A 121,301-nucleotide genomic window follows, 5' to 3' on the forward strand; every position below is an offset into this window, starting at 1 on the left:
GCATGGCATTGTGGCCCTCTGTGACCTAACCCCTGCCTGCAGGGCCACTTTCAGTGACTCCTGCCTCCCTCGAGGGTTCCTGGGCTGTGGTCCCTCTGGCAGGGCTGTGCCTTTCCCATGCTTTCCCTTTGCTGGGGAGTAAACCTGTGCCACGTAGCCCTGAGCCTGCCCACTTACCCAGGCTGAGCTGGGAAACTGAGGCTTCTCCCTTGCTGCCAGCTGCTCTGATTCACACTTGGTCTGCTGCAGCTCCCCCTAGTGGGCTAAGGGCTCCTTGTCCTGTTTACGCATCTCTGTATCCTCAGACAAGGCTCACAGGGGATTAGTGAGTGTCAATGAGCTGGAGAAGTCATCCTGAAGATTTCTGGAAGAGAAAGCAGAATTTCTGTGCTGGTGCGAGATTTGAGATTTTCCCATTAGGCAACCCCCGAGGACTCTCTGGTCCTGACACTGGTCCACAGGAGTGATTCTTGCTCTGCTTTGGGCTTGAGTCCTGGGAGAAGAAACAGCATCCCCACTCCATTTCTGGAGCAGGGAGCAAGGGAGTTAGCGGAGCAAAGGCTCTGAGCTGACCCACCCTGGGGTACTCATTGAAGCCTTCCTCGCCCAGTTTCTAGAATGTGCAGATTCACTCCCACCTCTTCACAGGACTGTGAGATGTTGTGAATTCTCTTTGTGAACCAGGGAGCAGGTGTTTAATTAACTAGGCCCCTTCTGCCCAGGGGGAGGGAGGGTGTGTTGGGGGGTGACGCTCCTGGTTTGAGGTTTCCATCAGGAACACAGCATCCGGGGGGCCTCCTAGCAGCAGCACCACGGCCCTTCCCCCACTCACTGACTCCGAGACCATAAAGAAGGGGAGTGAGTGGAAGTGTAAGGAGAGATGAAATTGAGGTAGTGATGGCAGGGTTGATGAGGTCTGGAGTGTGGGGCGAGGAAAAGGAAAGCAAGGGTCCTTTGTTCCTTGAAACTGAACACATAAACCAAGAAGATATGAAAGAATAAGACTGGGCACCAGGGCTGCTGAGGGAGGTCCGCGGGTGGTGGTGGGGGAAGCCCTCCCCAGCACGCCAGGGGCCGACAAAGTGGGCCACGAAGGGAGTTGCTGGACATCCACAAGGTCACAGCGTAGGGAGTGGCCATTCTCTCCTGGAGCGTCTGTGGGTCCAGTAGGCTTCCAAGATGAGGCCTTGGAAAGGCAAGGACAGCTCACCAGCCGTAGGGCACGCAAAAGGGACAGAGCCAGAAGAGGCACGGCGTCCCGCAGCTCGCTGGGCAGGCCCATGGCTTGGAGCCTCCGGCGCCACCGCTGAAGGGGAACGACGTGGTTCCAGCCGCCTGGAGCGGGCTACACTCTGGCCAGAGTCCTCATGCTGCCTCCAAGAACTTCTGCCACCCTGCAGGGGTCCTTGGAGACCCGACCCTCCCCAGATCTAGACAGCTGCAGAAAGAGAGAAGAGGGTGGAAAAAAAAAAAAAAAAGGAAACCAGACTGAGAAACAACTCGATGTGCATGTCTCTGCGCTCCACACCTGTGGGAGGCTGCAGAAGCTGGGGAGGGTCCATCGCGTCGCGACGCCCATGCCCAGTTTCCGCTCTCTGAAGGCGGCGCCCTTAGAGCTGCCCCAACAGCCCGTGTGATTGATGGGGGAGAAGTGGGGTCAATCCCAACCCCAGACGCAGTGCTGGGCTAGCTGAGCCTGGCAGGTGGGGTAAAGGGTGCCCCCTGCAGTTTCCTACAGTAAACGGGATTAGGGCAGCCCACTTCAACCCCAGGATCCTAGCAGAACGGTCGCGGGGCGGAGCCGCCGCAGAGGCACAGCCCAGGCCGCAGAGGGCGGGGCGGAGCCTCGAGGGAAGGGGGTGGGGCGGGACCGCCTAGGCGGGCCTGGAACCTGCTGGAAGCATCGCAGTACCGCCGCCGTGGCTCCTTCCGCCGCATGCAGGCAAAGAGTCCCCCGCCAGCCGGAGCCGGCACCCTTCCCGCAGCCGGAGCCACGCCTCGCGGCGAAACGCTGGCCCTCCCCCCGGGAGGGCCGGGATTCCCCGGGCTGCCCAGAGTTGGGGTTCAGATTCCGCACCGCCCGCGGAAAAGACCCCTTCCCCTTATCGGGCTGTTGGAATGTGTAGCGAAGATTCTAAAGGGAGATCGAGCCTGGGAGCGTAGGTGGGAGCGGTTGGCCACTTTTTAGGCGTCCTTCGAGGCCGGGACTCTTGGGTGTGGAGACGCCTGCCCTAGAGGTTTCTACGGAGGTCGATGGGGATCCTCGCCCCTGATCCGCCGCTTACGTCATGAGAGCATTCCCAGCATCTATTTCTGATGGTGTCCTGTCCTGGAAGCGCAGAGACGGGGCTATGAAAACGAGTAAATACGTGCGCTCCCGGTGCAGACTGAGGCCGGCTGCTCCAGTTCTTCACCGCCCCTTCCCCTATTTTGGACCATGACGTCAAGGTGGGCGGGCGGCGGCAGGTGCGGTGCTGACAGGCATCCTCCTTTAAGGCGGAGGGATCCGGGGGCGGGCAGCTAGGCTGTGCTTCGTCTTATATAAGGCGACTGGGGGCGCACAGCCGTTCTTTTGAGTCACCCCCGTGCACCCCTGTTGCGGCGAGTGAGATTGAGGCAGTCCTTGCCCGCTCAGCTCTCTAGTATCTGCGTTTCTTATTCTTTAAGGTAAGGCTGCAGTCTTCCGCGGGTTTTTCAGGTTAGATTGCTCTTCCGAGTTGTTTTCGTCTCTCGCGTCCGACTCCCATATTTTGTTGTGTTGGGGCGGCTTTTGGGGTAACGCTCCCATTTTCTGTTGGGGGTGGGAGGGAGCTCTTGAGTTCAGCCTCTTTTCTGTGCTTGGTGGCGGGGCTGCTTCTAGGCAGCTATTAGCCATGGGCGAGGTGGGCCGCGGAGTGGGTCTGGGCTAGTGGGTAGCTGCACGTGGTGGCCGCGCCGGCCCGGGACGCTGCCATGTTTGCCTCTCCACTTCCGGACGCGGCTACGGGGCGCCGGAGGGTCCCCAAGGGTTGTGGGTGTGCGCGCTCGGTGTGACTCAGCACAGCCCGGTCCTGATCAGGTTTTGCCATCTTTTCTATTGACCGCGGTTTTTAAATTTTTCCGGGTGTTTTCCGGAAGGGTCTGCGGCGAGGGATGCTTTCGGTCGCCTCTGGCCTGCGGTCTTGGTGCAGGAGGAGGAACGGGAGAGGGGAGGGGGCAGGCTCTGGGATTCATGGGTTTATTCCTCCCCCGCCCCTTCTCGAGAGCTGAGATTGTTCTGGAAGCTTCTGGAGCCCGGTGCCCCGCCCTGGTTCCCGGATGCTGGGGCGAAGGGAGGCTGCGCGGTGGCGCCCCCTTCTCTCGTGGTCCTGGCCGACGCATGTCCGGCAAGGACGAGAGTCGGCCCAGCAGACTACGGCCACCATCTTAGTTGTGTTTGGTTTGGACCTGCATCTCAGTCACGTGTGCTCAGAGGTCACGGTGGAGCTCTTGCTTTATCGGTTCTTTGTCTTAATAGCCGTCCTGGGAGGGCATCCCACCGATCTCTCGAGTCAGCTTCCCCTACCACGTGAGGCAGTAATCCCACATGTGCTTGGAGATGCCTCATGGGAGAGCAGTTTAAAGCCATTGCCCTTTAACGTAAAACTAGTCCTATTGGAGGTCCCCCCACCCAAAATGGTGGAACTGTAGTGATTTACATATTTAAATGTGTGTGAATTAACCGGGGTTATTACTTCCATTCGAGATACCTGGGTTAGGGGCGATACTCTGCGTGCCTAACAAATTACCAGCTGATGCTGATCCATGGATCATTGTAACAGTAGTTTGGTTCCAAAGTACAACAAAGCTTAACGCGTTTCATTGAGTATGTTAGGCGCACCCCCTCTCCCCATTGTTTTCTGTCTAAGGATGCAGCCTGAAATTTTTACAGGAAAGGATTTTGTCTCAGCACACAGCTCAGAACAGTTTGAATTGAATCTCATAATGTCTTTATTGTAACCGGGGTGAACTCTAGTAGTCTTAAATTCTTGAGTTTTCTTATTTTAGATGCCTGAGGAAGTGCACCATGGAGAGGAGGAGGTGGAGACTTTTGCTTTCCAGGCAGAAATTGCCCAACTCATGTCTCTTATTATCAATACCTTCTATTCCAACAAGGAAATTTTTCTTCGGGAGTTGATCAGTAATGCTTCTGATGTGAGTGCCTTGGGTGTTTTCATTGGCGTTTTTTGTTTTTCAAGTACTTCAAAAAAGGGAGAAGGGGTGGTTTGGCATTTTGTGGTGTTCCAAAAAAGGGAGAAGGGGTGGTTTGGCATTTTGTGGTGTTCAGTGTTGAAGGGGATATAAACTTGCTGCAGTTACAAAAAGGTTTGCTTTATTTCATGGTGGGTAGGTGGATAGATGTGGATAGAGACTATAGTTGGATGTGGTTCTCAAACTACACGTTGGACGGGTAATCAGAATTGAGGGTATTTGGGAATAAAAAAAAAGTTGCTTTTTTTTTTTTTTGGGTGAAATGGGCTTTAAGGAAGCAGGATTGTAAAATTGCAATTTGTATTTCCAGGCCTTGGACAAGATTCGTTATGAGAGCCTGACAGACCCTTCCAAATTGGACAGTGGTAAAGAGCTGAAAATTGACATCATCCCCAACCCCCAGGAGCGCACCCTGATTCTGGTAGACACAGGCATTGGCATGACCAAAGCTGATCTTGTAAATAATTTGGGAACCATTGCCAAGTCTGGTACTAAAGCGTTTATGGAGGCTCTTCAGGTATGTGGTATCTTAGCTAGGCACCACACACCATGCGTATTTTTTGGTGTTTGGTTTGCTGTTTCTTTGAAACTTGCGCTCGACTTCCTTAAACTTTTTGGCAGGCTGGTGCAGACATTTCCATGATTGGGCAATTTGGTGTTGGCTTCTATTCTGCCTACCTAGTGGCAGAGAAAGTGGTTGTGATCACAAAACACAATGATGATGAACAGTATGCCTGGGAGTCTTCTGCTGGGGGTTCCTTCACTGTACGTGCTGACCATGGTAAGTTGGCTTTCCTCTTAAGACGTCTGGGTGAGAATTCTGGGGAAACAGTAATAAAGATCTTGAGCATTTTATCTGTAAAGCAGTTATATTTACAGTTTTGCATTTAGTTTCATTTTTTACTCCATTTTGATTGACTTTTTCTAGGTGAGCCCATTGGGCGGGGTACCAAAGTGATTCTCCACCTTAAGGAAGACCAGACAGAGTACTTAGAAGAGAGGCGGGTCAAAGAAGTGGTGAAGAAGCACTCACAGTTCATAGGTTATCCCATCACACTCTATGTAAGTATGGACTGGTAACTCAAGTGAAGATGCTTTAGAGAATCTAAGTGGACCTTTGGTTTTTGGTTTCTGTATTCTGCATTTATCGTCTTTGATACTTTTAGCTGGAGAAGGAACGCGAGAAGGAAATCAGTGATGATGAGGCAGAGGAAGAGAAAGGTGAGAAAGAAGAGGAAGATAAAGATGATGAGGAGAAGCCTAAGATTGAAGATGTGGGCTCAGATGAGGAGGATGATAGTGGCAAAGATAAGAAAAAGAAAACAAAGAAGATCAAGGAGAAATACATTGATCAGGAAGAACTGAACAAGACCAAGCCCATTTGGACCAGAAACCCTGATGACATCACCCAGGAGGAATACGGAGAGTTCTATAAGAGCCTTACCAATGACTGGGAAGATCACTTGGCAGTGAAGGTAAGAAGCCTTACTTGTTGGCTCAATAGGAGGAGCCGATAACGGGCAAATGGAACTTACCCAACTGGTTGGTAGCTGGGAGCTGTGAATGCCATGAGTTCACTTGGTAATGGACCCTTCCAGGGTGGAGAAATGACATTTTCCCCAGTTACCTCACTTGTTCTGTGGCAGCTTTACCCATCCGGGGTCCTGATTTGACGATTTCCTCGTTGACCCAAGGATTATACACCGCTTGTACCGTGTTGGGTTCATTTAGGGCGTTAGAGCTTAAATTTTCTCAACAGTTGCCTTAGCGTCTACTCTATTCCTAGTGCTTAGGGGGAAGATTTTAGTTGCAAATATTGGGTAATTTGGGGTTGGGACAAAAAGCCACTCTTATTTTGAAATACACAGTGGGATTATCTTGGATTTCTTTCAGCACTTCTCTGTGGAAGGTCAGTTGGAATTCAGAGCATTGCTGTTCATCCCTCGTCGGGCTCCTTTTGACCTCTTTGAGAACAAAAAGAAGAAGAACAACATTAAACTCTATGTCCGCCGTGTGTTCATCATGGACAGCTGTGATGAATTAATACCAGAATATCTCAGTGAGTATCTTTTTGGCCTAACGTACTTGCGTTCAGCATTCTCAAGGGGACTGAAGTCTTTATCTTAGATTAAGGATCCTCTGCAACATAACAACTGAAGGTTCAGTGAAAAAATTGGTCCTGTTGAATCCAGATAACCCTGTGTATACCTTTATTTTTATCCTCTTCACTCCCCTACCTTTTTTTAACTAAGCTTACGTACTTGATTTCAGACTTCATCCGTGGTGTGGTTGACTCTGAAGACCTTCCCCTGAACATCTCCCGAGAAATGCTCCAGCAGAGCAAAATCTTGAAGGTCATTCGCAAAAACATTGTTAAGAAGTGCCTTGAGCTCTTCTCGGAGCTGGCAGAAGACAAGGAGAACTACAAGAAATTCTATGAGGCGTTCTCTAAAAATCTAAAGGTAAAGAGGCAGCAAGTACTTTCTTGCTTAATAATTATGATGGATTATTTCTTACTCACGTAGAGGATAAATTATTTCTTAGCAAGATTGTTTTTTTCTTTCCACCCTTAAAGCTTGGAATCCATGAGGACTCCACTAACCGGCGACGCCTGTCTGAGCTGCTGCGCTATCACACCTCCCAGTCTGGAGATGAGATGACTTCTCTCTCAGAATACGTGTCTCGCATGAAGGAGACCCAGAAGTCCATCTATTACATCACTGGTGCGTTGGAGCCTGGGTCTGATCAAAGCCTCTCCTCAGAGGTGTGGGGAGAAGGGGAGGACACTCAAGGGTACCTGGGAACTGGCAGGTTGAGGCATTCTGGCCCTTGAGTCACACTGAGTAATCCCGCAGGTGAGAGCAAAGAGCAGGTTGCCAACTCTGCATTTGTGGAGCGAGTGCGGAAGCGGGGCTTCGAGGTGGTGTACATGACAGAGCCGATCGATGAGTACTGTGTGCAGCAGCTCAAGGAGTTTGATGGGAAGAGTCTGGTCTCGGTTACCAAGGAGGGCCTGGAGCTGCCTGAGGATGAGGAGGAGAAGAAGAAGATGGAGGAGAGCAAGGCTAAGTTTGAGAACCTCTGCAAACTCATGAAAGAGATCTTAGATAAGAAGGTGGAGAAGGTAGGCAACTCTGGAGCTAAGTTATTTGTAACAGATGCCTTCAGGGCTATTTCCCTCAGTCTCTGGTTGCTATACAATTAGTGGTTTGGGGCAGCCTAATTTGTTCAGTGCCAATCCTACCCTTTTGTTTTCTTAACCAGGCAGATTTTAAGGTTGCTGTTTCTGTTAAACTTACCAAAGGTGAGGTATTTTTTTTCCCCCGAGAACAGAACTTCAAGTATCACGTTTGCCTCGAGGTGGCAATTTGATTTAATATGAACCCAAGGTTTTTGTGACTGTCCACAGGTGACAATCTCCAATAGGCTTGTGTCTTCACCCTGCTGCATCGTGACGAGCACCTATGGCTGGACTGCCAACATGGAGCGCATCATGAAAGCCCAGGCACTTCGGGACAACTCGACCATGGGCTACATGATGGCCAAAAAGCACCTGGAGATCAATCCTGACCACCCCATTGTGGAGACCCTGCGGCAGAAGGCAGAGGCAGACAAGAATGACAAGGCTGTCAAGGACCTGGTGGTGCTGCTGTTCGAAACTGCACTGCTCTCTTCCGGCTTCTCGCTTGAGGATCCCCAGACCCACTCCAACCGCATCTACCGCATGATCAAGCTAGGCTTGGGTGAGTACTCTTGTCCTCTTGAGTGTGGCGAGGAGGTGAGGAACTGGTCTGGTGGGCAGATTGGACTGAGTGCTTTTTGGGTTAGATCTCAAGTGGCATTCTTTCCTACTTTTAGGCATTGATGAAGATGAAGTGACAGCAGAGGAGCCCAGTACTGCTGTTCCTGATGAGATCCCCCCCCTTGAGGGTGATGAGGATGCCTCTCGCATGGAAGAAGTAGATTAGGAATTTCTACCTGCAGACTTTGTTCCCTCTGTATAGTGTCCCCGTGGCTCCCCCAGCAGCAGCCTCAGTGGCCTTGGTGCACTTGGTTCCTTCTGCTGACGTCTAGTGGTTTTATTTCTGTCCCTCTGTCCAAGGCAGGATATAAGGGCCTCAAGCCCTATTCCTTTCCACATTTGACATGGGGTTTGAATGTTGTGTATTGTGTTTGTTTGTTTTGTTCTGAAATTAAAGTATGCAAAATAAAGATGATGCAGGTTTTTTATACACTTCTGCTCTCTCAAATCATGTGGACCCCCCCCCCCCCCAAGTATGTATAATGCTGCCTTTGGAGTTGCCCTAGTTTGTTTCCCAGGTCTTAACCTGCCATCATCCTGAGTATACATAACGTGATACATAGTAGGACTTTAAAAGTTTTTAAAAAGTCACTGATAAGTTTAGAAGTCACAAAAATGGGATCTAATCAAACTTGAAACCATAAAACAAAAAGAAAAAATTCAGAATGGGAGAAAATATTTGCAAATGATGCGACTGACAAGGGCTTAATTTCCAAAATGATACCAACAGCTCATACAAGTTAATAAAAAAACAATCCAATTAAAAAATGGGCAGAAGACCTAAATAGACATCTCTCCAAAGAAGACATACACATGGCCAATAGGCACATGAAAAGATGTTCAACATAGCTACTAGAGAAACGCAAATCAAAATGATGATGAGGTACCACCTCACGTTAAAAAGTAAGCAAATAACAGGACTTCCCTGGCAGTCCAGTGATTAAGACTGCTTCCACTGCAGTGGGCGCAGGTTCAGGAACTAAGATCCTTGCATGCTGTGTGGTCAAAAAAAAACCAAACAAAAAAGTCTGCAAATAACAGAAGCTGGAAAGGGTGTGGGGAAAAGGGAACCCTCCTACACTGTTGGTGGGAATGTAGGCGGGTGCAGCCACCATGGAAAACAGTATGGAGGTTCCTCAGAAAACTTCAGAATAGAATTACCATATCCAGTAATCCACTCCTGGGCATATATCCAGACAAAACTAATCCAAACAGATGCACCCCTATGTCTGCAGCAGCACTAACTCACAATAGCCAAGACATGGAAACAAACGTCTGTTGACAGATGATAAAGAAGATGTGGTACATATATACAAGGGAATACTACTCAGCCATAAAAAAGAATGAAATGCCGTTTGCAGCGACATGGATGCAATTAGAGATTACCATGCTAAGTAAAAGAGAAAGAAAAAATACTATATGATATCACATGTGGGATGTAAAATATGACACGAAACTGAGTCAAACAAATGGACAGAACAGACGGGTGGTTGCCGAGGGGGATGGGGGAGGGATGGAATGGGAGGTTGGGGTTGGGGTTAGCAGATGGAAGCTTTTATATGAACAAGAATGGATGAACAACAAGGTCCTACTGTATAGCACATAATTATATTCAGTATCTTATGATAAACCATAATGGAAAACAGTACTTAAAAAAATACGTAACAATCACTTTGCTGTACAGCAGAAATTAACACTGTAAATCAACTATACTTCAATTTTAAAAAATGATTAAAAGAAAAACACTGAAGATATAAATTGTATGTTTGAACTACCATATAACACTTTAAAAAGTCCCTTTCCTAAAGCACATACAGAGGGTCTTCTACTCAAAATTTTTTGACTTTACTGTGCTGATACAAAAGCACACACAGGCAGTAGGAACTACTTTTGAGTTTTGATCTTTTCCTGGGCTGACAGTATGAGGTACCTTCACTGGTGTTGCTGGGCACTGAGCTGCATGCAGTTCCCAGCCACCTGGCCACAAACAAGTGGTACACGTAACCACCACTGTCTTTTCATTTTCAGTATTAAACAAGTTAAATGAGATATTTGACACCTGTAAAACAGCAACTGCAGGATGTTTTGAGCTGATGGAAGTTTTAGGTAGGGTAAGCTATGTCAGGTGTATTAAACACATTTTCAACTTCTGATGGGTTTATCGGACATAACCCATCTGAAGTTGAAAGTCTGTACTTCAGTCAACCAAAACACAGGACCGAGCCCGCTGCAGCAATTTAATTTAATAAAATAAAATTATAAGAGCAAAAGTTACATTTCCAAAGTACCAAAACCTGCAACTGGCTCATGGAGCAGAGCCTAGGGATCCAGGAGCAGAGCGGGTGGTGGTGCTGGGCGGGACTCCCAACACCCTCCTGCAGCACAGCACCGTCTTTCACTTACTCTCCTGGGAAAGCAGCATTTGGAGCCTACAACACTTGTGCTTCTCTCGCCAGAGTAAGAAATGCAGGTCTCTCGGAGTCTGAAAGGGTGGGTATTCAAGGTAGGGGACAAGCACAGGTGAGGCGTTGGCAGAGCCTACAGGGCAAGACTTCAGGGAATTGGAGGAGGGAGGGGCTCTGGAAGGTGCCTCTGCCTTCTCAACACTGCCCCCTGCCCCTTCCCACTGTCATTTCCACCCTGGGAAGAATCCTGCCCACCAGAGGATGGGGGACTTAAGGCAAAGGGGAAGGCTGCCTCCTGGGCTCCCTACCCCCAACTGCAGAGCTGGTCTGTGATACTGAGAAACCTGCATTTTGCCCTGGAGCCTGCCGCCTCCGAGAAGTTACAGTAGGACAGGAAAACTGGTACAGTGAGAGGGTCCTATTCACTTCATCGCTCAGGCCTCTCAAACCTTCTGCACAGATGACTCGACTGGCACGACCTTCTTTCCCCGCTGCTTTAGACGGCCCCGGGCGTAGACTCGGAGCAGGAGGGCAGCAAAGACCACAGCCACCCCCAGGCCCCCCACCACAGTGACAGTGTGGCCGTAGAGAAGGCAGGAGAGGAGGATGGCAAAAGCCTGGCGGAGGGTCATGATGATGGTGAAGACAGCAGCCCCAAACTGCCCAATGGTGTAGAAGATGAAGAGCTGGCCACACGCAGAGCAGATGGACAGCAGCAGCGTGTGGGCAGCAAACTCACTGTGTCGCCCCATGAAGCGGATGCCCTCCAGGAGAGCCCCCTGCTCTAGCAGGGAGCCCACTGTAAAGAGGCAGGAGAAGAAGTTGACCCCAAACATCATCTGCACCGATGACATCTTATAGGCAAACAGGGCATCCTGCCAGTTGGAGGTGAAGCTGTCAAAGGCAATGTAACCTGCCAACAGGATCAGGCCTGAGAGCGTGGTGGCCGGGGAGCTGTGGGGCTCCGGTCCGCTGGACAGCAGAAACATGCTGACCCCGATGGAGATGAGGCCGGCGGTCAGATATTCCCAGTGCTCATAGCTGCGCCGAGACACCAATTTTCCCATCAGCATAACAGGGATCACCTTGGAGGCCTTGGCCAGCACCTGGGTGGGGAAGCTGACGAACTTGAGAGCTTCATATTGGCACCAGCTGCTGAGCACATTCGACAGGCTGGCAAAGGAGTACCGGTACATGGGTGCCCCGTGCCGGGGCTGCTTGCATAAGATGCAGTAGAAGCCAGCCACCATCAGTGCCAGGACGCGGTTCATTAGCACCAGGAACTGTGAGTCCGAGAAGCGCTCACCTGGCAATGTGGCCGTGGCCCCGTAGCTGCGGGTCATCACTCTTTCCTGCAGCACTCCCCATGTCAGATAAGACACCTGGATGGGGAAGGGAGGAGGGAGAGGAGATAAGCAAGAGAAGGAAAAGGCAGGCCAGAGAGCGCAACAACCTCCTCCTTCCTCAGGATGATACCGAAAATGATGAGGAGGGACAACATAAATATCTGCAGTAACTAGCAGTTACTTTCCTCTTCTTCTCTCCCAAATCTGGATTCACCTTGCAGGCAATCAAGTGTGTGTGAAACACAACAACAAATGCTTTAGGACTGACCAGACCCTGTTTGTCCCCACAGTAGGGTATGTTAGCGCCGACTCCATCCCAAGTATTTTCTTCTCTATTTTCAACCAACTGTGGGAGGAAGAGTTCTTAAAGAAGACTGCACACCTGTTAGTTCAACATGGTATACTAGGTGGAACCACAAGTGCCCACTCCAAAATGCCATGAGGTCAGCATCTCAGCACCCCTCTCACACGCAGTAGTGGGTAAGGCTGAAACTTTTAACAGTGGGTTTACGGTATATGAGACATCATCACAAGGGGATGGGAGAAATCACAGAGGGTAGAGACAGGAGGACAGGAAAGACAGCGTTTCCTCCAACCACCCCCAAGAAGATGGTGTGCCTCTGGGAGGAGGAAGACACACAACACAACCACCAGCAAACTGTTGGGACCGGTGGGGTGAAAGCTCTGGTTCCACAGAGCCCCTGTCCGCGGGGACCGACCCAGGAAGAGCCGCAGAGCCTGCCTACTTACCTGCAGCCCCGCAGCACAGAAGAGCAGCTTCAGGGCTTGCCAAGTGGGACTGGTCTCTGCCGGCTCTGCCCGGGGAGCCAGAGGAACCTCATCCGGGGCCTTGGGCTCGTTGCCAAATACACAAGTTTTCACCAGCGGGAAGCAGAGACCCCTGCCTGGAGAAAGTACACAAGGTGAAACCCCAAACTTCTCCGTAGCACCTCATCTCCCCTACAGCTGCCAGCCCGCCCTGCTGGCCGCCACCTCCCCTTTGCACTGCTGGCCAACACTCGTTAATACAGACTGAGCAAACTTCCCCACCCTTTCCCCACACACCTGTCTCCAGGTAGTTCTTCCGCCTGAAGTACTGCACCAGCAGGTAACCAGGTACCATAAAGCTCGCATAGCCAGCCGCGTTCACCAAAAAGCGGAAGAACCATAGGTGGGTCCATGACTCCAGAGGGCCTTCGGGGTTCTCTCCACCTGCCCCGAGGGAGGGGAGCGCAGCCAGCAGCACCACTGCCCACCACCTGCGGGGACCGCGGGCAGAAGGATCAGGGTCCAGCTCCTCACCCTCTGGGCCCTCCGGAGGGGACGACACTGGAGAAGGGCCCGGAGTTCCTCCCCGCCCCCCTCAGCTGCAGCCCAGCGCGGACAAAGAGCCTCTCTCTCTCCTGGGGTGGCCGGCGCGGGCCAGGCAGGGCTCCCTCCATCCCCGAGAGCGGACCCGCCCCTCCGACCACATAGGTTCTCTCTGTTCCCTCCAGCGCTCCCTGACCCCGCCCTCGGGGCTCCCGGAGCGCCAGGGTTCCCCGACTTCTCCGCCCGACACTCCCGGAGCCCCCGAGGAGCACAACGCTACGGCGCCCGCCTACCCCCCCGCCCCCCCCCGCCGGCTCCGGGCAGCGCCAGGCTGGCCTCCAGCCGGGCAGATGGGACTCCACCCGTCCCCTCGCGCTGAGGCGCGGGGGTCACGTGGCGCGGGGCTCGGTCACGTGGGCTCACCGTTCCCCCTAGTCCCCCACCTGGCGTCCATGGTCCCGGCCGCGTGGGGCGGAGCGGGGCCGGGGAATGCGGGTCCCCGGGCCGCGCGCTCCCACCACTCCCGCTGTCGCCTCCAGGAGCAGCAGCCGAGGGGCCGGCTAGCGGAAGTGCCGCACTCTTCCCGCCTCCCTCCCCGCGGCCGCCCCTCCGCCCCCGGCCGCGACCACGCAGCGCCCCGGGCCGCCGCCGGGCCACAGCGCCCCCTCGCGGCCCGGCGGGAGACGCGGCTCGGCGCGCGGGAGGCTGGCTGCCTCTGTGGGCGGGTCGGGTGGGGTGGGGCCGAGGGGGGGGAGCGGGAGCTCCAGCCCGGTGCCGCCCTCGCTTCGTCATCGCCCTTAGCCCTCACCACCGGCCCGGAGGTGGTGGTGACCACTGCCATCCTAGGGACAGAGACACTGAAGTTCTGCATCCCAGGCACATCCCCTTATGTTACCATTTCCCCGTTTTCTGGCAGGAAGATGTCTCCTTCCTTCGGGGGCTGGACCAACAGTTCTGTCCCCGCATCCTCATGACCTTCGGAGGTTCTGCGTGACCTGGCCCCCGTCTACCTCGCCCACTCACCCACCCCCCTGCAGAGCCCCCCTGGCCTGCTCTCAGTTCTTCTAATTCACCAAAAGCCTTCCCCTGAAAGCTCTCCCCCTAGCCCCTACTCAGGCCTCCCCTGACCACCCAAAGTATGGCCCTACACCCACTCCACTGCTCTCCCTCCCACGATTCTTTTCCTTCCATCGCGACATGCAATTACATATTTATTTGGATGTTTATGATTTTAATGGCTGCCTCACTAGACTAAGTCTCCAAGTGGCCAGAAACTGTTTTACTCCCACATATTCTATCCCAGCATAGGCCTGACCTAATAGGTGCCTCAAACATATGTGGAATGAGAGAAAACAACATACAAAGCCACGCTCCCTCGTGTCACCCTCCACAGGCTAGCCCTTCTCTCCAGGCTCCTCCAGGGCCGTGGTGAGGCCTCCCACTTGCATCTTCTCACTCCTCTTTCTCTTCCTCCATCCATCTGCATTTCCACAGAAAGGGCAAGGGTCTGTGCTGGACAGAAAGGCCTGAGGACCATTAGCCTCCCTACTCTCCCTACAAGGCCCTACCCTGCTCAAGTGACAATTTCCTTCTCTCTGCCTCCACCACAAGGTCAGAGGGCAGGCCTGTCTCAAAATCCCCAATGCACACAAACAGGCACACGCACAAAACAACTCGGGGCGGGAGTGGGGTGGGGGGGTGTTTAAAAGTCTCTGCTGTTTTAGTGTCATGTTATTGAAACTTCCCCATCCCCAAAAGGCTCAGTTCAGGGCCTTCTGTGTGAAGTCCTTAAACAACAGTGTTTCAAAGTCCTCCTCAGCAGTGAGATGGAACCCTTCAGGGCCCTGCTCACTCACAGTTCAGTGTCTCTCCTCACTCAGGAGAGTCCATGTTGCCTACCGGCTGGCAGCTTCAGGCTGACCCCACGTGGGTAGAGACAAGAGCCCCGCCATCTTCAACAGAGGTAAACAGGCTTCGCCCAGGCTGCCTGGGGCTTTGGGGGTCCTTCCATCCACCTGGAAGCTCTTCCTTCCAGACTGGCTCTCGTATTTGCGGTCCCTCCTCTCAGCTCAGGACTGTGCTGGCCCCAGGCTCTGGCCTCAGCAGTCCCCAGGGCACATGGCCTGGGCCCAGACTGTAGCAGCTGTGGCTCCAGCTTTCAGATGGGAAGAGGTGGAGCGTCCGGGGCCCTAGAGTCTGTCCCGGCTTCAGTCAGCACACAGCAGTGGCTTCCCGGAGATCTTCAGGTCATCAAAGGGCAAAAGGGCAAAGGGCTGAGGAAGAGGATGGAGAGAAGCAAGATCAGGGCCCGTGGACAAAGGCAGCGGTGGGGGAAAGGGGCTGGGAGACCTATCGGGCCCTTTCCTCCCCACCAAGTGTCGTTGAAGGACGTCAGGGAACAAATCTTCCTACTAACCCCCAAAACAGTGGTCCCCCAGGGCTTCTAGGGCCTGTTTTTGTTTTTGTTTTGGGAGGAGGGTGTTGGGAAAGGGTACTCACAAAACATTTTGAATATTTTTTTACATCAAACATTTAAAAATGGGAAAGAGTCTACAGAAAATCTAGGTTTCAACTCTCTTAAAAAATTCCAAGACCTGGGAATACTGGGCCCACATTCCTCCTCTGCAAGTATCTGCTGAAGCTGAGTACAGTGACCTTCAGACAAAAGACTGTCTGGTCTCCCGCAGGCCCCATCACCCGGCTCTCTTACACCCAGCCTGCTTCTCTGATGCGCTTTAGCTGCACGGCTCCTGTAGGAGTCCAAGTTTGGGCCCCTGGTCCTGACCAGCTAAGAACACAGGCTGTGAGAGGGGCAGAGGCTTGCCCAAGGTCCCACAGCTGGTGAGCGGCAGAGTCGTGGTTTACACCCTGGGCTCCTAACTCCTTGGCCCTTTCAGCTATTAAAGCGCCTGTCTCCACGAGGGAGGTCCTGGACAGCAGAGCTGAGTGTCCGCCTCTTACATCCTCGGCCAGGTCCTGGGGAGTCTCGTCCTCCACGTTTCTCAGCAGGGAGTCGGCACCTGCCTCGCACAGGGTGGACGAGATGCTGCTGAGACCCCGGCCGGCGGCGAGGTGCAGGGGTGTGCACCCGTTGAGCATGCGGGCGTCCACCCGGGCCCCAGCCTGGAGGAGGAACTGCACCAGACCCCGCTCGTGGGTCTCCACGGCCAGATGCAGCGCTGTCTTCCCGCTCGTGCCCTCCTGGGGGGGAAGAAGGGTGTCAGCCAAGGCCCTCAAGAGAAAGCATCCCGGGCCTGGGCCCTGGGCTGGGCAGCACCTTGATTGGCTGCCTCACCTGTGCGTTGATGTCAGCTCCGTTCTGCAGCAGCAGTTCCATGAGTGGCCAGTTCCTCTGCAGGGTGGCGATGTGGAGACAGGCCAGACCTGGGATGGGGTGAGGATGGGGGCTGCATCCACCAGCTCGCTCTCTCTCCCTTTTTTCAGGGGCCTCCCTTACCCCTCAGTCCCAAGGGACCCCCTGCCCACTCAGTGCCTCTGATCACAGGACTGTTAAAACACAAACCCAAAAACCCCCTCAAAAGTCTGGGGGGAAAGGAACTCAAAGTTTCCACCTTTTCAGAGTCATGTTATTGAAACTTTCACGCTTCAGGGGTCAGGTTGCTGAGTGACACCCCCCACACACACACCCTCCCCCAACACACACACCCTCCCCCATGCACACACACCCTCCCCCATGCACACACACACCTTCCCCCAACACACACACCCTCCCCCAACACACACTCCCCTCTCCCAACACACACACCCTCCCCCATGCACACACACCCTCCCCCATACACACATACACACTCCCCCAACACACACCCCCTCCCCCAACACACACTCCCCTCTCCCAACACACACCCCCTCCCCCATACACACACCCCCTCCCCCATACACACATACACACTCCCCCAACACACACCCCCTCCCCAACACACACCCCCTCCCCCATACACACATACACACTCCAACACACACCCCCTCCCCAACACACACTCCCCTCCCCCAACACACCCCCTCCCCCATACACACACACACACTCCAACACACTCCCCCCTGCCCCATACACACACACACTCCCCCAACACATACTCCCCTCCCCCAACACACCCCCTCCCCCATACATACCCCCTCCCCCATGCGCGCGCGCACGCGCGCACACACACACACACACACACTCACTCTTTTTCTAAAACTCTACCTGCCTTCAGGCCCCATCCAAAAGCCACCTTCTTCAGAGCTCTCTGGATCCTCAGGCCCCCAGCCCTCCCCAGGGGTCACCTCCTCCCATGAGCTCCCCTAGCCTTGTTGCTAGCTCCTTTCTGGCCTGGGCCCCTCTCTGCTTAGAGAACTAGATTCAAATTCCCCTCACCTCTTTCAAATCTCTGCTCAAATGTCTGGGCTCCACGAGGGTTTCCCTGACCACCCTGTTTAAAAATCACATCACCTCCCCCCACACACACTCCAGTCCTCTCACTCGGCTCTGCTGTCTCCACAGCAGTGACTGCCCATTAACCTCCTAGAGGACTCACTTCCTATGTTTGTTGTTTGCCTCACACATTCTCTGTTTTGCTCACAGATGCAAGCCTGGCTCCTACAACAGTGTCTGGCACATAGAAAGCCCTCAGTATATTTTTGTTGAATGAATTAATGAGTTCATCTAATCTCTATTAAACTGAATATCTTGAGGGAAAAGTTTAGCTCTCTGCTTAGCATACAGTAAGTTCTCAATAAATTCTAAATAGAACCCATTCATTCATTCATTTGTCCATTCATCCTTTCTTTAAGCAAAGGTATTCTGAGTACCTCTGTGCTTCGAACTGGAGATGCATCATCAATGGAAAAGCTGTGACCCTCCCTTCCCTAAGAGTGGGGTCCCTGTCTCCTGTCCCCTCCTCATCTCATGGGCCCTGAGGCTGCCCGCACCTTGCCAGTTTTGCAGCTGGAGGTCCAGGGAGTGAGGCGGTCCTCTGCCTGGCTCTTGCTGCCCTTCCAGCAGGCAGCGGGCGCAGGCCAGGTGCTGGCGCTGGCAGGCCACATGCAGGGCCGTGTCACCGTGTCGGTCCTGTAGCACCCGGCTGGCCCCCTTCAGCACCAGGGCCCGAACTGCACCTGGCTGGTCCAGATGTACGGCCAGATGGAGTGCTGTCTGCAGGCACAAAGAGGGGGTCACAGGGCCACTGCAGCGTGCTCCCACTTCCAGGAACATGCTAGCGTGGGCACAGAAATTGCCAGAGGCCAGTACCTTCTTTGAGGACTGCTTATAAAGGCTATGGTCCTGGTCTTCCTTCTGTTATCCCCCACCAAGTTCTCAGGACCCCAATTCTGGAGGCAAGGTGAGGGAAGTGGCCCCCTGCTCTCCTTTTGGGTCGCCTAAGCCCCTGGAGAAAGGATGGAGTGGGGGGCAGGGTCTAGCATCTCACCTTGTGGGGAGACCTCTGTTACCTTAGGTGATGGGGAGAGGTTGGGGGGAGGAGACAGAGGCACCAGGCAGTCTCCACCTGGCAAACTCCTCCTTGAATGCTTCATGCAGAGTCACCTCCCGTATTAAGCCTTCCCTGGCTGCTTCCCACAGACATTGGTTCCCACAGCAGCTGGCATGCATCTCCATCACAACTCTTGTCACCATGCTGTGTAATTAGGTATTGACACGAGTCCCCTAGCCCAGGCTTGAGCACCTTGTGGGCAGAGGCTGTTTCTTACTCCTCTCTGCATCCTCAGCTTCTAGCCCCGTGTCTGGCATATGATTTCCTGAGGGAGCAGCCTGAGAATGCTGTGCTGCTGCTGGGGATGGCTGCTGGGACAGACATAGGTATCTGGGCTCAGCCCACTCTCTCCACCCACCTGGTAAAGGTTGTTCTGAATGTCCAGGACCTCCTGAGGCAGCAAAGCCAGGCAATAGAGCAGCACAGCCGGGGCCTCATGAATCACCGCCAGGTGGATCAGCCTGGGAGGAAGAGGCAAGGTTTGGGGTCAGGGCCCAGGCCAGAGAGAGTGGGCTGGGGTCCTGGGGTTAGAAGGAACACATGAACGTCTAAGCTGCCACCCGTACGGTAGGTGCGGGAAGTGAGAGTTTGGGCCAGGAAGTGAGGGTTGGTGCGGGAAGCCAGGATCCTGGGGGGTGGGAGCTCCAAGTTCCCATCTCTGGCCTTCAGGAGGGCCTTGGCTGAGCGAGAGTGCGGGCAGGGTGCTGACGGGACAAGGTCCTTCCTGTCCAGCCTGCCCACACCCCGCTCCCCTCTGGCCCCAGGGCCCTGCCAGGCAGCTGCAGGCTGAAAGCCAAACTGAAAGCTGCTGGGGTAGTGCAGAGGTGGTTTCCAGGGCTGGGCTCCCCATCTCTGCCCGCCTCAGCGGGGAGGACAGAGAGGGCAGGGGTGGGATCACTCCCCTCCCCCCTCAGAAACACATTCCGAGAGAGAGGAGACAGAAGCCCTTGGAAGAGGAGCAGGAAGCAGGGCAGCACCCTGTCCTGCTGCCCTCCACGGGGCGGCCAGAGGGCCACTCTTCAGACAGCAGGGCGTGGGAGGGGCCTGACCTAGGGCCCCCGCTGCCTGCGCCGCCTCCGAGGGGAGGTCTGGCAGTGCAGAAAATGTGTGCTTGGTGGGAGATAAAGAGCCGTAACCTGGTGGGCAGGGGGTGGCTAGGAGGGGAAGTTCCAGCCCTGGGGTTTCCCCACATCAGGTGGGGAAAATGAAAGCCAGAGCTGGAGGGTCTAGGCCAGGGACAGCTGCCTCGGGGCATTCGACAGGCGGGTAGCTTGGCTGAAAGGCCCGTCTGGGCTGGGGAGGGGGCTACTCGGGCGGGAGGGGCGCTGGCTTTGGTGGCAGGCGAGGCCCAGGAGAGAGTGACGGAGGGAGGGAGGAACCGCGCTGGAAATCCCCTCGGCCAGGGCCTGCTCTCTGGTCACATTCCTGCAGCCACCTCCCTCTCTCCCTCAGTCTCCCCTCCTCCCACTTCCTCTTCCCATTTCCATATGTCCCACAGCCCAGACACCTCCGGAGGGAAGAAGGTGCCCCCTCCTCTCAGGGAACCCCCAGGGGAGTCTTGACACCTCTCCCCCCAACCCCTCTTGGGTCTAGACACCACATCTGTCTCTAACTAGAGATGGTCAAGGCAGGGGCTGGGAGTTTAACAAAGGAGGGCAGGCTCAGAAGCCACCACTCCCTGGGTCAAAGGTCAGCCATAGGTATTCTGCACGGAGCCCGCACAATCTTGGTTGTGGGCCTGAGGGCTGGTGATCTGGGCACAGAGTACAAAAAGGCCTAGGGTCACCCACTGGGTCCAGAGACTATCTTTGTCAAAGGCCACCCAGGACCCTTGCATCTCCAAAAAAGGAGGTCAAGACAGATATCTCCTGCCTCCTCAGCCCCGTTCATTCCAGCATCCCAGATCTGGGACCCCAGCCCCCCTCCACTCTTTCTCACCCCACAAATCCCAGCCACCCCCTCTCCTGTCGGTGTTTTCTTCTTCCCGAGGGGCAAATCCTCAACTGGCCAGTCCCTGACACATAACTGTCTCTTACTTCAACTGCCCCCCAGCCCAGTCTCCACCAAGCTCCACCTGGGCCTGGGGAGGAAGGATGAAGTGAAGGGGTCACATAGGACAGTGAGGGGGACTTGTGGGGCTCAGGAGGTGGAGAGTGTCGGTAAGGCTGACTCTAGCCCTCACTTCCCCTTTCTCAGCAGAGGAGGAAGTTAGCTGGGGCAGCCAGTCGCCTGTCTGTCTGCTGGGGCAAGAGTGCCCCAGCCTGGCTCACCTCCTCCTCCTTAGGGCGAGTCTCAGCAATGCACCCTGGCAGCACCCCCAACCCCAGCTTCCTGGGCCCACTGGCAGCCTGTAACTGGCCCCTCTTGTTCCTTGAGACAGGGCATTCTGAGGTCAGAGGTCGGGAATCCCAGATATTGAGCAAACAAGGATGCCCTGTCCCCCAGCAAGGAAAAAACAAAACAAAACAAAACTGGGCTGGTCAGGGGAATTTTCTCTTCCTAGGGATGGATTACTGGTAGATTTCCAAGATGTTAGCTGGGTTTCCAGGTGCCTGGTAAGGGCCCTGCCAAAAGGTGGGGCAGGCAGATGATGCCAGGTCCTCTGGACTGGTCCTGGCTACAGCTCAAAAGTGGGTTGTGAGTTAAGTTTGAAAGAGAGAGTGGGGACGGCCCCTTCCAGAGCTGGTGCCTTGAGGGATTCTCACATAGGGGGTTGCGGCTCCTGGGGGAGGCCCCGAGTTAGCATTGGGAGGGAGGAAGGGATCCTGTCTTAGCCTAGCCCCCATACTCACGTGTCTCCGTCCTCGGAGATGTAAGTGAGTGCTTCCAGCTGCTGAGGGCTCAGCGCCCCCGCGGCGGGAAGCGGCGAGTCTGGGGCTGGGTCCTCGGTCTTGGGGTCCCCCAACAAGGACAGGGACTCAGTGAGCGATGAGGAGCCATAGGTAGAGTCAGCACGCTCCCCGTCTGTGTCTTCCTTCTCCTCTGGCTCCTTGGCGGTTCCCGGAGGATGAGTCCAGGGATGGGGGCCCCCTCCGTCTGAGGGCCCAGAGGCTGGGGCCGGGGTGGGCTCGGGCAGGGAGCGCAGAGAGCGCAGAGACTCGATGCCCGAGTCATACTGGCTCTCATCCGTCTCGTCCGGCCCCTTCCGCGCCTCCGACATCCCCGCGGCGCCGGCCCGCCGGGGCCCGGTCCGAGCAGGATCCGACTCCGCGCCGCCTTTCCGGGTTGCAGGTCCGCCTTGTAGAGCGGGTGCTGGGCCCGGAGTGGCCTCCTTCCCCGGCTTCGGGGGCCCGAGGGGTCGGCGAGAAGCGTAGAGAGGCTCGGAACGCTGGCGGGGTCCTCGGCATCCGCTACTCCGGGCAGCTGGGTAGCCCAGTCTGATGCGCTCGCTCGCCCCGCCCTCGGGCCCCGCCCCCGGCAGGCGCCGCGCTTCCGGACCGAGGCCCAGCCCTTCGGAATCCCCCTTACCCCGCCCTCTGCGTTGGCTCCGAGTCAGGGGTTCCCCGGTCCTGACTCACTGGTGCGTTAACTCACCCATTCATTCATTCATTCATCCAACCATCCATTCATTCTTTCCCCCTTCCTTCTTCATTCCATTTATTAATTCCGTGCATTCTTTCTTTCCTTCACTTCCTGTTTCTTCATTCATTTTTCCCATTCATTCATTTTTTTTTTTAATGCTTCCTAGGATCTTTTTTTTAAAAATTAATTAATTATTTATTTAGGCTGCACCGGATCTTAGTTGCGGTGCGCGGGATCTTCGTTGTGGCACTCGGGGTCTTTAGTTGCAGCATGCAGACTCTTAGTAGCAACATGCGGACTCTTAGTTGGGGCATGCCGACTCTATGTGGGCTTCTTAGTTGAGACATGCATGCGGGATCTAGTTGCCCGAGCAGGGATCGAACTGGGCCCCCTGTATTAGGAGCACATAGTCTTACCCACTGGACCACCAGGGAAGTCCCCATTAGTTTGTTTTTAAAGGAATATTTATTAATCGTCTGCACAAGCTGGGCGTCTTCTGGGGAGGGCACGTGGGAGGTGGGAAGGGGAAGCGTTGCTACCTGCCTGCTGACCGTTGCTCTCAATTTCTCTTGCTTTTCCAGGAGCCAAAGGGGACACCCATGTCTTTAAAGGAGAACTTCTCCCTTTGGGTCCTGGATAGAGAGTCTCCTGTGTCAACTTCCCAGATCACATAGAATTGGACATGAGGATGTGCTTTTTTTTTTTAAAATTACTTATTTATTTTTGGCTGCGTTGTGTCTTGGTTGTTGCACGCAGGCTTTCTTTTTAGTTGCAGCGAGCAGGGGTTACTCTTCGTTGCGCTGCGGTGCGCAGGCCTCTCATTGCGGTGGCTTCTCTTGTGGAGCACTGGGCTCTAGAGCGCAGGCTCAGTAGTTGTGGTGCACGGGCTTAGTTGCGCCGGGGCATGTGGGATCTTCCCCGACCAGGGCTCGAACCCGTGTCCCCTGCACTGGCAAGCGGATTCTTAACCACTGCGCCACCAGGAAACCCCAGGATGTGCTTTTTGAAAGTGGTTTTTCTCAGGAAGACTGTTGTCTAAAAAAGCAGAGGGGTCATTCCTCACAGGGATGAAACAGTGGCCTCGGGTGGTGACATCTGGTTAGGGAAGTTTAGTTCCTCATGGTGGGACCAGGATGGGAAGGCCCGAGATATGCTGGGCAGCACTCTGCTGAGGTTCCCTCGGCAGCCCCAGCCCCAGCACATCTTTCCTCCTTCCCCATCCCTACTTTCCCTGGGGCTAAGGAGGCTGTAGGCAAACCCCACTCACGTGGTGAGCCCCAAATCATTGCCCCATGATTTATCCCCTACCCCAAGTTCCAGCAATGCGCTTAGAAGGTCATCCTCAAGAAAACATCTCCCTTTTCCATCTCTGGCATTGGGGGAAGGAAGCTGGGGTGTGCACAGGCACCTACTAAGCAGCTTCCCTACCACCATCCCCAGGAAACCTCATTTTATTCATTCATTTGAAAAACATGTATGGAGATTCTCCTAAATGCCTGACATTGTTCTCTCTGCTGGAAGCAAAACCGAGTATCACAGTAACAGTAATAACCAACAACCACCCTCCTCCACAAAAAAATTGTCCCATGGTTCCAGCCTTCAAAAAGCCCCCTCAAAGTTACAACACAGAGTGATTGGGCTAAGATAGGAGTGAAAACAGGGTGCTAGAGAGGCACAGCACGGGGCCAACTACCCAGTGGGGTGAGAGGAAGGGGAGGTTCCATTTGAACTGGAGATGGGAAGGGAAGAGGGCTGGGAGAAGTACCTAGTCTCTGTTTGGGGAGGGGGTGAGTGGATGGAGAAGAGAGGGGGAAGGGCAGAAGGGAGGAGATGACCCACTGCTCTCCATCCCCACTGGCGACCAGAGTGGGGAGGATGTGTTGAGCATGAGGCAGTGAGGAGCCACGAGGGGAAAGCCGAAGGAAACTGAGGCATCTCCTTCCCTTGGAGTCAGTGTGACTTCAGATGTTCTCAACTTCCTCCCCTGACCTGTTCCTCTCCCAACCTCAAAGGCTGGAGCAAAAAGTACAAACCCTAACCACTTGGGTTCAAAATCACCTCCATTTTAAAGTTGCAGGCTGAGTCCCAGAGAGGTGAGTTGGCTTGCCCAAGGTCAAACAATCTGAAAGTGTAGAGCTGCGTTTTCCTGTTCCTAATCCAAAACTTTAAAAATGTTTTCAGTGAAACTTTCTTTCCTTTTTGAAGGTCTAAGGGGTTGGGGACATCTGAGCTCTCTGCAAGGACACAAGAACTCAGGAGTGTGCAGGGACCGCCTCTCTCATACGTACAGAGGCTGATTTTAAGGAAAAACCTACCCCAATCCAGTCCAGTGTCTGGCTCTAAACCGTTAACAGGTGTGTGGCAGCCCCTTTTCTGGCCACATGAGGTCAGCATTGAGTCACTGACTACTTCCAGAATCTAGCCTGCACTCGGACAGGAAGCCCTTCTGGGGAAAATTTAGGAATGGGAACAGGGACCATGGCAGTCTCATCTGGAAAGATGACCTGGGGACTTTGACTCAGGTCACAGCATGGTCAGGGTCCTGACTTCACTCCCTCAGCTCCAATCTTCAAGGCTGGGCCCCTCCAGTCCTCTTCTCTGTTTTCTGCTTCCCTCTGTTGTTCTCCCACTTCCCTTCTATGCCCACTCCAGCCAGGCTCATCTTCAGGAAACAGGCCCAGTTGCCAAGGTGACCAGCCGGTTAGTGGCTCCTTCCACAGCCCCCTCCTTTCACCCCTCTTTTCTCTGGGCTTCCAAGGAGGGGACATGCGTGTGTATGGAGAAAGGGGAGGTGGTCTTTTATCTCTTGGGAGCTCTGGGGTTGGCCAAAAGAAGTTGGGCTACCTCTCTTCCAAAGCCCCCTGAAATGGAGTCAGGAAGGCAGTGGGGCTGGGGGACAGGAGGAAGATTAGAACAACTACATGGGGAAAGTGAAGATCCTATCTGGGTTAGGAAAGGCCAGGGTTAGGACCTCTGCTCTCCATCTGCAGTAAGCACTGAACTAGGTGGAGTGAACTGGTACCAGAAGAAGAAGGGTTGGAGTTAGCTGTAGGCAGGACTTCCCAAAAATCATGGGTAGGAGAGAGACACTGGAATGAGCCACCAAGTGAGATTCTTCCTCTGTCATGGGGATGAAGGAGAACCATGCCTTTTGGGACCACACCCTTCCTCTGTTTTGGCAGGGAGGATGGACTCACTGACCTGGGGAGGATCACGTAGGCTGGATAGTTCTGAAGTGACAGGCAGGCTGAGAGCCCCCTTCACCTTCCCTGGAAAGGGAAGAGTAGGAAAATGGAGTCAGGACCAGGAGTGGGAGGTGGGTGTGTGGGTGGAGGCAGAGGCTCTTCTGTCCCAGATGAGGGGCAGGACCATCAGCGGGCTTTTCCTCTATTCCCAAAGATCAGATATCCAGGCTTTGCCTCAAGCTGACTTCTGACCCCCAAAGATCCCCATGGAAAGGTCTGGATTCTAGGACCACTCTGTGAGTACTAGCAAGTGACCTTGAATAAGTCACTAACCCTCCCTCTGCCTTGGTTTCTTGTGGGTAAATGGGGAAAGTCACTATATGTCAAAGACTCTAATGTAACACATGACACACAACTGGATTCCGCAGTGACTGTGCACACACAGATTGATCAAGTGTAGCCTTTATCTTATTCTATCATAATGATTGGTTTCCATGTCCTCCTTCCCCATTAGACTTTGTGCTCCTTGAGGACAGGAAATTGTATTTTTGCATTTCTGTACAGGGCACACAGTAGGTATTTAATACCTTTTTTTTTTAAAGTTAAATGTGATTTTTTTTAAAAAAATTTATTTTATTAATTGAGGCTGAGCCGGGTCTTCGTCAGGGCATACAGGATCTTTAGTTGAGGCATGTGGACTATTAGTTGTGGCATGCATGTGGGATCTAGTTCCCAGACTAGGGATCGAACCCAGACCCCCTGCATTGGGAGCATGGAGTCTTACCCATTGGACTACTGGGGAATTCCCTTAATACCTGTTTATTGAATGGATGCATTCAGGAATGAATGAATGGCAGTTTCCTTTCTGCCCCTAAGCAGGACAGGGAAAAGCACTGTGGGTGGATGGCATGAAGGGACAGGTGACCTGCAGTCACTCAGCCTGGCCTGTGGCCTGTGACTTTGCCTCCTACACCCACAGAAGAAAGTCAGAGCCTTAGAGATTGTCCAGTCAACTTTCTCACTGCCCAGATGAGGAAACTAAGGCTCAGAGAGGGGAAGGCACTTGCCCAAGGTCACACAGCTAATGAGAGAGCCAGGATTAAGAATCTGTACTCAGGTTTCCTGATCTCCAGCCTAGGGCTATGTACACACTTCATTGCTTCTCTGAGGCTGTTGTCCTAGGGTAGGAAGATGATTCAGTGAAGGCTGGTTTCAATGTCCCCTCTTCTGCCCTGTGTTAGTCCTTTCTCACATCTAGCTCTAATCCTTTCCTTTTCACCCTATCCCATCCTTGTTCAGATGGGTCTGGCCTCTGAAGTCTGGCTCCTGCCTTAACCCTTTACCATCCAACTGGGAATAATGCTCTTCCCTAAGGTTCCAAGACTCAATTTCCTTTCCCCACTCTCAGCCCCGGGAACTTGCGGGAACCAAAGATGGGGAGGGATGTTGGTTGAACCGCTGGCGCCCCCTCCACAAATTGACCGAGAGGAGTTTCGCCTTAGATCTTCCTGGGATGGTGCGGGTGCGTGTGGTGAGCAGGGCTGGGAGTGGGGAAGGGGTGCGGGGAGCCCCTGTTGCTTTTCCCCTTTGGGGTGGCCATTAGGTAGGCTTGGGGAAGGCGGAGTTTGGGGGGCCGGGGGCGGGGCTCCTGCGCTGGGAGGAAGAGGGGGGGCGCGCTGGCTCCAGCTCGGCTCAGACAAAAGGCGGCGGCGGGAGCGGGCGGGAGGCGGAGCGGCGCCGCGAGGGCCTCAAGGTGACACCCACCCCCGGCCCCGGCCCCCCCGGCCCGGCCCCCCAGCCCGCCTCCCCATCCCCATCCCCCAACCCCTTACCCGTGGTGCCCTTTCCAGGCCCCCCTCCCCCCGGCGGGGGGTGGGGAGCAGCGAGGGCCCCGCCCCCTCCCGCCCCTTCCCCAGAGCCGGCACAGGATGCCCCCGGCCCCCGGCAGCCCCCCGGGAGGCCCTGAGCTCGAAGCGCCCCCTCTACGCCATGTCCCCCCCTGGCTCGGCCGCGGGAGAGAGCGGCGGCGGCGGCGGCGGCGGCGGTGGCGGTCCCGGGGTCCCGGAGGAGCCCACGGCGGCGGCAGCGGCGGACGAGGGCCCCGCCCGAGAGGAGGTGAGAGCCGGCGGCACCCCTTCCCCGGGCGCGGCCGCAGCCTGGCCCCCATCCCCCGCCGCGCGCGGCCCCCGCCGGTTCCGCCGCAGCGCGGCCGGCGCCCCGCACCCCGAGCCGGCCGCCGCAGCCGCAGTCCCGCCTCGCTGCCCCAAGCCGGCGGCTGGAGCTGTCCGCGGTGGCAGGGAAGGGGCCGCGCCGGGGGCGGGGCTCGGGGGTCCCGGGCAGGGGGAGGGGCCTAGGGGCGGAGCCTCGCGGATCCCGGGCTGGTGGGGGTGGGGATGGTGTCCGGGATCCCATCTCGCGGAGGGGATGCTATCTTTAAGGCCAGGCAGGGTGACTTGTAGGAGCTGCGGAGGCAGGAGAGCACCTGCCAGTTCCACGGGGGAAATGGTAGTGTTAACGTGAGTTGGGGTCCTAAAAAGTCGAATGTGTGCAGAGGCGATCCCCCCTGGAGTCACTGGGAGTGTGTGCGTGGGGGATGTGCGCCTCTCTCTCCCCATATCCATGCAGGCCCCCCTCCAGAGGGCCCTGAGCCCAGGAATCCTTCCCAGTTTTGGTACCCAGCACATCCCTTGTTAGGGGTCCTACTCTTCAGTCCTCTGAACCTGGAGACAAAAGAAATGGAGGAAAGTACCAGGGGCTCCTCCATCTCCCATGCACACTCGTGCACACGTTGCACACGGCGCTGGGGCAGAAGCACACAGGCAGGACCCGCAGGCAGAGCCCCTTCCACATGCCCTCTCACTGGGACAAGTGCACACTCAGGCACACCAAGGGGCACATATGCTCCCCTCGCAGGACAAGGCTCCCTGAAAGGCACATGTACCCTAATCTTGTTTGCATATGCTGAGTACTATTTCCCAGCCCACCTACCTATCTGTACTTCCAGATCTTTCCTCGGATTTCACACCGGGTCCAGGGCCTGCTGTCTGTTACTGTGCCCTTCCTCTCCACCTTTCTCTCCCTTCCCTTGGCTAGCCTCCAGGTCCGGCCTGGGAAATTGAAAGAATAAGTCAGGATCTCAGCAGGAGGGCGTGTGGAGGGTTCCTAAAGCTAGACAGTGGGGGGAGGAGAGGGAAAGCCCAGGCTGCCAACATAAATCCTACTCAGTACTCATCATTGAGCGGCTGTGGGTGCCAGCACCCAGGATGCAAAGGGAATGAGGCCCTGCCCTCAGGAGCACCCAGTCTAGTGGAGGAGCCACACATGTAAACAACTCACCGGGACAACTGTGGGCTAGAACGTGATAAGTGCTTTAATAGGCCCCCGTACCAAAAATCGTTTTCTCTTGACAAATGGCTGGGCTGTGAACATCTCCCTCCCTGCCCCGCAACCCCCGTCCCACATCCCCTCTCCCCAGCCACATGCCTCTGCCCTTCTGGATATATCCTCCTGGACCACTTGCTGCTCAGGGACACAAACCCCCCTGCCTTTTATCTTAGAACAGGAGTAGATGTTAGGGAGACTCACAGGGGACCTGGGGTCCAGAGTATGGGGAAAGAGACAGGGCTTGGGGTTTCCTGGGAGGTATGAGGCTAATTGTCTGTGAGGGACAGGGAGGTGGATGGGTCAGAGGAAGTGGCTCCTCCTAGGTTCTGGAAGAAGGGAGGGCCCCACCTGTGAAGTGGGAAGGTGATATCAGTGGGCCCCTCTCCCCTTTCCTGGAATACCTGGAAGGGGTCCGGGCTGGGGACCTGCCTTCTCTGATGCCTATGTGTCCTCCCTGTCTTCCCTGTGCACACCTTCTCCTGTTTCATTGCCATCTCCGCGTCTGTCTTTGGACTCTGTTTCTCTGGGTGCCATCCTATCCATCTGTGTCTTCTCTGCCACCTGGGCCTTCTCCCTCCATCTCTGGCTCTGATCCCTCTGCCTCTGCACTTCCCTATATTGGCATTCCGTCCCTCTTTCCTGTCCTCATGTCTCACTCTGGGTTACTTCTGTGTTTATCTCTGGCCCTGGCCTCCCATCTTGGTCTGACTCTTCTCTTCACATTCCTGTCTGTCTCTGCCTGTCATCTCCGGTGTCGGCCTCTGGCCGCCATCCATCTCTGTGCTGGGCCTTTGCCACTCCGTCTCACTCCCCACTCATCTTGGCCCCTTTGCCTGCCCATCTGAGCAGCAGCGTCCCATCCAGCCCTCTTTCACCAAGTCCCTCTGCCGTGAGTCCCACTGGAAGTGCCTGCTGCTCTCGCTGCTCATGTACGGCTGCCTGGGGGCCGTGGCCTGGTGCCACGTCACCACGGTGACCCGCCTCACCTTCAGCAGCGCCTACCAGGGCAACAGCCTCATGTACCACGACAGCCCCTGCTCCAACGGCTATGTCTACATCCCCCTGGCCTTCCTGCTCATGCTGTACGCTGTCTACCTGGTGGAGTGCTGGCATTGCCAAGCCCGCCACGAGCTGCAGCACCGCGTGGATGTGAGCAGCGTGCGGGAGCGCGTTGGCCGCATGCAGCAGGCCACGCCCTGTATCTGGTGGAAGGCCATCAGCTACCACTATGTACGCCGCACCCGCCAGGTCACTCGATACCGCAATGGAGACGCCTACACCACCACCCAGGTGAGGAGCTGGAGGGGAGCACAGGCCAGTCCAGATGGGAGGGGGCGCTGGGACCCTGCCCGACTGTCCTCAGGGGGAGGAGCACAGACAGCAGTGAGCTCTTGTGGGCACTGCAACAGGAGGACAATAACACCCACCATAATTATAACAGCAAACACTTACTAGCAGCCAGGGTCTGCTGTAACTACTTTACAAATATCACATTATTTATTTAACCCTCATGATAACCCTATGAGGTAGGTAACTATTACCCCCATTTTACAGATGAGGAAACTGAGGCTTGGAGAGGTTCAGTAACTTACCTAAGGTCAAACAGCTAGTGTGTGGTGGAGCTGGGATTTGAACCCCGGCAGCCTGGCTCCGGGGTCTGTATGGTTTAGTGCTTAATGGTTGGAGGTGTTTCACATGCACAGCCTCACAGGCTGATCAGTGAGGTGCCTGCTACCGAGTCCTCTTTCACAGGTAAAGAGACCTGAGCTCAGTGACTTGCCCAAGTTCTGCAGCTTCTAAGTGGTAGTGCTAGACTCAAACCCAGGGCTGTGGATCCCAAGTGTGAGGCTCCCAGAGGTGGGAGTCAGCTGGCAAAAAGGTGGAGGTAGGCCTGGGAGGCACAGAGGGGGTGTCAAGCAGCACTCTGTATACCTGCTGGGATTAGGCATATTAGAGCCCTGGTGGAAGAGGAGATTTTCCCAGATAAGGGGGACCTCTCCACTGTCTCAGTATTGGGCTGGGTAAACAAAGCTTGGGCCCTGTGAGGATCAGGAAGGAGGCCGGGTACTAGCTAAGGTGGCAGCAGGGAGACCAGAGACAAAGGGGGTCCACAGGGAGCTCCTCTGGGGGGCCCATTTGGAAACACACTTGTAAAAGGGAAGACAGGTAGGCTGTTTGGGGTGATGAGGGGGCAGCGTGGGACAAAGGATGCAGTGGCAAAAGGATCAGGCAAGCCAGAGGGACAATTCAGGGCCTGGGACTGACCCCTAGACGGAGCAGGGCTTAGTTAAAATGAGAAGGCACATAAGTAGGGATGAGTTCCTAGCCCCGCCCTCATCTCTAACTCACTGATGAAGCTGAGGGCCTCAATGTCTCTATAAACCCAATGATAAGATCTTACCTGGCTCCAACCGAGAGCTAAACCAGGACAGGCTGAGGGTTTGATCAGGCGCCAAGAGCAGTGATGGGGCGGAGGAGGGTAAGCGGACAGAAGAGACTCCCGCCGCCTTCTCCGGCGCCACAGGTCTACCATGAGCGCGTCAACACGCACGTGGCCGAGGCCGAGTTCGACTACGAGCGCTGTGGCGTCCGCGACGTGTCCAAGGCGCTGGTGGGGCTGGAGGGCGCGCCGGCCACGCGGCTGCGCTTCACCAAGTGCTTCAGCTTCGCCAGCGTGGAGGCCGAGAACGCGTACCTGTGCCAGCGCGCGCGCTTCTTCGCCGAGAACGAGGGCCTGGATGACTACATGGAGGCGCGCGAGGGCATGCACCTCAAGAACGTGGACTTCCGCGAATTCATGGTGGCCTTCCCCGACCCGGCCAGGCCGCCCTGGTACGCCTGCTCGTCCGCCTTCTGGGCTGCGGCGCTGCTCACGCTGTCGTGGCCGCTGCGCGTGCTGGCCGAGTACCGCACGGCCTACGCGCACTACCACGTGGAGAAGCTTTTCGGCATGGAGGGCCCGAGCTCGGCCGGCGGCAGCGCGGGCGGCGGCCTCAGCCCCAGCGACGAGCTGCTGCCCCCGCTCACGCACCGCCTGCCGCGGGTCAACACGGTGGACAGCACGGAGCTCGAGTGGCACATCCGCTCCAACCAGCAGCTGGTGCCCAGCTACTCGGAGGCGGTGCTCATGGACCTGGCGGGGCTGGGCGCGCGCTGTGCTGGGGGCGCGGCGAGCGGCTACGCGCCCACGTGCCGCTACGGTGGGGTGGGTGGCCCAGGCGCAGCGGGCCTGGCCCCGTACCGGCGCAGCTGCGAGCACTGCCAGCGCGCCGTCAGCAGCTCGTCCATCTTCTCGCGCAGCGCCCTGAGCATCTGCGCCAGCCCTCGGGCCGGACCGGGGCCCGGCGGCGGGGCGGGCTGCGGGGGCAGCCGCTTCTCCCTAGGCCGCCTCTACGGCTCCCGGCGCAGCTGCCTGTGGCGCAGCCGGAGCGGGAGTGTCAACGAGGCGAGCTGCCCCACCGAGCAGACGCGGCTGTCCAGCCAGGCCAGCATGGGGGACGACGAGGACGACGAGGACGAGGAGGAGGCCGGGCCGCCGCCGCCCTACCACGACGCCCTCTACTTCCCGGTGCTCATCGTACACCGGCAGGAGGGGTGTCTGGGCCACGGCCACCGGCCGCTGCACCGCCACGGCTCCTGCGTAGAGACCTCACTGTGACCCCGGGGCCCTGGACCGGCCCGCCGGCCTCCTCCCTGCCCCTTGCCGGATGGTGCTCCCTGCGTGTAGCAGGGGGAGTCAAGAATGTGGCCGAGGCTGTGCTGGGCACGGTGCGGGTGGGGTGGAGGGAGGCGAGGGGGCAAGGGACAGACCCCGAAGGGGCCGATTCGAGCACCCCCCCCCGCCCCCCGCCTTTCCTGTACATAAAGAGACAGCTGTGGGGAGGGGAGAGAATCCCACCCCGGCAGAGTCGTCTCTTCCAGTCCCGCCCCTGAGTTCCTAGGGGGACACCTCCACTTCCCACACGCACACTCAGAATTTCCAGTCCCGCCTTTCAACGGATCTAATGACTGTTATGTGGCGACTGTGCCGTGGGACCCGCGTTGGGCCTCGCCTCAAGGGAGAGGCCCTCGCTATGCAGCTGGGGAGGTTTACAGGCCAGGGGAAGGGCAATTGGGGCTTTCCTTCCTCCGCAGTCTGGCCCCACTGGGGCCTCTCTCTACCGCGGGGGCAGTGGTTTGGAGAACAGCAGGGCTGGCTTCCATCCAAGCTAATGAATTCAGTGGGTCTGAGGCCGGGGCAGGTGTCAGCTGCGATACTCCATCTCAAAGCCTCAAAGCCGTGGAAATGTTGCTCTCCTCTTCTTGGCGCTGGCCCCGAAGATCCAAAGATCAGGGTTTCCTTTCTGCCACTCCCTCTGCTGTTGTTTATCTCACTGGGCCCTGGGAGGCTGGGTCCTGGGGGGGACTGTACTCACCACGCAGATTTCACACCTCTCCCTCCCCTCCTGCTCCCTGGCTCTGAAGAGCTGTTGCCAGGGGTGAGGGGCAAGGCAGACTGTGGAGGGCAGTGCACCTCAGTCCTTTAAACTGCAGCCTCAGCCTCCTCACCTGGGTTCTGGGAGGGCACTCCCTTCAGAGAGGGTGGGAGACCACCCAGGCAGCATTCCTTCAAGCTGACCAAGGTGAATTACTAAGTGGGGAGAGCAGGAGATAGGCCTGGGTGACAAGGGGGAACTCAGGAAGCTAGTGGGAGTCAAAGAGGAGAGGGTCATGAAAAGACCCCCCAAAGGTCGGGGTGTCTGTGGGGGACGGCCCTTGCCTCCCCTGAACTAGTGGGGAGGAGTGGAGAGTGGTCTTCTGCAAGCAGAGCCTCTGCAGGGCTGAGGACCTTGTCACGAGCCCCAGCTGGAGAAAGACTCATTTCCAGCGGCAGGGTCAGAGGCAGGAATTCTCTAACTCTTGCCCGACCCCTCTGTCCTCCCCTAGCCCATTAGCTGAAGCCCTGCTGTGTGTCCCAGGGTCTTCAAAGGGGCAAACTGCCACCACCCCAGGGCGCTGGCCCTGTGTCCTGTTCCCCCACTACTCCTACCCTGATGTGCTTCCGTGTGCATGTCTGTGTACAAACCCCCTGCCCTCCCAAATCCCCTGGCTAATGTTTTCCCAGCTGACATAGTGCCCAGGGATTGAGCTCACATTTCCAGCTGGAGAGGAAAACCCTCAGGCCTCTGACATGTCTCACCCCTGATGCTTCTCATGTCACCTGAGCCATCAGAGCTGCTCCTTTCCCTCCTCCAGCCTCTCCCCTCTTCCTCCAGCCTAGCCAGGCCTGCACCCCCCAAGGGCATGGCCTCCACCTATGCAACATCTCCTCTGGCTCCCCTAACCTCTTTTCCTGGGGGACTGGGGGGCACAGATCGTGGGGACACCACGGCCTGTGGCCCATCAGGGTTGAGCCTAACTTTCAGGTGGAGATGGCTGAGTGGGAAGAGAGAGGAGGCCGGAGAAGAGGAGGCTTGGGGAGGAGGGAACAGCTGCCCACTAGGTTTCCCTGGGCAGCAGTGCCACCTGCCCACCAGCACTGTGCTCTCCAGGGGCCTGGGGGTTGGAGCACCCCTTTCCTCTGAACGGACATCTTCAAGGTACAGGTGGTGAGCTGTGGCCTCAGGACCCAGTTCTTGGCCAGCTGGTACCCGGATGTCACGCCCTTGTGTGGGGCACCCTGGCCACCTCATGGCTCCAAGGAGGGAGGAACTCAGCTCCTCCTGCCTCAGGCCCATTCCTGAGACAGAACCTGAGCTGGGAAGAGGGGGAAAGGGGAGGGGCTGTTATTATTTTTGCCTGTATTGACCATTTCTGCCTAGGTCTTCTCACACAGACAGCCTCACACCTCCCACATATGCACAGACTTAGAGAGAAACCAATTCTTTGGTCTGTTTTCTTGGTAGGTTTATTGACTGCCAGGGAAAACAAAACCAGAAAATTAATCTCTAAAATTAAACTTTACACTGAATGTTCTTGTTTCTCTAATTAGACCCTCTGCTAGCAGCTGTGGCTATGTACACTCACACACTCACACACACCCTCACACCTACACGTTTGCACTCGGAACTGTCAGAGGGTGTCAGGCACAGACAGACTCAAGGTTGCCCAGACAGGCACACACCTGCGGTCACTCCCAAGCCCCCTTTGGTGCTCTGCTTGTTGGAAGGAGTCCCTGGAAAGCGCCCCAAGGCTGTGGGTGCAGCCCATGACACACCCTTTGGAAACACAGGGCTGGAGTTTCAGCCCGAGGAGGATGGGAGATGGGGCTCAGCCTGAATCCATCGTCAGGCCCTCTTGTGGCCCTGTGGGTAGATGTGATTCCCATGGGTGTGGCCCCAAGGCGGGCGGCCACAGAGTGACGGGGACTCATGGAGAATGCCTGGAAGGTTTCATGTGTCCTGGGGACAAGGGCTTGTGGGGTGGGCTGGGCCTGGCTGGGGAGAAGACAGGTCTCTGTCAACTGGGTGCATCACACTGTGGCCTTTCTGTCGTGGATTTCCAAGCGCAAAGATTGTATACATCAAACTGGTGGATAATAAAGTTGCAGATGACTCACTGACTTCCCTTCCCAGCGTCTCACCTCTCTCGCCATCTCCCCGTCCGTGAGCAGCAATCTGGGGAGGCCGATGGGTCTGAGCCCCTCCTGTCACCTCTGTTTCCCCCTTCCCAGGTTGGGGGGAATGGATTAGGGATGGCGTGGCTTGTAGAACTGGATGACTTAAGCGGAGTTAAGTAAGAGGGAGGTGGCATCCGCAGGCGTGATGGTGGAAGAGCCAGGCAAAGCTATGCTGTAGCCTGGGCGGGGGGGGCGGGGGGTGGAGAGAGAGTGAGTGTGTTTGAAGGTCAAGAGGTCAAGGATCTGTTTGGTAGAGAGAAAAATGGTGGGGCGGAGGGTGGTCAGGGAGATGTGTGACCCCCGTGGGAGAGTCTGGGCAGGCACAGTCCCTTAGAGTCTGCTTTGCCTTCCCTATTCTTGGGAGAAGTAGTCATTTCAGTAAGTCCGGTAATATCCTCTCCCTGGGTACCACGGCTAAGTCCCATTTCCTACCCCTATCCCAGGCCCCTTCCTCTCCTCACATCTTTATCTGCACAACCCTTGATCACTCATCCCAAAGATATTCTTGGTCTCCCTCCCCCCTCCCTCCAGACCAGCGTGACACTCTGCAGCAGGCATGGCAGGGGCATGAAATGAGGGATGGGGCTAGGGCAGTGACCCAGGTCTGGTCACTGCCCCAGCCCTGTCCCCATCTTATCCCGCAGGGTTCTCAGGGCCCTTGGCAGTGGCTGGTGACATGAAGTGGCTGGGACTCAGGGCCCGCTGGCGGGCTGCTTCGCGGTTGGCACAGAGGGCCTGGCCGATGAGATACTCGCTCTCCTGGGCGATATCTGACAGGCGCAAATCAAACTCCAGGAGGGTCTTGTTGTCTGACATGCCTTCTAGAAGCTGCTTCCCGCCATCCTGGGTCAGGAATACAAAGGAAGGCGTCACTTTCCGCCACTACCCAGGATCACACACACAGGTGGGTGTGTACACACATACACATATTTATATAGATGTGACTGAAACAACAGTTTCACAAAACAATTCTTAACCTATTTGTGTGGCACTGACATTTTCTATCCTATTCTATCCTGTTCCATCCTATTCCCTGAGAAAAACGGTGCTCAAAGTTCACTAAATTGATTTTTCAACCCCAATGGTTTGAAAAACATGGCGCTATGTCAGTGACGGTGATTCCTCTCCTCTGGTTCAGCCATGAGCATGTGAGACAAATCTGGCTCGTGAGATATGAGGAGGAAGTTTGGAGGGAGTGACTTCTGGGAAGTTTCTCCTCATAAAAGAGAACAAAAGAGAGTAGTGGTCTCCCTTTTTCTGCCTCTGAGCGTGGCCCAATGGAAAATGCAGCCACCATCTTGGGCTCATGAGAGTCGCACAAGAGAGGACGTGGCTGTGTGGCTGGGTGGGCAGATCAGAGGATGGCGCTGAGCCAAGGACCTCACCAACCACAGAACCCCCTTCCCCTGGGCTCCTGATTATGGGACACAATGAATATTCCTCTTGTTTAAGCCATTTCCTGGTTAAGCTTTCTGTTACTTGTAGCCAAGAGCACCCCCTCTGGAGACAGTGTCTATGTGAGCAAGACTGTCCTCTGGGGAGGTTTGGTAGGGTGCAGGGCCCTAACTGGAGTACATGGAGGGCTGTCCTTGCTAGTTCCTACAGCTCCAGCCCCTTCTGGGTTGGGTGGGCCAGGCCTAATGTGAAAAACGCCACATTGGGAGGCAGAATGCTGCTGTTCTAAGGTTGTGATCCAACAGCGTGTTGCAAAGTCAATTCAATGGGTCACAGAAGCATTTTTTTTTTAATGAAGCCGTGTACATTATAAAGGAAATCATCAGTATATATCACAAGCAGTACAGGTAACTTTCAATTATGTTATATTGATGTATACGTTCACTAGGTGTTCATGAAAATTGCATTTCTTACTCTGAGACTTGGTCAAGATTTGAAAGACATTGTCTACTGGAAAGGATCCAGGATTTCAACCTGACTGGATGCTCTCGGGCAACTCACTAACCTCTCTGAGGTTCAGTTTTCCATCTGTAAAGTGGGCTTAAGAATACACATTTTGGGCTTCCCTGGTGGCGCAGTGGTTGAGAATCTGCCTGCCAATGCAGGGGACACGGGTTCGAGCTCTGGTCTGGGAAGATCCCACATTCCACGGAGCGACTAAGCCCGTGAGCCACAACTACTGAGCCTGCGCGTCTGGAGCCTGTGCTCCGCAACAAGAGAGGCCGCGATGGTGAGAGGCCCGCGCACCGCGATGAAGAGTGGTCCCCACTTGCCACAATTAGAGAAAGCCCTCGCAGAGAAACGAAGACCCAACACAGCCATAAATAAATAAATAAATAAATAAATAAATAAATAAATAAATAAATAAATAAAGCTGTGAGGGACCCGAGCGATCCCCTCATTTAAAAAAAAAAAAAAAGAAAAAGAAAAAGAATACACATTTTACTAGATAACTGCGAGGGTTAAAGAATAACGAATGGATACTGGGTGCCTAGCATAGGCACCCAGTATCCATACTATAGAACCCCGAGTAATAGTAACAGCTAGCAATTACTGAGGACCTAGCCGGTGCCTGCAATGGATAACTGCTTTACAAGCATAACTCATTTAATCCTCTCAGTAACAACACTTAGAAGTAGATGCTATTATTATTCCCATTTTACAGAGGAGGAGATGGAGGCCCCAAAAGTTAAAGTAACTTAACCAAGTGCTAAATGGCAGAGCTAGGGTGAGAACCGGGTAAAGGCTGTGATCCTAACAATATCTCCTACGTACCCCAATTATCCCCTAAGTACCGCGCAGCAATCGGATTCCACTCCCGCCTCCCAAGGCCCCAGGGCCTCCCCTCGGCCCTGCCTGTCCCAGAAGCGGTGGCTCACCGGCCCGATGCGGTTGCAGGACAGGTTGATGCTAGTGAGCGTGGTGTTGGACAGGACCTGGGAGAGGAGCGTGGCCGTGGGCTCGGACAGCTCGTTGCCCCCGAGGTGCAGTGTGGTGAGGCACTTGTTGGTCTGCAGGGCGTGGGCGAGCGCCTGGCCGCCCTCATCCTCGATGCAGTTGAGGCGCAGGTTGAGGGAGACGAGGTCGCTGTTGTGCGCCAGGGCGTGAGCCAGCGACTGGGCGCCGGGCGCGCGCACCTGGTTGTTGGCGAGGTTGAGCACGCGCAGGCGGCTGTGGCCCAGCAGCTTGGCGGCGGCGCGCGCGCCCCGGTCTCCAATGAGGTTGTGTGACAGGTCCAGCTCCTCTAGGGCCGCGTGGTCCAGGAGGCTGCAGATTAGGATGCGGGCCTTGTCGTCGTCCACCTTGCTTCGGGTCAGCCTGAAGATCTGTGGGCAGGTAGAGGGGCCACAGCACCCGGCAACCAGGAATAATCTGCCTGCCTACCTACCTCCTGCAGGTAGAGGAGGGAGCCCCAGGGAGGAGGAGTTCTGCTCTTTGAGGAACTTAGCTGGGAAGGGGGAGAAAGGTAGAGCGGTAATGGATGAGAGGTTTGGCCACCTGGCTGGTTCTTGGGCAGGGCAGGCCTACCCAGCATGACACAGTGGTGCAGAATTGGTGGCAGCTAGTAGGGGGAAAAGACTACCACTTATTGAGAAATGACTATGTGCTGGGCATGCTGCTAGAACATTCCATAGCCATATCTCTAACCCTCAGCATCCCAGTGAAATGGAACAAGTTCTCTCCATTTTACAGTAGAAAATGGAGGCTTTGAGCGGATACGTCATTTGCCCAGAGTCACACAATGATTAAGCTGCGGAGGCAGGTTTTGAATCCAGGTCTGTTGGATGCGGCAGCCCCTCACTGCACCCTCCTCAGCCAGCTAAGCTCCACCGTGGCAAGGAGAGGAACTCTTTGAAGGAGAGTGCCAGGGTAAGAACCAGGGAGAAAGTGGGAAACGTTGAGAAACAGTAAATGGATGGGATGAAGAAAAAGGATAAAAGAAAGGGGGTGGGACTAGCATTATGAATATCGGAGGTGGGACCCCTGTCCCTTTCCTTCTCACTGGCTTGGCCCGCTGCTCCCTCTGCCTTGAGACCTCTGAGTGGCTGGCCTCCCCATCCTTCAGTCCTCTCCTCTCTCTACATCCCTCTTAGCCAGCTCAGAATCTTTTGTCCCTCTTTTTTATTGCCTGTATCTGGCAAAGCTCCAACTGTGGATCAACCCCACTCTTTATTTTCTGTATGTCTGGGCCCAAGCAACTGACATGACGGAAAATGTCACATCACGGGACTGGCTGGTATCACTGGAACCACCAATAGGCCCTCAGTGCTGAGTGCCAACTCAACTCTGCTTCTCTGGACAATATACTCTCTCATAATCTACAACAACAACGATTTCAACCTTCTCCAGACCCTCACCCTACAGCCTGAGGTGGGTCTCCTCAGCCATTGAGTAGGAACCCTTCCTTTTCCTAATCCCAAACATAAATCCACTGCAACCCACCACATCCACTCTCTCCTCTGCCTGGAGCCAACTGCCCTACCTCATCCCTAGACCCCATTCTTCCTGTCTTCTCAGGAACCTTCCTTGGTCAGTGAACCTGTGCCTCTCTCCTGTACTCAGCTCCTTTCTTGCAATTGGGTGGAGCTTTACATTGGTTTCATTTTTTACTTTTGTTTTTTTTATTTTTAATTTTTCATTATTTTATTGAAGTATAGTTGATTTACAGTGTTGTGTTAGTTTCTGGTGTACAGCAAAGTAATTCTTTTTCATATTCTTTTCCATTATGGTTTGTTACAGGATATTGAATACAGTTCCCTGAGCTATACAGTAGGACCTTATTTATTTTATATATAATAGTGTGTATCTGTTAATCCCAAACTCCTAATTTATCCCTCCCCCACCCCTTCTCCTTTGGTAACCATAAGTTTTTCTTCAATGTCTGTGAGTCTAGTTCTGTCTTGTAAATATCTTGTATCATATTTTAGATTCCACATATAAGTGATATCATATGGTATTTGTCTTTGTTTGACTTACTTCACTTAGCATGATAATCTCTAGGTCCATCCATGTAGCTGCAAATGACATTATTTTATTCTTTTTTATGGCTAAGTAGTATTCCATTGTTTATATATACCACATCTTCTTTATTCATTCATTTAGGTTGCTTCCATGTCTTGGCTATTGTAGATAATGCAACTGTGAACACTGGGGTGCATATATCTTTTTGAATTAGAGTTTTCTCTGGATATATGCCCAAGAGTGGGATTGCTGAATCATATGGTAACTGTATTTTTAGTTTTTAAAGGAACCTCCATACTGTTCTCCACCGTGGCTGTACCAATTTACATTCCCACCAGCAATGAATGTAGGAGGGTTCCCTTTTCTTCATACCCTCTCCAGCATTTATTATTTGTAGACTTTTAAATGATGGCCATGCTGACTGGTGTGAGGTGACACCTCACTGTAGTTTTGATTTCATTTCTCTAATAATTAGCAAAGTTGAGCATATTTTCATTTGTCTGTTGGCCATCTGTATGTCTTCTTTGGAGAAATGTCTTTTTAGGTCTTCTGCCCATTTTTTGATTGGGTTGTTTTTTGGTTATTAAGTTGTATGAGCTGTTTGTATATTTTGGAAATCAAGCCCTTGTTGGCTGCGTCATTTGCAAATATTTTCTCCCAGTCTGTAGGTTGTCTTTTCATTTTGTTTATGGTTTCCTTTGCTGTTCAAAAGCTTATACGTTTGATTAGGTTCCATTTGTTTATTTTTGTTTTTATACATTAGTTTTAAACACGTGCAAATTTCTTCTTAAGAAAACCTAACCCCCTCATCTGTTACTGCTCTACCTTTCTCCCCCATTCACAGCCAAGTTCTTGAAAAAGCTGATCATGGTCATTCCATTTCCTCACTTCCCACTCTCTCCATAAACCACTCCAATCTGGCCCCTGCTCCTGGCACTCCATTGACACAGCTTCTGCCCAGTGACCTCCAAGTTTGCTAAATCTGGTCCTCAGCTCCATCCCACTTCCCTTCTGCTCACCCCTCTTCTTGAAAAGCATCCCTCCCTCGGCTCTGTGACACAGTGCTGTGTCCTTCTTCTCTCCCACCTCTGATTTCTTGGCAGGCTCTCCCTCTTCCAACCAGAATATTTGGGACATACTGAAACTAAAAAAATATTCGTTGTGTATCTGAAATTCAAATTTAACTGGATGTCCTATATTTTTATTTGGTAAATCTGGCAACTCTGTTCGAGTTGCAATCTTACATTTATATGATTGCTGATTACTGCCTTTTATCCCCACCAGACTGTTAGCTGGAGGGCACAAATGGTATAATTGTGCTCATGATTGAATCTTCAGCACCTAGGACAGGGCCTGGAGCGCAGATGTGTGTTGGATGACTAAATGGCTGGTGAATGGGCAGGGCAGTGCCTTGTGCATCTCTGCATCCCCAGAACCCAGCTTGGTGCAGAGTGCATAAAAGGACACTTGGTCAGGGACTTCCCTGGTGGCGCAGTGGTTAAGAATCCGCCTGCCAATGCAGGGGACACAGGTTCGAGCCCTGGTCTGGGAAGATCCCACATGCCACGGAGCAACTAAGCCCGTGTGCCACAACTACTGAGCCTGCGCACTAGGGCCCGCGTGTCGTAATTACTGAGCCCGAGTGCTGCAACTACTGAAGCCTGCGTGCCTAGAGCCTGTGCTCAGCAACAAAAAAAGCCACCGCAACGAGAAGCCCACGCACCGCAACGAAGAGTATCCCCCGCTCACTGCAACTAGAGAAAGCCCGCGCCCAGCGACGAAGACCCAACGCAGCCAAAAGGAAAAAAGAAAAAGGACACTTGGTCAATGAGCAAGGAGGAAGCAGGAGAAGAAGGTGGGGATACAAGAGGAAGGGAAGGGAAGAGGGAATCAGAGAGATGCTGAGAATGGCAGGTGGTACCTTGAGGGTGTGGCATGCCTTGACTGCGGCCGCCAGGGAGTGGCAGTCGCGGTAGGTGAAGAGGAAGAGGTTCCACTCGAAGTTCATGCCACAGTCCTTGACACCGTACACCAGGTCCAGCTCCTCCAGGTGGCTCAGGCCAGCCACCAGGTCGCCCAGTTGGTAGTGGTCCGTGGCCGGCTCCTCCACCTCTCCTTCGCTGCCGGAGTCGGACTGATCCCCGCCCCGAAGTGGGGGCGGGAGCTGCACGGGCGGAAGGAACTGATCCACCCGGATCGTGTGCACGTAGTTCCTGCAGAGCGGCAGCAGGTTGAGGATCACCTCGGGGTCCGTGGTGCTTGGGATGAAGTGCTTCAGCAGGTTCTCCAGGTGCAGCTCGAAGAACGTGCGCTTCCAGCTGCCGCCGTGCTCGTCCACGTGGCACACGGGCCAGCGTTGCGTGCAGCAGCGGCGCCAGTAGCTCTCATCCTCTATCAGGTTGGCGGTCACAGCCAGCGGCAGGTCGGGGGACAGGTGGTTCAGGACCTCCTTCTGATGCTCTGGGGGCAGCTGCTTCAGGATAGGGTTGTCTTTGGGAACAGAAATAGGAAAGTAGGAGTCACAGTGTTGGGGACGCTGTACATGATACCCTGAGCTGAGCCTGTCTGGGGGCACCCAGGAAAGGGAAGACCCTCCCCTGCCTTTAGGGAAGCCCAGTTTGAGAGAGGAGGCAGACTTCATTCTCAGGGAGGCTCAATCTGAGGAGGGAGACATCACCGCTGACTCTGGGTTGTCCCTGGTTGAAGGTAGATGCCTTAGCATCTGGTCTCAGGCAGCTCCCAGTCTGAGGCAGAATCTCAGGTCCAGCCCTCAGTTACTCCTTGATCTAGCAGAGGAGACAACCCCTGACTTCAGAGGCTCCCAGTTTGACCTGATTCATTCATTTCAAAACAAGATGTTTTTCTGAGCACCTATTATGCACCACACACTGTTCTAAGTGCTGAGGATACAAGAGTGAACAAAACAGAGGAAGCTGCTCCATCTTATGAGCAGAGGCAGACTATAAACAAGTCAAGTGAATATATTGTCGGTCTGGTGGTGACAAGTGCTGTAGACAAAATGATGGCCCTGTCCTCAGAGAGCTCCCCATCTGGTAAGAGAGGTTGGCAACTCATCTTTGAAAAGGATGAACAGACTAAGGTACGGAACAAACCAAGAACATATACACGCCATGGAAGACTCTGAGAGAGTGGAGGACGGTCAATCAGGGAGGGCTTTCTGGAGGAGGAGGTAGATCTGGCTTGGGCTGGGCTTTGTTGGAGAGAGTGGGAAAGGTGAGGAACAGGCATAGGCATGGAGGGCACAGTGTGTGGGGGAGCCTGGTGGGACCTGGAAGTGTGGACAGCCAGAGAAACTGTCCTGGCCTTTGAGGCAGGAGTAAGGGAAGTGCTGAGTGGGCATGAGGATGCTGTGTGGGAGGGCAGGGGCTGCCCCAGGACCCAGCTCTGAGGCCTCACCTCCAGGCAGTCCCCGCCCACTGGACCCCACTCTTGGCCTTCTCTCCCGACCGAGGCAGGGACAGACTCACTCTGGAAGTTCTTGACAATGTGCTGAACGCAGAGTTCTGTGAGGAGGGGCACAATGGCCACTGACCACTCAGCATCCTCAGCGATGATCCTGCGCATCCGACGTACCCCAGCCCCGGAACTCGGGCCCTTGGACTTCACTGGGGGTGGGATGACAGAGGGCTTTGAGGGCTGTGGGCCTGTGCTCGAAGCTTGGCCGGCAGTGGAGGACTGGTCCTGGGTGGAGGTGGAGGACTGGTCCTGGGTGGAGATTGAGGACCAGCTGCGGACCGACAGTGAGGGTGTTATCTGGGTTTCCTCCATGCTGGGGGCTGACAACACAGGGACAAGTGGCCTCTTGGATGGCCTCGTGACAGGGAGTTTCTCAGACAGGCGGGTCCTGGATGCCGGTGGGAACCTGGAGCAAGAGGAAGGGATGGAGTTGTTACTTTGGAGGGTCTCGGTGGGCTTTTACCAAGAGACGTAGCAGGGGTGGTTCTTAAGGGTCAATCTCTGGATTAGAGCAAATCCAGGTGCAAATCCCACTAGCTGGGCGGCCTTGGGCCAGTTACTGAAACTTTCTGAGTTTCAGATGCTTCCTCTGTGAAATGAGGATAACCATTACCAATAAGATGATTGGGAGGAGTGAATAAAAATAATGCATCCAAAGAGGCATAGCATACTGTGACACACAAAACTGTAGCAAGCAACAGCCCCACATTTTAGACAGTAATAGCTACACAGCAATTACAAGCAATTGCTGTATGCTGGACCCTTTTTTTAGTTTTTTATGCATATCAGCTCATTTGATTCTCACAAAAGCCTTTTTGAAATAGGCACTGATAGACTCATTTTTCTGATGTGAAACTGAAGCACAGAGAGGTTAACTGACTTGCCCAATGTCACAAAGCTTATAAATAACACAGGTGGATTTAAACTCAGTCTATCAAGTTCGGCCAAAAGACTGAGGTATGATAAAGAACCATTTAGTTCAAAACAGCTCCCTGCACTAAGTATTTTACAGAACAGCAACTGCCTGACCAGGAGGATGGGGTCAAGAACAGCACTGGCCAATAGAAACATAGAAATAGAAATATAATGAATGCCAAAATGCAAGCCACATATACTATTTAAAACTTTCTCATACAGACATTAAAAAAGGAAAGAGAAAACAAGTGAAATTAGTTTTATGTTTAACCCAATATGAACAAAATATTATCATTTAAATATGTAATCAATATAAAAATTATTAATGAGATATTATATATATATTTATATTAAGCTTTCAAAATCTGATGGCTAGTGGCTACTGTTCTGGGTGGTACAGGAGAGAGGGGAAGGAGAAGGGGAACTGGACTCATGCCTTGCCCAGGGTGCCAGCACCTTTTCCTCTTCCCTCTGAGGGCTCCAGCTCGGCCCCCTCCCTTCAATCTCCCCATCCCAGTCTTCCTAGTTCTCCCAGCCTCCGGGCATTCCAGACGGCAGCGGGAAGAAGTGGGAGGCGACAAGGCAGCTAAATCTGGGGCTGAAGTCAGAAGACAGAGAATGTGTCCGGGGCTGCCTCCGCCCCTCCATTTGTCCATTCCTGCACCCTTGCTGCAGGTGTCCCTGCCCCGAGACTGCAGGCGGAACAGGGGCTGCTCGGCCCGGCACACAGCTCGTGCTCTGGGTTTGCTCCCTGACTCGATGCACTGTGTAGTGGCCAGTGGGAAGGAACAATCTGAACCAGCAAAGGTGTCCTTGGCAGATGGAGGGGACCAGATGGTGCTCCCTGGTCCTCCAGGCATCTCAAGGAGGAAGAGCCTGGCTGTGTGTGTGTGTGTGTGTGTGTGTGTGTGTGTGTGTGTGTGAGAGAGAGAGAGAGAGAGAAAGAGAGAGAGAGGAGGGAGAGAGAGAGGCAGGAGGGGGCAGTGTAAGGAAGATATCTATGTATTGTTGTGGCACACTTATGCAAATCAAATGCAAATTGACAAACAGATTGGGTCCAGAATCATGGAATAAGCAGCTGGTGCTTTTTGACTAATGGTCCTTCAGAGGGTGTGGCTGGGAGGGGGTGCTGCTTGGAGGCACCAGATGACTTTGCATTTCTGGCTTTGCCAGTGACTTGCTGTGTGACCTTGGCCAAGTTACTTAGTTTATCTGAGCTCCAGTTTCCTTATCTGTAAAAGGGGATAGTGATATCTTCCTATGCAGGCTGTGGTGGAGATTCCCCCGAGGTATTTGAATCATACTGATAATATTTGACAAGAGTACTGGAGGGGGTGCGTGGAGATAAAGGCGTTCTGAGGGACAGGGGTCTTGGGCTGGGGAGGGAAAGCCCTGGAGACCTGCTTCTTGAGTGCCGACCTCAGATGGTGTCTTTGAGTGAGGCCCTTCCCTGTCTCCAGGGGACACGTGAAGGGCAAGGTGGTGGTGGTGTTCGGGTCTGGATAGAAGGACGAGGGGCCTGGCAGTCTGGGCAAGAGGAGGAGGAAAGGGACAACAGGCCAGACCTGCTCCTGCCAGCTCCGCACCTGGACGCCTGGGGCTCCCTCCACAGTTCTGGCCTAAGACATGCCGGTATTCCCCTTGGTCCCAGATGCATCCCAGGACACCCTGCGGGCCATGCCCAAGGGAGCAGAACCCAGCTTGGCCGGGGGAGCTGGCTCTCCAGGCATTTCTCACAGCACTGCCAGGCCTCACCACCCTGGTTGGTGGTCCCTTCTTCCTCTCAGGAAGCCACATGTTGGCAGACGCCACCTGGGGCCTGGTGGGGTGCTCTCTGGAACGGGGTGGCCCTGCTCTCACTGCCTATTGCCTTAGGCATTAGGACCTGGCAGCCCTTCCTAAGGTCTGGTCCTAACCACTCTGGCCGCTGTTTGGCGCCTGCAGCCTTCTCCGGGCAGGATGCTGCAGGACACCCCCCAGGGCTGGTCCAGGGCCCTGAGCCACCTCCTCAGAAAGAAGGGGCAGGGCGGCCCTCCATGTGCTCAGCATGCTTCACTGGTAGAAAAAAAGAGCCCCTATTGTCCTGCAACGTTTACAGAGACCTCCATACATGATGTCTGATGTCATTTTTTAAGGCAAATATTGACAACATTAACCTCATAATAAGGTCAGAGTTGATAGTTTTCACTCATCACTTCCTGATTTTTTTTTTAAAAGTCAGCATTACAAAAATATTTTTGGCAAGCAAATTGTTACCAGACAGAGGATTCTTCTAAGAAGGATTTTAGTTCCAAAAGTTGCTTTAAAAAAATACTTAAAAGAACCAATCAAATATAAAACAAAATATGTTTCAAAGGATAATGAGCAAGATGAACTCCTTGCCTCCCAGTTACTAATGTTACAAAGATGATATCAAGTTGCATGCCCGACCCTTCTCAACCACTGCACGGCTGCCACTCTCTCAACTCTCCTCGGGGCCTCTGGATCATTCTCCAGAAGCCTCCGTCACAGGCTCCTCTGACTCCGCTCACGCCTCAGGGTTTAGCTGCGGCTGCCCGGCCTCACTTCATCCTCTTGCTGGGCTGCAGCTCTCCCGTCTCCTCTGAGCTCCGGACTCAGGGCCACCGGCCTGCCTTCCGGCTCCCGCAGATTCAATCTGCCCCCCAAGAGAACTCAGTGCCTCCTGCGAGCTGCCGCTCCTCCGGGCTCCCTACCTCGGCCAGGGGTACCGGGAGCCCTCCAGGTGCCTGAAGCCCGAAGCTGGGAACCACCTCTCTCCTTCAGGCCCCCCACCTGGTTACTGCTGTTTCCCCTCAGTTCTGCTTCTCCCGCCCCAGGGTCCCTCCGCTCCCTTCCTGCTGCAGCCTTAGCTCAGGGCCTCGTTGTCCACCTGGATTGTAGCTGCAGCTGCCCAGCACTGGGTGTGTCATCCAGCATCTAGCCTTCCCACAGCTGCTGTGGCAGGCCTCCGTGTAAGCCCGCCACTCACGCGGTGCAGCCCAGCTTCCTCAGCTCCGTGTAGAAGGCCCTCCGTGACCGGACGCTCTGTTTGAAATAAACTCCTCTCTGCATCTGGAACACCGCATACTAGTCTATGCCACCCAGCCTTTGCTCAAGCTGCTCCTTCTTCCTGGAATGCCTTTGCCACGGTCTCGGCCTGGGAAACGGACCCTCACTGGTCTTGTGAGCCTGAGCTCAAGCACCATTTTCCCTCTGGAGCCTTTTAGCTTCTCTTGTGCCCCACCTTCCCTTTGTCAGACCCCCCCCACCACCCCAGTACCTGTGTCACTTCGGTGGTGACTGACCTCCCTCTCCCCACACCCACACTAGACTGTGGGCTCCTCCAGGTGTGGGGACAATTTCTTACTCATTTTCATCTCTAACCCCTAACCCAGTGTCAGGTCTGCTGGGGAGGCAGCTGGTGTTTGGGGCTGCCCCACCTCCTTCTGATCATAGATTCTGGCCAATAGGGGTGCCCTGTAATGGTCAGAGTGATTGGTTCAGGGGTGCACCTGATGTAAGCCAATCGGAGTCCTTCTTGGGATTTGTCCAAGTGGAGGTAGACAAAAGGACATATGTCCTTGAAGGATACGGATCCCCTGCTGCTGGAAGCTGTTTCCCTTCACACGGAAAAGGCCTGTCTGAGGCAGGAGGGAATGCTGCCTGGTGGAGACCAGTAGGAATGGGAGGTGGCACCTCTGGTCCCCAGGCCTCGTCCCCGAGGGCCCTCTGAGGGCTTCCTTCAGTTCTGAGACCTAACTCGACAGTCTTCTGACAAGTCCCTTTTGCTGAAGCTAAGAGTTGGGTTTCTGCCCCTTTGTGACTAAAGGGTCCTGACCATTTGGGTGGCTCACCATTTGGTGAATGAAATTACAGGAAAAATCCTAAATCGGTAGATGAACTAGTTCAATGGGTTGGCCAGGGGCCGCCAGGCTATTACTCACCTGGCCTGATGTCTAACTCCGGAGGCCTGTTCCTCTCCCGACCACCCGAACCTCCGACCTCATCTCCCATCTCTCCAGCCACAGGACAGTATCAGCACTTAACAGTTACAAGTTTCTTTCAGAACGCTTCTCTCATTGGAGTCTTACAACCAACCACTCTACACTGGAGTCAGGGCAGGCTTCTCACCCCCATTTTATGGATGAAGAAACTGAAGACCAGACCAGGAAGTAATGGGCCCCCAGATATCTAGGAGGGCTGGGGCCAGGGTCAGGGGCTTGGCTGCCTCTATCCACAGTGCCCTGCTCTTCCAGTCACTTCGCCCCCCTCCACTAGGAAAGAAAAAGCCTGTTCTTGTTCCCCCAGGAAGCAGGCATCCCAGGAATCTGTCAGGGAGGGTCTCCCCAGGCTGGGTGTTGGCTGGAAATTCCCACTATGGGAATTTCAGGTCCCTAACATAAGGCTTTCATCCCTGTTATATTAAAATGCATTTCCTCCCTAATGAAATGAAATCTTAACAGTCCATACATGCATGTGTATATATCCCTATGTTAACCTTGAACTGCTATTTACTTACTTATTTATTTATTTTATTTTTTGGCCGGGCCATGCCGCTTGCGTAATCTTAGTTCCCCGACCAGGGATTGAACCTGGGCCACGGCAGTGAAAGCGCTGAGTCCTAACCACTGGACCGTCAGGGTATTCACTGAACTCTTCGTTTTAGGTCAAACAAAAGCATAGTAAATTATGAAATATATACTGATATTAATGTAGCAAACTTTAAAAAAATGTAGGTCATGCAATATATTATCCTATCTGACCGTTTAAGTCAGAAAGGGGATATAGATATATCTCCCCTCTTATCAGTCGTCCACACCTCAGTGTGAATGAGTTTCAGGTCCAAAAAGCAAAGTTGGGAAGGGGTCAAGGAGAATGCACCGCTGAGTGGGGGGTAGTGGGGAGGGCTCACAGGAGAATGAGAAGCCAGGAGAACTGAGGTAACTCCTCCTACTTCCCAGGGCAGCTTTAGTCTGGCCTGGGCATCACCAGTCTGCTGCTGGGGGTGGTTCTAGTGACACTATCTTCCCTAGAAGCCTGTGGATGGGTAGACACCCATTAGCCAGCCTCCCACAGCACTCAAGGGCCCATAGAGGACAGCCCCAGAAGTGGCAGAGTGGGTACCTTCCCTTCTGGAGCCTTCTCTCCCTGGGGAGCCAGTGGGGCTGTCAGAGAATCCCAGAGTTTGAAGACCGGAAGGGTGTCCAAGACTCTGTCCTCTGGGGCAGGAATCCTCTTGACGTTCCAGAAAGGTGAGTGCCACCGAGAGTGAGTGCCTCTTGTGCCACCATCTGTGTCCCCCTCTAAGGGCACACCCTGCCCTCAGATGGGAAAGTGGGGACAAGCCAGTGATCTTTCATCTCCTGACACCTGTCTCATGGGCCTCTGGGGCCTCACATGCTATGTCTCCAACATCAACCCTGCCAACCCAGGGCCACAATCCCTGAAGAAAGGTAAATCCTCCTCCTCCTTCCCTGGTCCCAACCCTGTGTCCTCAGGACCAGCGTCCAGGGTCCTGAGATCACATTCAACCCATAACTCAAAGGGTTAGGTGTTAAGGTCTGCTCTCTACATGTCCAAGCACAGGCAACAGAAAGTGATGAGGGGCTTCCTTGGTGGTGCAGTGGTTGAGAATCCACCTGCCAATGCAGGGGACATGGGTTCAAGCCCTGGTCCGGGAAGATCCCACATGCCGCAGAGCAACTAAGCCCGTGCACCACAACTACTGAGCCTGCACTCTAGAGCTTGCGAGCCACAACTACTGAAGCCCGCACACCTAGAGCCTGTGCTCCGCAGCAAAGAGAAGCCACCGCAATGAGAAGCCCGAGCACCACAACAAAGAGAAGCCCCCGCTCACAGCAGCTAAAAAGAAAGCCCGCGTGCAACAAAGACCCAACACAGCCAAAAAAATAATAAATTTTAAAAAAAAGTGATGAGATGCCTCAGTTTGGCCAGGAGTGTCCTCATTATTTATTTTTGGCTGCGTTGGGTCTTCATTGCTGTGCTCGGGCTTCCCATAGTTGTGGCGAGCAGGGGCTACTCTTTGTTGAGATGCGCGGGCTTCTCATTGCTGTGGCTTCTCTTGTTGCGGAGCATGGGCTCTAGGCGTGCGGGTTTCATTCGTTGTGGCTCACGGGCTTCAGTAGTTGTGTTAGATATTACGACAAAGATGTTAGATGTTGTACCTACGTAAGCCTATGAAATCTTCAATTTTATTATTGAGGATTATTATTATGATAACTCTATTATCCTCATTTCACAAACGGGAAAACAAAGAAAACAGAGGCTTAGAGAACTTAAGTAACTTGCTAAGCATCACACAGCGAGTAAGTGGAGAAGCTGAGCTTTGAGCTGATGTCTGTCCAAAGCTCTCCCTTACTTCTCTGCACAAAAGCAGAGACAAATCATGAGATGTTGGGATTGCTTCCTAAATTGCCCTAGACTCAGTCGTCACAGCACTTTTCCAGTGGGCCTTCCACTCTCTCCAGCGTGGAGGCCAGGGTTACCCTCGTTGCTGCTGACCTAAACAGCCCAGGCTCCCTCGCCCCCTAAGTCACTTCCAGGCACAGGGTCCTTCTGCAAAACTGGATTATCACCTGTATCCTTAAGCTTCTGAGGCCCCACGAGGACCCAAGAGATACTGCAGAGCTGTGCTCTCCTGCCCCATGGTCCACACCAGACCCTCCATGCTCCTCCCACACCTAGGATTCAATGCTCGACTCTCCAGCACATTCCCTCTTCTCAGAAAGTTCTCAGACCTTCTCCATCCTTCTCAAGTCCCCGGTTAAATCCAACCACTTTGTGCAGAGGCTCCTCCTGCCTGCCCAAATGGGAAAGTTGAAGATGCTAGGGGAGGGGGTGCCCTCTCCCCTTCCTGCTCACCACATCCCTGGTCCTCACCTCCCTCCCTCAGAACTGAGAGGCAGAAGCACCTGGCCTTCTTTAGGCCCGTGAACACCTCTGTGGCCTTGGACGCCCCCTCTGGGCTGGCTGGGCTTTGATGCTCCCTCACTCCCCCACCTTCTCTGATGGTGCTTCCTCTGCCTTCTCAGCCAGCTTCTCCTCAGGGCCCTGGGCTTTTGTTTACATTTCCCCTGATCCCTTTCATGCGTACTGTATCAGACCCTACCTCAGGCCAAGTCACTGGCACATTCGCATTTGGGAATTCACAGCTTGCAGAATCACAAAAGAGGGGCACAAAAGTTTCTCTGACAGCTCTGGCCCACCACCCTTGGTCTCTGGCCGGTGAAACAGTTTGCACACTTATCACACCCCTGGGCCAGGCCCACTTATGTCTGTTGTCTTGAGGGACTTCAGCCAGCAGGAGCTGGGAATAGCGGTCGGCCTTTATGGGAAGACTGGGGCCCAGGGGCTTGGGGCTGCTTTCCCCCACGACCTATTCTTGCTCCACTTTCCCCTTTCTCCATCTCACGGACCCCCTCCCCTGACTCGCAGACCCTGGGCCAGTTTGCAGTGGCTGTAGCGGGTTAGGAGGCACGGATCCCACTTCAAATGGGGGTGGGGTTGGGGGCCTCTCGTAGGTACAGACCGGCCCTTCCTCCCCACGCGAAATGTGGAGCCAAGGCTGCGGCAGCCTGCAGACTTCGGCCGGGTGGGAGGACGCTGGAGGGGTTCCCGCGCCCCGTGGGTGGGAGTCGGGGCAGGGAGAGCTCAGCCCGCTAGGGTAGACCGGGGTCGAGGTCGCCTCACCGCTTCCGAGACCTGGGCGCTCACCTTCCAGCAGGTCCCTCGCGGCTCAGGTCGTTAGGGACGCCCTGCGTCGCTAGGGGGCGGGTCCTAGACGACGGGTGCGCGTGCGCGCTTGTGCAAGCCGGGCTCTGCTCTTGGAAGGCTGTCGCAACGTGCCTTGGCCCAGGGTCGACGCAAAGAAGTGTCCGTCTGAGGCGCTCTGTGGGGCCGCCAAGCAGGCAGTGGGAACCCTGGCGGTGCGGCACGCTTTGTGCGTCTTGGGGACATGTTTAGGAAGGGGTGGGCTTTTGAGGGGGAAGGTGGGGAGTGGGGGATGGCGGCAGGGCTCCTGGACCGTTATAGTGCTCTTCCTTCTTGGAGCCATTTGTGTGGAAATGGAGGTGGGCATGACGAATGGAAAGAGGGTCTCGGAAAAGCATCAGCAGCCAGTCTTTTCTGGAAGAGGAGAAGGGTGGAAGGGCACCTGTAGGCGTTCCTGAACTCCCCTGAGGCCCCCGGTTGACGCCAGGCCCTGCAGGGGAGCAGTGGGCTGCGGCATCCCTGCAGAGGTGCCCTTGGCCTTTCTTCAGGGTGTCAGCAAGGCTGAAGAGTGGCACCAGGCAGGAAGGCCCAGGCCTCCACAGTGCTCCCTCCCACAGCCCCAAGCCTGATACCAGGAATGACCAACTTCATGGGGGCTGGCTAGTTAGAAAAGGAAACTGTACTTCAAGAGGGGAAGAGCAACCAAGAGTGGTGGGAAGTTTCACTGGAGACAGAGCTTAGCTTTAATTTCAGCTCTGCTGATGATTACTAGTTGGTTACCCTGGACAAGTTAGCACCTTAGAAGTTCAGTTAACTCATTAATAAAATGGGTACCCCCAACTCCTCACCTTGGTGTCCACATGTAAAGAGATAGGGCTTTGCTGAGCACCAGTGAACAGTGGCCACTGCTCCAGTTGCCAAAAACCCAAGGGAAAGCTTTGCAACTCCTCAGGGCTGCAAGCAGCCAGGGGCCAAGAATTCACGTCCCTTTCGAGCCCTCATCAGTGATTTACCAACGAATCACTGGTGCCTCACTTAGAATAAGAAATCATGCAGGAAATGATGTCAGGAGGCTGCTCTTTTTTAGGCTCTGCTCTAATAATTTTGACTAAATGGCCACAGAACTTCGCAGCCAGGGAGCCTCTGACTTGGAGATGGGTCCCCTGAGTTCCCTTCTTTCATCCAGCAACAGAGATCTGCGAACAGATGTGGAGCTCCCGTGTCTGGCTTGGTCCTGGGTGGATTCATTTTGGTAGGGGAGGAGGGCTGCCCTCCATCCCTTGGCTTCCTCCGGCTCTGAGCTGCCAATTTCAACTTCAGCTTCACCTCAGGCTTGGGGCAGGTGCTGTGCAACTTGTTTTAAAAGAGTAGGCTTGCTCTGGCTCCGCTCCCTTCTGACCCCAAGGCCTGCCACCTGCCTGTTCACTACCCACTCAGGCCCCTGCACTGGCTCTTCCCTTGGAGGTCCACGTGGCTCACACCCTCCCTCAGATGCCACCCCCACCCTCCCACTCCCCAGTTCCGCTCTCTCTGCAGACCTCATCCCCATCTGACACTCTCTTCTTTCTCTTCATTGCTGTTTCCCCACTGGAAGCAAACTCCACAAGGGCAGGACGTCTGGTTGGTTCTTGCCACATTCTCAGCAACTGACCAGTACCTGTTAGCTCATTTTATCAACAAATCACCAGAGACTTCATTAAAATGAGAAGTTGTTGTTAATGAAATAAGTGACACCAGAGAGGATCTACCTGGCTCTCATGACTTTTATGTGACAGTTAATGGATCTTGGTGGCCAGGGAGGCCTTTGTGGGTGCCCAGAACAGGCTGGCATAGAGGGCCTGTCCAAGCACTTGTGGCGATGAGGAGAGTTCTGATCTGGATGCCGGGTGGCCTTTCAGCCCAGTGTGAGGGGTCAGACTAGTCATGGGGCACCCATTCCAGGTTGCTGGGAGGGGAAAGGCTGTTCTTTTTTAGGCGAAAGAACCTTCTGGAGCTTCCTATCCTCTGTGAAATACTTTTTAATGAGCAATCACAGCCAGGACAGCCATGTTTTCACATTCAACTAGCGGGGGCCTTTTGCCATGCCCACTTCTGCCTTCCCCAGCCCACATCTTCTTGTGTCCACTCAGAGCCCAGCCCAGGGCGGTCCTCTTCGGCTCAGCTGCTTGGCCTCCAGGCTCTAGTCCTCTGCTTAGCTTCCGGGGAGGTTCTGCTGGCTCCTTCAGGGCTCCAGGCACTGGCCTGTCTGTTGTCTCTTTAGTCTCTGTGAGTCCCTGAGTGAGCCTGGATCAGAGCTTGTTGAGGGCATAGGCTCGGGCTGTACTGAGGGCAGCTTCCAGGTCAGCAGTGCTTCCGGTGCCCTGAGCCACCACTCGAGAGCCCCAGGCCCTGCCCCCCATGTGGCTGCACACAGCCAGCGCCCAGGCCTCTGCTGTGAAGGCCGGCATGGCACTCTGGGGACAGAAACAGAAGGCGCAGTGATGTAGAGCAGCCCTCCCTGCCACCATCCACTCAACGTACCTTTGAGAGTGGAGTCACGGTGATTAGAACCCTCTCCCGAGCCGGGCACATGGTGGGGGTAATCAGGCGAGGAGACAGGAGAGGGACGGGCTAGGAATGCGTGAGTGGAGGTTGATGAATGGCTGCTACCTGTTTGCAAGAAATGTGCAGCCTGGAGGTGGCGTGCTGGGAATTAGGGAATTTTTCGGTGCCTTCGTGGGTGGGGTGGGGGAGGGGGTGGGTTAGGGAGAAGGGGGTGGGTTAGGGAGAAGGAGGTGGTCCTATCCCCACCCTGGGGTATCTGCAGAGATGGCCTCTACCCAGCTGTGGCTCCCTCGTGTGGGAGGAATAAAAGGTGTGGAATCAGAGAGCTGGACCAGGAGACGGGTGGGGTGGGAGCTGCCCTCCCTCTTTCCTTACCTGGGCTACCTGACAGGCACACAGCACCTGCCCCAGAGGCTGGGGGCTGAGTAGCAGCACGGACGTGCTTGGCGCCTGCTTACACAGCTGCCGGACCACCTTCACCAGCACCTGCACAAGGGAGGGGAGATGGCGACCTCACAGCTCCCCGGACTCCCAGCTTCCTCCCTGCCAGGACTTTCCTCTCCCCAGACCCTGGGGCCACCCCCAATTGCAACACTTACTGAGAGGGACTCAGCATAAACTGTGTCCACAATCAGGGGCCCCTCCGAGTGCTGCTGTAGCAGCTCCTGGGTTTTCTGTGCAGCCTGTGAGGCAGGAAGGACAGCACGGGGGTTGGGCTGGGAGGCAATCAGCCCCCACTTCTGAACTGAGCCCCAGTCCAGAAATCCCCTCCCATGGCCCCCTTCCCCCAGCAAAGGTGCCAGGGGTTCTGCCTAGAATGGCCTCCTTCTTTTGGGTCCCCCCTGTGTCCTTCCTCTCCCCCCTCACCTCCTCCCTTTCATCATAGCTCCAGGCCCCTACAAATAGGCCGCTGAAGGTGAAAGGACTAAGGCTGGAGCACAGATGGGTGAGCGGGGGCGGAGGGGGGAGGATCCACAGTCAAGGAGCAATTAGGGCTGAATGGCGCAATCAAGTCAGCTTCCTGGAGGGAGAGTCTGAGCCAGACTTGGGAGTTGGGGGGAGAGACCCAGTTTGGCAGAGAGAGAAGTGGGGAAATGGCCTGATGATGGCACTCAGCTGGCAGGAGAGGGAGGAGCTGCCACCCACCCCCACCCCCCTGCCAGGCCTTGAGGCTTCTCAGCGTGCGTGCTAGAGCATCTCTGACCCTTGCTGGGTGTGCCTGGTATCGGCCCTCCTGGGTGCAGCTGGACCTCCTCTTACCTGCCCCATTTCCAGTTTCCGGATGGCAGTGTTGGCACGCCGCTGTAGCGCCTTCAGTGTGGCCTGAAGCTCCCGCCGCTGCCACTGGGGCATCACAGCAGTGTCCACGGCCTATGGTCAGAAGCAGTACAACAATCCCTGCCCTCCCTGAGCCACGGTCTCTGAGGCAGGGACCACCAGCAAGGCCAGGGAAGAGACCACACCCACCACATCCCACCCTGCAGACAACCGACAAACATCTGGGCCAGCTGAAGTCTAACAGGAATGCTGGGGAGAGACGGGCAGGGTCCAGGAATGCACGGGGAAGGGAACATGGCCAGGAGAGGGAGGGGACAGCTCCATGCTGGGGGTGGCCCTCACATCAGTGAGTCGTCCCATGTCCTTGGACAGCCGCTGAGCCTCCACCACATCCCGGCTGCCCTGACTCAGCCGCGCTGCGGCTGCTTCTACCTCCTGGGCCAGGCTCTGGCCCACCTCTCGGGCCTGCAGGGAGGGAACCGGATGGTCAGGACTGCTTGGCTTACTTTCCCTCTCCAAGACAGGCACTCTCAACCCATTGCTGGGCAAGGCCAAGTTAGAAACACTGAACAACCGGGACCCATCAAGGTACCAAATAATCACAACAGATGCCAGTTGCCAGCAGCTGGTGCTCAGGTATGAACACTGGTTCTGCTGCTGGGCATCCCCCGGCCTGAGAGCATCAGCTGTGTGTTCTCTGGCCCCCACCCACACCCAGAAGCCTCCCAGGCCCTGCTGGCGTGCTGACCTGCTGGGCCTGCTCCCCAGTGACGGCCAGCAGGCGGGTGGTGCCCTTGGTGAGCTGGCGCTCCCCGATGATGACCAGGTCCCCTATAGCCCCTGTGCGTAGCAGGTGCCTGTGGGCAGAGGGAGGGAGGAGGAAGCCCGGGTGACGATGGGAGAGAAAAGAGCAGCCTGAGCTCCAAACCAGGGGCTGGTGGCTCCAAAGACCAGGGAGGGGAGAAGGTCCAGGGCCCCAGGCCAGAGCAGGCAGAGAGGAGTGACTCACGTCCCACAGCACAGCTCCACAGAAGTCTGCAGTGCGGCCTGGGAGGCCGGGTTCAGCGCCTGGGCCACAGGCACACCCACAGACACCACCCGCACAGGGTCTGGGTATACCTGACAGTGAGAGGGCACAGGTCTGTTAAGGGGCTGGAGGGGAGGGGAGGGTGGGGGGGGCGGACAGGCAACCTCCACCCCGTGGGCTCCCCCAGCACACCTCATCCAGAGAGCGCAGGCCGGGGACGTGGGCAGTGCGTGCCAGGGCCACCTCCTCCATGTACACGGCCTCATCCTGCCCCACGGCCTTCTGCACAGTGCCCTCCACTGCCCGGAGCTGCTCGGGGGTCAATGGGGCCTGGGGGCGTTGGGGGGAAACAGACAGACCAACAGGCAGTCAGCCCCATGCTTGGGAGTGATGCATGAAGAAGCAGTCAGTGTTCACTGAACTACCCCCAGGTTCTAGAACAGGGATTAGTACATAACATGTGCTCAGTACACATTTGTGGAGCTAACAATTCTCTTCTTTAGAAAGCTACCTGGGGGTTGGGCCTATCAGAAGCTGCAGGCCTTTCACTAGGCACTGAAAGTTGATGAAGAGACAGAAAATGGAGGCTCTGGACTCAGGGAGCTTACAACAAGGGTCAGCCAGTGGAAGAGAAATACAGGATGGGGGAGACGCAGGAGCAAGGAGTAATCAGGTGGAACGAGATTTAGTCAGTGAGCACTTCCCAGAGGATATGAGCCAGAGGTACAAGGAGACAGGATGGCAGTAAAGGGAGAGGGCAGCTCAGCTTGAGCAAGAATGGCCTGGGTGACAGCAGGGACAAGGAAGCTGGGTGGCTGGAGGTGAAGGGATGGCTCCACACACTGGCTAGCCTAACCCTCACTGGTGCAGGAGGAGCCTGATGGGAAGCCCCCGCCCAAGGCCCCCCAGTGACTGAACGAGAGGCAGCCCAGGCCCCTTTACTGGCCAAACTCCCACACTACCAGACTCCCTCTAAGCCCGTCGCCTCACTTGAAGGCTGCCCCTCTATGCCCTGCTCACCTGCGTGGCCACGTCGAAGCGCAGCCACTCAGGATTGAGATGGGACCCCCGCTGCTCTGTGCCGGGGCCCAGGGCCTGCCGCAGCGCCCAGTTTAGTAGGTGGACGGCTGTGTGCTTCTCCATGCAGCTCAGACGCCAGGCCTGAAACACTTCTGTCACCCAGGGTCCTGGGTGTAGGTAGGGGTGGGGAGAGAAAAGGGGCTGCAGGACGGCACGAACAGCAGGGGTGGGGTCCTCACCTCATCCACGTGCAGCTGTATCTGGTCCCCCACCTTTAGGCACTCAGGGGCCACCACCTCATGCAGGATGAAGCCTCCGCAGACCTGGGCCTGGGCCACTGGGAACAGCACGTCCTGGGGGAGGGCAGGGCCAAGGCACTGAGTGCTTGCAGCCTCTCCCTCCCCTTGGTTCCCTTCTGGCTCAGGTCTGCCTCCTGCAGGAGCCTCTGTGTGTGTGTTGGGGGGGCTGGGGGGGCTCACCTGCAGTCCCACCCGCACCAGGTAGCCTCGGTCGGAAGCCTGACCTCCCTGTTCGGCGTAGAAGTTGGTTTTGTCCAGGAGGAGGCCACAGCGCTGGCCTTCCCCCACGGAGGCCACGGCTGTTCCGTCCTCTGTATACAGCTGGAGCACCTGGGCCTCACAGGTGCTGAACTCTGCCAGGGCCAAGAATGGTTATCAGTGCTAGGCAGGGGCTTGGGATGCAGGATGTGGGTCTGTGCCTTCCTTGAAGTCAACAGGCACGGGGCTGGGGGGCACTTCCAGCCGGGGCCCCCAGAGAACCCCGGTGGCTACCCCGGGGAAGGCACAGGCCTGGTAGCTGGTCTCTGACGTCCTTCCCAATCATGGTCAGGCAAGCCCGTGGCCACCCACCTCAGTCCAGGCTCTCACCATAACCGCCACTGGGTCGCAGGGAGTAGTTGTACTTGGGGCTGTCATCAGTTGGGGGCACCCCTTGGCGCTGTAGCTCCCCCAGCGCGTGGATGTCAAGCTGCAGTCCCTGCTCCTGAACTGGCTCGGCCTGCCGTGCCCGGTGCTGCAGGACAGGCGTGTGTGCACGGAAGGGGTGCACGGAGAGTGCAATGAGACTTGAGTCTCCGGAGAGCCCTGTCCCTGCCACACAGTTGTGTGAACGCTGCACCCCATCTGGAATAAACCCTCAGGCTGGGCTGGCTGCTAGAGACCCTGGGCTGGCTGGTGAACCACCCCTCGTGCAGGGGTCTCAGGACCAGGCCTCCCTCACCCACTGCTGCCCCCGATGGCTCCTCTCTAGGCCCTTGTGCTGGCCTCTCCCCTTCAGCTACTCTGTGTGGCCCACTGAACTAGCGTTCCCCTCCACGGACTGTGGGCGGGGCCTGAGTGAGGGGACAGACCCTACCTCAGACTCCTGTTTCCCTCAATAGCTGCAGTTCCTCCCACAAGAACTCAGGGCTGGGGAAGGGGCCGACGTGTCCCAACAGAGCCCTGTGTGGGAGTGCCCCAGCCTGTACCTGGGCCTCCTCCTGAGCCAGCCGCTCCAGTCCCGCAGAGTCCAGCTGCACCCCTTTCTCCTCCAGCATCAGTTCCACCAGGTCCAGGGGGAGCCCCAGGTTCCCAGACAGTGACAAGGACCAGGCCACTTCGGCTATGAGAAAGGAAGACGAGGGACGTAAGGGGTGTTGAGGGAGGAGGAGCAGGATGGAGGGAGGGAGAAGAAGTGAGGGAGAAGTAAGGGCCAGGGCTTTTCTGACCACACAGAAGCCACTGGGTGCCAAGCACAAGTGCCCCCTCCCCACACCGGGCAGGCCCGGGAGAGGGGTCACCTTCAGGCCCCAAAGCCAGAGCTGGGGGTAGCCCAGGGTCCTCCCCTTGGCATATGTCATTTCAAAGGAGGTGAGAAGCTCATTCTCAGCATGAAGCCAGCCTTGGAAAGCAGAGACCACAGGCAGGGCCAGCTGGGCAGCACGGAAGTGAGGAGAAGCAGGGAGGTGCTGGAGAGAGAGTACAGGGAGAGAGGCGTGGGGGAGGAGGGGGGATGCGAGGCCTGGGCCTGGCTCGCCTAAGTGGGTCCCTCGCACCTCGGCCAGGTGCCCTGCTCACCAGGGAACACATCGGAAGGCCCCAGGCGTCTCAGGGTCCGCTCGATGATCCGCCGACCCCGCTGCAGGGAGGCCAGGAAGGCCGCCTCACCCTCTGACACCAGGCTGGCTATCTGAATGGGGGCAGGGCAGGGCTGGAGCTGGGTCTCCTGAGAGGGAGCCCCTCCCTCCCCCATCCAAATCCAGTACCTGGGCTGAGTTCCTCTGCAGTTCCGGATAAGCACCTCCCTGGGGGCGGCGGACAGGGCTGAGGAGGTGTCAAAAGCAACCAGCCCACTCTGCACCTCCACCCTGGGCCTCCCTGGGGACACCTGCCTTGGAGACTCAGAGAGGCTGATGGATGGGGGAGGGATCCAAACGGGCAATCAGTTTCTCTGGGGGGAGGGGGACTGATACGGGCAGAAGGGGGTCCCGAGGTCAAAGGCTCAGCAGCCTGGGCCAGAAGGCCTCCTGAAGGCTCCCTGCTTCTTGTAAGCCCACTGAGAGGACGTTGGGCTGGACATTTAGGGTGGGGAACCCAGGCCGGGGCACTGTATGGGCTCAGCGACAGGCTCCGCGAGACCCCAGGGAGGCCCAGGGAAGTGAGGAAGCTCTGCTCTTACCAGCGTCTCCACCACTACAGGCACCAGGCTGCCCAGGAAGCCAGGTGGTGCCCGCAACAACTCTGTAGAGAACCGCACGGCTCGACGGAGGATCTGACGAAGCACTAGCCTAGAAGGATTCAGAGCCCAGATGAGCCCCCAGCAGCCCCTGGTCAGCAGGGAGGGGAGAGGGGAGGGCAAGGTCCACGGTGTGTGCTCGCTTCCCCCTCCTCCTGCCATCTCAACCCGACCCACCTCTCCATCTCCTCCCTCCTCTCCCCTGCAACCCCCAGCAGCCCCTGCCCCTGCTGTAGCCCTTGCAGACTCACGGTGCACCAGACATCCCAGGAGAGACGCCGTCGGCGATGCAGACGCTGAGCGTGCGGATGTGGTCAGCCACCACACGGTACGCTGTGTCTGTGTGCCCCTCGTCTGCTGCCCCGACCCGGCCCGAGTAAGGGGGCGCCCCGCAACCCTGGGGAGCAGGAGAGGAGACATGGCTGCCGACCCTGTCTGCCCTGGCCCAGGAGGGACACTCTCCATCACTCCTGGAGCATCTGCCCTCACCCCTAAAGCTGACCGCATCTGAAATGGCCTGGGCCAGAGAAGCTTCAAAGGTGAAAGAGAGCCAGTCCCTGCCTCCTGGGGCCCACATTCAGCACAGACAACGACCACAGCTGTGATCATTTACTGAATTTCTATTAACAGAACCGGGTGGGTACTTGAATGATACGGTGTCTAATCCCTAAAACTTCCTGTTCGGGGAGGTGTTAAAGTGGAAAGTGGAGAAGGAAAAAAAAAAAAAAAAAAAAAAGACAAGACCAAAAAAAAGTGGAAAAAAATAAAAACAAACAGAAAAAGAGGAAAGTGAGACTGAGAGGAGCTAAGTTCTACAAGGGCACACAATTCAAGAGTAGATCCGAGATTTGAACCAGGCCCGTCCCACCCAGGTGCTCTACATTCCCCACACCCGCCTCTACAGCCTCTATTGGCGCAGGGAAGGAGTGTGTGAGCTGTGAATACATTAAGCTGTGCTCCAAAGCAGAGTGCTTGATTCATCCAGCTCCAAACCTGTCTCTTTCCCAAGCTTCACCCTCTCAATAAACAGTCCTGCCATTCACCACATTACTCAAGTCAAAAACTTGGGAGCCAGCCTTGACCTTCTTTCCTCTTCCCATCCAATCCATCAGTGGGGCCTTTTGTGTCTACCTCTATGAGATCTCTCAAATCAATCTACTTTTCTCCACTTCCACTGCTACCAACCTAAGCCACATCCTATTATCTTTCCTGAACTATGAAATAGGCTCCCGATTGGTTTCTCAGCTTCTACTCTGGTCTCCTTCCAGCCTATCCTTCACACAGCAACAGGAGTGGCCTTTTAAAAGTGTCAATCAGATGGTGCCCCTACTGCCTTGGAGCCCATCTCACCACATTTAGAATAAAAGACTCACTTTGGACTTCAAGGCCCCACAAGATCTGACTCCTGCCTTCCTCTCTGTGGTAGATTGTTTGCAAAATTGGCCACAATCCTTCCCTTTCCTGTGTGCATGCCACTTTGCAATGTGACTTTACAGGTGCTTCCTATCAAGGAATAGAATTTATTTCTCCATCCCTTGGATCTGGGCTAGACTTGTGACTTGCTTTGGCCAACAGAATGTGGTGGAAATGACACTGTTCTGAGCCCAGGCCTCAAGAGGCCTCATGTGCCTCTCCTTCTTGGAACCTTGCCAAGCTGTCATGTGAACAGGCCCGAGCTAGCCTGCTGATGACAGACATACAACCCGGTCATTGCCATAGCCCCAAACTGACAGCCAGCCAACTCCCAGAAGTAGAGCTGCCTAGCAGCTGACCACAGATGTATGAGTGAGCTCATACAGGACCAAGAGTGACCCAGCTGAGCCCAGCCTACATTGCTTGTCCACATTCTCATACGCTATATAAATGGTTGTTGCTTTCAGCCACAAAATGTTAGGTGGTTTATTATACAGCAAGAGCGAACCCACACACACTCCAACTGTAACCCACGTGATTCTACTTCAGCTGGCTGGCCACTCTGTTCCTCTCCTGCATCAGGGCCTTGGTATTCGCTGTTGCCTCTGCCTGGAGTGAGTTTCCTGTGGCTGATTCCTCTTTCAGGTTTCAGCTCAGAGATATCTCCTTGATGAGCCTTCCCCAAACATGTCATCTAAGATTCTTCTCTACCCCCTGTCCCCTGCCAATTACTATCACCCAGGTTTACTGCCTATTCACAATCTGTAAACTGCTATCTTGTTCTTTAATACACTTATTTATTACGTATTTCTTAGGCTAGAATGTAATCTCCATGATCTCTTTTCTCTTTACTGCTGTATCTCCTGAACCAAGCACAAAGATTTAACACAAAGTAGGCACTCAACACATATTTTTTGAGTAAATGAAGGAAGGAAGGAGCCAGGAGCAATATCAGGCAGTAAATATGAATCGGAGCCTCACGTCTGACACCTCCGTATCCTTGGCTGGCCACTGTCCCCACAGGCAAGAAAATATTCTGAGTTCTCAACAAAGATGGAAAGCAATGGCAGTGAGCACTGGTGAGAGCAGGTCAGAGGGGCTTCTGGAAGGGAAGAGGTGGGCTCACCTGGTGTATGGCATTGAGCAGTGGGGAAAAGAGGTCGGTGTCGTAGGTGGAGCGTCTGCCTTGCAACACAGCCAGCAGCCTTTCCAGGCCCATTCCCGTGTCCACGTGCCGCTGGGGCAGGGGCTGCAGGCTTCCATCTGCCTCTCTGGCCAGGAAAGGTGTGCAAGGTGAGGCCCCCCACAGGAGGATTACAGGTATGAGGCAGACGCTCAAGTGGCATAAAGGGATGGGGGAGGGTCCTGGGGGGCTGACAATGGGAGGAACCAGAGGGCAGTATCATCTCCCCACCCCACCCCCAAAAGCAGACGACGATGGCCTTGGGTGCCGTCCTTTCTCATAAAGAGTGATCTCCACCTTCACCCTCTGCTTGGGCCCTTGCCTGGACCCAGGCATCCCCTTTCTGGGACACAATTCTTTGCTTTAGAAAGAGACATGTCAAGGCTGGTAGAAAATCTTAAGAGATCATCAAGTTCAACTCCATCATATAAGACAGCAGAGTCTGGAGAGCAGCAGTGACTAGCTTCAACTGTCATGGGCAAAGACGAGGATTAAATCCATTACTATCTGAAAAGTTCTTAGAAATATGCCTGGCACATTGTAAACGCCGTTTAAGTGTTTGTTTTTATAAAAAAAGGATCAAAGTGTCCTGACTGCCAACTTTTTCACTTCCAGTCAGGGATTTCCCTCCTGCTTTCGCACCCCATTACCTGTTGTGCTGCATGAAGACCAGATTCCAAAGCTCCACCAGCTGGGGGGCTCCCACCCCACCAGCCAGGTCATAGTGGATCTCAGTACAGGGCCCACAAGGGCCAGTATCCCCCATCTCCCAGAAGTTCTCCTGTGGTCCAAAGGAGAGCATGCGGCTGGCAGGCACCCTGGGAAGGAAGCCAGACGGGTGGTGGGGAGACAAAGGCAGAATCTGGGATCCCCTCTGCCAAGAGAACCCTTCCATTAAGCTCAGCAGGAGGAGGAACAGGGCTGACCCTACAGTATCCCGGGATATGCTGAGACTCTCTGGTAATCTCTATTTTCCAGTCCTCTTGTGCTCCAGGAGTGGACATAAGTGGGGGTGGACTCACCCTAAGTTGAGCCAGATGTCCCTGCTCTCCAGGTCCGGGCCCAGCCCAGCCTTGGGGTCACCACCAAAGTAGGAGACCCAGAGCCTGTCCTCAGGGATCCCATAGACCTGAGTCAGCAGTTCCCAGGCCATGCTGCAAGCCTCCTCCTGCAGTGCAAACCCATTGGGAAGAGGAAAATGGGTGAGAAGAAGGCCCCACTGAAGTTCCAATCAAGCCACATGAGTTCAGCCCTCGGCTTAAGACAAAACCATTTCCACTGCCCACGTTGTTTCCAGAACAAGCCATGAGAGTTTTTCCTGCATAGAAAGCTTCCTCCCTCTTCTGAATCCTACTTTCTTTCAAGTCCCACATTCTCCATGAAATCCTCTATCCACCCTAGCCTGGGATGATTTTTAACTCCTGCACTTTACTATTGCTGTCTCACCATTTATTCATACAATAATTATTGACCATTACAGGTACATTACAGAGAAGGGGAGGGAAGGAATTTGTAGCCACCTATTCAAGGGACCAGACTCCCTAAGGGCATGTGTAGGGCACCTGGGAATTCCTAGGGATGTCTCTCTGAGATGCTATTTCACCTGGTCAGAGGGGCAAGAAGTTCAGTGTCTAGGGGAAAGGCACACCCCCTTTTCAGATTCTTCGTGCTCTGAGTGTTTAAGGGAAAACTCCTCCCTCAAGGGCAGAGCCTGGGAGGGAAGGCAGACAGTGGTTCTGGGTCTGAGAGGGGTGGGTACTGGGGCCTGGTCTGGGGCAGCAAAAAAAAAAAAAAAAATTATTGACCAGCCATTAGGCAGGAGGCATAGTCCTGGCCCTCAAGGAGTTTACAACCCAATCAGGGAAACGAGACACATTCCTATTATAAGTGTTCATCTAGCACTTTGCCTCTGTGTCTGGTCTGAAGCCCTCCCTAAGCAGACTCTAAGAGTGGAGACAGGACTAACCTTGACCCCTTTCTTGGCTGACCACTGACCCTTTCCTAACTCCAGGGTTTCCTGGAGACTCACCTTAAAATATACCCCCCGAAAGGCCCAATTGCCGAGCATCTCAAAGAATGTATGATGGGAAAGGTCTCGGCCCACATCCTCCAGGTCGCTGTGGCGTCCTCCAGCCCTCACACATTTCTGGCTGTTGGCCACACGTTGGAAGCCTGCCATCTCGCTTCGTGGATCCACAGTGCCCAGGAAGATTGGCTTGAACTGGAAACACATGAAGGGCGAGAGAGAGATCCCAGACCCTCAGCAGAAGGGAAATGTGGAGGGTGTGGAGAGAGATGGTAGTTCAGAGTGAAGGCTGACCGTGCCCCTGAGAGGCCAGGGGGGCAGATTGGGAGCGTGGGGGCACCCATCTCTGGTGTGTCTGGGCAGACAAGGGGTAAATAAATCATGAAACAGAGACTCTGCTAGTAAAATAAGCAAGGTAAAAGGAGGAATGTGTTGGTGGCTGGAAACAGAGCAAGTCTAGAGAGGGTAAGTGGTGCTCAAAGTCAAAAGCTTAGAGAACACAGTCTAGCACATAGCATGTGCTCAACATTTATTTTAATGAATGACTTATCTTTATTTAAAGAACTAATAAATGAAGCCAGACTTCCCCCACGGGACTCCACACCCGCCATTCCTGGACCTAAAACTCAACCTCAACTCAGAAGTTGCCCGGTGGAGCCCTCTCCAAGCCCTAACTTGTGCCCCAAACTCTAAGCCTAACCACGCACAGCCCTCTTTCCCCGAAAAGCTAGGAGCTCCGCCCTTCGCTTCTTTTGCCCAATCCCGCAACGCCTTTCTCTCAGGAAAAAAGTCACAAACTCCGCCCAGATCAGCGTGGCTCAGCCCCTACCTGGTTCATGCCCGCGTTGACGAAAAGCAAGCTGGGGTCGCCGCGGGGCCTCACGGAAGAGGATGGCACCAGGCGGTGGCCATGGCGGTCCCGAAAGAAGCTCAGGAAGGCGTCCCGCACGGCCGCGGCCTGGGTTGGAGGGGCCTCGGATGAGAGCGCCCGACGGCTGGGGCCCCGCCATTGCGGCGACCTTCGAATGGCCCGCCGAAGTCGCCCGGCTGCAGCTGCCACCGACGCCGCCATCTTAACTCGGGGCAGTGACTTCACGGGGTCAAAGGGCAGTGCGGAGATAGAAGGTAACTTGAGAAGGAGGCCAGGCGTTTCCTACAGCGACCCCTGGCGGCAGGAGGAGTCAAAGCAGCTTCTGCCTCCGGGTGGAGGTGATTGGGAAGGAGGCGCCTGCCAGAGTCCATCTAACACAAGCGGCCTGGAACACAGTAGGCCCTTAATTCATTTGGCATTCAACAAATATTCATTGAGAGGCTACTGTGTGCCAGGCATTATTTTAGGCGCTTAAGGTACATTAGTAACAAAACTGACAGGGAATTCCCTGGTGGTCCAGTGGTTAGGATTCTGGAGCTTTCACTGCTGGGGTGGGCTGGATCCCTGGTGGGGAAACTTAAGATCCCGCAAGCCACAAGGCACAGAGAGAAAAAAAAAAAAAAAATTGACAAAAGTCCCTGCCCTCCAGAAATCTATATTATAGCAGTGATAATTATGTTTAATTTTTTCATTTACATGTTACTTTTATTTTTCTTTATTTTTTATTGAAGTATAGTTGAATTACAGTGTTGTGTTAATTACTGCTGTATAGCAAAGTGACTCAGTTATACATATGTATACATTCTTTTTCATATTCTTTTCCATTATGGTTTATCACAGGATACTGAATATAGTTCCCTGTGCTATACAGTAGGACCTTGTTGTTTATCCAATTATGTTTATTAATTTTGCAAGTTTACAAATACAGTTGCAGTGAAAAGGTGTGGATTCAACTCTGTGTGGTGTATGTATGTGTGTGTGTGTGTGTGTGTGTGTGTGTGTGTGTGTGTGTGTTTCCAGGCTGAGGGAAGAAGGCAGAGATGGCCAAGGGAGGTGATATCAGCATTCATTCAAGAGTCATTCAACTAATATTTATTGATACCTACTATGTGCCAGACAGTGTGCTGGGTACTTCTGGGTTCTTTTTGCCCTTGGCATTGGAAATGGCCATTTCGTTCTTAGGGAGTGAAGCAGGCCCTTTGGAGCAGGAGTTTAGTGGAGACACAGAAGCCAAGCAGCATCTGTTCCATTATTAATTGCTTAATAACATTTAGTCTTTTAATGTGCCTGGGGATTAGAGAGACTCCAGGTCGTCAGGGCAGGTCAAAGCTGTTGGATGATAGCTGAAGAGATTTCTCTCTCTCTCTCTCTCTCTCTCTCAGCCTCCCAATGCCCTAGGGTTTTGTGTGTTTTCCTTTAGGGTAAGAGAGATACCTGTTCCACCTCCCTTTCTGTCTTACTCTCCATGGTAACAGCTGTGACCATGAGGCCAACACCAGCGTTTGTGGGTGGAGCCAGATTCTTCACGGGCTTCTCTTGATACCCTCTGCTCTTGGTGTGGGAAATTAAGCAGATAGAGAAGAGAATTTGATAAGGTTAAAGCCCAATAGGGGCAGCAGAGCTGAGGTCAGTGTGATCACCTCTAAGGCTTCAGCCATCCAGCTGAACTCTTTTGGCCACCATTCTTTGTGAGTTATGTTTTTCAGGGACTTTGAAGACAGTTTCCTTGGGAAATGTGTAGTCTTTTTTTGGACTTGAGTTTCTATAGTGATAATGAATTTTCGAGTTTGTATTCTGACAGAACCCATGGCATCTATCCTGTGATCCTCTGTTTCTTCCCTTGCCCACGTAGATTAAAGGTGTTGTTTTGAAAGTGTGTTTTGCCTGTTGGTTTTTCCAGTATTTTTGGAAGAGGAACCTAAAGCCAGATGGGGATTTCTGTGAGATTCATGATCTTGAGACAAGACTGTGGAATTCTTCCCCAAATTGAGATGGGAGTGTTTTGCTAGAGAAATCTAGTAAGGGCCTCTACCCAGTACTGACGTCACCTTTTTTTTTTCCCCTTCAGATTTTGCCCAGAAAGTCTTTGCATTACAGTAGGAACTCCATGTTTTTAGACTATTGTGGATCTAGAGTGGAGCCATGGATTTTTTTTTTCCAAACAGCTTTAATGAAATATGATTCACATACCATACAATTCACCCACTTAAAGTGCACAATTCAAATGGCTTTTAGTACATTCACAGAGTTGTTATCTAACTTTTAGAAAATTGAGATCATTTTCATCACCTCCAAAAGAAACCCCATACCCTTTAGCTATTAACCCACAATTCCCGAATCCCTCCCAGCCCTAGGCAATCACTAATTACTTTCTATCTCTAAAGATTTGCCTATTCTGAACGTTTCATATAAATTGAATCATACAATATATGGTCCTATGTGACTGGCTCCTTTCACTTAGCATAATGTTTTCAAGGCTTATCCATGTTGTAGTATGTATCATGGATTTTTAGAAATGGGTATTTTGGGTTGTTTTCTGTTTGAAGAACGTTTTTTCACCCCCCATCTTGTTATTTTGTCCTTGCCATTAAAAATGATTTTTTTTTGGAATGTGGTGTCCTCTGGTGAGTCAGTCTCTTCTTTTTGATATTCCCCAGTGAAGCAAAGTGGTTCTTCTAGGATTGGGATGTGCTTATTCTGATTTGCCACTGTCATCTGATGAGGAAGTTAAATTTAAGTTCTGCAGTTTCCCAAGATAGATGAATATGGAGACAACTCACCAGAGTGGGAAGTTACTGACCTCAGAACTTCTCTTAGGAGTTCTCATATGTCTTAAAAATCATAGAAATTTCGTTTGGGGGTTTAAAATGGAAATGGGGTCTGTCTCCTGGGAGCTGTTCAGCAGGGTTTGGGTACTGCCTTCCCTGGGGCTGGAATTGCCCTTATATTGCTGTCTGACTTACTTATCTTGGCAAGTCCAAGGAACCCATTCTTTGAGCCTTCTCTTTCCACCTTATTCATAAGAAGTAATGCCTTTACACTGGGAATGGAAATTGGCCTTCCTGATTTCCCCATTGACTTTGAGAGCAGGAACCTGAGGTCAGTGATGCATTCCATCCTGGACGGATGGTCAGAGGAGACACGAGGGGATTTTCACCCTTGCTAAGCATAAGGAACTCGGCTGTGGGAACTTCTGCTTGTAAATCGTAAAGGCTGTTTTTTAGGGTCTAGGTTAAAAGTTCAACCTACAAGAGGTGTTCCTATTTTGATGTATTTAGTATTAATTTTTTAATAAATTTATTTTTGGCTACTTTGGGTCTTCATTGCTGTGCGCGGGCTTCTCCCTAGTTGTGGGGGGTACTCTTTGTTGTGGTGCACGGGCTCTAGGTGCGCGGGTTTCGGTAGTTGTGGCACACGGGCTCAGTAGTTGTGGCACACGGGCTTAGTTGCTCCACGGCATGTGGGATCTTCCCAGACCAGGGATCGGCTTCAGGGATGTCCCTTGAATTGGCAGGCAGATTCTTTTTTTTTTTAAATTTATTTATTTTTATTTATTTATGGCTGTGTTGGGTCTTTGTTTCTGTGCGAGGGCTTTCTCTAGTTGTGGCAAGCGGGGGCCACTCTTCATCGCGGTGCGCGGGCCTCTCACCATCGCGGCCTCTCTTGTTGCGGAGCACAGGCTCCAGACGCGCAGGCTCAGCAATCGTGGCTCACGGGCCCAGCTGCTCTGCGGCATGTGGGATCTTCCCAGACCAGGGCTCGAACCCGTGTCCCCTGCATTAGCAGGCAGACTCTCAACCACTGCGCCACCAGGGAAGCCCCTGGCAGGCAGATTCTTAACCACTGTGCCGCCAGGGAAGCCCCCCGATGTATTTATTTATGGCTTTGCCATAAATAAAGCAATGCTTTATTGTGAAAGCAACGCTTGTCAAACGTTAATATGCATAGGAATCTCCCGGGATCTTGTTAAAAATGCAGACATTGATTCAGTAGGTCTGGGTGAGGTTGAAATTCTGTATTTCTACCAGGCTCCATGGTGGTGCTGTTGCTGCCTCTCCTCTACCAGACCAAGGGTGTGGTAGAGGAATTGTGGGAAGAGTGTGGACACAGACTATGGCTTGGGACCAGGCCCTTGGGCTTCGGTGCTCCAGTGATCTCCTCTTTCTCCCGGAGACGGTGGGTGGAGCCGGGGAGCTCCTTGGGCGCATGCGTGCTCGCTGCCCTCCTCCCCACCCGGAATCTAGGGAGGGTGGAGGTTGCGTCGGCCTGTTGCTAAGAGACGCGAAGGTGGTGAGGACCAGTGGCGGGGGAGGGGAGCGGCGCCCGGCGCTTTCGGGAACCCAGCTAGAGCTGGGAGAGCAAATGGCGGGGCTGGAAGGGTCGGAGCCTCCTGGGATCGGAAATTCAAGGATTAGTGGACCTTCGAGGGTCGCAATGCTTGGGTTTGTCCTTATGCATTTTTAAATGGTTACATTTAAATGGTTATATAAGTACCTACATAATATCCTTGATTTTGCTTCTTGGCCTGCAAAATCTAATATACTGTCTGGCCCTTTGAAAAAAGTTTGCCAACCCCAGACATTTCTTACCCCAGACTTGGAATCAGCCATTTCCAAAAATCCTGGTTACTTTTAGTGGGAAACCATAGTTCAGAACTGCAAACTGGGTGCTGGGGATGCTCATTGCTACTGGTTTAATCATTGTTTCTAGGTTTTTATAGAGGACACAGACAGGGAGAATATATATTTACAGATAAAATGTTCCATTAGAGGGTTTTAAGTAAGGGAGCAACATGATCTGATTTACGCTTTTGAAAGATCTTTCCCCTGGGAGAGAATGAACTACGGGGACAAGAGGGGAAGCAGGAATGCATATTAGGATGTTGTTTTCCAAGAAAGAAGTGATAGGACTGCAGCAGTGGAGACAAGAAGTGGTTGGATTCAGGCTATATGTGGAGATAGAGCTACCATTTATATATATATATACATACATACACACATACATGCATATATATATGTATGTAGCTGATGGATAGGATGCAGGGAAAGAGAAAAGACCAATTTCTAAGTTCTGACCTGAAACTAGGTAGGTGGTGTTTCCATTCACTGACCTCAGAAAGCCTGGGGAAGCAGGTCCATGGAAGGGAAATCAAGAGTTTGTTTTGGACACATTAAGTTTAGACATCCAAGTGGAGATGTCACTCAGTGTTGGATATAAAAGTCAGGAGTGCAGAAGCAAGATCAGGGTTATAGCTATAGATTTGGGAGTCACTGGTACATTGGTGGTCCTGGATGAGAGCACCTAGTGGAAGAGCAGGATGGAGGAGAAGAGAGGAGAGTCATGTCCTGGCCTGTATTCTGGGGAGCTGGAAGAGGAGACCCCTGCAGGGAAGCCTGAGAAAGCCATGAGGGTCAGGAGGAAAACTGGAAGAGAAGATGATGTTCAGGTAGGAGGGAGTAGCTGTATCAAGTGCTGCTGAGGGCTGAACAAGATAAGAGCAGAGACCAAATGAATGGATTGGGCAAAGTGGGAGAAGTTTCAGTGGGATGGTTGGACGGAAAGCCCAACTGGAGTGAGAAGGGGAGGTGAGAAGGTGGAGACAGGAAATAGAGACAACTTTGGGGGGATTTTGCAGAAAAACAGAAGCAGAAAAAAAAAAAAGAGTCTGGAAGGGGCTATGGGCTCTAGGGAGCATGTTTGTTTTTTTAGGCTGTGCCGGGTCTTAGTTGCGGCATGCAGGCTTCTTAGTTGCGGCATGAGGACTTCTTAGTTGCGGCATGTGGACTCTTAGCTGTGAACTCTTAGTTGCAACATGCATGTGAGATCTAGTTCCCCGACGAGGGAACGAACCCGGGCCCCCTGCATTGGCAGCACAGAGTCTTACCCACTAGAGCACCAGGGAAGTCCCCAGCATATTATTTTAAGAACTGCAACATTAAGTCTTGTTTGTATGCAGATGGGTATGATCCAGTATGGAGAAGAAACTGACAAAGCAAGAGAATGAGAGGATCATTTCAGTAGCCAAGTTTTTAAGTACTTGAAGGGATTGAAAAATTCAGTACAAAGTGGAGGGATAGTCTGCAGCCACAAACAAGGACACTCCTTCCATTACAATAAGAGGAGGAGATCTGGATACAAATGCAATAGGTCAGTGGATCTTCCCAGTGGCTGGGAAGGCAAGGAGGACTCACCTTCAAGCATCTGTTTCCTTAATGAATATGCAGTGAGGTGAAGAGGTGAAATTGCTGTCTTGAAAGAGAGAAGATTTACTAGGGAAGTGCGGTAGGATTAGCTGGGAGCATTGGCTGCTCATTTAAGATTTGAGGTCTTCGATTTAGACTGAGACTGATCAGCACAATGGGATTTTCTCCATCCATGCTTAGCTGCTCAGGTGCAAGCACAGAGCAGATGGATTATCGGGTGTAATTAGGGCTGCAGTGCTGCCATCTGAGTGTGATGGAGGGAGGGGGGCAGGCATGAGTAAGGGTGTTTGCAGGGAAATGCTTGAAGTCCTGAACCTTGGCCCGTATTTGAATGCTAAGCACTATCCATACAGGCCCTCATCTCATCTAACAGCCTTAGTTAGTATCATGGCTCAAATCTTAAAACTCAAACCTTAAACAAAAACATAATGATAAATATATGTATGTATATATGGCTCCTCCCACCCTCCCTCCTTCGGAAGCTTTGTTGTTTAAGGTGGAGAAAGAGACGAGAGTGTTAGCCTATAACATTTTTAAATTATGTTAAAGAGATAGTCACAATAGAGGCCAGAAGACACTGGAAAGTCATCTTTAAAGTGCTGAAAGAAAAAACCTATCAACCCAGAATGCCATATCCAGCATAAATATCTTTTTTTTTTTCCTGTTGTGTTTACTTTTTAAAAAAAATTTATTTTATTTATTTTGACTGTGTTGGGTCTTTGTTGCTGCGCACGGGCTTTCTCTAGTTGCAGCGAGCGGGGGGCTACTCTTCATTGTGATGTGCAGGCATCTCATTGCGGTGGCTTCTCTTGTTGCGGAGCATGGGCTCTAGGTGCGCAGGCTTCACTAGTTGTGGCGTGCAGGCTCAGTAGTTGTGGCTTGCGGGCTGTAGAGCACAGGCTCAGTAGTTGTGGTACACGGGCTTAGTTGCTCTGCGGCATGTGGGATCTTCCTGGACCAGGGCTCGAACCCATGTCCCCTGAGTTGGCAGGAGGATTATTAACCACTGCGCCACCAGGGAGGCCCTTTTGTTTTTTTTTTGTTTTTTGTTTTTGATGGAACAATGCTTTACTTCAGATGAATATCTTTTTTTTAAAAAAATTATTTATTTATTTTTTATTTTTGTCTGTGTTGGGTCTTCGTTTCTGTGTGAGGGCTTTCTCTAGTTGCGGCAAGCGGGGGCCACTCTTCATCGCGGTGCGTGGGCCTCTCACTATCGCGGCCTCTCTTGTTGTGGAGCACAGGCTCCAGACGCGCAGGCTCAGTAGTTGTGGCTCACAGACCCAGTTGCTCCGTGGCATGTGGGATCTTCCCAGACCAGGGCTCGAACCCGTGTCCCCTGCATTGGCAAGCAGACTCTCAACCACTGCGCCACCAGGAAAGCCCAGATGAATATCTTTTAAGGATAAAGACAAAAATGAGAGTGCGGGAATTCCCTGGATGTCCAGTTGTTAGGACTTGACCATTTCACTGCCGGGCTTGGGTTTGATCCTTGGTCGGAGAACTAAGATCCTGCAAGCCGTGCGTCGGGGCCAAAAAACAAACAAACAAAACAAAAACAAAAACAAAAAACTAAGAGAGTTTATTGTCAGCCAACTGCACCACAAGGAAATTCTTCAGGCTCAAGGGCTGTACTACCAGACGGAAAGTCGAGTCTTTAGGTGAATGGAGAACACTGGGGATGGTGACTGTGAATAAATATCTTTTTCCCTCAGTTTATTTAAAACACGTTTAACTGTTTAAAGCAAAGGAATTTTGCAATTGTATAGTTTTTTTTAATTGCTCCTGTCCTTTATGTTATGTAATATATATGACTAAGAATTTTACAGTTGCAAAGTTCTTATATTTTACATGAGGTGGTATAATATTTACTCTAGGTAGACTCTGGAAAGTTAAGGATATATGTCATAATGCCTAGAGTAGTGATTCTTAAAGTGTGGTACAAAGACTTTGGGGGTCCCCAAAACACATTCAGGAGGTCTGCAAGGTCCTCCTTTTCCCAACTACGTATGTTTGTAGGGTGTATTTTCTTCATATATGCCAACCCAAACAACATACCACAGCAGATTGAACACAGAAGTAGATTTGAACATCCATCTGTCTTTTATTAAGCCAGCCGTTAAAGAGTTGCAAAAATGTAAAACATTGCCTCTCTTCTCAATATAGTTTTGAAAATAAATTTTTCATAAAAATATGTTGTTTATGCAAACATGTAATGGTTTTCATGTTTATTTTAATTAAAAATAAATAAAATTTTTAGTTTAATTTTATCTATCTATATCTCCCACATAAAAGACCCCTCTTTGGGGGGGTCTTCAATACTTTTTAGGAGTGTAAAGGGGTCCTGAAACCAAAACACTTGAAAATAGCTGCTGTAGAGCAAACACTCAAAAATAATGCAATGAGAAGCACTATTCACAATAGCCAAAAAGTGAAAACAACCCAAATGTCCATCAACAGAAGAATGGATAAACAAAATGTGGTATATACATCCAATGGAATATTACTCAGGCTTAAAAATGAATGAAGTACTGATACATGCTACAATGTGGATGAACCTCGAAAACATTCTGTTAACTGAAAGAAGCTAAACCAAAAGGCCACATGTTGTATGATTCCATTTATATACAATGTCCAGAATAGGTAAATCCATAGAGGTAGTGTAGATTGGCAGTAGCCAGGCACTGAGGGAGGGGAGAATAGGTAGTGACTGCTTAATGAGTATGGAGTTTTATTTTGGGATGATGGAAATGTTTTAGAAGTAGACAGAGGTGATGGTTGCACAACATTGTGAATGTACTAAATGCCACCAAATTGAACATTTTTTTTTTCTTTTTTTCTTTTAATTAATTAATTAATTTATTTTTGGCTGCGTTGGGTTCTCGTTGCTGCGCGTGGGCTTTCCCTAGTTGCGGCGAGCGGGGGCTACTCTTCGTTGCGGTGCGCGGGCTTCTCATCATGGTGGCTTCTCTTGTTGTGGAGCACGGGCTCTAGGCGCGCGGGCTTCAGTAGTTGTGGCACACGGGCTCAGTAGTTGTGGCACACGGGCTCAGTAGTTGTGGTGCACAGGCTTAGTTGCTCCGTGGCATGTGGGATCTTCCTGGACCAGGGCTCGAACCCATGTCGCCTGCCTTGGCAGGCGGATTCTTAACCACTGCTCCACCAGGGAAGTCCTTCCATGACTTCTTAACCACACCTTTGCATGCCACCTGTAGCAAGAGTCAGAGGTACATAAAATAACCTGTGGTTGGGGGGCAGGAGGTGCTAAGAAAGTAGAAAAGGTGATGGTAGAGATAAATAACCTGTTAAGTACCCCAGACTATTTAAGTCAGACCCTTTTCAGGATTTCTGATCTCTATGGGTTCTGTTTGGATTTTAATCCTATGAGTTTTTCATGCCTCTCACTTACCCTTCCCAGCTGGTACATGGAACCTTTTTTTTTTTTTTTTTTAAAGAATGCTTCCTCCTCCTTCCCCTTCATTTTATTTTTTAATTTTTAAAATAAATTTATTGATTGATTGATTGATTTGGCTGCATTGGGTCTTTGTTGCTGCACGCAGGCTTTTCTCTAGTTGCGTCAAGCGGGGGCTACTCTTTGTTGCGGTGTGCAGGCTTCTCATTGCGGTGGCTTCTCTTGTTGCAGACCACAGGCTCTAGGCACATGGGCTTCAGGAGTTGTGGCAAGTGGGCTCAGCAGTTGTGACTCGCGGGCTCTAGAGCGCAGGCCAGTAGTTGTGGTGCACAGGCTTAGTTGCTCTGCGGCATGTGGGATCTTCCCGGACCAGCGCTTGAACCCGTGTCCCCGGCACTGGCAGGCGGATTCTTAACCACTGTGCCACCAGGGAAGTCCTGGAACCATTTTTGATACCTTGGAGAGTGGCATTTTTCTGTGCACTCTGTTCCTACAAATGCATTTTTGGCTTCAGCTAAAGCAAGACTCTACTTACTACTAATGTTGAATCTGATGGGATCTTCTCTCATCATCTCAGCTGCAGCCCCTAGCAGAGCATTCTTTACCTGATTGGCAGATAGAAAAGTGTACAACATCACTACCTTGGCTAACCGAGGTATTGTGGGTGTTTGTTAAAACTCATGTCAAAACATTTCATGGTGAACAGAAACAGACTCACAGACATAGAAAACAGACTTGTGGTTGCCAAGGGGGAGGGGAGTGGGGGAGGGATAGATTGGGAGTTTGGGATTAGCAGATGCAAACTAGTATATGTAGAATGGATAAACAACAAGGTCCTACTGTATAGCACAGGGAACTATATTCAATATCCTATAATAAACCATAATGGAAAAGAATATGAAAAAGAGTATATATATGTATAATTGAATCACCTTGCTGTATAGCAGAAATTGACACAACATTGTAAATCAACTATACTTCAATTAAAAACATTTTATGGTATATAATTTTTAAAAAACTAAAGCAAGATTGAATCTAGTTGATGATATGCATGCTGAACTGTTTAGAGGTAAAGCGTTCTGATATTTGCAACTGGCTGTGAAATGCATCAGAAATAGGATGAATTTAGAGGTATTCATTTTAGACAGTGGGGAAAAGGACTCAAAACTTGCAGACCATGTATAACAGAGCACCATCACTTAGATACTGATCTTTTTAAAAGTAGTATTTATTACACATTTTTCTAATTTTAGAAGAAGAGCATGTGTATTGTAAAAAAGCTGAAGATTAAGTAGTTTCATTTAAGCGTGGTTGTGAGTGATGGGGTTGTGTCGTGGGCCTGAGATGCTTTGGTGCTGTGAGGGGAGGGAAGGGCAGGTAAGACATATGGAGAGTGTGTCAAGGAGCCCAGCCCTGTGGCTTGGCAGTGCGCTTGACTAGCCAACAGTGCTCACTGGGGGAAGTGTCTGGGTAGCTTTCCCAGGGGCTGCACAATTAAGAATCCATTCTCAAGCCAATCATCTGTTGATGGGCACTTGGGTTGCTTCCATGTCTTGGCTATTGTAAATACTGCTGCTATGAACATTGGGGTGCATGTATCTTTTTGAATTAGAGTTTTTGTCTTTTAGAAGATGTGGTATGTAGACAATGGAATATTACTCAGCCATAAAAAAGAATGAAACATTGCCATTTGCAGCAACATGGATGGACCTAGAGAATACTATACTTGGTGAAGTAAGTCAGACAGAGAAAGACAAGTATTATATGATACCACTTATATGTGGAATCCAAAAAAATAATACAAATTAGTCTATATACAAAACAGAAACAGACTCACAGACATAGAAAACAAACTTATGGTTACCAAAGGGGAAAGGGGGGGAGGGATAAATTAGGAGTATGGGATTAACAAACTACTATACCTAAAATAGATAAGCAACAAGGATTTATTGTATAGCACAGGGAACTCTATTCAATATCTTGTAATAATCTATAATGGAAAATAATCTGAAAAAATATATGTATAACTGAAGCACTTTGCTGTATACCTGAAACTAACACAATATTGTAAGTCAACTATCCTTCAATTAAAAAGAAAAAGAATCCATTCTCCTATTAGAGTTGACCAAGGTCAGTGGTTCCTGTGGAGTGTTTTTTCCTTCCTTGAGAGAGTCTGGACTAAAGAAATTCTGTATGTAATGCTATGAAAAGATCTCCAAAAGTGAAAAGAATAGTGTGATTGTATGCTACTACTGTGTACAAAGGATGGAAAAAAACCACACATCCATATTTTCTTGTAGTGCTCTGGAAGGGATATACGTAAGGAAGAACAGTGGTTTCTGCCAGGAGTGGGTGGAGGTGGGGTCTGTCCCAACCAGGGATGCAGTGGGAGGGAGGCTTTCCTTGTATACTTCTTTAGAGTTTTTGATTTTGCAAGCTATGTAAATGCATTTCCTATTGAAAAATGAATAAATAAAATGTAAAAAGAGAGGAAATAGGATAACATGAGACAGTGGTCTCCAGTGCCTTGGAACACATCAAAATGGGAAATGTTAAGGCTTTGACATTCCCTGATTAATCAGAATTTCAGTTACAAAGACCAGCACTGCACTGTGAGAATCAGGGACCCTGTGTCTTACTAAGTATTCTGCACATGGCTCTGCCATCAAGGTGCATTATTTTGATATTGGTTTTACTTCTCTTTGCTTTTTTATTTATTTTTATTTTTATTTTTTTATTTTGGCCGCGCCACGTGGCTTGCAGCATCTCAGTTCCCCGACCAGGGATTGAACAGAGGCCTCGGCAGTGAAAGCATGGAGTCCTAGACACTAGATCACCAGGAAACTCCCCTCTTTGCTTTGTTTGGTATTTTGTGCGTGTATTCTACAGGTAAGTTTGTCATCACCCCCTTCCCCTTTCGCAAAGGTATAGGGGCAGACCCCTGCCTATATGTGCGATTTGGAGATGCAGAAGTGTGTTGGCTTCTAGAACACATGCTGCAAAGGCCGGCATCCTGTGATGGCTGTGCCTCCTGGGAATCAAATCAGCTTACTCGTGAGAGCATCCGAATTCCCTGCGGCTTCCTTCTTTCTTGTCGTTTGGGCTTTTAGGGATGGAGATAGTCACTCTGGCTTTGGTCTAGAGACATATGATGAGAAGCCCTTTCCGCAATAAGTATTTAATAAATTAACACAGATTTCCATTATCCCTTCCTGAAATGGGGCCACTGTCTGTCTGTAAGGATGTCTGGAGAGTGGAAAAGTAAACACAGAATTAGGAATCCCAACATTAATGCAATTTGCACTTGCTATCAGCTTACTGCCCTCGTCTTTGAGACGCCATTAAAAATGCATACAGGATGTGAGTGAGATAAAACATATCAAAATTCAAGCTGATTCCAATTCACATTGACACTCCATTTCTCTGGTCCTCTGGCTTCCAGCGGCTTTAACCATCTGGGACACAGGCCGGAGCCTGGGAGTGAGGGAAGAGAGCCTCTGAGCAGTGAAGGTGCTACCATAAAGCTCAAAAGGCTCAATTCAAAGGAGGGTCTTTGCCACACTCACTTGGTCTGTGGAATCAGTAACTTATTTTATATTAATAATGGTAGCTCTCCTTTACTGGGCATTTACTGTGTGCCAGGTAACATGCTTTCTATGTAGTAACTTATTTAATCCTCATAACAACCGAGCGAAATATGTAACTATTAGTATTCCCATTTTACAGATGAAGAAACTGAGACAGGTTAAGTGACTTGGTTAAGGTCACACAGACAGTGAGTGGTAGAGCAGGAATTTGAACCCATGCAACCAGGCGCCAGGGCCTAGCTTATTAACCACCTCTACTCACCTCCCATCTGAGTGTGTGTGTGGGTGTGTTTAGCACATATAATTCTAAAAAGCTCTGATATTTGGTTTTCTAATTCTTGGCAGATTAGGGAGTGGGGCCACTAGAAGCAAGCACGTGCATAATCTCAGGAGGCAGACTGGTGGGCTGGTGGTGACTGAGGAACAGAGAACCAGTAACCTCAAGCGGTCTGGTCCTTACTAGGAGGCAGTCCTGCACATTTCAACTGTCCTTGCAGGAACCACCAAACACAGTAGAGTAGCATGATTCAATTTATAAATACGACTGTGGCAGACACTCTAAGCTGTCCCTGCTATTCAATTTCCCCTTCTCTATCTTAGTAATAGAACCCTCAGCTATTCCATGGACCATGCTGCTGGATCTTATACTGCTAGGTGTGGCTGTGTAGCCCTTGGACCAGGAGCAGACGTGAGATGTACCAGGTCATACAAGCTCTGCCCTTCTGCCTTTCCTCTCCATGGGCTGGGATGCGGTCTCAGGGGACAGGGAAACACCCAGGGATTATAGCAAAAGATGTAAAGAGCATGGATCTCCAACTCTGTGGAGTCACTACGCGTGCCCTGGACTGTTCATTCTTGCATTGTTACATGCGAGAGAAACTAGCTCTCTTGTTGAAGCTGTTTTAAATCTCTCCTAGAGCAGCCAAACTCACAAGCCGATGGATACACCCAGGGCATCAAGGAAAGGTTATGTTACGTTTGCTGTATTTTGTTAACAAGTCAAGGAAATATTCAAAGCATTTTAGAAAGTGTTACGATAACAAGGTTTGAGGCCTAATGGGAGCAACTTTAATTATTTGGAAACATCCCCAGAAACTTTCGAAATGCTGGCAAAAAAAGAGCATACTCTACTTGGTTGATGTGATAAGGAGAATATGTAAATTCAGTTTAGTTCCACAAATATTTATGGAACAGCTACTTCATGCCAGGCAAGGCCAATAGAGTCCTTGTCCTCAGGGAGCTGACAGTTAGGGTTGGGGGTTGGGGGGTGCAGGAACACAGACAGATGAGCACATGGATATAAAAAATGATTAACGCTGGTGGGCACACACCCTGCCCTGAGTTGGGACATCAAGGAAGACTCTTCATTCGGAAGCTTTGCTGGCCGCTGTTCCACCTCTTGTGCAGGGTTAGGTTTTCCTTAAAGAGACAAGTACTTGTGTTTTATGGAAGTTAGGGCTGAAAAGCTCATTCAGAGGCCTTGAGAAATGTGACCCATGAAACTGACACCTTGAGTTTCCCCCTTTCTTCTTTCCTTCTTCTTCCAAGCTCCCTCCCATCCATGGGACAGATTCCAGCAAACTTTTAAATTCTACTTTATTATTATTTATTAAAGTACGGTTGATTTACAATGTTTCAGGTGTGCAACAAAGCGATTCAGTTATATATGTACATATATCTATCTATTCTTTTTCAGATTCTTTTCCATTACAGGTTATCACCAGATATTGAATATAGTTCCCTGTGCTATACAGTAGGTCCTTGTTTATTTTATATATAGTAGTGTGTATCTGTTAATCCCAAATTCCTCATTTATCCCTCCCAGATTCTAGCAAACTTTAGGGTGTTATGGTGCCCTCTTGGGATGTGGGTTAAAAGATACTCCCTAGGATATACCTTCCAGGAATCAGAAGGGTCTTCAGCTGAGTATCTTTTCTTTCATCTTTAAATAGTGGTAAAAGTGGAAGGAGCAGCCAAGAGCCTGAGGAATTAAAACAGTGTCCACAGAAGCATGGTCAGCTCTCTCTCTCTCGCTCTCTCTCTCTCTCTGTCTGTCCTTCTCGTCCTCAATGACAGGCTGATAGACGATGGACCAATTATCTCAGTCTGGCTGTCAGTTCTATGGATGATGATGTTACCCTTCCCCGAGCAGGGGACTTTGGGGATGATAAATTAAAGGTATTAGAAGGCACTTGGCAGACTGAGAGAAAGAAAGTCAGTAATTAATGACTTCAGAGCAGTCTTGCAGAAATATTGATGCCTGAGAGACACTTGATGTTTTCTTTTCCCCAGACAGTATTAACTCCGGAAAAGAGTCCAGATTATGATAGTTAGGGCAGAGGGGTGAGTTGCAGAACACAGAGGAGAAGCAAGGAAACTTGGAGTAGGGCGGTCATGAGAACTGTCTTTCCCTGAATGGTGGTTCAAGGCTGGCTTCCTTGGGGTCTCACTCCAAACTTTTTGCTGACCTTTCCGGTCCCCAAAGTTAAGACCTGGGCCTGATTTTAGCTGAGCCCTATGTCAAAGCCAAAATCTAGCAGTTTATGCTCATGAACTTAAAAAAAATTGCCTATAATTTTATTTTATTTATTTATTTGTTTAAATAAATGTATTTATTTATTTATTTATTTTTGGCTGTGTTGGGTCTTCGTTTCTGTGTGAGGGCTTTCTCTAGTTGCGGCAAGCGGGGGCCACTCTTCATCGCGGTGCGCGGGCCTCTCACTATCGCGGCCTCTCGTTGTGGAGCACAGGCTCCAGACGCGCAGGCTCAGTAGTTGTGGCTCACGGGCCTGGCCGCTCCGCGGCACGTGGGATCTTCCCAGACCAGGGCTTGAACCCGTGTGCCCTGCATTGGCAGGCGGATTCCTAACCACTGCGCCACCAGGGAAGCCCCTATAATTTTATTTTAAGGAAAATTGTTTTCTTTCACACACAGACACGTACATACACATACATAGACATGTATAAATGTATATACACACATCTGTAGACACATATATATATATATATATATATATTTTTTTTTTTTTTTATTTAACTTTTAACAAGGATTGATCACATTTGTTTTTCATGCAAAACTTTGTGACCAGATTTTTTAGGGAATTCTCTCCCTGGCAGACCAGTGGTTAGGACTCAGCGCTTTCACTGCCAAGGGCCTGGACTCGATCCCTGGTCGGGGAACTAGGATCCCGCAAGCCAAGTGGTGTGGCCAAACTGTCCCCCGCAAAAAACAGACAAAAAAACCCAGATTTTTTAAAAAGATACTAAAAATGGAATAAATAAAATACCTAAGCAAAAAGCCCTTGAATTTTGCTGAAATGAAATTTCAATTATAAATGAGAAGGCTTTGATTTATCCTGGATGAGTTAATATTGTCCTCTTTGATATAATAGATAAATATATTGAGCGGTAACTGTTTGGCATGCTGCACTAAGTACTTGAATTGTAATCTAATTTCTCCCAGAAAAAAAAAAAAGTATAAAATTGCTTCCTGATGTTCTTAGGAGAGAGAATGAAATCCATCGCATAGCCTTAGCAAGCCCTGTGTCCTGAGCCCTGCCTCTCTCTCCTTCATTCTCTGTTGTTTTACCTGATTTCATTGTCTTCACTGTGCTTATTTCTATCTCTCATTCTCATATTTCTCTGCTGTTTAAAAAAGTCATTGAAGGGAATTCCTTGGTGGTCCGGTGGTTAGGACTTGGCGTTTTCACTGCCGTGGCTCGGGTGCGATCCCTGGTCAGGGAACTAAGATCCCACAAGCCGGGCGGTGCGGCCAAAATTAAAAAAAAAAAAAAAAAAAAATATATATATATATATATATAAAAAATATATATACACATATACACATACGCACACACATATACATATATATAAAAGCCATTGAAGATATAGACCATAAACTAGTGATTAGCAGTGGGGAGGTGGGGGGGCAGTATAGGGGTGGGGCAGTGGAAGATACAAACTATTGGGTATAAGATAGGTTCAAGGATGCCCTGTACAACACAGAGAATATAGCCAATATTTTGTAGTAACTATAAAATAACCTTTAAAAATAGTGTAAAAAATTAAAAAAAATTTAAAAGTCACTGAAGTATAACATAGGTGCAGAAAGGTGCACTTAGGTGAACTGCTAGATGGATTTTCCAGTGGTCATGGACTTTAAAAACATTTATTTTTATTGTAAAATATACATTACATAACATCTACCATTTTAACCATTCTCAAATACAGTTACATTGTTGTGCAACCATCACCACCATCTGTCTCCAGAACTTTTTCACCATCCCACGCTGAAACTCTATACCCATTAAAGAACAGCACCCCATCCCCCGACCCCCAGCCCCCGTTACCACCATTCTTCTTTCTGTCTCTATAAATTTGACCACTCCAGGGACCTCCTATATGTCCGTGGACTTTCAATATGAAGTGGACTGGCTGTGGCCCTGAGACTAGATACCATGTGTCTCCCATTTCTTTTCATTTGATGTAAGTTTATTAATGTCCACCTGTGTGATGACAGTCCCCAGCCAGCAATGGTGCCTCGAAGACTGTTCTCATGGATTTTCCTCTGATTTTCTGTCATCACCGTGAGAAACTGCTATGCAGCTGATGTCTCAGTGTCAGATCACAGCCTCCAGTGTAATAGGAGCTGCCAACTTCACAGTTAATTTCCCTTGCCTGCCTCAGTAATAAGTGGATTCGGTTATGTGCTCATCGGTGATACGAACGCCATCTTTTAGAATAAATCTAAGTCATGTTCAAAGGATGCTGCCTTCCAGTAATGATGGTTTCTGAATGTTTCTTCCTCTGCGCTGAAAGACTTGCTTTCTGAATCTGAGGGCTTTGTATCCAAGGGTGTCTGTTGTAAAAGAAAAATGTGTTAAGTATGCAGCTCTACCTCTTTCCTGCCCTGACCCCTTCCCTAAATCTGAATCCTGTTTAGCTGAGGAAGGAACATCTGGAACTCTTCAAGGCCTGTTTCATCTGGGAGAAAGGCACATCTGGTTTAGAATGTTTCTGGAAAACGAAAAAGCAGAATAGGAATTTGAGAAGATGGAAGTGTGATGAGAGGACATGTCTATTCCTTACTTCAGAGCATGAACATCACGAGCATATTGGTTTGGAGGAAGTGGGCAGTCCTGCAGCCAAGGCCTTACTCTTTCCAAAGCCCCATAGAGTGAACCAGTGAGCAGTACAGGTGTCAGAAAAGTGGACCACAGTTTGTTATAGGCGCTGGAGATGACTGGAGAGGAAGATGTTTTTCCCTTCACTTGTATGGTTACAAGGACCAACAGCCTCCTAACCCCATGGCTGTTTTGGTGGAACTCTTGAGGATGGACGTGAAATTCACTGGATGAAATGATCATTCTCAATTCATCAGACCCTCCCTGTACTTGAATTATACATCCACACCCTGTACCATGGGACTTTGTATTATCCTCCACTGGTGTGGATGGAGTACATGTCCTCACTTCAATGGTTTTGAGTTTTCCCATGTATTATAATTTGCTTTGGCCAACAGAATATGGGTGGAAAGGACAGTGTGCCAATTCACTCAACCTGTCTTGTGCTTATGCCATTTGACATGAGAAGAACATGCCTTGGGGATGTTCAGCAGGATGCCTCCTGCTGATTTCAGGAGAATGAGCCAAATCCTGTGGAGTGAAGCTGAATCTAAGGGACACCCTGGAGCCAGGCTGACCTGAACCTGAAGTAGATTGATCTTAGCTGACTTCTAGACCCATGAGTGATAAGAATATATGCTTGTTGTAGGTCACTGAGTTTGGGAGAAGTTTGTTACAGAGCATTATTGTGGCAATAGCTGACTCATACAAAGACCAAAATGCAGAAGCAGAGAGAAAAATGGTAAGTGAAGTAGGTGGCTGACATATGAGTAAGGAAGGAAGTGGTGGTGGGATCTGAGGATAGAGCAAGTAGGGAAAGGCCTCCAAGAAGAAGAATGAGGTGGACGAGAGGAAAGGAATACTGCAGCTGCAGCTCCCTCAGACGGGTGGTGGGAAAGGAGCAGTGCACGCACACGTGCGTGCGCGCGCACACACACACACATCCCCTATGCCTCTGGTGAGCACTGGGCCTTTCTGCTGTCTTTGTTCAGTGTTGCCAATGTCTGAGAGGTTTCCAGGGAGTATAAGTTTGATTCCTAACAGGGTCTAGATGTCCAGTTTTGGGGTCTCCCTGGGCTTATGGTCACATTGTGTCAATGGAGCAATAAAAGAATCTAAAAAATATGACAATAGTGAATACAAAAAAGAAGCAGACTCACAGATACAGAGAACAAACTAGTGGTTATCAGTGTGCAGGGGCAATATAGGGATAGGGGAGTGAGAGGTACAAACTATTCGGTGTAAGATAGGCTACAAGGACATATTGTTCAACATGAGGAACATAGCCAATATTTTGTAATAACTGTAAATGGAGTGTAACCTTTAAAAATTGTATAAAAAATAAAAATAAAACCAGCAAAAAAAAAAAAAAGAATAAGAAAAAAATGAGTGCTCTAAGGACAGAACTCTGCTGAGTGTGTCTTGGCTCCATTAGCTGGAATGCTCCCTAACTCTAACCAGTTATTAACACAGGGAACCAGCCCTCCAAAACGCAGATGCCTGGTGTGAGCTGGGTTCTGTAAGGTCTTATGACCTTGAGGAAGTTAATTAACCTCTCTGGGCTGAGATTTGGAGATAATGGAAAGAAGAATATTACCCATCCCACGGGACTGTCATGTGGGTAAGCCAGAGTGAACATCTGACACAATGCCTGGCCCAGGGTAAGCCCTCCATAAATCAATACCAATAACCGTACTGCCATTTTGAAAGGAGAATGGATATCTGGTGTTGAGTAAGAAATGGACATATCTTGTTTTCCTTGAGCCCAGATATTTAGTAAAGGTAGGAGTCCCACCAAATGGACGATACCTGACCAAGCCCTGGACTGTCCCTGGCAATCCTCTAAGCAGAAAGCAACCCTCCCACCTTTGGTTACCTTCTTCCGCAGACCACGTCAGCCCATCTCCCAGCTTTTGTTTTCATTTTTTCTACTTTTCTCAGGGATGTCTGTTTATTCTTACGCTTGTAGGGAAAAAAAGGTGGACCTGAAGGAGCAGAGGGCAGAGGTGGGCAGGACACCCCATCTCACCACCAGCTTGGGCTGTGGCTGTACTATTTTCTAGCTGGCTTTTCCACCATGAGCTAGGTGACCTCTCTGTCACACCTACGTTTTATAAAATGGATCACATGACCTTTATCACAACATCAGCTGGGGTATTTTTCCTCACACTGGTCTCTGAACACTAACCTTTTTTTTTTAAGATTTTTCTCTTCTAAATTCTTTTTTAAAAATATTTCTTTTATTTATTTTTATCTTTATTTTGTTTTTGGCTGTGTCGGGTCTTTATTGCGGCACGCGGTCTCTTTGTTGCCGCGCGCGGGCTTCTCTCTAGTTGTGGCGTGCAGGTTTTCTCTCTCTAGTTGTGGCGCGTGGGCTCCGTAGTTTGCAGCATGTGGGCTCTCTCGTTGAGGCGCGCAAGCTCAGTAGTTGTGGTACGCGGGCTTAGTTGCCCCGCAGCATGTGGGATTGTAGTTCCCCAACCAGGGATCGAACCTGCGTCCCCTGCATTGGAAGGTGGATTCTTTACCACTGGACCACCAGGGAAGTCCCTCTGAACGCTAACTTGAATTTATTTTCCGAGTTTACTGTGTACATTTGCTCCAGTTCTGTCTTGCACCCTCCTTTTCCTGGGGAGAATTTCCTAGATTTGCCTGGATTCCCTAACCCAGCCATTTTTACATTTTTCTTTGAGTTTGTGTGGCAGAGCCCATCCACCCCAGGAAGAAGTCTTCCCCATTTGCATCCTAAAGCTGGTCCTTCAGAAGGCTCTTTGTCCCTGGTCCTGGCTCAACACCTGAGTGGGAGTGGGACATGAGGGGGTTAGCAGCCCTCCTCACAGAGTGCAGGGTGAGCAGGGTAGGGGGGATGACCTGACCCCTTCCCAAAGGCCTCTGGCTCTTCAACAACTTTCAAAAGTGAAAATTGCATCTACTGTTTTCTCTCCTCACCCCTTCCCGGGGACAACAGAACAGGCCAGATGCTGTTCAGCTCCTCTTGCATCTGATTTGAGTTGGTACTTCATAGTTAGAGAAATCAGTTATAGAAGGAAATGCTCTTAACAAAAGAGCATACTTAGTGGCTTCTTAACGCGTTCATGTCATGCTAAGCGCTTTACATGTGTTTATTCATTAATCCTCTCAATAACCTTGCGAGAGCACATACTAAGAATGCTCACAGTAGTGAGGGCCCTGGCTCTGAATCTAGAGGGAGCTGGTTTAAACTCCATCTTTGCCCGTTACTAATGGGACCAGTACTTTACCCCTCTGAGTCTGTTTTTCATCATCTGTAAAATGGGAATGATTCTTACAACACTTTACCATTGTAAGAGTTAAATAGGATAATGAATGTAAAGAGATTGGCACATCATAGGCGCTCAACTGGGGAAGGGACTGGGTTTTACTCACCTTTGAATCCCTGCCCCTAGCACAGTGCCTGGCGCATAGGAGGTGCTTGGTAACTGTTTCCTGACCTGAAGTGATGGTGCGGCCCTTTGAGCATTTGGGAACTGGTGGTGGTAACAGGTTCTGAGGTACTAATGCTCCCTCTCGTCCATCATTGCCAGGCCCCCTCTGCCTATCACTGAAGGTTTTCAAAGACGATGGTGCATCAGTAATCCACTCAACACCCATTTCCCCAGCGCCCTCTTTGTAGGAGGCTTGTGATGCCTCCGCCTGAAGGCATCAGTAGAGAATCTCCCATCACATTTTATTTCCCATGTCCTGGATTACACTGCCCTCTGGTGTGTGCTTATGGGACAGCACGTCAAATGAGGGTTTGTGGTGACTCTTTCTTGACTTCGGGGAAGAGAGGCTCCCATACTTGAGCTGTTTGCAGTGCAGCTGGGGGGAGAGGTAATGTTTAAGACCCCCCCCCCAATTTAGGTTGAAACTCTTGAGGTTTACCAGACACAAGAGGCTTTTTACCGGTGTCCCTGACTGCTGGCTATCAAACAATGCCATCCTTCTAGGCTCAAAGTTTCTCGCCACTGTTCTGTTAAGACCCGAAAGGAACAGGAGTAGAGTTTATTTGATATCATTCCCCCTCTGCTGCCTGGTTTCCTCTAATGCCCGGACACCTAGTTCTTACAGCTGCCTCACCTTGTGCTCTAAAGGGTCTGGGATCACAGCAGGCCAAGCAAGAATGAGAATGGACCCTCCCCATCCGGTGCCTGCAGCACCCGCGGGGTCCACCTGCTTCCACCACCTGCCTCACTCTGCTGTCCCTTCTCAGAGCTGAGCCCCCAATCAGTAAACGCGAAGGGGGGTTCCGCAGGGCAGAGGGGTCGGTGGGGCTAAGGTCCAGCTCACCTTCCTCTCACCTCGCCATGGAACCTGCTAGAAGCGTTTGCCTTTTACGATTAGGTTGGGTCCTGAAACTGCCGATATGCAACCACTTGTGACCCTCAAAAACAGCAATTTCAAAACAGAAACAAAAACAAGAACAGAAAAACATCATGCTTAGACACGTAAACCCTACTTCTGCTAGTGGTGGCCGCGGAGTCCCAAGTTCCCCCGTCTCATTCAGACCCAGCTCACGGCACGGAAGGATCCCAGACTGCAGAGCAGCAAGGAGGGCCCTACAGCCCGAAAGAAGGTCGAGTTGATTTCGGGGGCCCGGGATCGGCCCCACTTCCTGCGTCAACCCTCTGTTCCCACGCGGGTCCGCGGTGACCTCCACGCCGTGCTTGGTTTGGGGGGCGCAGCCAAAAGAGGAGACGCCAGTGGGAGACCCTGGAGAAGCCCGTCTTGCCGGATGGTGCTCGCCCTCCAGGTTGTACCAGCAGGCTTTTCCGGGAGCTTCAGGAGGTCTCGGGCTTCTGGACGCATCGAGCACCCCAAACCCTCACCTCTGCTGCTGAACCCGGGCAGCCCAGCTGCGCACGTGGGAGGCTTCCGGGGCTCCGCCGCCCGGAGAACCCCTTAGGTGACTCCCGTGCTCTGCCAGACCTCGGCCAAGCGCAGGAAGCATCTAAAACTTGCCCAAGGGATGAATGCATAGTGGCCCGGGAGGCTTTAAATCTGCAGAGTAACGGAAGGTTTACGAGCCCGCGGTACGCAGGACACCTAGGATGAGAGAGAGTTTCGGCTCTGCGATCTACCCGCCTGCCCCACAATCTCCGGACCAACAGGTCTTGATGTTTTGAAACCTGGTGATGCAGGTTAGAGGCCTGGTCTCTTTCTTTCCAGGAGGATGCAAATAGGAGAGGGGCTCAGCTCAGGCCATTTAAATCAACAATCCATCCACCCATTTATGCATTCATTAAACATGGTTATTGAGTGTCTATATGTGCTAGGCACTGTGCTAGGTGCTTGGTACGTAGCAGTGAACAAAACAGACAAAAATCTCTGCCTTCTTGGCATTACAGCATTTTAATAACTATGCTGTTGCCCAGCTAACATTTCTATTAGACATGTTACCTCTTCTACCATGGGATAATTAAACAGATAAAGTGTGGTTTAAAAAAAAAACTTTAGGGGCTTCCCTGGTGGCACAGTGGTTAAGAATCCGCCTGCCAATGCAGGGGATACGGGTTCGAGCCCTGGTCCGGGAAGATCCCACATGCTGCGGAGCAACTAAGCCCGTGCGCCACAACTACTGAGCCTGCGCTCTAGAGCCCGCGAGCCACAACTACTGAAGCCCGTGTGCCACAACTACTGAAGCCCGCACGCCTAGAGCCTGTGCTCTGCAACAAGAGAAGCCACCACATTGAGTAGCCTGCGCCCCGCAACAAAGAGTAGCCCCCACTCACTGCAACTAGAGAAAGCCCGCGTGCAGCAGCGAAGACCCAATGCAGCCAAAAATTAAATAAATGAATAAATAAATAAATTAAAAAAAAAAACTTTAATAAGAGGAAATGATCAGGATATAATGTGAAATTTTAAAAAGCATGCTAGAAAGTTGTATATGTAGTTAAACTCCACTTATGTTAACATATATGTTGGGAATTCCCTGGCGGTCCAGTAGGACTCTGAGCTTTCACTGCCCCAGCCCGGGTTCCAACCCAGGTCGGGGAATTAAGATCCTGCAAGCCGCACGTCGTAGCCAAAAACAAACAAACAAAAAACCCCAACAAAAGCAAAAACAGAAACACTTATGTGCATAGAAAAAAGGACAGGGAGAAAAGAACTCCTAAATATTAGTAGTGGTGTGGCAGGTTGTATTTTCTAAGATGGTTACAACAAGGTCCCCCACCCCCTAGGCTCTTCATACAATGTGACCTGGATTCTCCCAGTGAGAGGTGTAGTCAAAGTTCCCTCTGCTTACATCCATGGCTATGGATGCTTCTGCCTGATTCTCCTGGGATGCTCCTATTTGGAACCCAGACACCATGCTTCGAAGAAGTACATGGAAAAGCCATGCGTAGGTGATATGGCTAAAGCCCCAGCTGAGGTCCCAGTTTATGGTCAACACAAGTCACCAGACATATGAGTGAGAAAGGTCCAGCCACCTTCTGACTGCAACCACATGATCCCAAATGGAAATAGCCTAGCTTAGCCTAGCCAACCCCCAGAATCAGGAGATAATAATGATTGTTGTTGTTTAAAGCAATTTGGGGGCAATTTGTTATACAGAAATAGATATCCAGAAATAAGTGTTTTATCTAGATTGTGGGATTATGAGTATTAACAGTATTTTAAAATATCTTTCAAGATTTCTACAATGACCACTTTTTTGTAATAATCAGTAAAAAAATTTTTTTATAGTCAGTAAAAAGATTATTAAAAATAAAAACACAGTCTAATTTTTTTTTTTTTTTCACTTCACCAAGGGAGGAATTAGGCCAGAATTTGAATTGAGGGACTTAAACCAGACTTGGAGAAAAGCTTTGCCTGCACGATTGATTACATGCTGGTAAGTATTAGTAAGATAAGTTTAAGTTGGTATGATGGAGAGAGTGGTAGATTTGGAATAAGAAAACTTGGAAATGAAGCTCAGTTTTCTGGGTGACCTTGAGCAAGCCCTTGCTCAAATTCAGCTTTCTATTTTGAAAAACGCAGCTGGCAGCTTAAGGAAGATAACATCCACCAGGGAGCCTGGCCCAGAAAAGGCACTCTGAAGTGGCAGGTGATCTTGTCTAATCCATGCCGATTATAAGCGGGCATCTGCAAGCTCTGTGGAGGGTTTATCCTTCACTGCCACCAGAGGCTACAGTCCCGATAATGAAAATTGCCTGGAGAAGAACCACAACTCTTAAAAAGAAAAGAAAAAAATCCAGAAACACTAAGCCGCTTTTCCAGCGGTCCTTGCCCACGACGCCCCACCAAGGCTGGAGACTCTAGTTCTGCCCCTTCAAATGACTCCATCACGTGCGGAGGCCCAAAGAGCCCCGGGGTACAGAGGGAGGAGGCCCGGGAAGCCCCGCCTGGCCGGAGGCGGCTGCCGCTCGTTGCTGGGCAGGTGTCCTGGCAACCCCGGAACGCGCCGCCGCTGGAGGAGCAGGTGGCGGCGGCGTCCCTCTTGCCCTTGGTTCTTGGTTCCTCGGCCTGTCGTTCGACAGTTCGGCTGCCGGTTGGGGTTGGTGCGTTGATGTCGGCTGCATCCTCCTTGGAGGTCTCCGAGCGTAGAGCCAAGCCTCCCCTGGGGGAAGGGGTGGAAGGCGCATCTCGGTGGGCGGGGCGAGAGCCCAGGGGAGCTCGGCGGGCATCCAAACGGGGAAACGCCCAATCAGAGGGAGGGAAGCTCTTATTAAGAGGCCAACCCTGCCCTCTTGACTTTCAATGGCCCGTGGAGTTTCTGTTTGCTTTGACTGATGCCTTTCTTAAAAAGGTCTTTTCTTTGTCTCCAGGTTGCTTTTAATATTTAAAACCGACACATGCATAGCTGCGTCCATGGACACTGGAAACGGTCCACGGGGCTGTCATCTTCCCCCCATCTACACAGCGATCTGCAGCAGTGAGCTGGAGAAGGTTCAAGAGAAAGGAGACTCTGGCATGACCACAGGAGAGAGGAGATACAGTTGAGTTTAAGAAATCAGGAGGGCTGGGTGGGAGTTGGTTGCCCTATCCAAGTACACTAGAGTGAGAAGGCATTTTAAAAAAATTAATTAATTAATTTTATTTATTGATATTTGGCTGCGTTGGGTCTTTGTTGCTGCGTGGGCTTTCTCTAGTTGTGGTGAGCGGGGCCGCCTCTTCATTGCGGTGCGCGGGCTTCTCATTGCGGTGGCTTCTCTTGTTGTGGAGCACAGGCTCTAGGCCCGCGGGCTTCAGTAGTTGTGGCTCGTGGGCTCTAGAGTACAGGCTCAGTAGTTGTGGCGCACAGGCTTAGTTGCTCTGCGGCATATGGGATCTTCCCGGGCCAGGGCTTGAACCCATGTCCCCTGCATTGGCAGGTGGATTCCTAACCACTGCACCACCAGGGAAGCCCAAGAAGGCATTGTTGAAGTTTAAAAGGAGGCTAGTTTGGGAGCATGTAAAAAGAACTACTTGTATTAATACTGTCTGTATTAACCCAAGATCTGATAAGGCAGAGAGCAGCATCAAAGTAAAGCTTTCATAAATGACCTCCCCAGATCTCCTAACAGCAAAGAGGTATATTACAAAGAGTAATGGGGGCCAGAGGTTTGAACTGCCCAGTGCTTCAGTCAATAAACGATGAAACTGGGATTTGACATGAGTCTTACGGTCTACAAAGCCCAGGGCCTTTCTTCTTCTTCTTTTTTTTAAATCTTTGCTCATATATTAGATTTGTGGCATTGTTTATTGGATGGGACAACTCAGGTGGAAATTATGAACACTTTAGTGAAAGGTTTAAATTAAATAATGGATGGCATGATTGGTTCTTAAGGCTGAGGAGGATGTTTGGGAGCGCATTTGCCTTCAGAGAACAGTGCCATGGAGCAGAACAGCCCCAGTCTCTCAGAAAACCTCTGAGTGAGTACATATAGGTGGGTGGCCTTCATGCTGCAAAAAGGGATTGTAGAATGCTCTGTCTCTGCCCCATCAGATCTGAGCTTGGTCTCTGGTCTCCTGTATTCCAGGTCTGTGATCTCTTAATTTGTAAGTGCCGGGAGAGGATGGAGGTATGATTTACTACCCACCTACAAGCGGGCACCAGTAGAGCAGTAGGAGTTTGAGCCATTCACTGCCCAACGTGGCTAGTTCAGCAAGGAGAAAAAGGTTCTGGGATTCTAGCTTTAAGCTCCAGACCTTTCTGCAGTTTTCAGGTTGACCAGGGATAAAGGAGGGACCTGCTGTTTTAAGGGTGGGTGGAGGGGCTTCAGGTTTCTGAGTTAGGGGTACTGGAAGGGCACCAGCATCTGAGATCTCCAGACCACATTAACCAAAGATCCATGGCTTCTTTTTCTGCTGGGTAGGTGTGTCTACTCAGGAGACCACATCTGAGCTCAGCTTCACGTGGAGCCCACCGGTTTCAGGAAGGAAAGGGGCTCCATGAACCAGCCGAGGATGAATGCATAACTGTGGGGATATATGCATTTATCCAGCAGAGAGGGCCCACTGCTTTGATTAATTCTTGGGGGAGTCTGTGATCCAAAAAAAGGGTTAAAAACCACCATCCTAGATCTTTAGTTTGTTTGTTGAGCAGATAAGCAGGGATGGGAAACTAACTTGGCTTGCTGTATTATTTTCTCCCCACCAGACAGTGCTATGGTGTAAATCTGCTGAGATGACAATTGTGTGAAAGTGCCTTGGTTATGTAAGATGTTATTCCTGCCTAAGGAAATGGAAATAATTATCGTGAATTCCACAGATGTTACGAAGAAACAGACTTTCTATCTTTTTTAAAAAAATTAATTAATTAATTTTTGGCTATGTTGGGTCTTCGTTGCTGCGCGCGGGCTTTCTCTAGTTGCGGTGCGCGGGGGCTACTCTCTGTTGCGGTGCGCGGGCTTCTCATTGCAGTAGCTTCTCTTGTTGCGGAGCACGGGCTCTAGGCACGCGGGCTTCAGTAGATGTGGCACACAGGCTTAGTTGCTCCACGGCATGTGGGATCTTCCCGGAGCAGGGCTCGAACCTGTGTCCCCTGCATTGGCAGGTGGATTCTTAACCACTGCGCCACCAGGGAAGTCCCAGAAACAGATTTTCTTCTAAACTTCTTCTTTTTCTTCTTTTTCTTTTCTGATTCCTTTCTAGTCATCAGAACCTTCTCTTGGTCCTTAAGGCTGGACCATCTTTTCATATTTCATAGAGTTTTAGTGACTTGTTAGGATTTTCTATCTTATGGCTCACTGGATTTTTATTGCATTTGAGTAACAATTATCAAGATGAATGGTGACCCTTTCGAGAAGGACGTTCCTTAGCTTACAGTGCCTCACCCCAGCCTACAGTGCTAGATAGAGAGGTGGGACACGCATTGGGAGCTGGGCACGACAGGTCACTGATTTGCTGAAAGTAACTCAATGTTACTCTACGCAGTGGGAACATCAGTATCAGAATGGGTGGGTTCAGACTTGCTTTTCCAGTCCTCTTCTCCTACCTGAGGAGATGTGGAGGGGCAGCCTGAGGTCATGCTTAAGTGTCTCTAGGTCGTGTATGAGGCTGAATTACTACTAGGAAGACCCGGAAGTCAGCTGGGTCTGGAGAATGTGCCATTTGAGCAGAGAGACTGCTCTTCCCACCCTGGCCAGTCAGACAAGTCTTCTCTTATAGCAACCACAGGCCACTTTCTAGAGTGTTGCCAGCACGAAACTTCTTAAGCAAACAAAGAAATAGGCTACATTTGTAGATGTGATTTCACTGCGTGCTACTCAAGGTTGCATAATACATTTACATTTTGCCCCTCAAATTAAAAAAACAAACCCAAAAATCTTATGAGGGGCCCCCTCTGATACCATCCCTAGCAGCCAATCCCTGCTTTGGTGAGCTCTCCTGTCCTCTAGTGGCCAATACAATATACAATGTAAAATATTTCCAGGCTATGAAAAGGCAGCTCCTCTTAAAACCTCTGGGCAAATACTGTCATAAGTAAATGCTATGATAAGTAACTCAGAACTGACATACAAGTCTCAACCTAGAAGACATCTCTGCCCTTGATCTTATTTTTTCTCTACATGTGTGGGTCCCTTCTGCATCCTTATACATACATTTCACACCTTTTTCATAGATGTGTTTCTAGAAGTAGAACCTTGGATGAAAAGGGCACTTCTCATAGGCTTTGGAGGACATAAATGGCCAAATTGCTCTTCAGTGAGATGGAGATATTTTCAGCAACAATGTACAAGAATGCCATTTCTCCAAGCTGTGCCAGCTGTGGGTATTTGCAAAGTGATAGTGAATAATAGTATCTCATTTTAAGTTCAGCTCTTTTACTAATGTAAGGATGAACTTTTTTTCCAAACGTGTGTAGGCTATTTGTGTGTGTGTGTTTAATGAATTACCTAATCATGTCTTTTGCCCATTTTTTTCTCTTGGGTATTTATTTTCATCTTACAAATTTTAAAAAACTCATACTTTGTCATGATTATTAACTCTTTTTCTTATCGTGTATGTTATAAATTTCCTCCCAGTTTAGAGTTTGCTATGGAAGTTTTAAATGTATATGTATTTAAATCTATGCATCTTTCTGTTATTTTGCCTGTATTTGATATCTTTCTTAGAAATAACTTCCCCACTCTGACATTATGTAAACATTCACTTATCATTTTTCAGGTATATCTTTTAATTTTTACATTCAAATTTATAATTCATTTGGAATTTATTTTGGGATAAGAGAGATTTAATTTTATTTTCATGCCAAATGATTAATTAGTTGTTCCAGCAATCTTTTCTGAATGATCTATCCTTTCTTCACTGAGATAAGATGCCACTGTTATCACATAAAATTTTATTCTATCTACATTTGCTATTTGTTCTATTGATTTATCTGTCAGGGTTTGTGTCAGTAACATTAAACTACATTTTATAAATTATACTCCATTGCTCTGTAACCTTGAGCAAGTTATTTGATATTTCTGGTACTCAATTTCTTTATGGGTAAAGTTATTTCTATTTTATTTGTAATTATGGCTTCTTTTTCACTTCTTATACTGTTTACTTGTATTCAGATTTTTTTCTTGAACTTTATCTACATTATTAGTTTTTCCATGAAGCCATAATTCTGATAATCTTCTTTATTTCATTCATTTCTGCTTTTATTTTATGATTTCTTTCCTTATCATTTTGAGATGTTTGCCTTTTTCCCCCTTATTCCTTGAATTGAAAGCTTAGGTCATTAATTTTGGAATCTTTGTTTTTTAACACTATAACCTGTTACTTGTAAGATGGATATTTTTCACAGTTTGTGTCTCTGAGATTGGATTGGTCTTACCAGTGCTGTGGGCCTAGTAGCCCATGTGAAGTAGTTGTCATAAACTTTGCTGGATGAGCACTGAATAATGCAGGTGTGAGGTCAATTTAGGTGGAAAATCTGACCGTTAGGGGTTGAGTTGAAAAGTGATTCAGTAATCAGACTTTTGAATGTAAGGTTTAAGAATGCCTTAACCAATTTATTTTGCTTATATTTTCCTTCTTTAAATATGCACACGAGTGATATGTGATTAAAATCTATATCTAAGTAAGTCTGAAATAAGTATTTCAATAAGTATTAAATAAAAGTCCTAAGTGATAAAGCGTGTGCCGTAATTTAATTGGCAGCCTCTGTTCTTTGTGGTACGTAGAATAGTAATATTATTACAATGTCTTACATTCAGTAAAATACAGTTTATGCATTTAAGGTTCTAGGTTCTGATTACTGCTTTAGTTGAATCCCACGGTTTTGATATATTGTACACATGTCACTGATCATTAAGTACCTCATGAGTTCCATTATGTTTTCTTCTATCATATGAAATATTTAGAGGTGTGGTTTGAGTTTCCAAGCTTATGGATGTTTTCTGGCTGTCTTTTTATTATGGATTTCTAATAGTATTGCATTGTGGTCAGAGAGTGTGGTCTGTGTTATATTTGTTGACACCACATTTGTGGTTCCGTGTCCGGGGCTGCGGCGGACCTGTGCTCTCTCTTCACAGCTTTGCCCTCCACTGGGCCCCACTGCAACCCAGCTACTCACCCCCCAAGCAACCAGTTGGCCCTCACGTACCGAGGGCTGCTCTAGGCTCTGTGCCATGTTCCAGAGCAGCTCTTCCCACACTTGGCTGGCTCTGAGAATCACCTGAGGTGCTTCTTTTTATTTTTAAAAATATTTATTTGGTTGCACCGGGTCTTGGTTGGGCCACGCAGGCTCCTTAGTTGTGGCATGCTAACTCTTAGTTGCGGGATGCATGTGGGATCTAGTTCCCTGACCAGGGATTGAACCTGGACCCCCTGCATTGGGAGCGCAGAGTCTTATCCACTGTGCCACCAGGGAAGTCCCCTGAGGTGCTTCTTAAACATACTGATTCTCGGGTTGTCCCCTGTAGGTCTGGGTCAGAGCCCTGGAATCTGCATGTGGAACAAGTGCCTCAAGGTGATTTTCATGACTGGACACATATAGGGAGTCAGGAAGAGGGACAGGATAGAATGCAGGGCAGTGATGGAGCTGGGCTTGAAGAGGAGGAAGTTCACTGCCAAGCATGGGCCTAAGAGGTAGAGGGAGACTTATTAAAAATGTGGGTTCCCAGGCTTCACCACGTGAGATTCCAGTTTGACGGGTCTGTAATAGGATTTGGGAATCTGTATTTTTAAATTATTTGTTATATTTTTTGTTATTTTGTTTTTGTTTTTATCTTCCTTCCCCCACCCCCCTCTTTTTTTTTGTTAACTCTGTATGCAACAGTCCTTACCCTGAGAAACCCCAGGATGGGGGTATTGTGAGGGGAGGAAGTAGCTCAGCTGGCCTTTAAACTTTGTAGAGTCACAGGCAAAGTCCTCTTAAGAGTAAAGGGTTTGGTGGTAGGGTTGGGACTTAACAAAGGTGGAAAAAATATGATTCACTTGGTGGATGAATTTGAGAGGGAGTTGATAGGAAACGAATAAAGAATTGGCTAAGGGTCAGTTCCTCTGACAGATGGTGGGAATTTGCCCAGGTGCCTGGCATATGCCACATACATGTGAATCATGATACTGTGTAGGTGGAACAGCAGTCAGTCTAAAAATGTACTCCAGAGTCAGAGAAGTCCGACTCTTGTTTCTTAAAATTTTCCTATAACTGAGAGCTTACATTTTATCTGTGGAGCGTCTGTGCTCTCTGAAGGTGTGCATAAAGAAGTGCAATATCCAGTCATCTGATTTTTTTTTAAGTGACTGGACAACGCACACACCTATATAAAATGATGAGAGAACAGATTGACTTTCGCACAGGAGTCATTGTACAGCAGAGTGAAGACAGTGGGTGTGCTTCTCTATCTGACTGTCCTTGGGTTTCAGGACTTGTAATGTTGGGTGGTTGGGGAGTTATAATGCTTTGCCCTTTATTCACTCAAACATTTATTGAATATCTATTTGTGCCAAGCACTGCTCCGAGTGCTACTAAGATGAATATGACACAGTCTGGTGGGGAAGATGTGATATAAAAGAATGATGACACTGCAGTGGGAGGGGAACCCATAGAAGTTCTGAAGACAGTTCTTTGGATTGTGATCACCAGCTATACTCGCTAGTCTTTCTATGAATAAATCCTTTGGGGAATTTTCTTGAGATGCTCAGTACAATGTACAGTGATATATAGCTCAATTCAGACCTTCTTTCTTCCACTTAGTTTAGAGTAGGTGAACTATGTGGCCGGGGGGCAAGCAATCTAACACAGAAGTTAGCATTTTTAGACTTTAGTGTTACAGGAGCTGTGATCCAACCTGGGCCAACATGTTTATTTTCTATGTGGTTTTGGTTGCTCAACATTCTGAGCCTCAGTTTTCTCATCTGTAAAATGGAAGGATAAGTAATACTTCTGTCTGTGCATTGTTATGAGAATTAAATGAGATAATGTGTGAAGATGTTAACACAATCTCAAGTATACAGTAAATGCTCAAACTTTTTTTTTGTCTACGCCATGCAGCCTGTGGGATCTTAGTTCCCTGACCAGGGATTGACCCCGGGCCATGGCGGTAAAAGTGCTGAGTCCTAACCACTGGACCGCCAGGTAATTCCCACAAATGTTATTTTTTAAAAAGAAATTATTTATCATCTAGGGAACAAGATAAAGTGGGAGGTATTTTCATGAATGTAATCAAATGGTGATATCTATGTGTTGCAGGTACTAAACTCAATGATTTGCTGGAATCTAAGGGATGCTTTGCCAACATAATGTCCTCTGGCAGAAGTGTCAGCCCCTCATCTTCTATTGAAACAGGTCTAAGCGTCAGTGGGCCTTTCAGCCCCGGCAGAGGGTCTGTTCACCCAGAGTAAGTAAGGGTCCAGGGAAGCGCTGTAAACGTTGGGGTCAATTCTGACCAGGCGGCCAACAGTCTGAGAGGTAGTGTGACATATTTGGTAAGAGCATGGATTCTGGAGCCAGACTGGGTTCAAATCTTACTCTGTCACTTGGCATCTGAGTGAATTTGGGCAAATACTTCACCTTCCTGGTGAAGCTTTCTTATCTGAAAAATGGGGGTAATACTTCATAGTTGTGAGGATTAAATGAGGTAATACATATACTGTAAAGAGATTAGAGGACTCCTGGCATACAATACAGGCTGTGCAAGTGCTGGCTATTATGAAGGTGAAATTAAACTACATATTTTTTGGGAATACATACATACATACACAGGTGGTAAATCTTAAAGAAAATCAAAGAAATGATTACCATAACAGTCAGAGTCAGGATAGTGGTTACCTCTCTGGGAAAGGGACACACAGATGGTTTTTGGGGAATGGGAGGAAAGGGCTGGCCATGCTTTATTTCTTCTCCTGGATGTTGGCTTTAAAATTATTTGTAAACCTGTGTTTAGAAAAAAAGTATTCTGTACTTTGCTCTGTTTATATTTCTTTTATGGTCAAATGTTTTGAAAACCTTTTTCTAACAATTTTTGTTATAAAGAAAGTAATTTAAGTTCGTTGTAGAAATTTTGAAAATATAAAAAACAGTATTAAAAATAACAATCACAATAATCTTATCTCTTAGAGAATCAATGTTAACATTTTATTTTTTTATATGCATGAGAAAAAATCGATTTCTTTCTTATGCATAGAAATATGTATTTATTTTTCACAATTAATATCATATTATACTACTTTTTTGCAAAACCTGCTTTCTCCAACTCTGCATTTACCCACTCTTCCACAATCATCTGTTTATCTGTCCATGTCCTCTTCCCCTTGATCCTAAGCTCCTGAGAGTAGGGACTGTTTGGATCCCCAGTGTCTAGAGCAATGCCTGCCACAAAATGTACTCAGATAAATGTTTGTTGAGTAAAACAAAGTAGATGGACATTTCTAAAGTTCTTTTGGAAAGTTCCCTTTATCCTTGCAATCTTTTCTACACAGTTTGTTCGGCAAACACAAATATATAAAAAATATTTAGAAGAGACATATTTCACCCCAGTGTCAAAATTATCATACGTTTTGAACTGGGAGGGGGACTCTTGAGTTGTTGCATTTTTGCTCTATCTGCACACTGCAAAAGTTCAAAGTTATTAGTGTAGATATGTTTATTAAAAACTAGAGATCGAGGACTTCCCTCGTGGTGCAGTGGTTAAGAATCCCCCTGCATGGACTTATATATACTACCAAATGTAAAATAGATAGCTAGTGGAAAGCAGCCCCACATAGCGCAGGGAGATCAGCTCTGTGCTTTGTGACCACCTAGAGGGGTGGGTTAGGGAGGGTGGGAGGGAGACGCAAGAGGGAGGAGATATGGGATATATGTATATGTATAGCTGATTCACTTTGTTATAAAGCAGAAACTAACACACCATTGTAAAGCAATTAGACTCCAATAAAGATGTTAAAAAAAAAAAAAGAATCAGCCTGCCAATGCAGGAGACACGGGTTCGAGTCCTGGTCCGGGAAGATCCCACATGTCGCGGAGCAGCTAAGCCCGTGTGCCACAACTACTGAGCCTGTGCTCTAGAGCCGGCGAGCTGCAACTACTGAGCCCGCACGCCACAACTACTGAAGCCGGTGTGCCTAGAGCCCGTGCTTCGCAGCAAGAGAAGCCACTGCAATGAGAAGCCCGCGCACCGCAACGAAGAGTAGCGCCCGCTTGCCGCAACTAGAGAAAGCCCATGCGCAGCAACGAAGACCCAACGCAGCCAAAAATAAATTAAAAATAGTAATGATAATAATAAAAAAAATAAATTAAAAAAAAAAACAAACTAGAGATCGAGCTATACGAGACTTGTGAGTTATGGAACTCAGGTTCTTTATGACTTTTAGGCAACATAGTCTGGAATTAACCTGGAGATCCAGCTCTGCCTCTGTCTAGGGTGTGTTTTATCGTTAGCTGCCTTGAGGGCGCATTTCCTTTGCAAATGGAAATGATTCTATTGACCCCACCTATATCACAGGATGTTTGCAGGGAGCAAACAAGACTATCAGTATGAAGTTGGTTTGAAACAATTCAAATATCAGGGTGATGTAATATTATGAAAAAAGATCCTGTGACTTGATAACAGATAACTACATCTGAAAGCATTGTCCAAGGCCATCTATCAAATACAAGGCCACTTAGACCAGAAGTGATTGCTTTTTCTGTTGACACTCACGACAGTTTGCTGTAGGCCTTTCTAACTGCCAAGAAGTTCGGCATTAAACATAATGCTCTGTTATTATAGCCATTTCAGTCTAGGTTTGTTTTTGATTATTTCTGCCTCTTCTCTTTATACTGACTGATTTTTTCTTTCCAGTCAATAGTTTAATTGAACACGTATCTTTTTTGGCAACAGTTTTATTTGAAGCATAATTCACATACCATATAATTTACCGGTTTGAAGTGTACAAGTCAGTGGTTTTTAGTGTATTCACAGGGTTGTGCAATCATTACCACAGTCAATTTTAGAACATTTTTGTCACCCCCAAAAGAATCCTGTACCCTTTAGCAGTCACCCCCATGTCCCCTATCCCCCCAGCCCTGGAAACCACTAATCTATATTTTATCTCTATGGATTTACCTGTTCTGGATGTTTCATGTAAATGGAATCACCAGTATCTGGTCTTTGGTGTCTGGCTTCTTTTATTCAGCCTAATGTTTTCAAGGTTCATTCATGTTATAACATGTATCAGTATATCATGCATTTTTAATTTTAATTTTTATATTTATTTATTTGGCCACACCGCATGGCTTGTGGGATCTTAGTTCCCTGACCAGAGATCGAACCCGGGCCCTCGGCAGTGAGAGCACAGAGTCCGAACCACTGGACTGCCAGGGATTTCGCATCATTCATTTTTTTAAAAATTGTGGTAAAAAATATGTAACAGAACGTTTGCCATTTTATCCACTTTAAGTGTACAATTCAGTGGCATTAAGTTATACTCACACTGTTGTGCAACTGTCACTACTATCTATTTTCAAAACATTTTCATCACCCCAAACAGAAATTCTGTGCCCATTAAGCAATGATTCTCCATTCTCCCCTCTCCCCATTTCCTGGTACTCTACTCTAATCTAATCTAATCTACTTTCTGTCTCTATGAATTTACCTATTCTAGATATTTCATATAAGTGGAATAATACAATATTTGTCCTTTTGTGTTTGGCTTATTTCACTTAGCATAATGTTTTCAAGATTCTTCCATGTCGTAGAATATATCAGAACTTCATTCCTTTTTATGTCTGAATAATATTCCATTGCATGTATATGCTACATTTTATTTATCCATTCATCTATCAATGGACATTTGGGTTGTTTCCACCTTTTGGCTATTTTGAGTAATGGCGCAATGGACATTCTTGTATAAGTATCTGTTTGAGGGTCTGTTTTCAGTTCTTTTGGGTATATGCCAGGAGTGGAATTGCTGGGTTATATGATAATTTTTAAAAAATATTTATTTATTTGGCTGCATTGGGTCTTAGTTGCAGCACATGGGATCTTTGTTGCAGCATGCCGGATCTTTTTTTTCGTTGCAGCGCATGGGCTCTTTGTTGCAGCTCACGGGCTTCTCTAGTTGCGTCGCGCGGGCTTAGTTGCCCCACAGCATGTGGGATCTTAGCTCCCTCATCAGGGATCAAACCCGCCTCCTCTGCATTGGAAGGTGGATTTTTAACCACTGGACCACCAGGGAAGTCCCCGATAATTCTGTATTTAACTTTTGGACACTAAACTTGGTAAGCATGCACCTTTTGAATATATTTCAGTTCCCTCAAATTGTGAATATATAAATTATATGCTCATGGACTTTTATCGAAGAGTAGTCTTAGTTCTCATACATGAGGGGAATTCTAGGGTAAGATCAGCTTCTAACTTCCAGTTTAAGCACATTGAAGAATCTAACCCTTCTGCTTCCTTTCCAGCCCTGCTGCAGATTTGGATCTGAAATCCTCCTCCTCACATTCTGATCAGTCCTCTGAAACCTCACTGCCTGAAGCCCGAAAGGATAAATATCCCCAGGAATTCAGCCTGCTTAAGTTGCAGACAAGTGAGTAAGTCATAGGTCCTCCTCCACTCCCAGGGTCTTTGCAGAAGGCTGCCATACTGTTGGGTGCCATTCACTGAAGGCCCATTAGGTGCCAGGCATTCAACACACTTCATCTCTAATTCTCACAACAACTCTGCTGGGCAACTATTTTCATGTATTTTGCAAAAATAGAATGCTTTTATGTAAAAACCATAAATGTACTGTAGCAAAATACTAAAACAATAAATAAGTATGTAGAGTATAAAAACCCATACCCCAATATTCTCCAATAATCTTCCCATTCTGCCCCATAGCTGTGAAGAGTGTCATATATATTCTTTGAGAATTTTGAAATGTATATGTATGTATACGTTTATATATATGTTTGTATATATATATTTATTGCTTGTAATATACCACCATATTTTCACTAGTAGAAAATAGTACACAAATTATTTTCACTCAAAGTAAATAGATCATGGACCTCTTTCTTTGTCAATACATATAGACCTGTGTGGCTAATACAGACCTACCCATTTTACACAGAAGGAAACTGAGGCTTGGAGAGATTCAGTCACCCATACAAGTACACGAACCTAGGAAATGGAGGGATGGGATTAGAACCCAAACTTGCTTGCCTCCAAAGCCTGTGTTCCTTCTCGGCCACCAAAGAGTACAAGAGTTTCTTAAGCAACCCTAGAGCTGTCAGGAGATCTTTTATTGTTTAAAATCACTTTAGCCATTTTACAGGAAAAGGGTCAAATGAGGAAACAGAGACACTGAGAGGTCCAGTAACTAGCCTAAGGTCTCACAGCAACCTTTCTCCTTGGTCATAATCGTATGTACACATTTCCCCGTGTCACTGTAGTGCATGCATGTGCCACTGTCGCTGCCAACACCATGTATCATCTGGTTAAGATGCCACGGGTGTTCCAGCCCTTCCCTGGTTGATGGGCATTCTGTTCTTCCTGCACACTTAGAAGAGAAAGGTTGGATTGTAGGTGCTTGTAAAACTGTCTCTGAGCTTCCTAACCCATACATCACTTCCAACCATAAAACTGGCTTTATTTTTGAAGGGGAGGGTAAAAGGGGAAAAAAAGAGAGCCCTCTTAGATAGCTTTCTTCCTACTTTCCTGCCTTTTGTGCCTAGTCCCACAGAGTCTGACACTGCCCGCGATGTGGAACCAAGGAATTATACACGTTAATAAAGGCTGTATAGCCAGATAGTGCCTGGGGGGGTTTTCACAGTGTTTTGTCCTCCAACTACATTGTGACGCTGGGAGCAGTGCTGATGGAAGGAATTCTGATGTCTTGCAGAAGATGGGCAGCGTCCTGAGTGGACATTTTACCCAAGGCTTAGCAGCAACATCCACACCTACCATGTTGGAAAGCAGTGTTTCTTTAATGGGGTCTTCCTCGGCAACAGGAGGTCTCTATCAGAGAGGACGATGGACAAGTGCTTTGGGAGGAAGAAATATGGTAACGTTTTCCTCCTGGACCTTAACTGTGCAATGTTCAGAAATACTCCTGAGTCATGATTCTGCAGGCCCAGCATCACGTGGCTGGGGGCAGCCCTGCGGGGTCACCAGGTCACCCAAGTGCAGCCAGGAAGATAGGAAAGCGAAGGGGATGGTTGGCAGACTGCACTTTTTGGCATAGAACTCACAACATATGCTGATCTACATTTTTGTTTTTCTCTGGATTTCATAAAATGCTAATGTGACATTTAAGTCATCAGATAAGTTCTCTCAGATACTTATTAATAGAAACCTCCACTGAAGTCCGAGGAAAATAATTCATGTTTTAATTAAATGCTGCCTGTCATATGCATTTAAATCGTACTTTAGATTCTCTTTTTTTTTAAAGTGCATTCTTTTTTAAAAAAATTAATTAGTTAATTTATATTTCGGCTGCGTTGGGTCTTCGTTGCTGTGCGTGCGCTTTCTCTAGTTGCGGCGAGCGGGGGCTACTCTTCGTTGCGGTGCGCGGGCTTCTCATTGCGGTGGCTTCTCTTGTTGCAGAGCATGGGCGCCGGGTGCCCGGGCTTCAGTAGTTGCAGCACGTGGGGTCAGTAGTTGTGGCACGTGGGCTCAGTAGTTGTGGCTCTCAGGCTTTAGAGCGCAGGCTCAGTAGTTGTGGCACACAGGCTTAGTTGCTCCGCGGCGTGTGGGATCTTCCCGGAGCAGGGCTTGAACCCGTGTCCCCTGCATTGGCAGGCAGATTCTTCACCACTGCGCCACCAGGGAAGTCCCCGTACTTTAGATTCTTTATAAGGAGAACATCCTGTAAACCTTAGCCTGAAGCACGTGTTGTTATTTAGCAGCTGATTTAATAAAAGGTAGTTGAGATGAGGAGTTATATACATCTCTCCTCAGCTTTAACTTGGTGAGTCCTCTGTCCCAACCTAGCCATCGTGGATTTACTGAAAGACCCTAAAGAGTTTCTGAATACTAAGGGACCATTTATGGCACACGCTTCTATAGAAATACCCCTACAGGATTCAGCCATTGCTTCAGGGAAGAATAAGATTGCTGTAGTAGGAATACAAAGAGAAAGAAATGGAAAGCTCTTATTTTTGAGTTTTAAAGTAGACTTTTAAACTCGTAGCAGAGATAAAAGACCAAGGCTTCTGTTTGGATAGAGAATACACCAAAAGCCAGACTAAAGTAGTCACTGATATGGGGACTTCGAGGAGTCCTGTGTCCTGCCGAACTCCTGAGATCAAAAGCTAGTGGGTGATCGGATGTGAATCTAGCTGGGGCTTCTGCCTCACAGGGTGGCTACGGGAAGACCTTGAGCTTCAAGGTGAAGTGGCATCTGGCCTGACTCTGAGCAGGAGAGTGGTGATAGCTATGGGCAATGTTTGGGTGGAAAGCCAGCCTCAGGGTCTCATCCAGCCAGGAGATGTGGAAGAATAGCAGCATTTCTGTGCCTTGTAAAGACTGTGGAGGTTAGGACAGAGAGAGAGAGAGAGAGAGCAAGCTAGGAGAGCTGGTCTTACAGCTGGAATGCTGGGAGGCCACTGTACGGTGCACTTTCGACCATCAAGCCAGGGGTCATCTGAGAATAAATGTGTGCCTCACCTGATGCATTGTGGAGGGGGATGGCTTCTGAAGGATCAGACTAGACGACCCATTTTAGCAGACAACAGAAATAGATGCCAACTCTCAGAGAGTAACAGATACCCATGTGGTTTGCAGACAGTGACCCAGGACCCAAAGCCTTCCACTAAAGCCTTGATGTCATGTAATCCTGTTGTGCACACCCCGACTTCCCACTCCTAATTGAGATGCAGCCATAGGGTAGAACAGGAAGGATTTATTTTTTAATTTTAATTTTAATTAATTTATTTATTTTGGCCACACTGCGCGGCTTGTGGGATCTTAGTTCCCCAACCAGGGATTGAACCCGGGCCACAGCAGTGAAAGCGCAGAGTCCTAACCACCGGACCGCCAGGGAATTCCCAGGAAGGATTTATTTAACTGGTTTATGTCTGAAAACAACTGAGAAAAATCAAGAAGGGATTAAGTTTAGCTTTCTATTGCTTAGGCATGCTCTTGGCTACAAGTAAGAGAAAAATCAAATTATCAGAGACAAATCATAAGATATTTATTATGTAATTAACAAGAAGCTTTGACATCTAGGTGACCTATATAGTCTGGTTGCCCAGTGATGTCATCAAAGATGTAGGCTCGTTTCGTTTTTTTGTGTGTGTGTGTGTTACCATTCTTTGTAGTGTTGGATTTTCTTGTCTTGATGCTTGTCACCTTATGGTCACAAAATAACTGTTGCAGTTCCAAGAATCATTTTTATATTCAAGACATGAAAAAGAGGAAAATCTCTTGTTGCCTTCCCCTTTTAGAAGGAAGGAAAAGTTTTCCCATATGGTACTTGGGAGATTTCCTTCCACTCGTGTCTCAATGGCCAGAACTGGGCCAACTGCAAGTACGTATCAAAAGTAAATGAGATTATCATGATAATCCGAATCCTAACCCTAACCCATCACTTCCCTCCTAACTCGAAAGTAAACATTGTCCTGAATTTTGTGTTTATTATTCCTTTTCCTTCCTCCCACCCTCCCTCCCTCCCTCCCTCCCTTCTTTCCTTCCTTCCCCCCTTCCTTCCTTCCTTCCTTCCTTCCTTCCTTCCTTCCTTCCTTCCTCCTTCCCTCCCTTCCTTCCTTCCTTTTACTGTTTTTATTTTCTTGTCTCCCCAACTAGATAAGATTCCCTATTCTCTAACCTTGAATTTTCCAGATTAAAAAAAAAATTGGGATGCGGGTGGTATTAGCCTAGTCCTGATTTCAAATAATAATAACAACTGCTACCATTTCTTTTTTTTTTTTTTTGGCCACGCCGTGTGGCATGTGGGATCTTAGTTACCTGACCAGGGATCGAACCCGAGCCCCCTGCAGTGGAAACGCAGAGTCTTAACCACTGGACCGCCAGGGAAGTCCCCATTTCTTTTTTTTAAGCATTACGTGGGTATACTATTTTTATTTATTGACGTTTAAATTTAATTTCACCATTAAACATGGAACAGAAGTATATGCTGGCCCTATGTTCAGATTTTTGAAATAAAGATAAATGGACGGATAGCTTTAAGGGTGCAACATAATAAACATTGCACAATATATATTAAACAACTTAGATTATATCTTTATACATTTAGTAGCACAAGTATAGGGATAAGCCATGCAATTGAAGGAAAAACCTGTTCAGGACTGAACAGAGAGGTCCTTGGTTGCTGACAGAATCTCCCCTTGACTTCAGACTTGAGACAAACCAAGGAGTTTGTCAATAAACAAAAACCACTGAATTCAGGACAAACAGTAGCAACTGGGTAGATATTAAGGAATTGGCTCTTGCTAATGCAGATTGTGGGGACCAGTCTGAAGGGTTGGCTGGATGCTGGAAATGCTGCAGCTCAAGTCCAGGATCTATAGATTAGAAGAGCAGTCTAGAGACAGAAGGGTTAGTGCATTCTTCAAAAAGCCCCGGTTTTCCAAACAAGTTCCTAGGATACTTTCCCCAAACAGGGTGCTACCATTTCTTGAGTGCTGATTATGTGTCCAGATTATTCTCATTCAGTACTCATGATAGCTATGCAAAGTAGACATTTGAAATAAACAGTTTATAAATGAGGATTCTAAGGCTTAGGGAAGTTAAACTGCTTAAGGGCACAGAACTAGAAAGTGCAGAGCTGAATTTGGACTCAGGTGTGACTGATTTCACAGTTCAAGCCCTTCTCACCACTTCTTGCTGTCACCTGACCTTTACTTGTCAGTACCCTGGTTTGGGTTTCCAAAGATAGGGTCACGCCACCCTCCTTGCTTTGAATCCTCAGCATTTCATCCTCAGGAAGCACTCAATGCACAGATGTAGTTGATGTTATTTCCCTGCACTTAAGAGCTAATAAAAAGTTTAGCCGAAGAGTCTTAGCTATTGAAAAGGGTTTTGAAAGAGTAAAAAATGGAAAATTAAAAAATCAAGTACTCCAGTAACTCAAGTACTTCCACCAATTGTGCAGATGGCTTTTCTGAGTTAGCTAGAGAAATTTGGGCAGGTAGGAAACAGCTTATTAAAAATCTTCCCCAGCTCTCCCTTTGGCTTGCATCTTGTGGGTACAGGTGAATGGGGCAATATCAAAACAAGCATTTAAAAATTAGAAAGAGGGTCCTGTTCATTGGGTGTGTGAGCAAAGAAGGAGGTTGTGCTTCCAGCCATGCATCCTTGCTTCTGATCCCAAGGTGGTTAGTCTTGCAGTCCAGGATTATTCCCTTAGCAGATGCATCTGGTGTAAGAGGTGCAGGTTTAAACGACCATCCTGTACCAGGCTGACTCCATGTGGTTAGTTACTTGTTCCTGGGGCATTGGAAGCGGCTGGGTTGGGTGTCAGAGCATGGGCTGAGGAAGCGGTGTTTGCTCAGCATCAGTAGACTTTTTCGTGACTCCTCTTCACCAGGAAGGCCACCTCCTACTGCTACACTACCCTAGTCTTTGAGTCAGAAGGAGTAGCAGAACCCTTATTAGTTGATTTCCTCCTGAGACCCAGTCGGAGAGGCAGAGCCCCAATTAGAGCTGCCTCTAATCCCGGAGGGATTCAGGGATTCAAAGTGCACTAATGTTCAGAAATGAAAAGATTTCAACTCAGAGTTCATGCTGATCATTTCAGATACTTTTCATTCACCATTCATTTTAAACCAAAACATCCCATCCAAACCTGAGCTATTCTTCTCTCTCAGGGTGAGGTAATCATAACAACACCTTTTAAAAAACGTCTCAAACATAGGCTAGCACTTTATTTGTTTTTTAAAATCTGTTTTATTAAAATTTATTTTTAATTTTTATTTTATTTTATTTTAGGCTCACACTTTTCATCTCCTTCAGGCGAGACAATCACAAACAGAACATTAAGATACCTATATGCACCTCATAATAAAACACTAAATTATCCTGTTTCCATTGTCAATTCTTTTTTTAATTTTATATAAATTTATTTATTTATTTAATTTATTTTTGGCTGTGTTGGGTCTTCGTTTCTGTGCGAGGGCTTTCTCTAGTTGCGGCGAGCGGGGGCCACTCTTCATCGCGGTGCGCGGGCCTCTCACAGTCGCGGCCTCTCTTGTTGCGGAGCACAGGCTCCAGACGCGCAGGCTCAGTAGTTGTGGCTCACGGGCCTAGTTGCTCCGCGGCATGTGGGATCCTCCCAGACCAGGGCTTGAACCCGCGTCCCCCGCATCGGCAGGCAGATTCCCAACCACTGCGCCACCAGGGAAGCCCGTCATGTCAATTCTTACAGCAAATCTGTGGATCATCTTCAGCCCTTTTTATGATTTTGTTTTCAAACACCATTCACAGTTATTGACCCCAGGAATGGAATCCCAAAGGTAACTCCAGGAGATAATCCATATATGTATCCAGAACAGAGTAAAGGCTTCCACAAAGCAGGATCAACTCTCCCACCAGGGAATTTTTCACTGTAAGTGTATGTTAATACTAGGGTTATTTAGTTAACTTTAAAGGAATTGTATTTCTTTCTACTACATATAAATTATATTTTACAAGGGGTGAATCTCAACAAGACATATTTGGTGAGAATTTCTAAAAAAATCTATACCTAGTTCCTTAGTGTATGCACATGTACATGTGTGTAATTGAAATCATACACAGGATCTTGACTACAAAAAGGTGGTTGTTAATTTTGTTCCTGTTATTATCAACAAATATGAAGACTTCAATTTTCATACTGAATCAGATTGTTGGTTAGTGACTACTATTTGGATTGACTTGTACTTGCAACTAAGCATTGAGGAGAAAGGGAGGGTCATTAAATTAAAAGAAAAAACAGTTGGTATAGTATATTAAAAATATTTTAAAAAATCAATCATGTTCCAAAGAAAACAAAACCACTAATTTGAAAAGATACGTGCACCCCAATGTTCATAGCAGCATTATTTACAATAGCCAAGATATGGAAGCAACCTAAGTGTCCATCAGCAGATGAATGGATAAAGAAGATGTGGTGTATGTATACAATGGAATATTACTCGGCCATAAAAAAGAACGAAATTATTGCCATTTGCAACAACATGGATGAACTTGGAGGGTATTATGCTTAGTGAAATAAGTCAGACAGAGAAAGACAAATACTGTATGATATCACTTATATGTGGAATCTGAAAAGTAAAACAAACTAGTAAATATAACAAAACAGAAACAGACTCACAGATATAGAGAAAAAACTAGTAGTTACTAGTGGGAGGGGAAGGGGCAACACAGAGGTGGGGGTTAAGAGGTACAAACTACTATGTATAAAATAAATAAGCTACAAGGACATATTGTACAGTACAGGGAATATAACTGACATTTAATAAGAACTACAAATGGAGTGTAACCGTTAAAAATTGTGAATCACTATGTATACACCTTAAACATATTATAAATCAACTATACCTCAGTAAAAATTAATCATGTTTGTTTTAATGATGTTTACTAAAAAGGGTAAAAAAGTAAAAAGAATTATGGCCCTTAACAGTTTTGAAGCCCATACGTAACAATTAAAACCAGAAAATAAGACATTTTATTGAACACAATGATGTATTGATCTCTTTGCCATAGAAACCATGCCAATCTTATGGTTGCCTTTTCTGTTTTTCAGAATGCCTTATGAAAAGAAATTTGATACCTTTATTCCACTTGAGCCTCTTCCACAAATTCCCAAGTGAGTTCTCTCAGCATGTTTCATATTATCCCATCTTTATGAAAATATCAATTGTTTATTTTCTCCTATGGAGGAGCTCATAGACACCTAACACATAGGGACCTTTTGAATCCCAGCAGGTGGGTGAGGCAGTTTGAATGGAGGGTTTTTGGTTTTGAAGGTCAAGTGTCTGTGGAGTCTGGCACCTGGGCTGCTCACATCTTCAACAGATATGATTGACAAATACCAGATGCCATGTGTAGTCCTAGGTGTGCACTGTGAGGGGTTTTATGTGTAGCAAAAAGTCAGGGTCCCTGCTTTCCAAAACATAAGAGTTTGTTAGAAAAGACAGGGCTTTCCCTGGTGGGGCAGTGGTTGAGAGTCCGCCTGCCAATGCAGGGGACACGGGTTCGAGCTCTGGTCCGGGAAGATCCCACATGCCACGGAGCAACTAAGCCCGTGTGCCACAACTACTGAGCCTGCGCTCTAGAGACCGAGAGCCACAACTACTGAAGCCCGCGCACCTAGAGCCCGTGCTCTGCAACAAGAGAAGCCACCGCAATGAGAAGCCTGCACACCGCAACGAAGAGTAGCCCCTTCTCACCGCAATGAGAGAAAGCCCGCGCACAGCAATGAAGACCTAATGCAGCCAAAAATAAGTAAATAAATAATTTATTAAAAAAAGAAAAGAAAAGAAAAGAAAGACATATGCTTAAATGAGTGCAGCCAGGGAGGACGGTTAGAGTTTGAAGAGGCAGAGATCAAGCTATTGGAGTATTTCTGTATTTGAGGGAAGTATCATTCCTCTGATCTTATATGTTAGCTCAGCTCCATTCTGAACCTTATACATTTTGATATGTAGGTTATCCTTATTTTTTGAAGAATTCTGCAGTTCACATTGGTAGTTTCCTTTTGACTAAAGAATTCCTTAATAGAGAGATTTTGAATTTCCAGGTAGGAGAGCTTTTTGGTTTTTATTTTGTAATTCATTTTTACTTTTATCACCTCGTGATCAGAAAATATTGTTTTTATTATTTTTATTTTATGGAACTTATCAAAATTTTCCCTGTGATCTAATATACGTTCGATTTTGGGACTCTCTCCACATGCATTTGAAAGTACATTCTATTTCATCAGGATGCGAAGTTAGATACATACCCAGAAGATTTATCTTATTGATTATTCTGTTTAGTCCTTATATTTTCTTACTCATTTTTGTCCACTCATTTTGTCCACTCGGACCAAGAGTTGGTGTGTTATAATGTCCAAATATTAGTGTGTTTCTACCTTTATTTTTTTTATAGATTTCTTTTTTTTAAAAAAACTTACTTATTTATTTATTTATTTTTGGCTGCGCTGGGTCTTCGTTGCTGCACGCGGGCTTTCTCTAGTTTCCGCGAGCGGGGGCTACTCTTTGTTGCAGTGCGCAGGCTTCTTGTTGCGGTGGCTTCTCTTGTTGCGGAGCACGGGCCTAGGCACGCGGGCTTCAGTAGTTGTGGCTTGCGGGCTTAAAAGTGCAGACTCACTAGTTGTGGTGCACCGGCTTAGCTTCTCCGCGGCATGTGGGATCTTCTCAGAACAGGGCTCGAACCCGTGTCCCCTGCATTGGCAGGCGGACTCCCAAACGCTGGGCCACCAGGGGAGCCCTATCTTTATTGTTCATTGTAGCCATTAGCATTATAAAAATATCTTTCTTTTTCTCATTTAATGCATTTGTCCTATGTTATACCTAGCCAGATATTAAGATTACAAATCTTACTTTGTTTTGTTTGCATTTGACTAATATGCCTTTGCCCATTCTTAGACTTTCGAATCACTTTGTTTTAGGTCTTTCTCTCAGACAAAGAATTGGATTTTGCTTTGTGAGCCAACTTGAAAATCTTTTTCTTTAAGGGGTGAATTAGGGCCATTTGCATTTATTGATTTGACAGATTTGATTTCAATTCTATCATAATAGTTTATGTTACATGTATTATGTGTATTATATTTACCCGGAGTCTTTCACTGTTTTCTTTGATTATTTCAACAAAAGTTAAAAAATTATTTCTTCTGATGTTTAGGAATGCTTGTGTTCTTATCCTGCTCGTTCTTTATGCTAATACCTTTCTATATTGCTCTTCGTCCTGCTTTTCTGTTTTTTCTTTTTGGCCACTGCCTCACGGCATGCGGGATCCTTAGTTCCCTGACCAGGGATTGAACCTGTGCCCCCTGCAGTAAAAGCACAGAGTCTTAATCACTAGACCACCAGGGAAGTCTGTCGTCCTGCTTTTCTTACTTGGGCTTCTACTATTGGGTTGTCAGCTTTAAATGATAACCATTACTCCCACCTATTACTATGTGTGATAATCCTCCTCTTCCTTCTCACAGGAAACTTCAGCAGGTTTATCAGGGTATTTTCTCAATCATGATGCATTTCTCCCTAAAAATATGAAAATTTTAGCTGCCAAAAGATGAAAACATTCTTCGTCTTCCTGCTCTGACTCATCCCAGGAATCTCATTTCCTGGTACCTCTCGGAACCCACACACTGCAGCCCAGCATATGCCCTTTTAAATCTCAACAGACCTGGGAGGACGCTGGGTGTCTGTATTAGCTGAGGTCCCAGCAGAAAGCAGAAGGCACACTCGGGTGGGATTCTGAAGACAGTTTAATGAAAGGACTGTTTACTAGTGTGTGGGCAGGTTGAGGAAACTCACATGGGAGGGTGAAGCACCCAGGGGCTCCCACCAGTGGGAAGCTCTTACTACTCCTAGGTCTGAACAGCAGGAGGAGGGCCCGTGGTTCACAGAGCAGCAGGAGATGGAGAAGGACTGTCTGAAAGGACCTGCGGCAGAGGAGAATACAGCGGCTCCAGAACTGGGGTACCTCAGGAGATAGGGCGGGAGCCGAGGAGCTCAATAAGACATACCCCAACCTCTGTCTTTCCACCTTCTGATATCCTGTTGGTGCCTCCCATTAGCCAAGCCCAGCTCAAAGGTGGGGGCAGGGAGGAGTCAAGGTGATGCAGGCTACTGGGGTCAACTTCTTGGGTAGAGAGGGACACAAAAGAGATCTGGGTTTGGGGCAGGGGCAAATGGTGAAGACTAACACGGTGTTTGATTTTGATACTTTGTCTCCAACATGGGAGGCCTTCTTACTTTTGGAGGATGTAGTGCCTTGTCTGCTGAAGGTGTTTGTAAATTTTGCATCAGACGAACTCAACTCAGGGTATTGTTTTCTTCCCACAGCTTGCCTTTCTGGGTGAAGGAGAAGGCCAACGAGCTGAAGAATGAGATAAGAGAAGTTGAAGAGCTTGACAGTTGGCAGCCAGCGGTCCCCTTGCTACAGAGTTTGCTACCTGCTGGTGGGTCAAAGAACCTTCAAAAAGTAGCATAAAAACTGGAGGCAAGCCCAGAAGAGCAGGCTTTTGAGAGGCTTCGCAATGGAGACGAGAGAGGCAGAGAGCCTCTTCCGGAGTGGATGGTGCCCTTTGCCCCGAGATGGCCCTTAGGCAGATGTCATGGTCGTGTGTCACCGTGTGTGGTTGAGAACTGTTAGTCTTGTAATGGAGCACAGCTTTTAACTCCGTGCCTCTATCCACAGGTTCTTTGGACTTTCCAGGACAATCTTGAACAGGAACAGGTCCAGGAAGCAGGCACTGACTGTCCTCTGGAGAGCCTTTTCCTGTTAATTGATTCTGTTAGTGCGACTGTTCTAAATCAAATGTTTGACTTGGATGCAGAATCACTGTGTTTTGCCTCTTTTAACTTTTTTTTTTTTGGCTGCGCTGCACGGCTTGTGGGATCTTAGTTCCCCGACCAGGGATTGAACCCGGGCCCTCCACAGTGAAAGTGCTGAGTCCTTACCACTGGACCGCCAGGGAATTCCCTTAAGTTTATATTTTGAAAACTTTCAAACTGATAGAAAAGTTGCGAGAATCGTACAACAAACAGACACCTACATATTCTTCACCTAGAGTCTACAATTAACATTTGTCCAAAGTTGTACACATTCTCTTTTTCTCATATTATTACTATTATTATTTTGCTCAATTATTACTATCATTTTTGATAAATATATTTATTTATTTATTTTTGGCTGCGTTGGGTCTTCGTTGCTGCGCGTGGGCTTTCTCTAGTTGAGTGGAGCGGGGGCTACTCTTCGTCGCGGTGCCCGGGCTTCTCATTGCGGTGGCTTCTCTTGTTGCGGAGCACGGGCTCAAGGCGCACGGGCTTCAGTAGTTGTAGCACGCGGGCTCAGTAGTTGTGGCTCATGGGCTCTAGAGTGCAGGCTCAGTAGTTGTGGCGCATGGGCTTAGTTGCTCTGCGGCACGTGGCATCTTCCCAGACCGGGGCTCAAACCCGTGTCCCCTGCATTGGCAGGCGGATTCTTAACCACTGTGCCACCAGGGAAGTCCCTTCTCAATTATTTGAGAGTGAGCGGCAGACATCATAACCCTTTACTCCTACATACCTATATACTTCAGTAGGTATCTCCTAAGGTCAAGGGTAATCTTGTGGTTCACTGAGAACCTGATAGCTGTGCCGGGCTGACAGCTGGGACATCTAGGAGTGCCCATCTGAGTGCAGGGCACCACTTGGTCCTGCCCAGCCCCTGATGAGACCAGGGCTGCCGCCTCCACGGGGTCTTTGGACTCATTCCCTCTCCCTTGACCAGCCTTTGGCTGGTTTGGCCACACATTGCCCCCTGCCTTGGCCCCTCTCACATCTTTATGCCCTGCGACTTTTCTTCCCGTCTGGGCCTGAAACGCGCTGAAGACCCCCATCCCTTGCAGTAAGGAGCTCTGACCCTGACTTAGCACATCTACTGGCCAAATTCCCAGTGGACTCTGGGGAAGGACTGGGAGCCCATTTGAGATGCCTTCTGTCCTTCCAACGCTGGGGAACTCCAGGAGGGGTTGTGGCCTGAGCCTCCCTGGGGGGTGGGGCGGCCACTACTGACTTGAAGAGTCAACACTGAGGCTCCCAAACCTGGACTTTGTAAGAAATACATACAAATTAAACATTTCTTGGTGCACATGGAGGAACCCTGCCTCATATCAAAAAAGAAGTCAAAAATCCCAATGGCTTATTTTCTGAGGAAATGTGTGTTTCTACCAAGTACGGAGAGGGTGTGAGGGCACCTTCCAGTGGTGATGGTGTGAGCATGGGAGCGATCATCTGGCTAGAAATGTGTTCTATTGGCTGAGCGCAGTGTGGGCTGAAGGAAAAACCAGGGTTCTCTAGGAAAGGGAGGACAGAAGGAATGCCTAAGTCACAATTATGCTAAAATTCACTTGCTGTTTATTTGAAATTCAAATTTAACTGGGATTTGACTGGTATTTTAATTTGCTAGGTCTGGAAACTTACAGCAGAGGTGGACAAAGGAGATGGATTGGAGGGCTACCTAGGAGATAAAATTGGCAAGACTCTGGAATGACTTGGATGTGGGTGGGAGGAAGGTATGGGGGAAGGAAAAGTGGCAATAGGTGGATGGTGGTGCTGTTGCCAGGGCAACATGTAGTGCCTAGCCCATGTGGTGGCTTCATACACCTAGAGAAAGATGCTTTCTTGGTGGACACAGTCCCGTGGACGCATCACCTGGTGAGCAGTGTGCAAGCTAGATTTCACTAGCTTGTGAAAAGTGCCCCCACTTTTCCCTTATGCAATGAACCCTTTACACAACCATACACGCCAGTCCTGTGCTATCCCTTGAAATAAGGAATGCTGGAGAAGTGTAGGTTTTCTAGGGGGAGCTCTTCTTTTTTTTGGGGGGGGGGGCAGCACTGCGAGGCTTGTGGAATCTTAGTTCCCCAACCAGGGATTGAACCCGGGCCCTGGGCAGTGAAAGCGTGGAGTCCTAACCACTGGACCGCCAGGGAATTCCTGGGGGCTCAATTTTTGGAAGATGAATTTGAGAAACCTGTGACACACCCAGGTGGAACTGTCCAGGATGCAACTGGGCTTGTGAGTCTGGGGTCTGGTATATGAGTGTGGAAAAAAAAAGTCTCCTGTGAGAAATGTAAAACCCAAGCCTGTGCCCTGTGGATGCAGGGTTAGTTGTAAATTACCTGATTGGACTATTGATCCTAAACTGAGAAATGAGCTCACAAAGACTCTTGAATCTCTGGAGCCTGAGAATAAGCATAGTCTCTTTGGGAACACTTCCCCACCCCAGGGCAGAAGGGAATCCCCAGAAATAACAAGAAAAACCTGAGAAAAAAATTACAAGCTACAACTGGACTCACCACAAGGGAGTATCAGTAGGTGAAACTCAAGCCAATTTAGATGATTAACCATGGTTAGCATTACGGTATGAATTACCAGCATTTAGGGTGCATGGAATTCCATTTTGTAGTAACTGGACACCCAGATATTTGTTTTTCCCAACACTAGCTGAGGAGTTTCTAAATGGGAGAGGGCCTTACAGGTGGCAATCGGGTGGATGCGGGCAGGGCTGGAGGACCTGTCTTGAAATTGTATTTGCAAAGCAGCGCAATATTTCTACTTAAATTCCATATCCTTATTTGGGGACATGATGAAGATGATGAGGGTGGCTAGCCCCAGCTCCTCGCCATCCCTTGGTGTTGTCACAGGCTTTTGACCCTAATTTTAGCCCTTGCACAGTTTCTTTTTGTTTATTTATTTGGCCGTGTCAGGTCTTAGTTGCAGCACAAGGGCTTCTCTCTAGTTGTGGCACACGGGCTTTAGAGTGCGCGGGCTCAGTTGCAGTGCATGGGCTTAGTTGCCCCATGGCACGTGGGATCTTAGTTCCCCGACTAGGGATCGAACCCGCATTCCCTGCATTGGAAGGCGGATTCTTAACCACTGGACCACCAGGGAAGTCCCCTGCACAGTTTCTTGATGGTAAAAAACTGGACAAGATGGAAACTAGAATATCGATTAGACATGCAGTCTGCATGTTCAAGGGTGCCTTGGGGGACTTTTGACAGGGCTGCTCTGTCCCAATGGGCAGGTTGTAAAACGCATGCCCCTAAGGGGGTGCAATTTGTATCATAGGCATGGGAGATCTAATTTTCTTGTAGTAAGTGTCTTGTTCTCAAAACATCAGTATTTTGTGACAATTTTCCAGCAGGTGTCAATAAAGTGTCTTGAGGAAGGGGCACTTTTTCTATTTGGTGAAAAGGTGACATGGAGGGGGTGTAAAGGTGGTGCTGAGTGGGAAGGAGAAGCCATCATCATGAGCTCTTGGAATATTAGATCTGAAATGGCTCCTGAGAGAGGACCGGTTCAACTCTGGATGTGTTAGGAATCTGGCTTACAAATAACAGATACCCAATTCCAACTGACTAAAGCCAAAAGGAGAACTAATCATTGGAACTCAAGGACAGGGGGCTTCCCTGGTGGCACAGTGGTTAAGAATCCTCCTGCCAATGCAGGGGACACAGGTTCGAGCCCTGGTCCAGGAAGAGCCCACATGCCACGGAGCAACTAAGCCCGTGTGCCACAACTACTGAGCCTGCGCTCTAGAGCCCATGCTCCACAATGAGAGAAGCCACCGCAATGAGAAGCCAGCGCACCGTGACGAAGAGTAGCCCCTGCTCCCCGCAACTAGAGAAAGCCCACGTGCAGCAATGAAGACCCAACGCAGCCAAAAAAAAAAAAAAGGAGCCCCCACTCGTCGTAACTAGAGAAAGTCTGCGCGCAGCAACGAAGACCCAATGCAGCCAAAAATAAATAAATAAATTTAAAAAATTAAAAAAACAGTAGATTGTAAAATAATATTAAAAAAAAAACAAACTCAAGGACAGGGATGCACCAAGGACAGAGGAACATATTGGATCCAGGGACAGTGGTGCAGCCAAGACCTACCTCTGTCTTTCTGTACTCTCCTCTCTGCTCCTCTCAATGCACCTGGGACCTGCTTTCTTCCCTTCTTAGTCTACGTTGTACAAAACATGGTGGCAGGCAACTCCTGGGTGTCACATGTTAGAGATTCATTGGCCAGCAGAGAGACTGGCTTCTAGGTTTCAGTGTCAAAATTCCTGGGGAGGAGACTTAATTGGTTCAACTTTGATCAGATCAATCACATGGCTAGTGTGTGTGTGTGTGTGTGTGTGTGTGTGTGTGTGTGTGTGTGTGTGTGAGAGAGAGAGAGAGAGAGAGAGACACTTGTAACCACTGCAGCTGAGTGCATGTTGGTGGGGTTGGCAGGAAGTAATGGTCACACATCCTACAGAGAAGCATTATCTCTGGACCTCCGTCCAGAGACAGAAAATGGCTTGTCACCAGAACACACACCTCTGTGTGTTCTTCATAATCTAACACTGTCCTCTCAACAAACTAGTGATTTTATTGCTACAATTTCCCATTTCAAGGAAAAACAGTATATATATATATATTACCAGAAAGTTCTGTAGTTCTCTCAGAAGAGGCAAATGGAGAAATGAAGAACTATAAAGAGAAAGGCATTATTTAAATTCTTAGGGTGTTTCCCAGTCCACTAAACATTTTCATGCCTTCCAGGGCTGGCTCCAAAGAGATGTTTTTGAATGGTGAAGGAGATCAAGTGAGTAATGGGGAGGTGGAATGGCAGTTTGGCAATCCCTGTCTCACTGGGTTTTAGGTATCTTTCAACTAATTTGTCCCTCAAATTTATGAGGTATGAATTGTTAACTCCACTTTTCAGATGAGGATACTGAGATTCAGCAAGGTTATTACCCAAACTGATGAGAGAGCCAAGATTTCAACCCAGACCGAGTCTGTCTAATACCAGTACCTATCGATGGTAACTCTCTACTATTAATCCACACAGACTGAATAGCAATGAATGAAAAACTCGGACATGACATTTCTGTGGATTTCTGGGACAACCACTGATCACTTGGGGTTGCGCTTCTTGTAATAACAGTTGCCACTTTTGTGATCACTAATTATGTATCAGATGCTATGCTAGGTTTACGATCTCATTTAATCCTTAGGACGACCCTACGATGTTGGT

General features: G+C 49.8%; 7 protein-coding genes across 10 annotated transcripts; 3 read left to right on the forward strand and 4 right to left on the reverse strand.

Annotated features, from left to right (window-relative positions):
• Positions 1-2,538: 2,538 nt before the first annotated feature.
• Positions 2,539-8,442, forward strand: HSP90AB1 (heat shock protein 90 alpha family class B member 1). The gene is made up of 12 exons (XM_068559240.1): positions 2,539-2,667; positions 4,027-4,173; positions 4,541-4,747; positions 4,852-5,011; positions 5,159-5,292; positions 5,397-5,705; positions 6,124-6,289; positions 6,502-6,692; positions 6,806-6,953; positions 7,086-7,354; positions 7,640-7,973; positions 8,089-8,442. The coding sequence occupies exons 2-12, from the start codon at positions 4,027-4,029 to the stop codon at positions 8,196-8,198; spliced, it is 2,175 nt and encodes a 724-aa protein (XP_068415341.1). The 5' UTR covers positions 2,539-2,667; the 3' UTR covers positions 8,199-8,442.
• Positions 8,443-10,259: 1,817 nt separating this feature from the next.
• On the reverse strand, positions 10,260-13,691 carry SLC35B2 (solute carrier family 35 member B2). Its single transcript, XM_068558740.1, has 4 exons — positions 13,538-13,691; positions 12,849-13,042; positions 12,534-12,688; positions 10,260-11,819 (listed from the first exon to the last, which is right to left on the reverse strand). Exons 1-4 carry the CDS (start codon positions 13,546-13,548, stop codon positions 10,881-10,883), a joined length of 1,299 nt encoding a protein of 432 aa, XP_068414841.1. The 5' UTR covers positions 13,549-13,691; the 3' UTR covers positions 10,260-10,880.
• Positions 13,692-14,317: 626 nt separating this feature from the next.
• On the reverse strand, positions 14,318-21,981 carry NFKBIE (NFKB inhibitor epsilon). The gene is made up of 6 exons (XM_068557951.1): positions 21,376-21,981; positions 18,942-19,044; positions 18,024-18,246; positions 16,390-16,478; positions 16,056-16,295; positions 14,318-15,367 (listed from the first exon to the last, which is right to left on the reverse strand). Exons 1-6 carry the CDS (start codon positions 21,741-21,743, stop codon positions 15,302-15,304), a joined length of 1,089 nt encoding a protein of 362 aa, XP_068414052.1. The 5' UTR covers positions 21,744-21,981; the 3' UTR covers positions 14,318-15,301.
• A 5,298-nt stretch (positions 21,982-27,279) lies between these two features.
• Positions 27,280-32,332, forward strand: TMEM151B (transmembrane protein 151B). The gene is made up of 3 exons (XM_068559106.1): positions 27,280-27,405; positions 29,524-29,964; positions 31,199-32,332. The coding sequence occupies exons 1-3, from the start codon at positions 27,280-27,282 to the stop codon at positions 32,330-32,332; spliced, it is 1,701 nt and encodes a 566-aa protein (XP_068415207.1).
• Positions 32,333-35,905: 3,573 nt separating this feature from the next.
• Positions 35,906-43,978, reverse strand: TCTE1 (t-complex-associated-testis-expressed 1). Its single transcript, XM_068559192.1, has 4 exons — positions 43,678-43,978; positions 42,111-42,679; positions 38,107-38,553; positions 35,906-36,115 (listed from the first exon to the last, which is right to left on the reverse strand). Exons 1-4 carry the CDS (start codon positions 43,976-43,978, stop codon positions 35,906-35,908), a joined length of 1,527 nt encoding a protein of 508 aa, XP_068415293.1.
• A 10,334-nt stretch (positions 43,979-54,312) lies between these two features.
• On the reverse strand, positions 54,313-66,611 carry AARS2 (alanyl-tRNA synthetase 2, mitochondrial). Of its 4 annotated transcripts, none has more exons than XM_068558399.1 (22): positions 66,366-66,611; positions 65,540-65,731; positions 64,533-64,678; positions 64,161-64,328; positions 63,454-63,598; positions 61,166-61,311; positions 60,858-60,966; positions 60,445-60,483; positions 60,257-60,368; positions 59,668-59,801; positions 59,069-59,213; positions 58,661-58,833; positions 58,421-58,534; positions 58,182-58,322; positions 57,354-57,491; positions 57,144-57,253; positions 56,883-56,991; positions 56,477-56,599; positions 56,117-56,227; positions 55,456-55,539; positions 55,232-55,342; positions 54,313-54,765 (listed from the first exon to the last, which is right to left on the reverse strand). In XM_068558399.1, the coding sequence occupies exons 1-22, from the start codon at positions 66,606-66,608 to the stop codon at positions 54,601-54,603; spliced, it is 2,958 nt and encodes a 985-aa protein (XP_068414500.1). In that variant the 5' UTR covers positions 66,609-66,611; the 3' UTR covers positions 54,313-54,600. The 4 variants fall into 4 exon arrangements, with proteins under 4 accessions (XP_068414500.1, XP_068414503.1, XP_068414501.1 ...); XM_068558401.1 differs by lacking the exon at positions 54,313-54,765 and adding an exon at positions 54,783-54,961; XM_068558402.1 differs by lacking the exon at positions 58,182-58,322.
• Positions 66,370-116,138, forward strand: SPATS1 (spermatogenesis associated serine rich 1). The gene is made up of 9 exons (XM_068558403.1): positions 66,370-66,661; positions 91,503-91,585; positions 92,520-92,689; positions 99,863-100,010; positions 104,057-104,181; positions 105,478-105,639; positions 111,021-111,141; positions 112,321-112,383; positions 115,589-116,138. Exons 3-9 carry the CDS (start codon positions 92,563-92,565, stop codon positions 115,734-115,736), a joined length of 894 nt encoding a protein of 297 aa, XP_068414504.1. The 5' UTR covers positions 66,370-66,661; positions 91,503-91,585; positions 92,520-92,562; the 3' UTR covers positions 115,737-116,138.
• The last annotated feature ends 5,163 nt before the right edge of the window (positions 116,139-121,301 follow it).

Source organism: Eschrichtius robustus, chromosome 12 (genome assembly GCF_028021215.1).
Source record: "Eschrichtius robustus isolate mEscRob2 chromosome 12, mEscRob2.pri, whole genome shotgun sequence".
Classification (NCBI taxonomy): Eukaryota; Metazoa; Chordata; class Mammalia; order Artiodactyla; family Eschrichtiidae; genus Eschrichtius; species Eschrichtius robustus.

Coding starts and splice junctions, on each gene's coding strand:
- HSP90AB1 (XM_068559240.1), top strand. CDS start 4,027: ATGCCTGAGGAAGTGCACCATGGAGAGGAGGAGGTGGAGACTTTTGCT. Junction 4,748..4,851: donor CGTTTATGGAGGCTCTTCAG/GTATGTGGTATC, acceptor ACTTTTTGGCAG/GCTGGTGCAGACATTTCCAT. Junction 5,293..5,396: donor GTTATCCCATCACACTCTAT/GTAAGTATGGAC, acceptor TGATACTTTTAG/CTGGAGAAGGAACGCGAGAA.
- SLC35B2 (XM_068558740.1), bottom strand. Junction 12,689..12,848: donor GAAGAACTACCTGGAGACAG/GTGTGTGGGGAA, acceptor TACTTTCTCCAG/GCAGGGGTCTCTGCTTCCCG. Junction 11,820..12,533: donor TCTGTGCTGCGGGGCTGCAG/GTAAGTAGGCAG, acceptor TTCCCCATCCAG/GTGTCTTATCTGACATGGGG.
- NFKBIE (XM_068557951.1), bottom strand. CDS start 21,743: ATGTCGGAGGCGCGGAAGGGGCCGGACGAGACGGATGAGAGCCAGTAT. Junction 19,045..21,375: donor ATCTCCGAGGACGGAGACAC/GTGAGTATGGGG, acceptor TCTTCCTCCCAG/GCTGATCCACCTGGCGGTGA. Junction 16,296..16,389: donor GAGCTGACATCAACGCACAG/GTGAGGCAGCCA, acceptor CTTCCCCCCCAG/GAGGGCACGAGCGGGAAGAC.
- TMEM151B (XM_068559106.1), top strand. CDS start 27,280: ATGTCCCCCCCTGGCTCGGCCGCGGGAGAGAGCGGCGGCGGCGGCGGC. Junction 27,406..29,523: donor AGGGCCCCGCCCGAGAGGAG/GTGAGAGCCGGC, acceptor CCATCTGAGCAG/CAGCGTCCCATCCAGCCCTC. Junction 29,965..31,198: donor ACGCCTACACCACCACCCAG/GTGAGGAGCTGG, acceptor CCGGCGCCACAG/GTCTACCATGAGCGCGTCAA.
- TCTE1 (XM_068559192.1), bottom strand. CDS start 43,978: ATGGAGGAAACCCAGATAACACCCTCACTGTCGGTCCGCAGCTGGTCC. Junction 38,554..42,110: donor AGGCATGCCACACCCTCAAG/GTACCACCTGCC, acceptor ACCTGCCCACAG/ATCTTCAGGCTGACCCGAAG. Junction 36,116..38,106: donor CCTGCAACCGCATCGGGCCG/GTGAGCCACCGC, acceptor TTCCTGACCCAG/GATGGCGGGAAGCAGCTTCT.
- AARS2 (XM_068558399.1), bottom strand. CDS start 66,608: ATGGCGGCGTCGGTGGCAGCTGCAGCCGGGCGACTTCGGCGGGCCATT. Junction 61,312..63,453: donor TGCTCAATGCCATACACCAG/GTGAGCCCACCT, acceptor CCTGCTCCCCAG/GGTTGCGGGGCGCCCCCTTA. Junction 56,228..56,476: donor ACATGGGACGACTCACTGAT/GTGAGGGCCACC, acceptor TTCTGACCATAG/GCCGTGGACACTGCTGTGAT.
- SPATS1 (XM_068558403.1), top strand. CDS start 92,563: ATGGACACTGGAAACGGTCCACGGGGCTGTCATCTTCCCCCCATCTAC. Junction 100,011..104,056: donor AGAGGGTCTGTTCACCCAGA/GTAAGTAAGGGT, acceptor CTTCCTTTCCAG/CCCTGCTGCAGATTTGGATC. Junction 105,640..111,020: donor CTTTGGGAGGAAGAAATATG/GTAACGTTTTCC, acceptor CACCATTCACAG/TTATTGACCCCAGGAATGGA.